Source organism: Narcine bancroftii, chromosome 11 (genome assembly GCF_036971445.1).
Source record: "Narcine bancroftii isolate sNarBan1 chromosome 11, sNarBan1.hap1, whole genome shotgun sequence".
Classification (NCBI taxonomy): Eukaryota; Metazoa; Chordata; class Chondrichthyes; order Torpediniformes; family Narcinidae; genus Narcine; species Narcine bancroftii.
The window spans coordinates 58697365-58820045 of NC_091479.1; the positions used below are offsets into that span (position 1 = coordinate 58697365).

At 41.4% G+C, this 122681-nt stretch overlaps 1 protein-coding gene and 1 long non-coding RNA gene across 6 annotated transcripts; one reads left to right on the forward strand and one right to left on the reverse strand.

The window, feature by feature from the left end:
- The first annotated feature begins 9295 nt into the window (after nucleotides 1-9295).
- On the forward strand, nucleotides 9296-111061 carry LOC138745787 (NACHT, LRR and PYD domains-containing protein 3-like). Of its 5 annotated transcripts, XM_069903079.1 has the most exons (17): nucleotides 9297-9617; nucleotides 29113-29194; nucleotides 33394-33479; nucleotides 42529-42682; nucleotides 48667-48754; nucleotides 62011-62177; nucleotides 66668-66839; nucleotides 68593-68658; nucleotides 71144-72866; nucleotides 85067-85153; nucleotides 89927-90097; nucleotides 92105-92275; nucleotides 93880-94050; nucleotides 94458-94628; nucleotides 95884-96051; nucleotides 96253-96315; nucleotides 96457-97635. In XM_069903079.1, exons 5-17 carry the CDS (start codon nucleotides 48745-48747, stop codon nucleotides 96524-96526), a joined length of 3210 nt encoding a protein of 1069 aa, XP_069759180.1. In that variant the 5' UTR covers nucleotides 9297-9617; nucleotides 29113-29194; nucleotides 33394-33479; nucleotides 42529-42682; nucleotides 48667-48744; the 3' UTR covers nucleotides 96527-97635. The 5 variants fall into 5 exon arrangements, with proteins under 5 accessions (XP_069759183.1, XP_069759180.1, XP_069759182.1 ...); XM_069903081.1 differs by lacking the exons at nucleotides 42529-42682; nucleotides 96457-97635 and adding an exon at nucleotides 110985-111061; XM_069903078.1 differs by lacking the exon at nucleotides 42529-42682.
- LOC138745468 (uncharacterized) lies at nucleotides 30639-31634 on the reverse strand. The gene is made up of 2 exons (XR_011346292.1): nucleotides 31485-31634; nucleotides 30639-31055 (listed from the first exon to the last, which is right to left on the reverse strand). It is a non-coding gene; the product is annotated as an uncharacterized lncRNA (long non-coding RNA).
- Nucleotides 111062-122681: the final 11620 nt, after the last annotated feature.

Consider the following 122681-nt stretch of genomic DNA (forward strand, 5'->3'; position numbering starts at 1 on the left):
GCAGAGGTCGACAGCATCGAGTCCACGCTGCTGAAGATCCAGCTGCACTGGGTGGGTCACGTCTCCAGAATGGAGGACCATTGCCTTCCCAAGATTGTGTTATATGGCGAGCTCTCCACTGGCCACCGTGACAGAGGTGCACCAAAGAAAAGGTACAAGGACTGCCTAAAGAAATCTCTTGGTGCCTGCCACATTGACCACCGCCAGTGGGCTGATATCGCCTCAAACCGTGCATCTTGGCACCTCACAGTTTGGCGGGCAGCAACCTCCTTTGAAGAAGACCGCAGAGCCCACCTCACTGACAAAAGGCAAAGGAGGAAAAACCCAACACCCAACCCCAACCAACCAATTTTCCCCTGCAGCCGCTGCAACCGTGTCTGCCTGTCCCGCATCGGACTTGTCAGCCACAAACGAGCCTGCAGCTGACGTGGACATTTACCCCCTCCATAAAACTTTGTCCGCGAAGCCAAGCCAAAGAGTGAAGAAAGAGAAGATTAGAAATGTAGAGTTTTGTGATTTTATAAGAAATCAAATATGGATATATGTATTCAGTTGATAATAAATTTGTTTTTATGAGATGCATTAAAAGCTTATTTGTGAGGGCAAATAATAAGCTATTTGACTAAGATTAAGAAAAAAATCTTTTTTTTTAAACTTTATTTAAGATTTTATAACATGAATAACATATAGAATTACATTTAAAAAATTAAGAACAAAATAATAAAATTACAATACAGTATCAGTAATCTAAATAAACTATACCCTCGCCAATAATTATTACACATTAATAACCCAACTCAAATTAGTCCAATCCCCCTTTCCCCCAAAATAAAGAGTGAAAAATTAATAAAGTTAATAATATATGTGAGAAAAAAACCCACTTACAAAAAAAACAAAAACATAACCGATTAAAATACTAACAAAAAAAAGTATTAATACTAAGATATCAGACTTAAAAAACATATTTAAATCAAACTTAAATGCATATATTTAACAAAGAGTTAAGATAAAACATATATTTAACTCAAACTTAATATAAAAAATTAGTAAAGTTAGTAACATTATCTATCAAAAATTCTTAAACAATAATCAATTCTTTAAAAAAAATTGTAGCATGAGAAAAAAAAGCTGAAAAAAAAACTTTCTCTATAGAGATAAACCTTCACCAAATATCAACTAACTTCACATCTATCATCATATTAGTCACATAAACCACCATCTTAAAACAAAATTCAAACCTCATTAAACATTGTACAATTGAATTTTAGTACTCTTCCACCATTTTTCCTTTTACTCTTGAATAATTATCCAATAAAAGCTCCAATACCACATTTAAATATCCCCAATCATTACGTTAAAATTCAGATATCCAAATAATAAAAACACATCTACAACAAAATCTATACCTTCAACAAATGGAGCATAAACCACAAACAAAATTCAAGCCTCATTAAGAATTGTACAATTCAATTTATAACTTTCACCATTCTTCCCTTCGTTCTATAACTAAAATAGCAAAATAATATACACCACTCCTTTCACCTTAAAGTTAAAGAAAAAATATAAAAAAACTTATCCATCCCATTCACATTTAAATTTCAAATATTCCTTATCTACTGAATAAACTTTACAAAAAAAAACCACATCAATTTTTAGTTTTTTAAACAATCAAATACTTTCTTATGCTTTTTTTTTTATAAACACAAAAAAACCCTTCACTCTTTAATCTAATAATACAAAAAAAAGAAAAAAAAAACGGGTAGGAGGTTAAAAATACCCCTTCCCGTCTAAACCGCGCAATGCGGTAACTCCCAAAAAAAATGGGTGTGAGATAACTCACACATAGCAGATGACTTTCAGAAAATAGTGCCCATCCAGTTCTCACCCCCAACTCTCACTTCATCTTAAACTAACATCATCATTATTTAATATTCCTTTTTTAAAAAAAACATTAGAAAAAAAAGAACTCTTCTTTTAATCAGCTCCAACTGCCGAGTCACCATTACAACCATTCCTTCTTGGAGCATGGCTCTTTTCTTCCTTCTCTTGTCTCCTTAGAGATCGCGGCGGACTACGTCTCTGTTGAAACTGAGTAATTGGCAGCTCTTGAGCAAATGCTATAGCTTCCTTTGGAGAATCAAAGAACTTTGGTTGGTAACCATCTTGAAAAACCTTCAAAACAGCTGGATATCTAAAGATTGCCTTATAACCTTTCTTCCACAACAACTCTTTAGCAGAGTTGAATTCCCGTCGTTGGAACATAACTTCTTGACTCAAATCCGCATAGAAGAAAACTCGATTATTTTGAATCATCAAGGGTGATTTTCTCTGTTGTGCATTTCTAATAGCCACTCGTAAAATTATTTCTCTGTCGTAATAATTCAAGCAACGAACCAAAACAGGTCTTGGACTTTGACCTGAAATAGGTCTTCTACGCAAGGCTCTGTGAGCACGTTCCAGTATTATACCTTCTGGGAAATGTTCTTGACACAGCACCTGCAGAATCCATTCAGTAAAAAATTTTCTTGGGTCTGGTCCCTGATGTTACTACAAGTAACTGATGTTACTACAAGTGGTTCATTCATAACATGTGCGAACCTGAGTAACTCTTTGTTCTAAAGGCTGTTTGGCGCCCTCTTTAGAGGGCTCTACCGATGTAATATTGAACTCTACATCCGAAAGCTGTACCTTTCTCCTGGGATCCATTTCAGGCTGAGTCTCGATGTCTTTCCTGTAGGTAGGCTCCAAAACTTGAACTTTTGGAAAATGTAGCTTTTTGATAATCTGTTGTCGTTTTTCTTTGCCCTTTTCCACCAATTGTACTATCATAAATTAAATTAACAACACTGAAGTTATCTAAACTTTTAAAGAATTTTAATGGGCATTTCTAGACAAAACAATAAGATAGAGTCAGGAGAGGACTGTAAGGCACGTCTGATCCTTACGCCATCTTGCCACGCCCCAAGAAAAAAATCTTAAAGAAGTAGATAAATTAGAGAAATAAATTATGATTTTGGAAAAAAAAACGCAAAAAAAATTCCATCTGGGAAAAACAGGTTAGAATTGATAAATAAAAAATGCATTATAATTCAATTCAGGCTTATAGGACTGAGAAATTAATTGATAGAACTAAACAAAAATATTATGAGTTGGGGGAATGAGCACATAAGGTTTAGGGTTGGCAATTAAAAATGGAGTAAGCGTCAAGGGTTATTAATGCTGTTAAAAATAATTCAAAAGTTATTTATAAACCACAGGATATAAATGATTCTTTTAGAGTGTATTATACCAAATTATATTCATCTCAATTTTTAAATAATGAAGAAGAAATGAATGATTTTTTACAGAAGCTTCAATTACTACCTTTGAATTCCCAAGCTTGGAAAGATTTAGATTCCCCATTTATGTTGAAAGAAGTTATTAAAGCTTTAATTTCTTTGCAAAATGGGAAATCTCCTGGAGATGATGTTCATAAAAAATTTAAAGATTTATTGATACCTTTATTAATGGAAGTATTAAAACAAACAACTATATCTTGTTCTTGACCTGATTCTTTTTCGAATGCTGTGATAACAGTAATACCTAAGAAAGATAAAGTTTTATTAAAACCTGAGTCTTATAGACCTATATCATTATTAAATGTTGATTATAAAATTGTTGCTGAAGTTTTGGCTAATAGAGTAAATGAATATTTACCTGAGTTAGTCCATTTAGATCAATCTGGATTTATTTAAAAAAGATATTCTGCTGATAATGTAGCTAAATTAATCAGTTTACTACATAGTTCTCAGACTATTGGATCCGGCATTAGTTTTTTCATTAGATGCAGAAAAGGCTTTTAATAGATTAGAGTGGAATTATTTATTTAAGGTTTAACAAAATCTCAATTTGGGTCAAAATTTATTAATTGGATTAAAGCTTTTTATAGGAACCCTATGGCTAAAGTAATTACTAATGGACAACTTTCTCCATCTTTTCCATTTACACAATCAGCAAGGCAAGGCTGTCCTTTATCTCCTGCATTGCTTGTTTTAGCAATTGAACCGTTGGCACAATCAATAAGACAAGATGTTGGTGTAAAAGGAATTAAAATGAATAAAGAGGAATATAAAATGAGTTTGTTTGCAGATGATGTATTGATTTATATAACAGATCCTGAGAATTCTTTAGTTACTTTATATAAAAAATTCCAAGATTATGGAGAAATATCTGGTTCTAAAATTAATTGAGATAAAAGTGAAGTTATGAGCACAATTTAGGTGGACAAATAATCCGATTAAATATTTGGATATTAGAATTAATAGAAATTTAGAAAATTTGTATAGGTTAAATTATGTTCCATTATTTAATAAAATTAAAGATGATTTAAATAGATGGAATGATTTACCTATTACTTTAAAAGAAAGCGTGAATTGTATCAAAATGAATATTTTTCTGAAGATTCAATTTCTTTTTAATCTATCCCTTGTTTAGCACCCCAAAATTCTGTGATGCTTGAAGCAGCTGAAGAAAAACAGTCACCAAACCGAAGATCATTAATGACTGTTTATTCAAACTCAGCGCGTGCCTTTAGGGCCAGCTCGGGCTCAGTTACCATGCTCAAGGTGACATCATAATTGCTGCCCAGGGTGTGCACTGGAAAGGAGGCTGGAGTCACAGAGAAACCCCTGACGACGCCATCACCCCATGGTGATACACACGAGGCTGGTTCGCCATGAAGATGTGTGCTGCCACACAACCCACCCCAGGATACTGCTACGTGTACTGCCGCTTTGGTGGCCGGCCCCGGCGCTTGGGCTCAGCCATCTGCACCAGCTGGGCTAAGTCCAAATGAGCTGCTTTTAAGTGGTCCACAGTAAAGTTCTTCCTCTCCTCCTACATCTAAGGTGAAAGTCCCACACTACCACCGGAGACCTTATATGGTCCGTCATATGGGTGCTACAACGGGGCCCTCTGTGGTCCTCTCCAGATTGGGTGAGGGGTTTGTGATCAGTAAAAACAGTGAAAGTTCTGCCCTCCAAGAAATATTGAAAGTGGCAGATGGCCAGGTACACAGCCAGGAGTTCCCAATTGAACACACTGTATTTAAGTTTCAGCAGCCATAACTGCTTACTGAAAAAGGCCAGCAGGCACCACTGTCCATTCAGCCACTGTTCCAGTACTCCCCTAACTGCCATAGCAGAAGCCTTGTGTGCTTCCGGACATGGGTATACCAACAACATCGCCTCTGCGAGAGCCTGTTTCATTGCAGCAAAGGCCTCATTTGCCTCCTCTGACCACCAGTGTCTTCTCTTTTGCCGTGATCAGCGCGAATAGAGGGCGTATGGTGCGGGTGGCATTGGGGATGAATCTATGTTAAAGGTTTACCATCCCCACAAATTCTGTTGACCCTTAAGGGTGGAGGGTTTGTGGAAATGCTGGAACGCTACCACTTCCTCCAGTGTCAGAGCTGTCCCAGATGCTGAAATGGTATGTCCCACGAACTGCAATGTTTGTTTCCCAAACTGGCATTTGGCCTTGTTGACCGTGAGGTCGAACTCTGCCAGACGGGCGAACAGGGTACGGATATGGGCCTTGTGCTCTTTGCGGCTGGCTACCAGGATGTCATCTAGGTAGATAAACACAAAGTCCAAATCCTTACCCACTGTGTCCATGAGGCCCTGGAATGTCTGGGCCGCGTTCTTCAACTCGAATGGCATTCAGAAGAACTCGAATAAGCTGAAAGGGGTCATAATGGCAGTCTTTCTAATATCGTCAGGGTGATGGTATCCACGCACCAGATCGACTTTAGAGAAGAACTGCATGCCGTGGAGGTTGGCTGCGAAGTCTTGGATATGGGGGACCGGGTACCTGTCTGGAGTCATGGCATCATTTAACCACCTGTAGTCTTTGCAGGGCCTCCAACCACCAGATGACTTCGGGACCATGTGCAGAGGTGCCGCCCAGGCGCTGTGCGACCACCGGACTATGCCCAACTACTGAAACTTGGAGAATTCCTCCGTTGCCTGTTTCAGATTCTCCAGTGGCAGCCGTCTAGCTCTGGCATGTAACGTGGGGCATTGTGTGGAGATGTGGTAGAAAACTCTGTGTCGGGGAAAGAGACATCAAAATGTGGCTCTAGCATGGTGGAAAACTCACTAAGGATCTCGGCATACTTGTCCGTGGCGGCAGCTACTGTGGCATTTCTGGGTCTGTCATCATCCACCATGCCCTGTCACACTGAGTGAAAAGTGCAGGTGTTGAGCAGCCTCCTACCCCTCATGACCACCAGCAGGCCATGAGCCCTCAGGAAGTCAAAAGGTACCTGGGGTTCTTTTCATATTACCCTCAGTAGATCCTCAACTAAGCAGACAAGGCCCAACCCCTGGTGAAAGCCAACCTCTTTCCCCCTGTCGGCAGAGGCTCAAGTTGCCTTCACCTGCATTAAAGGGGACATCACCAAGGCCATCAAGGATGCCATGGATAAATTCACCCATTCCAGGTGGAGAACGATGCCTCCGCATTGTCCTAGCTGCCACCCTTAATCAAGTGGGCAGACGCATGGTGTTTTTATCCCGCACCCTCTATGATCCCGAGATCTGGCACTCCTCCATCGAGAAGGAAGCCTGGGCCATTGTTGAGGCAGTGCACCACTAGAGACACTACCTGGCCAGCAAAAAAGTTATGTGGCTGACTGACCAATGTGCAGTCACTTTTATGTTTAATAATAAGTAGCGGGGTAAAATCAAGAATGACAAGATTCTGAGGTGGAGAATCGAACTCTCCACCTACAACCATGATATCTTGATTTGGCCCAGGAAGCTCAACGAGCCACCAGATGCCCTGTTCTGGGGGACATGTGACAGCGTACAGTGCAACCAACTCCAACCCCTACACGATAACCTCTGCCACCCTGGAATCACCAAGCTTTTTTCACTGTCAAAGCCAGAAATCTCCCCTACTCCATCGACAATGTCAAAATGTTGACCAGAAACTGCTGGAGCTGTGCTGAGTGCAAACCACATTTCTACCAGCCTGACAAGTCACATTTGATCAAGGCTACCTGCCCCTTCGAATGCCTATTAAGCATGGATTTCAAGGGGCCCCTGCCCTACTCATACCGAAATATGTACTTTCTTAACATCGTTGATGAGTACTCCTGGTTCCCATTCACCATCCCTTGCAGGACATAACCATGGTATTGATCATAAAGGCACTGTTTACCCTATTCAGGTACCAAAGCTACATCCACAGCAACCAGGGGTTCTTCTTCATGAGTGACCAGTTGCGTCAGTACCTGTTAGTGCGGGACCACCAGTTACAACCCTTGGGGAAAGGGCCAGGTAGAAAGGGAGGACACCACTGTTTGGAAGGCAGTCCTCCTACCCTGAAATCCCATTGCCAAGAGGTCCTCCTCAAGACACTCCATGCAATTAGATCCCTCCTGTGTACAGCCACCAACACCATGTCATATGAACGAATGTTTTCCTTCCCCAAGAAGTCTGCATTGGGGACCACGTTGCACTCCTGGTTGACATCCCTAGGACCAGTCCTGCTCCAGAGGCATGGGTGATGACATGAGACTGACCCACTGGTCAAGGAGATCCATCTCCTCCACGCCAAAACCGAATATGCCTATGTGTGTTCCTGGATGTACACGAGGACACTGTTTCTGTCCAGGACCTGGCGCGTGTGGGAGATCCTGAGAATGCCACTGACCACCCAGTGAGCACCACTACCTACCCGAGCACCCTACCCCACCCCCCATCCCAGCTGCACCTACTTCCACATCCAACCATATACCCTGGTACCCTACTCTGACCCCCAGCCCAGCTACGCCTACTACCACAACCAACCACATACCATGGTACTCTACCCCAACCCCCAACCCAGTCACATTTCCCATGATTCGGCAGCTGAGCCACAGCTGGCACTACGGTGGTCCCAGAGACAGAAAAGACTGTTGGACACTGAACCCACCCCACCCCGATAAACTTTCTTTTCAAAGAGGGGGTGAATGTTGTGATACCACAGTAATGCCATTTGTTCCCTTTGTCCTGTCTCTGTGTGCTTGGCTAGCCTGCCTCCCTGCTGACAAACCCTGTGACTCCTCCCCCTTGGAATTCCCTAATAAAGGTGGTTACACCCAAGTCCCTCCTCCAGCAAGAACCCTGGAATCAGGCCAGCAACGTGAATGCACATGCACTCATAGGAATAAAAGTCTGGTAACTTCCAGTCTTTTGGAGTTATTGATAGCATACAAGGAGGATCCTGGGCCCGGCCTCCCTCAGAGGAGGATCCTGGGCCCGGCCTCCCTCAGGGGAAGGATCCTGGGCCCAGCCTCCCTCAGGGCAGGACCCAGATCCTGGCCTCCCTCGGGGTGGATCCTGGGCCTGGCCTCCCTCTTCATCTGCTTCATCAGGGACCTTCTTTTAGTTCTAAGAACGGAAGTCAGAACATGCAATCATCACCAAACAATGAGTAGCACTATTTGCTGTTCCTCAAAGGATTTCAAAACAAAATGCAAGAAGATCTGATGAAATCCAGGTCTTGGAATCATGGAGCATGGAACAGGTGCTTTAGCCCAACTTTTCCATCCTGACCACGTTGGATTCCTGCTTAGTCCTTCATTTGGTTCATAGCCTTCCAAACCTTTACTTTTCATGATCTATCCCAATGTCTTTGAATGTTGCAATAGAGGGCATAGATTTGAAGTGAGATAGGAAACGATTTAAAAGATACCTATTATGGACAAGTTCTGTGCACAGAAGTTATGTGCAAGAGGCTGGCAGAGGAAGTCGTAGAAGTGGGACAATAGTCTGTTTGAAATACATTTTGTCAGGTTTATGGATAGGAAAGGTTAACTTGAGAACTCAATTTGTCAGCCTATTTCCTTTTTGTAGAAATCTATAACCATTTTGGCTCAGGGTTCAGAGAAAGGAACCTTGTTCCCCAATGGCAGTAAGGAGTCCTTGCGGACTGCAAGGGTCATGAGTGCAATTAGGCATCAAAAACTTTCCCGGGGTTCATTGGTGACAGGGCCATCACAGCTACATGCTGTGATCTCCGTTTAATACACAGAGAAATCACCGCGGTAAATGGTCCTGTTATGTTTTAGCTGCCCGGTAAATACCTTTGAACCCCTAGTTTAATCCTTTCTAGTGTTTATTAAGGCCCAAGGATTGTAAGTTTAACAGCACCTTTATTTACTCACATCCAGATACTGGGTCGTATGAATATGACGTCTCTCACTGCGCACGCGCCCTTCTCAACGTGACGTGGCTCTTGGTTCATGCTCGAGCATAAAATAGTCCCAGGTTGCCTCAGTATATAACAGGTGGCAATGATTCACTGATGTCGTCTTATCGTAGGGTGGGTGATGCCCAATTTATTTCGTATTCAGAACCAATTTGGGTCCAAAAATCATTCTGCGACAGAGGTGAGAGTGGGAAATGGAGCCTTTAACAGCTGGAAACCTGGCGACGCCGCGAATGGTGGCTGGATGGGGCTTCTTTCTGTGACGTCAATGACATTGCTCTGACCTTTGACCCGGGTGTGTCAAAGAAGCAGAAGGAAGGTGTTTTTGCTCTTACGCTGGTGCTGCTGATGTTTTGTGAGCGCTGATAGGGCCTGGCCTGGTGAGTGAACCTTTGCTGCGCGACTGGGCCTTTCCCAGTGACGGGACGTATCGTTGTCCGCGGCCCTCCGGCGGGAGGCTGAGTGGCGCAGCGAGAATCAGCCCAATATTGGGGAGGGTCGCCCGGGAAAGAGGGGCCGAGCGGCACGAGCTGGGCTGGGCACAGCGACAGGACGGGACGGAGGTTCGACATTGAAGCGGGAGTTTCGGGCAGGCGGGGGTCATGTCCAAAGGTTCTTTCTGTCGTCCCGGAATAGAATTTAAACTGAGTGGTGCCTTGGATGGAGAAAAATGAACTAAATTCCATCCTAGACCCAAGGTCATAGAACAGAAGTGAAGGGAAATGAGTAAAATATTCACGAAAAAAATCAATTTTACAGCTCGTTTCATTGTATTGAGGCCATCCCTCCAAAACGCTTGCACCCACGTACCTGTCTAAATGCTTTCATTGTACCCGTCTCGCATTTTCTCTGACAGCTTGTCCACTGTGCAGGAAAGTTTCCCCTCAGGCCCTCTTTTTTTCCCCCTTGTCACTTTAAACCTGTTGCCTCGGTTGTCCTCTCGTGGGGGAAAGAAATGTGACAATTCACCTTGTCCATGCCTTTCATGATTGATTAAACCTCGGTCAACAATGAAGACGCTGTTTACATCCGGTACCGCACGGATGGCAGTCTCTTCAATCTGAGGCGCCTGCAAGCTCACACCAAGACACAAGAGAAACTTGTCCGTGAACTACTCTTTGCAGACGATGCTGCTTTAGTTGCCCATTCAGAGCCAGCTCTTCAGCGCTTGACGTCCTGCTTTGCGGAAACTGCCAAAATGTTTGGCCTGGAAGTCAGCCTGAAGAAAACTGAGGTCCTCCATCAGCCAGCTCCCCACCATGACTACCAGCCCCCCCACATCTCCATCGGGCACACGAAACTCAAAACGGTCAACCAGTTTACCTATCTCGGCTGCACCATTTCATCAGATGCAAGGATTGACAAAGAGATAGACAACAGACTCGCCAAGGCAAATACCGCCTTTGGAAGACTACACAAAAGAGTCTGGAAAAACAACCAACTGAAAAACCTCACAAAGATAAGTGTATACAGAGCCGTTGTCATACCCACACTCCTGTTCAGCTCCGAATCATGGGTCCTCTACCGGCATCACCTACGGCTCCTAGAACGCTTCCACCAGCGTTGTCTCCGCTCCATCCTCAACATCCATTGGAGCGCTTTCATCCCTAACGTCGAAGTACTCGAGATGGCAGAGGTCGACAGCATCGAGTCCACGCTGCTGAAGATCCAGCTGCGCTGGGTGGGTCACGTCTCCAGAATGGAGGACCATCGCCTTCCCAAGATCGTGTTATATGGCGAGCTCTCCACTGGCCACCGTGACAGAGGTGCACCAAAGAAAAGGTACAAGGACTGCCTAAAGAAATCTCTTGGTGCCTGCCACATTGACCACCGCCAGTGGGCTGATATCGCCTCAAACCGTGCATCTTGGCGCCTCACAGTTTGGCGGGCGGCAACCTCCTTTGAAGAAGACCGCAGAGCCCACCTCACTGACAAAAGGCAAAGGAGGAAAAACCCAACCCCAACCAACCAATTTTCCCCTGCAGCCGCTGCAACCGTGTCTGCCTGTCCCGCATCGGACTGGTCAGCCACAAACGAGCCTGCAGCTGACGTGGACTTTTACCCCCTCTATAAATCTTCGTCCGCGAAGCCAAGCCAAAGAAACCTCGGTCGATAGAGATGTAAAGAGAGCGTTTGTTTATTGGTAAAATCAAAGTCTAGAAAGTAAATCCTGAAAATCTGGAGACATTATGGTTGAAGTAAAAACACAAAAGGCTTGAGAAACTCAGCTGGTCAAACAATGACCTTTATGTAGTAAAGGTAAAAAGACATAACAGGCATTTCAGGCGAGCCTTTCATCAAAGTATGAAAGCGTGGCGGCGGGTGTCCAAACGAAAGGATGGGGGAAGGGAAGGGGTGGCAAAAGCAGGAGATGATGGGTGAAGAAGGGAGGGAGGGGACAGCAGTGACAAGGGGAAGGAGGGATTGCTGGAAAAGGGATGGGAAAAGCGAGCTTGTTAGCAGAAAGCAGATAAGTTAATGTTGATGCAATTTAGCTGGAGAGTGCCCAGACAGAAGCTGTGCTGTTCCTCCATTCTCCAGATGGTCAGGCTGGGACAGTACATAAGGCTGTGGACAGACATGTGAGCTTTGAGAGTGTGACTCAATTTAAATAGTTGGTTATTGGGAGGTCTTTGTTGTGGCAGAAGTGATCAGTGAGCCAATCTCCCAATCTGTGTCTGGTTTTCTCTGATGTAGAGAAAATGGGAGCACTGGATGCAGTAAATCAGGCCTGCAGCTATACAAGTGAAGTGTTGCCTCACTTGAAAGGTCAAGTGAGGTGCTGGTCCGTGGTGAGGGAGGAGGTGTGAGTGCAAATATTGCACCTCCTGCGGCCGAAGGGGAAGGTGCGGGGATAGGTCGGGAGGGATGAGTGCAATAGGGAATCATGGAGGGAGCAGTCTCCTTTGGAAGGCAGAAGGGGAGAAGGAAAAATGTCTGGTGGGATCCTGCAGTAAGTGCTGGAAATTCTGGTGGATAATGTGTTGGATATGAATGCTGGTAGGTGAGGATAAGGGGGATTCTATGTTGGTTGTGTCTGGATGTAGAGGGGACCAGGGCAGATAAGCGGGAAATGGAGGAGGTGAGGGCTGAGTTGATGGTGGTGGATGGGAAGCCATGTTTGTAGAAGAAGGCAGACATTTCAGAAGATCTGGACTGGAAGACCTCATCTTGGGAACAGATGCAGCTGAAATGTGTAAATTGAGAGAAGAGGATGGAATCCTTGCAGGAGACAGGGTGTGAGGAAGTGGTTGGGTGTCAATAGGAGGAGGTGGCTGAGTAATGTGGACTGGCCTCAGCACTACCCTTGACTGCAGGTTTGATGGTGAAGTCAGATTGTTGTGTCGAGAGTGGAGGAATTAGAGTATTGAGTATAGGAGTTGGGATGTTATGGTAAAGTTGTGATCTTTCACATGAGGCCAAATTTGGAGTATTGTGTGCAGTTTTAGTCACTTAACTACAGGAAAGATATTAATATAGAAAGAGTGCAGAGAAGATACACTAAGACATTTCCAAGACTTTAGGAATTGAGATACAGGGAAAGGTTAATCGGGTTAGGACTTTATTCCCTGCATTGTAGAAGAATGAGGGTAGATTTGATTGAGGTATTTAAAATTGAGGGGGATAGACAGAGTAATGTAGATTGACTTTTTTCCATTGAGGATAGGTGAGCGACAAACCAGAGGACATGGGTTAAGGGTGAAAGGAGAAAAGTTTAAATTTAGACATTCAGCACCATAACAGGCCATTTCAGCCCACAAGCCATGCCACCTAATTAATCTTCACTCCTGGTACATTTTGAACAGTGGGAGGAAACTGAAGCCCCTGGGGAAAACCCACACAGACATGGGGAGAACGTACAAACACCTTACAGACAGCGTTGGATTCGAACCCTGGTTTTGATCACTGGGGCTATAACAGTGTTGACATAACCTCTACGTCAACCGTGTTAGGGGGAACTTTACGCAGAAAGTGGTGGCAGTGTGGAATGAGTTGCCTGCTGAAGTGGTGAATGTGGGCTCGATTTTAATATTTAAGAAGAATTTGGACAGGCACAAGGATGGGAGAGGTATGGAGGGCTGTTGTCTGGGTGCAAGTCAGTGGGACTAGGCAAAAAAAGTGTTTTGCCACAGGCTTGGAGGGCTGAAGAGGCTTGTTTCTGGGCTACAGTGTTCTATTGTTCTATGGATCTATGACACGAATAAACCCTCCACAGCCTCCTCTGCTCCAAGGAAAAAATTGCCAGCCTATCAAGCCTCTCCATAAAATTCAAGCCTTCCACTTCTGGTAACATCCTGTACAATATTAACCACTCTCATCTTCTGGATTTTGATAATTGCTGGAGAATGTTATTGAACCATACTGAATATTAGAGTGGATGTGGAGAAGATGTTCTCTGTAGCAGGACACTATAGGGCACAACCTCAGGTGGAAAGTATGTCCCTTTAGAAGCAATTTTTTCATCCTGTATAACTCTGCTCCTGTGGCAAAAATGATGTTCATATAACCATATTACCACTTACAGCACGGAACAGGCTAGTTTGGCCCTACTAGTGCATGCTGTAACGAATTCCCACCCTCCTAGTCCCACTGACCAGCACCCGGTCCATACCCCTCCAGTCTTCTCCTATCCATGTAACTATCCAGTCTATCCTTAAATGTAACCAATGATCCTGCCTCGACCACGTCTGCCGGAAGCTCATTCCACATCCCTACCACCTTTTGCGTAAAGAAATTTCCCCTCATGTTCCCCTTATAATTTTCCCCCTTCAATCTTAAACCATGCCCTCTAGTTTGAATCTCCCCCACTCTTAATTGAAAAAGCCTATCCACATTTACTCTGCGCAGTTTTAGTCACTTAACTACAGGAAAGATATTAATATAGAAAGAGTGCAGAGAAGATACACTAAGACATTTCCCAGACTTTAGGAATTGAGATACAGGGAAAGGTTAAAATCTTAAACACCTCTATCAAGTCTCCCCCCTCAATCTTCTACACTCCAGAGAAAAAAAGCCCCAGTCTGCACAACCTTTCCCTGTAACTCAAACCTTGAAATCCTGTCAACATTCTCGTGAACCTTCTCTGTACTCTATTTTGTTTATACTTTCCTATAATTTGGTGACCAAAACTGTACACAGTACTCTAAATTTGGCCTCACCAATGCCTTGTACAATTTCATCATAACCTCCCTACTCTTGAATTCAATACTCTGATTTATGAAGGCCAACATTCCAAATGCCTTCTTCACCACACCATCTACCTGAGTATCAGCCTTGACGGTACTATTTACCATAACTCCTAAATCCCTTTGTTGCTCTGCACATTTCAATAGCCTACCATTTAATGCGTATGACCTATTTAGATTTGCCTTTTCAAAATGTAACACCTCACACTTATCTGTATTAAATTCCATCAGCCATTTTTCAGCCCACACCTCCAGCCTTCCTAAATCACCTTTTAACCTACGGTAATCTTCCTCACGGTCCACAACACCACCAATCTTTGTATCATCCGCAAACTTGCTTATCCAATTCTCCACCCCTACTTCCAGATCGTTAATATATATAACAAACAACAGTGGACCATCGGCCTTCAATTGGACAAACTATTTTCTACCACTACTCTCTGACACCACCCATCCAACCATTGCTGAATCCATTTCACTACCTCCTTATTTATACCTAATGCCTCCACATTTTTTCCTAACCTCCTGTGGGGAACTTTGTCAAAAGCTTTACTAAAGTCTAAATAGACAACATCCACAGCTTTCCCTTCATCAACCTTTTTTGTAACCCCCTCGAAAAACTCAATCAGGTTTGTCAAGCATGATCTACCCCTGACAAAACCATGCTGATTACTCCCTATCAATCCCTGTACCTCCAAATATTTGTAAATACTATCCCCCAGATCACTTTCCATCAACTTGCCCACCACAGATGTCAGACTCACGGGCCTATAATTCCCAGGTTTACATTTAGAACCTTTCTTAAACAGCGGAACCACATGCGCCACCCTCCAATCCTTTGGCACTACCCCCGTGACCAGCGACATCCTAAATATCTCTGTTAATGGCCCCACTTTCTGTTCACAAGCCTCCCTAAGTCTCCTTGGGAATATTTTGTCTGGTCCCGGAGATTTATCCACCTTTATCTTTTTCAACACAGCCATCACTACCTCCTCCGTTATCCTTATATGCTTCATGACCTCCCCACTATTTTTCTTTACTTCAACTGGTTCAATATTTTATTCCCTAGTGAATACTGAGGCAAAGAAATCATTCAAAATTTCCCCCATTTCCTCTGACTTCTCACTCAGCCTACCTTCGCTATCTACAAGGGATCCAATTTTATCCCTCACTAATCTTTTACTTTTAATGTACCTATAGAAACCCTTTGTATTTATTTTTACTCTGTCTGCCAAAGCCTCTTCGTGTCTTTTTTTGGCCTTTCTAATTTCTTTCTTAAGGTTCCTTCTACACTCCTTGTAGTCCTCCTTCAAACTCTCAGCTCTCTGCTCTTTATACCTCTTGTTCACCTCTCTTTTTCTCCTCACCAAATTTCCAATATTCCTCGAAAACCAAGCCTCCCTATGACTTCCAGCCTTTCCTTTGATCCTCACTGGGACATACTCTGTACCCTCAAAATTTCTTTTTTGAATATCCTCCATTTTTCATTTACATCCTTACCTGAAAATATCCTGTCCCACTCAATACTCCCCAAATCCCTTCTTATTCTTTCAAAATTTGCTCTTCTCCAATCCAGAACCTCAACACTAGGCTGCTCCTTGCTCTTCCCTAAAACTACCCGAAAACTAACAGAGTTATGACCACTAGACCCAATTTGTTCTCCAACATTAATGTCCGATACCTGTCCTAGCTCATTCCCTAACAGGAGATCTAGTATTACAACGTCCCGAGTTGGTTCTTCTACTAATTGATTTAGAAAACAATCTTGAACACATTTAACGAACTCTAGCCCATCCAGCCCTCGAACTGTATGGGTATCCCAATCAATGTGAGGGAAGTTAAAATCTCCCATGATCCACTACCTTATGATTCTCACACATATACGTTATCTCCCTACAAATTTGTTCCTCTAATTTTCTTGGCCCATTTGGTGGTCTGTAATACACCCCTATTAGCACCCTCATGCCTCCTTTACCCCTCAATTCCACCCAAACAGCCTCACTGTACGATCCCTCCAGACCATCCTGCCACCTTACGGCAGTAACGTCCTCCTTAACAAGCAGAGCAACTCCTCCCCCTTTACCCCCTGCTCTCACCTCTCCAACAAATTTATCCTGGAATATTAGGTTGCAAGTCCTGCCCCTCCTGTAGCCAGGTCTCACTAATTGCCACAATATCATGACCCCAAGTATCTGTGCATGCTTTAAGCTCATCTACTTTGTTCACTATGCTTCTTGCATTAAAATATATGCATTTCAGAGAATGACACTCTCCTATGTTCTCTTTTCTACCTTTTACCCTAATCTTCATCCTACCTTTGTTATCGTTATTATTCCAATCTAGGTGGCCATGCTCCCTTGACACTGCACTCACACTCTGTTCCCCACCCCCCTGCCAAACTAGTCTGTCAGTACCCCAGGAATTTTATCTTCAGCTTCCCAAAATGTCTGACAAAACTTTTCAGGCTGCAGAAATGTATCCATTTAATATATTTTAAGAACGCTCACACCTTCTCTTTTGTAATCTACCCATAGTTCATTCCCTCTCATCCAGGTAGCACCCCAGGAAATCTCTTCTGTACCTTTCTCAAGACCTCCACACCCTTCCTGTAATGGGGTGACTAGAATAGAATTCTACATAGTAACTAAAAAAAACTCATAAGGAGGGAAAAGATGAAGTATGAAAGTAGGCTGCAAATAATATCAAAGAAAATTCAAAAGCTGCTTCAAAGTTGGTGTAGCAGTTAGTGTTACGCCTTTACAGCATCAGGAATAGGGACCAGACCAGGGTTCGAATCCTGCGCTGACTGTAAGGAGTTTGAATGTACTCCCCGTGTTTGCATGGGTTTTCTCTGGGGGCTCTGGTTTCCTCCCACCGTTTCTAAATAAAAACATACCAGGGTTGTAGGTTATTGGTATGGACTCGTGGGCTGAAATTGCCTTGTACCATGCTGTCTGTCTAAATTAAATAAAAATTAAAACTTTAAATTGTATAAAGAGTAAAAGAGGTGAGAATAGACACAGGTCTACTAGAAAATGACACTGGAGAAATAATAATGGAAGTCCAGGAGATTGCAGAGTATTTTGAATCATTCTTCACTGTGAAAGACATGAGCAGCATACCACATGTCGAAGGGTATCAGGGAAGAGAAGTGAGTGCAGTTACTATTTCAAAGGAGAAGGTACTTTGGAAGTTGATCTAGGGGTGGAGAAGTCACCTGGATCAGATGGATTTCACACTTGGGTCCTAGAAGTAGCAGTAGAGATTTTGGAGGCATTGGTAATAATCTTGGGTGCAGCCACTGAAAACACAGTGGTGGTTGATAAATGCAAAATAATGGCATACGTAATTGTCGGTAAATCAGAACTTGTTTACGCGCGCATTTTTTTTTTAAAAACACTGAACCTTGCACGCCACGTCATGATGTTCTGTGCCAGTTCGCTAGACTTCTGGAGTTGTAGTTTATCTATAGTGCGCCCCCCCCCCCCCCCCCCAGAACTGGCACTATCATCTGGTAGTTTTTTGGGAGGTCAGCCCTGCGTTGGCAGTTTTGTTAACTGGGGCAGGCACGAACCTGTCAGTTGTGAATGACAGAGGCTGCCCGGCAATGTCCAAGATGCAGATTGCATGATCTCTTGTATGGCGCTTGCAAGGCCTGTCGATATGTTCATCTATGTATGGACATGTATTCACAGTCCTTCAGTTCATGTGGTACAAAAGAAACATGTTTGCCATGTGATGATGGTGCTACTGAGGATAATTTGCCTATGGTATTTCTTAGTTATTTCTCAGTATTTAAAACAAAATGGTTTACAAAGGCGTATCTCTATCTCCACTTAACAATTTATCATTCTATTTGAATACAAAATATTCTGGAATTTCCTCTGGTTTATTCATTTCTATCTGAATCCATGCTGGTTTCTTTTCCCCTTCAAAGAAGGCAGAGAGAAATCTTAGTTGTGCTGGTAGTTGAAACACTCTTAATTCAAATTTTCATGTTAATTTTTCTAATGCAACTCTTGCCATTTTCCCTTTCCAAATAAATTTCCTTACACACTGATTTAATTCTTAAAAACATTTTGATACAGATAATGATGGTAACCTATTAAGGTTAAAGAATAATCCATCCATTTCTTTAAATTTTCATCAATTTTCTTAATCTAGATAAATTGAATTATATACTCTTGTATATGTAAATTTGTATCCATTTTGATACCTAAATATTTAATTGCATCTGTTTGCCATTGATACTGACTTTTGCTTTTAGACTGTTTAACAGACATTATTTCACTTTTGACAATTTATTTTATAAATACTACACCATATCCCTTTAATCTTAAATATTGTGATGATTTTTCTGATTGTCAAATATATTATAAAATTGTCTGCAAACAAACTGATCTTGTGTTCTTTTCCAGCCATTCTAAAACCTTTAATATAATTATCAGATCTAATCAATTCTGCCAAAGGTTCTATTACTAAAATAATGACAGTGACAAAGGACATCCTTGTTTACTTGATCTAGTTAATGAAAAAGATTCCGATATTTGCCCACTTGCTACCACTTTTGCTTTAGGTCCATTATGTAAAACTTTAATCCATTTATAAATGCAGGTGCTATCCCAAATTTTTCTAATAATGAAATAAAAATCCCATTCTAACTTATCAAATGCTTTTTCCATGTCTAAAGTAAATTCTAAACTTGGTTCTTCTCTTATCTGCGCTAAATATATTATATTCATTAATTTTGTCACGTTATCGGAGGAGTCACATGATGGAGTAGTGGCCGGTTGGGGAACTCCAGCCCTCTCCAGAAAAGTAAAAAAAGACAGTGAAAAAACAAAGGCACAAACACAAAAACCAAAATAAAGTGAAAATAAAGGTGTGGAGAAAATGGCAGCGAAAAAAGAAAAGCCAAAAGCAACGGGAAGAAGAGAAGAAGAAAGGACGTCAGAAGAAGAAGGTGAAGGCCTTACCTGTCCGAGGAGGCCCGCCACGGAGTGAGAAGCCCGCTCCCTAAGGTCAGTTGAAGCCCCGAACTCGGGACTACAAAAATGGTTCATGGAGCCAAACAAAAGTGCGCAACCGCGCAAGACAAAAGTAACACTGACGGGAGGGGGGACCAGCTGAGGAGTTGATCTCCACAGCTGAAATTGACAGCCACAACAAAGCAGCAAGAGGAAAACACAGAAAATAACGAAAGAAAGAAGAGGGTAAAAAGAAATCAAAGAAACAGCAGATGACCAACCCAGAGGAAGAAGACCAGCAGCAAGACACTTCTAATAAAAAATAAGAAGACCAAAAATACCCAACAAAATAAAACAAACAAATCAACAAGAAAACCAGAAGAGACAGAGGTAAAGGACACAGATCCTGGAATGGACTCAGAAGAAGAAGAAGAGGAAGAACACAGAGAAATGGAAGATGAAGGGAAGGGCAAGTACACGGATATATTTTTTTAAAGAATATATGGAATCAGTAAAAGAATGGCAGTCACAAGAATTCAGTGAAATAAAAAGAAGAGTAAAAAGTACCGAAGAAAAAATGAATAGATTAGAGATGATCATGTCAGATATAGGAAAAAGAGTGGACAAGGTGGAAGAATGAGAAACAGCCGTAGAAATGGAAGTAGAGGACTTAAAAAAGAAATTAGAAGAATCTGATAAAGTTAAAGAGACACAAGAGCTGTTAGCTCAGAAGATAGATATAATGGAAAATTATAATAGAAGAAACAATATAAAGATAGTGGGCCTTAAGCAAGATGAAGAAGGCAAGAATATGAGAGAATTTATAAAAGAATGGATCCCCAGGGTCCTAGGAAGACCAGAATTACAGGAAGAAATGGAAATAGAAAGGGCACGCAGAACGTTAGCCCCTAAACCACAACAAAAACCAAGATCCATTCTAGTAAAATTCTTAAGATATACAACAAGAGAAAATATATTGGAGAAAGCAATGAGGAAAATAAGAGAAGACAAAAAACCATTGGAATACAAAGGTCAAAAATTTTTTTTCTATCCAGATATAAGTTTTGAACTCCTGAAGAAGAGGAAGGAGTTTAATGCAGCAAAAACGATCCTATGGAAAAAAGGATATAAATTTATGCTAAAGTATCCAGCGGTAATTAAATTAGTTATTCCAGGGCAGCAAAACACTGAATTCTTGGATCCGGAGGAAGCAAGAAAATTTGCAGAACAACTACAAAACAGACAGAGAGAGGAAGATATATAATGAGAACAAAAATGACCACAAACTATATGTATGTGTGTATGTATATATAAAAAAAAATAGAATTTAGGTAAGAACTAAGAAGGGAAAGAAAGGGAAGAAAGGAAGTATGGGGGGAATTAAGAAAGTGACCTTTGTTGTATATGAAAATTAAAATCTTTGCTGGGGGGACTGGGTGGGGAAGAGTTACGGTCACTGCGAAATCAGTTGACGCTTGCGAGTGATTTCGCAAATCCAAATGGAGAGGGGAGATGCAGTTGGCCGACAAGGGACAAAGGGCAACTCAGGAAGGGGATAGTGGGGTTAAAGGAATTTTAGATAGGAGAAAAAGGGAAATGTTTTATATTTTAGAAATGTTGACTTATAAAGTGTTCAAAAAAAGAAAGCAAAAATGGATAAGAAGGAAAGGTGAGGAAGAGGAAACGGAAAGGAAAGATAAACAAAGTATGAAATGGCTATGTTGAACTATATGACTTTAAATATTAATGGAATACATAACCAAATCAAAAGGAAGAAACTGCTAAATTTACTGAAAAAAGAAAAAAATTGATATAGCATTCGTACAAGAAACACACTTAACTGAAGTGGAGCACAAGAAATTAAAGAGATTGGATAGGACATGTAACAGCAGCGTCATATAATTCAAAAGCTAGAGGAGTAGCTATATTAATCAGTAAAAATGTACCAATCAAAATGGAAGAGGAAATAATAGATCCAGCAGGGAGATATGTAATGATAAATTGTCAGATATATTTGGAGTTTTGGAATTTACTCAATGTATATTCACCTAACGAAGAAGATCAAAAATTTATGCAAGATATTTTTTTGAAGATAGCAGACAAGCAAGGGAACATAATAATAGGAGGGGATTTCAACCTTAATTTGGATTCAAACATGGATAAAACTGGGAAAAAAAATTAACAGAAAGAACAAAGTAACCAAATTTATAATTAAATCGATGCAAGAGATGTAACTTTTGGATATATGGAGGAAACAACAACCAAAGGAAAAGGAATATTCATATTATTTGGGTAGACATAAAACATACTCAAGAATAGACCTATTCCTGTTATCAGCTCGAATGCAAGACAGAGTTAGGAAAACGGAATATAAAGCTAGACTATTATCGGACTACTCACCCCTGATATTGACAATAGAGTTAGAGGACATCCCACCAAGAATGTTTAGATGGAGATTAAACTCCATGCTACTTAAAAGGCAGGATTTTAGAGAATTAATTGAAGGACAAATTAAAATGTACTTTGAAATAAATACGGAATCAGTGAAAGATAAGTTTATACTATGGGACGCAATGAAAGTGTTCATCAGAGGGCAAATAATAAGTTATGTAACCAAGATGAAGAAGGACTACAATCAGGAAATAGAGCAGTTGGAAAGGGAAATAGCAAATATAGAAAAAGAGTTAGCAATGAATGAAGACACAACTAAAAGAAGAGAATTGGCAGATTAAAAAAAAATATGAAACACTACAAACATATAAGGTGGAGAAGAACATAATGAAGACAAAACAGAAATATTATGAACTAGGAGGAAAAAAAACGCACAAAATTCTAGCGTGGCAGCTTAAGACAGAACAAACTAAGAGAATGGTATTGGCATTAAGGAAAAAAGACAAGCAAATCACATATAATCCAACGGAGATTAATGAAAACTTCAGAACAATTTTATCAAACTGAAAATGAAGGGAAAGAAGACAAAATAGATGAATTTTTAACTAAAATTGAACTACCAGAATTACAAACAGAGGAACAAAATAAATTAACAGAACCATTTGAAATAGTAGAAATACAAGAGATAATAAAAAAAACTACCGAATAATAAAACACCAGGAGAGGATGGATTCCCAATAGAATTCTATAAAACATTTAAAGATTTATTAATTCCTCCCCTTCTGAAAGTAATCAACCAGATTGATAAAACACAAAGCTTATCAGATTCATGCAAAACAGCAATAATTACAGTAATACCAAAGATAGGGAAAGATCCACTTGCACCAGCGTCATATAGACCAATATCTTTACTTAACACATAAGATAATAGCTAAACTATTAGCAAACATATTAGCCGACTATGTACCAAAAATAGTAAATCTAGACCAAACTGGATTTATTAAAAAGACGAACAACAGACAATATTTGTAAATTTATTAACTTAATTCATGCAGTAGAAGGAAATAATGCTCCAACAGTAGCGGTTGCTTTAGACGCAGAGAAGGCCTTTGACAAAGTAGAATGGAATTATTTATTCAAAGTACTACAAAAAATCAGTTTACCAGAGAAATATATTAATTGGATTAAAGCATTATATAAGGAGCCATTGGCGAAAGTGAAAGTAAATGGATATATATATCAAAACAATTTAACTTAAGCAGATCAACAAGGCAGGGATGCCCACTATCGCCCTTATTGTTCGCATTAGCCATAGAACCACTAGCAGAACTGATAAGAACAGAAAAGAAAATAAAAGGGATAAAAATAAAAGACAAGGAATATAAAATCAGTTTATTTGCAGATGACGTTATAGTATACTTAGCAGAACCAGAAATATCAATAAAAGAATTACATAAGAAATTGAAGGAATATGGAGAAGTGTCGGGGTACAAGATTAACGCAAATAAAAGTGAAGCAATGCCAATGAATAATGTGGATTTCTCAAAATTTAAGAAAGAATCATCATTCAGATGGCAAACGCAAGCAATGCGATACCTAGGTATACAAATAAATAAAAACCTCGGCCATCTATATAAACTCAATTATTATCCACTAATGAAAAAATTACAAGACGACTTAGAGCATTGGAAAGACTTACCACTAACACTAATAGGAAGGATAAACTGTATTACAATGAACATTTTCCCAAGGATACAATACCTATTGCAGACATTGCCAATACACTTAACAGAGAAATTCTTCAAGAAGTTAAAGAAAATAATAAGGAAATTTTTATGGAAAGGGGGGAAACCGAGGATAGCACTAGATAAATTAACAGAATGGTATAAACAAGGAGGCTTACAACGGCCAAACTTTAAAAATTACTATAGAGCTGCACAATTAAGATACCTATCAGATTTTTATCAAACAAGGGAAAAGCCAGATTGGACTAAATTAGAACTAGATAAAATAGGGGAGAAGATACCTGAACATATATTATAAATGGGATGAAAAATTGGTACAACGTAGGAATTCTCCAGTATTACATCATCTGCTCAATATTTGGAAGAAGATTCATGTAGAAAGGAATAAAACAAATTACCAACTACCAAAACTAATACTGATGCAAAATCAGCTAATCCCTTTTACAATAGATAACCTTTCCTTTAGAGAATGGGAGAAAAAAGGGATCAAAAGAATAGAAAATTGTTTTTCGGGAAATAAATTATTATCCTTTGAACAAATGAAGGATAAATATAATATAACTCATGATACAGTGTTGGCATACTACCAGCTGAAATCCTACTTGAAGGACAAATTGGGAAGCAGTCTGAGGTTACCAGAGGAAAGTAATTTTGAATATGTAATTACAGACACAATGATAATCAAAAAACTTGTAACAAACATGTATATTAAACTACAAGAAAAGGAGAATGAGGAAACAAATGGTAAAACTAAACAAAAATGGGAACAACATCTAAACATAAAGATAAAGAATGAAACATGGGAGAAGTTGCGAGGTTACATATGATACAATATACCTGGATACACAGGCTATACATTACACCTCAAAAGTTAAATAAATTGGACCCAACAGTATCTGACAGATGTTTTCACTGTAAAAAAGGAAATGGGAACAACAATTCATGCAATTTGGACACGTGAGAAAGTGAAAAAAATCACAAAAAGCAATATACCAAAAAACCCAGAGATCTACCTCCTAAGTAACATAAAAAACAAAAAATTTGGACTCTATTTGGATGGTGCACAAAAAAGATTTGTTATGATAGCCCTAGCTGTAGCAAAAAAATGTATTATGTCAACCTGGAAATTAGAAGATAACTTGAGAATACAGCAATGGTACATAGAAATGAATTAATGTTTTCCATTAGAAAAAATAACATCTATTTTAAGAAATAACATTACAATATTTGTACAAATATGGGAGCCATACATGAAACATAATAGAGAAAACCTACTGTGGACATCTACCACCTAAAATGACAGAAGAGAAGAGAATGAAAAGAACTGACTCAGTGGAATTTCTTGTTTATTTTCATTGTTTGACGGGTTTAATGTATCTTATTTTCTGAACTTTAAATAAATGGAAGGGGAGGAGGGAAGGGGGGAGAAAACGACACTGTATATATTTAAGAAGGAAAATGTATGTATCTTGATCTATATGGTTTATAGTGTGAAAAATAAAACAAATTAAAAAAATTTTTGTCACGTTATCTACTGATTTTTTTTAACAAATCCAGTTTGATCCATATTTATTAATTTTAGTAAATATTTAGCTAATCTATTTGGTAGCATTTTTAGATATTATTTTCTAATCAGCATTCAATAATGAAATAGGTCTACATGATGTTGGTTTTCAAGGATTTTTTTTTGGAATCACTTATTATTAGTCTTAAATGATTCTGGTATATGCATCTCTTTAACTGATCTAATAATTCCATAAAAGGAAGAATTAATTACTTTTTAAATGCTTTGTAAAATTCAGTGGGAAAGCCATCTTCTCCTGGTGACATTATTTTGGTATGAACCCAATGCGTCTTTAACTTCTATCAGAATAAGAGGAACAGCCAATACATTTTGATCTTCTAGATTTAGATAAATAGAAGATATTTTTGTCTCAAATAAATTTTCATCCTTTAGATATTCTGACGAATATAAATTTTAATAAAATCTTTCAAAATTTTCATTTATTTCTTGTGATTTATAGGTTATTTGAAATTGTTCCCTAGATATTTGCTCAGTTTTTGATTGCTGTGCAAGGACCTTGTGTGCCTTCTCACCCATTTCCTAATATCTTTGCTTAGTTCTCATTGTCTCTTTCTATTGTGTATGCTTACAAAGTATTATACTGTAACTTCTTATTTATCAATACCCTTATCCTCATTTGTTTGTGTATGCAAATCCTTTTTGAAGTCTGTTATTTCTTTTTCAAGTTGTTCTACTTTCATATAATTTAAAAAAATCTGTTGTATATATTATTTGACCTCTTAAATATTCCTTCACCGCATCCCATAAACCAAAATTATTCATTACCAAATTAGAATTAATTTTTAAAAAATCCTTATTTGGTATTTAATAAACTCACAGAAATCCTGCCTTTTTAAAAATATTGAGTTAAACCTCCATTGGTAAAGCAATTTTTCTCTATTTTCCATTGATATTGTTAAGAATAAAGGTGTGTGATCCAACAAAATTCTTGCTTTATATTCAATTTTTTTTAATCCTTCCTTGCAATTGTGCTGATGTTAAGAAAAAAATAAATTCTAGAATAAGAATCCTGTCTATTAGAATAAAAAGAATAGTCCCTTTCTCTTGAATGATTCCTCCATGGGTCTACTAATCTTATCTTTTATTATTATTATTATTATTATGGCCTGCACACAAATTGGCAGCTATCAGCCCTTCCCTCCCTGCTCTCCCAAATCCATGTTGTTACAATTTTATTTAAACAAATCACCCCTTATCAGTTGTATATAGTGTAATTCACAATGTCCACAATGCAGCTCAGCAATCCTTCTTCATGGTGAATATCTGACAAAGAACCAACATACTGTTTTGCTTTTCTTGGTTCAGCAAATAACTTGTTTTGATCTGGATATCTCAAAACAGAGGCATAGCCTTATTTCCACAGAATATTTTTAATTGGATAAAATTCCTTTCCTCAACAATTCAAAAATTGTCTGGATAAAATAAAATCTTATTTCCATTATGTCCTAAAGGACTTTTTCTTTCCTTTGCTTGCCTTGCTGCCAATTCTAAAATTTTCTCTCTTGATAACGAAGGAATTTAACTAGTATTGGGCATGGCTTTTGATCTGGTTGTGATCGAGATCTTGGAGCTCAATGTTCTTTCTCTATCTCTATCTCCCTGAAATTTATTAACTCAAAAACTGCGGAATCCAGCATTGTAAAAATAGTTAAATATAATCTCCTTCATCCCCTTCTTTTAAGTCCATTAATTTTAATATTTCTTCTGCTAAAATTTTCCAAAGCATTCACTTTTTGGGACATTTGATCTTGAACATTGATAAAATTGGTTTGCACATTTCCTATTTGTTCTTTAATTAATTTCATTTCAAATTCTTTTCCTTTAACTCTTGCTTTCATTTCATCAAATCTTTTTTGCATATTTACCACTACTACTTCTACATGATTAGTTCTAGCTTTGGATTTCAGTACCACAGCTTCAATGTGTTTCATTTCTTTCATTAAATCATTCAATGATTTATGCAATTGATTTATATCTAGAGCCTTAACAGTTTTACCTTTTCTAGCCTCCAGCAGTCTCCTGGCTCTTTTTAATTCTTCTTCCTCTATCTCTTCTTGTTCCGATTGTAGAACTTCTTCGCCTCATTCATCTTGAAGGTAGAGTAGTTGATATCTGCTTCCAGCTCACAGCACAGTCCCCATTTTATGTGCTCCATGTCTTTCGGGACCTCCGGCCATTGTTGAAGGTGGCTTGACGTTGCAAGAGCCACCTCTGTTGTCTACTTCACTGAATGGATTTGCTACTTTCTAGACAGCCCCTGGAACTATCTTCAAAGTAGGCCTGCCTTCTTATTTGTCTTGGTTTGCTTTTTGCTGTTCTTGCAGGCATGCAGCAGCTTTATTCTTTGGAGACATCCTTAGGGTGTTTTTTGTTTGTTTAAATATTACTTTTCTTTACCTGTCTCCTTCCTTTTTTCATTTTTTTTAAAGTTTGTTTGGGTGAGCTGTGTTTTTCCAACCTGATTTCTTCTCTTTCCCTCACCCCTCAAAGAGTTGTATTTTCTTGAAACTCTTCTACAAGTCTGGAGAACTTATCAACAGTCTTACCCAGGGCTTGAAGGCATAGTGCAGGAACATGTAATTCTGCCAGGCGAATAGTTTGAAAAGTGGTACTATCCACCAGCCAATGCCCTTTGAAATCTACCATGAACGAATGAGTTTGAAGGAAATCGGTCTCGAGTAGCAGTTGTGACATTGCCACTATAATAAAAGGCTATGTGTAAATGTTCCCCTCGAACTGAATATTCATTTTTTTTTGGTGCCATAGGTGGGTTTGTTGGAACTATTCACTGCTGAGAGTTGGAGGTTAGGGGTAGGATAATGTGTATCAAAACTGGTTGTTGGGACCTGTGTTGACCAAAAATTTATGTTGGGATAGCTGATCCCAAACATGATTGTCAGCCAACCATCCTGTAAACAACAGTTGGCCGGGGTTTTTCCTGAGATCTTAGAGGGTGGCAGGCACCTATGTGCATTGCCTCCCCAAGACCGGTGGTAAATACACGAGGTCTAAGTGTCGACAGGCTGTCTACCTGACTTGAGACCTTGCTTCGTTATAGGAGTTGGTGTGTTGAGAGTATTGGCTTGGGAAGTAGTGCCAACATGGAGGTGCTGGGTTCAGACAGCTGTGGTGCAGTGACAATGTGGTGTGGTTTTTTGCCAGCCACAGGACATCTGCCTCTGCAGCTACTTCCCTGGGGTCTTTGAAAGAACTCTATTTGGGCACTTATCTGGGTTTGTGAATTTATCGTGGAAGAAAATAACCACTTTCCTGTCTCTTTTGGAAAAAGAAGACCACATTGTGGAACACAGATTCCAAAATCTTGCAAGAGAGAGAAAATTTTTTGTATGAAGAAACATTGTTCTGAAATCAACTCAACAAAAGAAAGTTGAGTTTTAAAGAGGTCTGATGATTTGATGTTTCAACATGCTTCACAATTGCTTTTGAGCAACAATTTAAAAGAAATCTGATGCCTCTCCATAATTATTTTTGAACAGTAATAAAGATTGAGTTTCAACAGAAAAGCTTTGAGACTGAACTTTAATGAACTTTAAAATCATTTCTTCAGAAGCAAGCTTAAATTGTAATGGTTTGGTATTAACACACACACACACACACACAGGTGATTGGTGCTGGGGATGGCTCAGGGTGCCGCAGCGCAGTGTGCTGGGTCGGGTGGAAGGGTCGGGTTGGTAGTGTTTTATTAAAATGCCTAAAAACACATTAAATACCACAACAGCAGAAAATCAAAATGATTACAAAAGTGAAATGAATACTAATTTAAAGTAAAATACTTAAGGAGATTTTTTTTAATATAAATGCTGTTGTTCGAGAATAAATGGCTCACTGGAGAGTTGATCTATTTTTTTCATTCAGAATCACTTGTTTCTGAACAATTTGTCAGTCTGAACAGGATGTTGCTGTTAAAGCTTCCAGCGCTGTTTTGGTGTGATTCTGTGTAACAAAAAGTTTCTAGTTGTTCTTCTCCCCCCAAAAACCAGGGGCATGCCTCCAGAACCAGGGTCAAGACTGAGGAGCAGGAGGGCAGCAAGGAGCCGGAGAGAGCTGGAACGGATTTGCAAGGTGAGCGGGAATGGAGGGAGTTTGTCCCGAAGAGTACAGAGGCCCAGCAAGGGCAAGAAGAGGTGGACCCTGCTGAGGCCAAAGGGACCTGGGTGCTAAGCTCCATGGCTTGGGAGGAAGAAGGAAAGAAGTGAGCTGATGTTGAGGAGAAGGTGGTGCCAGAGGGAGGGAAGCCAAGGGGATGCTGGGAAATGGCTGAGCCCAAGCAACAGCAGGGCCTGAGGGAAGAGCAGGTGATGGGAAGCCCCACAGGGCTGATGGACCGGGCAATGGGAAGCCCCCAGCACCCAAGGCATGCAAAGGGACTGTGTGATGGGAAGCACCCTGGCAGCAGAGCCAATGCAGAAGGACCAGATGATGGGAAGCAGCCCACTGAGACCCAAGGACCAGATGATAGTAAGCAGCCCAATGGCAGCCAAGCCAAACTGGAAGGAGGCAGTCAAGGGGACTTCAGAGCTGGGTGGGTTGAGTCTTGTGCAGACATAGAGAAGCAGAACCGGGGAGTCTGATGGATGATATTTAAAGATTTTTTTTCAAAGAAAGCCAGTCTTCTGTTTAGATAGGTGAAAGAGATCTTATCTATATTATCCCCCTCTCTTGGTCATCAAAATGAATGTCCTGCCTAAATTTTTAAATATATTCCAGGCAATTCTGATTTTTAAACCAATGAAATTTATGGCATGGTTGAATCTATTATTGCTTTGTATGTTTGGAACAACGAGAGTCCAAGGTTGATTAAATCTCTAACAAAAATCAAAAAAGATGGGGCTTTGCTTTGCCTAAACTGACATTATTATTAGGCTATTAATAGTAAATATATTTACTGGATTTTTGGCATGGATAAATCAGACTGCCCAGAGTGGGCATCCATGGAGCTGAAAGATTTTAACTAATTGGCTCTGGCTTCCCTTCCACTTTCTTTGGTTAAGGTGAATAAATTAATAGGCAGTTGGTCATCAAAAATTTGTTATGAATTTGGTTTCAATTCAGCTGCTGTTTTGAACTGAAATTTTTTTTAATCTGCTTCAATTATTAATAATTTCTTTTTCCTCCATCTAGCCTTAATTGATAAATAGAGAGAAAAGGATATCATTTCATTTTTTGACTTGTTTGTGGATGGCTGTTTTATGACTTTTGACCATTTGTAACATAACACTGATCTATATCCTGTTTTAATCTGATCGCCATCCATGATGTTCTTATTTTGTTACTCTAATGGGTGGGAAATTTTGACAATAAGTAAGGCAGATCAAGAAACCCAGAGACCAGGAGTACAGAAGCACTAGACTTTGACCAGTGGGCTCAATTCTTTGAACGATAGATAATTGCATGGAGGAAGCAAACCAGAAAATGGGAGAAGGAGGAGATCATTGTGGTAACTGTTGTTACGAGCCCAAAGGACCCCAAAACCCCGCAGCAATAGACATTCCTCAAGACAAGTGGCTTTCAAAACAAAAGTTATTTTTAATCAACTTCAAACATGAAAATAGAATCAAACTTTAACTCTATTCTTGTACTCTTTACGAACCCAAATTGCCCCCTTCTAATTCTAAGCGCACGTGTATGTAAATTCAAGAAAAGTTCTTTGGTCCATAGTTCAATCTCACTTTTCAGACATAAATTGCTCATTGTCAACATTAGGAGCATACACATTTAACAAAGACCATGACTCGGCAAACAATTTACAAATAATCATTAAGATTTGACCAGCTGTTTCCTCCAAGGATTAAAGTTCAAATGGTATTTTCTTATGAATCAAAATCGCCACTCCTCGTGCTTTCAAATTAAAACAAGATGAAATTACATGACCAACGCAGTCTCTCTTCAATTTTAAATGTTCTTTTTTGGTTAAATGAGTTTCCTGCAAAAAAGCAACATCCACTTTCATCTTTTTTATATAGGCTAAAACACATTTACACTTAATCGGGTTATTTAAGCCTTGAACATTAAATGTTGCAAAATTCAAACTAGACATTATTTTAACAATTAAAGAAAATCCCTCTATTCACTCAATCAATAAAAAACCCCTCCCCTCAATAAAATAAAATAAAGCTCCCCTTGCCAAATAATCCCTAAATTAGTCAAGTACTAGATCCCCCATAAACAAAATGGAAATTACACAAATAAAAAAAAATTTGGATATAACTTAAAATACAAAAAAAGTAGTAACTCCCCGATTAACTGGGTGTGGAAAGAAATAAATTCCCCCCCCTCCCCCCACAGATGGAAGATGACTTCCAAAAGCTTCAGCGTCATCCATCCCCCACCCCACCCCCCCAACCGGACTTACAAAATTATAGATCTAAATCAGTTCATAACCCCAGTGAATTCAATCCCAAAGCTTGTTCTGGGTCATCAATGTCAATCAAACTCTTTGACATATTTGCCTTCCCGTTTCCATTTCCATTCTTCCTCTTAGGAGAAGAGTGCCTTTCAGTGGACCTGTCTGGCAAAGAATGAGCAAAAATTAAAGCATCGTGATCCCTCTTGGAACAACAAATATTTCTCTCTAAAATTTATTAAGGATCAAATTGGTTATTTTCTAAATTTGAATAGGAATTCAGTTCAGAGTAATTTTACTTTATGGGATGCTTTGAAGGCATTTTTACGTGGTCAAATTATTAGTTGCGCATCAAAAGAAAAGAAATTTTTGGTGGAGAGTTGGAAAAACAGATAGCTGACTTGGAAAAAGAATTTCAGAGGAATTGTATGGAGAATAATAAAGCAGCTTTAACTAAATTGAAGTTATGATATTTACATTACAAACATTAGTATTAACATTTTATTCAAAGATCTAAGCAACGTTATTACGAGTTAGAGGATAGAGCTCATAAAGTCTTAGCATGGCAATTGAAAACAGAACCAGCATTGAGAACTATTAATGCTGTGAGAAAAGTTAATTCAGTAAGCCTCAGGAAATGGATGACCAATTTTTATAATTTTACCAGAAATTATATACTTTTGAGAGAGTTCGAGTCTATGGTTCTAATGAATCTTTTTTATAGGATTTAAATTCGCCAATATTATGTGAAGATGATGTGAGGAAATTGGACTCTCCTTTTACCGATTTAGAGATAAAATATATTATTCAACAAATGTCTAATGGGAAGTCCCCAGGAGATGATGAATTTACTGTTGAGTTTTATAAAGCTTTTTATGATGATTTGTCTCCTCTATTTATGGACGTTCTTCAGCAGGTGGTGCAGGAACAAGCTTTACCAGATTCGTGTTTAAGTTCAATAATAATGGTTATACCAAAACAAGACAGAGACCCTTTGAATGTAGCTTCATATCAGCCAATTTATTTATTGAATGTAAATTATAAAATAATAGCGAAATTATTGGCAAATAGACTTGCTAAGTATTTACCTTAGTTGTACATGTAGATCAGGCTGGTTTTATTAAAAATAGATATGCCTCTGATAATATTCTTAGTGATTTTGTTGATCAATGCATCACGTCAGCACCCCAACCTACCATTGATAGTTGCTCTTGATGCTGAAAAAGCTTTTGATCGGGTCAAATGGAATTTTTTTTTAAAATCTTGGAGAAACTTAAATTTTGGACCATTTTTTATTAGTTGGGTTAAGGCATTATATAATAATCCTGTTGCTAGGGTAGTGAAAAATGGTCAAACCTCTTCGTTATTTAAATTATCGCATTCAACTCATCAAGGTTGTCCTTTGTCGCCAGCTCTATTTGCGTTGGTCATCGAACCATTCGCTCAAGTTATAAGGCAAAATGAGAATGTTAGAGGTATAAGAATAGCAGATGATGAATATAAGATTAATTTATTTGCTGATGATGTTTTGATATATTTAACTAATCTGGAATGATCTTTAATTTATTTGCAAGAATGTTTAGAACAATATGGTGTATTGTCAGTATATAAGGTGAAATGAGGTAAAAGTGAAATATTACCTATTTCTGATGCAAATTATGATCAGTGTAGACAAATTACTAAATTTTGTTGAACTGATAAAGTTAAATATTTGGGTATAATGATGTAAATATTCAATCATTGTATAATTTAAATTATGTACAGTTAATGAGAAAGATTAAGGCTGACTTGATAAAGTGGAAGGATTTACCTTTGTCATTAGTAGGCCGAGTAAATTTTATTAAGATGAATGTTTTTTTCGCAAATTCAGTATCTTTTTCAGTCGATTCCTTGTCTACTTTCGAAATCTTTTTTTCAGGACTTAAATAAAGTAGTACGAGAATTTTTATGGAAGGGGATTGGTTGTATCTCGAAATGGACTCATCAGAGTTTTGCCTGTGCGTGGTGAGTACTGAAGTCTTAAAGCAAACTTTTTAATCAAATATGTTTTCATCATAGATTTGACAATAACAACTTGAAACTTCCTGAATTTGTCAATCAACCTTGGCATATCTTTCCACATTCTGGTCCATGCTTATCTTGTTAGTTGGCATAGGTCCATAGGTTGGGCATGATCATCTTGATTTCTATGCTGAAAAGAGAATCTTTGATTGGCTTATGCGCAGTGGGTTCACGTCTTCCAGTTGATGCATGTGTGAGAGTTAAGCGCCCTATCAATATTGAATTTGCACCCTTAACTCTCGTGCTTGCCCCAACTGAACTCCATGAACCCAACACACATGCATCAACTGAAGACTCAAGCATGCGCACAGGAATCAAGATGGCCATGCCCAGCCTACGGACCCCAGAACCCAGACTAACAACGCAAGTACGCAAACATAATCCATGTAAATTTTATATTTTTTAAATTTTTCGGTTGTATGTGCGGATGGGCATAGGTCACAAGTCAGGGAGTATGTAGTGGGACCCTGCACACGACAGGCCGAATCACCATTGCGAACACCCAGCGCTGCAGGCTGCGTTCCATGCTGCAGAAGCACGTTGCCAGGGAAACGGCCAGCCCTTACAGCTGCATTATGACATCACTCCCATAAGCCTGTTGCCTCCCCTAAAAAGGAATGTATGTGGTTTGAATTAATGGAAATTGCTGGTTGACTTGGTGTCGACAGCATTTTTTTCAGCAGCTCTGCCTTTTGCAGTGCAACAAGTACCTGTATATTCTACCCGATTTCTCTACACCAAAATCTTCTAGTACTTCATACAGTTCATCTGGAATGTTATCTGGTCCTGATGATTTCCCCTTTCGTAATTTCTTCATAGCATGTACCACTTCTTCTTTCAGTATTGCTGGGCCATCATTGTGGCCAATATCAAAATTGTCCTGATCATCTTGATCTCCGTCTTGATCATCGTATAGATCTTTGATGCATTCTGACCATCTTTGAATTATTTTCCATAATTGTAGACCTCTTTTTTGTTTTTTATACATTCTGCTGAGAGCCCACTTCTGATTTGTGACCTCTTTAATCTCCTTGTGCATATGTTTACTGATGTTGGTCTTCTGCAATTGCTCCATTAACTCCTGTTTGTCCTTAAGCCATGTTTCGTTTGCTTCCTTGCACTTGATTGTTACCTGTGCTTGCAAGGATATGTAGTCTTCATTTTCCTTACATTTTTTTCTCTGTTTGTAAGATTCAAAATTTCTTCTGTTATCCATTTCTTTTTAGCTTTATCTCCCCACGATTAGGGAAACATTAGGGGACTGGTGGGAGTGTGGAATGAACTGCCATCTGATGTGGTAAATGGGAGCTAATCTCAAGTTTGAAGAATAAATTGAATAGATACATGCATAGAATAAGTCTGGAGGGTTATCGAATGGGAGCAGGTTAATGGGACTAGTGAAATAATGATTGGCACAGACTAGAAGGGCCAAATGGCCTGTTCCCTGTGCTGTAGCATTCTATGATTCTATCAACTGCTATCTGCAGTAGATGACCCCAACATATTCACGTGAAATGTTACCCCAAATGGTGGTGTGAGCACAAGTACAGCATTTCTTGGAGTAACAGTACTGAGGGAATGATTGGGGAGGTATGAATGGGCAAGGGAGTCCTGCAGCAAGGCGTACCTGTGGAAAGCGGGGAGGGGAAAATGAGACTTGTGATGGGATTATGTTGTCGGTTTGTTTATTTACTGTGGAACTTTCAACAAAAGTAATTGATCGGAGACCTCGAGTATCGTTTCACAAACTTTATTTCATTTGATATATCACGAAGAGTAAGCAGCAGTCTCCACTGCTATCTGTCTCTGAAATCTACTTTGAAATAGAAATTCAGCCCACTGAGTCTGCCCCACCAATTAATTATGAGCTGATTCCAGATGAAAATGGAAGCAACAAGGGTCACCTGACAGCTGTGGCAGGGCCTAAATGTCAAAACCTGCTACAAAGCCAAATCAGGTAAAGTAGCAGTCAACAAAGCCTCTCTCCACTCTCTCCAGATGAACTCAATGCCTTCTACACCTAATTTGATGCCAGTAGCAGCAAATAACCACCCCTCCACACCCCCACGTCTCCTGATGATCCCATCCTGTCCGTATCTGAAGATGACATGTGTGCTACGTTCAGGAGAGTGAATCTGAGTAAAGCATCCAGCCCGGATGGAATTCCTGGCCAAGTATTAAAAATCTGCACTGGCCAACTTACCAATGTATTTATGGATATCTTCAATATCTCACTCCAGCAGGGTGTGGTACCCTCATGTTTCAAACAGCCATCATTCATAGCCATTGACACAAGAAGAGTGCAGTAACCTGCCTTAATGACTATCGACCAGTAGCACTTCCATCAACAGTGATGGTGTTTTGAAAGGCTGATGATGAAACATATCCGCTCCTGTCTGAGCGGTGACATTTCACTGACATTCAGTAACATTCTAGTTTGCCTATTGTAGTAACAGATCTACAGCGGATACCATCTCATTGGCTCGACACAAAACCCTGGAACACCTGGACAGCAAAGATGCATATATCAGGATGCTCTTTATCGATTACAGTTCGGCATTTAACATCATCATCCCCACAAAACTGATCAGCAAACTCCAAGACCTGGGACTCAACATCCCATGTGTAATTGGATCTTGTTTTTCCTCATCTCATCTGATCACAATCAGTGAGGATTGGTAAGAACATCTCCACAATCTTCATCAGAACTGGAGCACCACAGGACGGTGTTCTTAACCCCTGCTCTGTTCACTTTACACCTGGCTCTATGGCTCGATACGACAATAACACCCTCTAGAAATTTCCCGACAATACCACGATTTGTATAAAGGAAAGGGATAAGGCAGCATACAGGATGGAGATAGGCTGAATGGTGCAAAAGCAACAACCTTGCACTGAATATCACCAAAACTAATGAGCTGATTGTTTAATTCAGGAAAGGAAATCCAGAGGTGTACGATCCAGTGATCATTGGGGGATCAGAGGGTGAGCAAATTTAAGTTTTTGGGATTCACTATCTCGGAGGATCTATACTGGACCTAACACAGCAATGGCATTATGAAGAAAGCACATCAACGCCTCAACTTCCAAAGGAGTGTGCAGAGGTTTGGCATGACATCAGAAACTCTGGGAAATTTTTGCAGAGGTGTGGTGGAGAGTGTGCTGACTGGCTACATTACGGTCTGATATGTAAACACCAATACCCCTGAGCGTAAAGCCCAGAAAAAGGTAGTGGACGGAGGAGTCACGTGATGGAGTAGTGGCCGGTAGGAGAATACCAGCCCTCTCCAGAAAAGAAGAAATAAAGTGAAGGAAATACAAAGTTCAAGAAACACAAAACACAACAAATAAAAGATAGTTGTGGAGAAAAGAAAGAAAATGGCACCCAAGAAGGAAAAAGCAAAAACAACAGGGAAAAAAAGAAGACACAGGAAGAGAAAGAGCCCGCTCCCTGAGGTTGGTGACGATCCTGCAGAGTCGCGACCTCCTGACCACTGGACTGCAAAAATGGCTCTCTGAGCCAAACAGATGTGCGCACACTAAGGAAAAAGAAAATACTGACGGAAGGGGGGCCCAGCTGAGAACTAACACAGTGCAACCAGCTGAGAGATGTCTGACAGCAGGGCTCTCAGCTGGAAGAGGAAAGTGACAGGAAAGGGAGTGATAGGAAAGAAGAACAGCAACAGGAGGCCCAACAGATAACTAGCCCAGAAGAAGAGGACCAACAGCAAGAAGCCATGCAATAAAACACCCAGCAAACTGAGACAAGGAGCTCAACAAGAAAGTCAGAGGAGACGCAGATACAAGGAAGAGAAGTAGAAGACACAAACACAGGTACAGACACAGAAGAAGAGGAAGAAGACAAAGCTCTGCAGAGGAATAGAAGGTAAAATAGATGAACAGTAAAAAATTTTCAAGAACAAATGAAAACATTAGAATTTAGTGAACTGAAAAGTACAGAAGGAAAAGTGAGTAGAATAGTGTTGGTCATGACAGATGTAGGGAAAGGATTAGAAAATGTGGAAGAACGAGAAATGGTTGTAGAAATGGAAGTGAATGACAAGAAGAAAATTGGAAGACAATGACAAAAAAGTTTGATATAATGGAAAACTATAGTAGGCGAAACAACATAAAGATAGTGGGCCTAAAGGAAGACGAAGAAGGCACAAATATGAAAGAATTTATGAAAGAATGAACCCCAAAGGTCCTGGGAATGCCAGAAATACAGGAAGGAATGGAAATAAAAAGGAGACACAGAACACTAGCCCTGAAACCACAGCCACAACCAAAATCAAGATCTGTTTTAGTAAAATTTCTGAGATACACGACAAGATATACTGGAGAGGGCAAGGAATAAAATTAGAGAAGGCAAAAAACCATTGGAATACAAGGGTCAAAAAATATTTTTTACCCAGACACAAGTTTTGAACATGGGTTGTTGAAGGAGTTTAACACATCAAAATTGATCCTATGGGGAAAAAAAGGCTATAAATTTATGTTAAGATATCCAGCTGTGCTTAAAATATTTATCCCGGGGGAGAAAAACAGACTGTTCTCGGATCCTGAGAAAGCACGAGAATTTGCAGAATGCCTGCAGGACAGAAGGAGAGATGAAGAGAGGTAACAAGAAGGAAGAACAACAACAAACTACATATAAAGATGTAAAAATAATGTATAAATAAGAACTAAAGAAGGGAAATAAAAGGGAAGTAAGGGGGGGGGAAAGAGGATGTGATTTGTTAAATGTGAAGATAGAAGTCTTCTGGAGGGGGTTGGGTGGGAGAGAATAACAGTCACTGCGAAATCAGTTGACGCGAGTCGGTTCGCAATTCAAATGGAGAAGAGAGTTGTGATTGCCCGACAAGGGGAAACTCGGGGGTGGGGGGTGGTGGGAACACTTGAGGTTAAGGGAATTTTAGATGTGGAAGTATTTTTATGTTTTAGAAGTGTTGTCATACATTGAATTCAAAAAGGGAAAACTGAGAGATGAAAATGGGGAAAAGGGGGAAGGTGGTGGTGAGGAAGCAGAAATCAGCTGTAAACAGAGTATGAGATGGCCATGTTGAACTATATAACTATAAATATTAATGGAATACATAACCAAATTAAAAGGAAGAGGCTACTAAATTTACTGAAAAAAGAAAAAAATAGATATAGCATTTGTGCAGAAAACGCATCTAACTGAAGTGGAACATAATAAATTAATGAGACTGGGTAGGGCACGTAGTGGCAGCATCATATAATTCAAAAGCCATGGTGTAGCTATATTAATTAAAAAAAATGTACCAATCAAAATAGAGGAAGAAGTAATAGATCCAGCATGGAGGTATGTAATGATAAAGTGTCAGATATATTCAGAATTCTGGAATTTGATCAATATATATGCACCTAATGATGAGGATCAAAAGTTTATGCAAGATATTTTTTGAAGATTGTAGATACGCAGGGGAATTTATTGATAGGAGGGGATTTTAACCTTAATTTGGACCCAAAGTGTGATAAAACTGGACAAAAGATGAGCAAAAAGAATAAAGTGGCCAAATTTATGGTTAAATCAATGCGGGAAATGAAACTTATATATGGAGGAGGCACCACCCAAGGGAGAAGGAATACTCATTTGAGTAGACATAAAACATACTCAAGGATTGATCTGTTTTTGTTGTCAGCCCATATTCAAGGGGGAGTTAGGAAAACTGAATATAAAGCTAGATTGCTATCTGATCACTCACCCCTGTTATTAGCAATAGAACTGGAGGACATCCCACCAAGAATATATAGATGGAGATTAAACTCCATGCTACTTAAAAGACAGGAATTTAGAGAATTTATTGAACGCCAAATTAAAATGTACTTTGAAATAAATGAAAGAGAAATTTATATTGTGGGATGCAATTAAAGTTTTCATTAGAGGGCTACAATCGGGAAATAGAACAGTTGGGAAGGGAAATAGTAAGTACAGAAAAAGAACTAGCAACAAGGGAAGATATAACAAAAAGAAAATTGGCGGACAATAAAATACGAAACATTGCAAATGTATAAGATGGACAAGAACATAATGAAAATAAAGCAAAAGTATTACGAGCTAGGCGAAAAAACGCACAAAATATTAGCCTGGCATCTTAAAACAGAACAAGTTAAAAGAACTGTATTGGCATCAAGGAAAAAAGACAAACAAATTACATATAATCCAATGGAGATTAATGAGAACTTTAAGGAATTTTATGAACAATTATACCAAACTGAGAATGAAGGGAAAAAGACAAAATAGTTTTTAGCTAAAATTGAACTGCTGAAATTGCAAGAAGAGGAGCAAAACAAGTTGATAAAACCATTTGAAATAGAGGAAATACAGGATATATTAAAAAAGCTGCCGAACAATAAAACGCCTAGAGAGGATGAATTCCTAATAGAATTCTATAAAACATTTAGAATTCCTTCCTCCTTTCCTGGAAGTAATGAACCAGATTGAAGAAACACAAAACATGCCAGATTCATGCAAAATAGCAATAATTACAGTAATACCAAAGACGGGGAAAGATCCACTAAAGCTAGCATCGTATAGACCAATATCTCTACTTAATTTAGATTATAAGATAATAGCAAAACTATTAGCAAACAGATTGGCCGACTGTGTACCAAAAATAGTAAAACAAGATTAAATTGGATTTATTGAGAAAAGACGAACAGCGGATAATGTCTAAATTCATTAATTTAATTCATGCAGTTCAAAGAAATAAAATACCAACAGTGGCTATTGCTTTAGATGCAGAAAAAGCCTTTGACAGGGTAGAATGGAATTATTTATTCAATATATTACAGAGGTTCAACCTACCAGAAAAATATATTAATTGGATTAAAGCATTATATAATGGACCATTGGTGAAGATCACAGTAAATGGATATGTATCTAACCAATTTAAATTAAGTAAGTCAACTAGGCAGGGATGTCCACTATCTCCCTCACTGTTCGCTTTAGCAAAAGAACCATTGCCAGAACTGATAAGAACATAAAATAAAAGGGATAAAAATAAAAGAGAAGGAATATAAAATCAGTCTATTTGCAGATGACATCACAGTATATTTAACAGAACCAGAAATATCAATAAAAGAAGTACATAAGAAATTGAAGGAGTTTGGAGAAATATCGGGGTACAAGATCAACGCAAATAAAAGTGAAGCAATGCCAATGAATAATGCGGATTACACAGAATTTTTAAAAGAATCACCATTTAAATGGCAAACGCAAGCAATCCGATACCTAGGTATTAGATTATAATTTAAGCCAACTATACAAATTAAATTATCAGCCATTAATAAAGAAATTACAGGAAGACTTAGAACATTGGAAAGAATTGCCACTAACATTGATAGGGAGGGTAAATTGCATTAAAATGAATGTCTTCCCAAGGATACAATACCTATTTCAATCGTTACCAATTCCCTTAACCGAGAAATTCTTCAATGAACTAAAGAGAATAATAAGGAAATTCTTAGGGAAAGGGGGAAAACCGAGGATAGTATTAGTTAAATTAACAGAGTGGTACAAACAAAGTGGTTTGCAGTTACTAAACGTTAAAAATTATTATAGAGCAGCACAATTAAGGTTTTTTATCAGACGAGGGAAAAACCAGATTGGACTAAGATAAAGGTAGATAAAATAGGGGAGAAAATATACTTTATAAGTGGGATGAAAAACTGGTGCAGTACTGCATCATTTACTCAATATATGGAAGAAGATTCACTTGGAAAGGAAAAAAAAAATTACCAACTACCAAAATTATTATTGACGCAAAATCAACTAATCCCTTTCACAATAGATAACCTTTCCTTTAGAGAATGGGAGCGAAAAGGAATTAAAAGAATAGAAAATAGTTTTTTGGGAAATAATTTATTAACATTTGAACAAATGAAGTACAAATATGGAATAACTCATGGTACAATGTTTGCATGCCATCAACTGAAAGCCTACTTAAAGGACAAATTGGGAAACAGACTGAATTACCAGAAGGAAGCAGCTTTGAATATGTGATTACAGAAACAATGATAATAAAAAGATTTATAACAAATATGTACATCAAGCTGCAAGAGAAGGAAAATGATGAAATAAGCTATAAACCCAAACAAAACTGGGAAAAAGATTTAAACATAAAGATTAAAAAATGAAAAATGGGAAAAGTTATGCTCTGGAACTATGAAGAATATAATAAACATGAGGTTACGCATGATACAATATAATTGGTTACACAGGTTATATATCACGCCCCAAAAGTTTTTTTAAAAATGGGATCCAACATTATCAGATAAATGTTTTCGCTATAAGAAGGAAATAGGAACGACAGTACATACAATTTGGGCATGTGAGAAAGTGAAAAAGTTTTGGGAAGATCTAAATCAGGTATTAAATAAAATCACAAAAAGCAACATACCAAAAAATCCAGAGATCTATCTTCTAAGTAATATAAGAAGTAAAGAATTAGGCCTCAAACTGGATGAAGTGCAAAAAAGATTTATTATGATAGCCTTAGCCGTAGCAAAAAAATGTATGTCAACGTGGAAATCAGAAGAGAGTCTGAGAGTACAGCAATGGTACATAGAAATTAATAAATGTATTCCATTGGAAAAAAGTAATGTATAATTTAAAAAATAAAGTCACATTATTTGAACAAATTTGGGAACCGTACATGGAACACAACAAAGAGGGCTTTCCTTGGACCTCCACCCCCTAAAATGATAAGAAGACAAAATGACTTGATCTAGTGTGTAAAAGTAGATGACACAATTTTCTTGTTTATTTTCATTGTGTGATATCATTGTTTAATGGTTTTATTGTATATGTTGAACCTTTAATGGGTTTGGAGGGGGGTGGGTAGGGGGGAAGGAAGGTAGGGGGGGAAAGGGGGAGAAAATGCCACTGTGCATATTTAAGAGGGAAATGTTTGTATGTATTTTGATTGATATGGTTCACAGTGTGAAAAATTTTAAAAAATTACAGTCAAAACCATCCCCACTATCGAGAACATGTACAGGGAACACTGCCTTCGGAGAGCAGCAGCAATCATCATGGATCCATAACAGCTAGCCCATGCTCTGTTCTCACTACTGCCGTCGGGAAAGAGGTGTCAGTGTCACAAGACTCCCACCACCAGGTTCAGTAATAGCTGCCATCAGACTCCTCAATGACAAAGTCAATCAGAGACTCATTTAAGGAAACTTGTGCACTTTCTCTTTTTTATTTTTTATTCTCTTTATTGCAGTCAGTTTGTTTACAATTCTTTGTTTACATGTTTTTCGTTATATACAGTTTATATTTTGCACTTACAATTAGTGGTAATTCTGCCTGGCCCACAGGAAAAGGAATCTCAGGGTTGTATGTGATATCATGTATGTACTTTGACAATAAATCTGAAATCTGATCTATTTTCCCACTCAGTTCCACTGTCCAACTTTCTCTCTATTAACCTTTGATGCCTCAGCTAATCAAGAACCTATCAATCTCTAAGTCCACCCATTGATCTGACCTGAGGTAACAAATTCCACAGATTTACCACCCTCTGGCTGAAGAAATTCCTACTAGGATTTTTACTTTCACCTGTTGTGACCCTTCCTCGAATGAAATCTTACCCTCAGACACCAAAGGCTCGAATTCCATCTGAATTTTACCAGCAGGTTCAGACTTTTTTTCAACTTCCATGTGCTTTATCTCTTTGAATATAGTCATCTGATGGCCTCCTTTTTCAACACAGGACAATTTGCTATCACACTGTTATGATGAGGATTTTTGTTGCAATGCAACTAGCAATGTCTTATTATTGATTATACTTGGCTGCCAGCATAGGCTGACACAGCAAGAGACACAGTACGCTGGATCTGTAATGGAGATTTGCAGCCTCATGGTGCTGTTTACAATAACTTTAAAGAACCTTTTCTTTCATCCATGTGTTATATAAGAACTCACACATACAAATACAAGATGAAGCATGGTGTCAGAAGTGGGATGAAGGAAATTAGAAGGAAATACTTTAAAAGGTAAAATCTAAAGTCAGCAACTGATCAGTGAGGAGAAGCCAACACAGTGAAAAATGGAAGGATTACATCCACCAGCGTAACTTCAGCTGACAGGTAATGTGGCTGAAAATTGGAACAGATTTAAACAGCACTTTGTATTTAATGGCAGTCGGAGCTGACGAGAAAAGCATCAGTTTTCTTACATGTAGTGGGTGATGAAGCCCTGGAGGTGTATAATAACTTCACATTTGCTGCTGAAGGAGACAAAATGAAACTGGAAAAAAATAATGTAACAGTTTGAGGCATACTGCATACATAAACGTAACGTGACGTTTGAGAGGCACAGATTTTACATATGTACACAGAAAATGTAAGAAAGTATCAATCAGTATGTGACTGAATTGAGAAACAGAAGCAAAATGTGTGAATTTGCTGGATTGACTGACTCGCTGAAAAACATGTGTGGTATTCCAGATAATAGTCTAAGGGAAAGACTGCTAAGAAGGCAAAATCTAAAGCTGGAAAAAGCCATGGCACTCTGTAGAGCTGCAGAAACTAAAAACACAGGCAAAAGAGCTGTTCAGTGAAACCAGCTGCAATGTGGATGCAGTGAGCAAGAACAGACATAAACCGTTTAACAAAAAGCCCACCAAAGTGGAAAGAGCTGTGGCCAGCGAACAAAAATGAATGGGACATTTGAAGGCCATGTCGTCGATGTGGTTCACAACACTTCTCAAAAAAATATCCAGCATACAGTAAAACATGCTATATGTGCAACAAAAGCAACCATTATACCCATTGCTGTAGAAACCAAGTACAACAAAGCAAGGTTCTTGAAGAAATTGAAAGGGAGATGGAGGAATCCTATGTTGATGTTGTGACTGAAAACAAAAGGAATCAGACTGGATGTTGAGACTAAAAGTGAATGGCATATACATTTTAGTTAAATTGGATACTGGAGCACAAATTAATATATAGAGACTGATTTTATGAAAATTAGACCCAGACCAAAGATGTAAAGAAGACAGGATATTCAGGTACCGATATACCAATGCAAGGAGAATGCATGGTCAAGGTAAAACACAAGGGCAAAGCACAACATTCACTGTACCAAAGGATGTACAGGCCATAGTATGTTTAACAGCCTGTGAGAAACTAAACCTAGTAAAAAGAGTCCTCGTGGTGGAAAGTGAAGGAGAGACAGTCTGTGATGAACTCATGAAAGAGTACAATGACCTATTTCAGGGTCTAGGCTGCCTTCCAGGAGAACACACGATTAAAGTGGATAAATATGTGTCACCAATAATACATCCATGCAGAAAAGTTCAATTTTCACTTCAAAAGCAACTAAAAGCAGAGTTGGACAGGATGGAAAGCCGGTATGTGATTCAGAAGATAGATGAGCCAATGGAATGGGCAAGTTCACTCGTCATTGTGGACAAAAAGAATGGAAAGCTTAGAATTTGCATGGATTCAAGAGATCAAAACTGAGTAATAAAGAGAACACTTTAAGCTTCCCATCTGTGAAGAAATCATGTCACAGTTTGCAAATGCAAAGTTTTTCATCAAGTCAGATGCATCATCGGGATTTTGGCACTTAAAATTGGATGAAGCAAGTTCAAGACTGTGCACGTTCAATAGTCCATTTGGTAGATACAGATTCCAAAGGTTACCATTCGGAATTGCCTAAGCTCCTGAAGTGTATCACAAAACTATCCATGTGGTCTATGAGCACCTGGATGGAATTGATATCTCAATGGATACATCATAGTATGGGGAACCACGAGAATGGAGCATGATGAAAGACTAAGGAAAGTGCTGGAAGCAACAAGGAAAGCAAACCTGAAGCTGAAAAGAGACATGCCAGCTTGGGATGACACAACTAACATTTGTAGGAAATATTATTGGCAGTGAGGACATCATACCAGATTTCAGAAAGGTCCATTGGGAACATGCCAAGGCCACAATGCAAAAAGGATATATAGAGGTTTAATGGAATGATTAACTATACAGGTAAATTCATAACCAACCTCTCAGAAAAGATGGTTCCATTGAGAAGACAAACAGAAAAGAACATTGAATGAGCATGAATAGTCATGGAGCGAACTATAGAAACTACTCACAGAGGAACCAGTTCTGAGGTTTTATGACCCAGCGAGACCCATCAAGATATCATCAGATGCATCATATAGTTGGCTTGGTGCAGTTCTTCTGCAAAAATATGATGACTGGCAAAACGTACATATGCATCACTCTCAATGACAGACTTGGAGACGCGATACTCTCAAACTAAAAAGGAGCTACTCAGCATCACATACGCCTGTGAAATATTTCATCAGTTTGTGTCAGGACAAGCAATCAGTGTCGAGACTGACCATAAGCCCTTCATTGCATTGTTCCAAAACCATTAAATGAATGTCCACTGAGAATACAAAGAATAATGATTAGACTGAATGTAGGGTACACTCCGGGTAAGCTAATTTATACAGCAAACATGTTGTCTCGAGCTGTTGTCACGAGAGAGCCCGCAAACACCAAGATGGATGAAGACATGAAAGCCTTTGTGGACAGCATCACAAGCGCGCTGCCCATATCAGATGCAAATATGGAGCTCATTAAGTCAGAGACAAACAAAGATGAAACACTGGGACAACTGAGAAAAAAAACATCTTGGATGGATGGCCAAACATCTGACATTGCAAAGTATTGGAACTGCAGAGCGGAACTATCAGTGGTTGAAGACATCATTTACAAAGGAAGTAAAATCCTTATCCTAAAGAGTCTGAGAAAAGAGATGCTAAAAAGGATCCATGGAGGACATCTCAGAATTGAAAAGTGTAAGAAAAATCACAAGAGGTAATGTACTGGCCAAGAATCAACAATGATATAACAAATGAAGTCTCAAACTGTACAATGTGCAAGCAAGCAATCCTGAAGAACCACTAAAGCCACATCCAGCACCACACAGACCTTACCAGAAGGTAGGCGCTGACCTACCTTCAAGGGAAGGACCATCTTTTAGTCACAGACTATTACTCCCTGTATCCAGAGGTGTGTAGATTGAACACCACCACTGCAGACACTGTAATAAGAATTATGAAAGCCATATTCTCCAGACATGGAAAGCAAGGTCTTCACAGACAATGGACCCCAGTTTTGCAATTTAAAGTTCCAACAGTGTGCCAAAGAGTAGGACTTTGTACACACCACGTCAAGACCTCATTTTCCAGTCCAGTGGTCTAATGGAAAAATCAGTACAGATTGTGAAAAGACTGATGAACAAGGCAAAAGACAGTGGAGCAGACTTCTACCAGAACATGCACAATGCCGCTCGAGTGTGGTATGTCACCAGCACAACTCATTATGGGACATAGGCTAAGATCAAACCTACCAATTCAGGAGAACCTCCTAAAAAGAAGAGGGGGAGAAAGTGAGGAAGTTCAAAGAACAACAGAAAGAAAAGCAAAAGTGTTACTTTGACGGTGGAGCAAAAAACCTACACTGGTGACCAAGTACGGCTAAAGGACAAAACAAAATTATGGTCTCAGAAGGAAACTGTCCTTAGTGAAGTCCAACCAAGACCGTATACCATTCAGACAGATGAAGGTGCTGTTCTGCAAAGAAATCGTTGGGACCTTCAAATGGAACCAGCCACAGTAGATGGAAAGATCGATACTGTTGAATGGCCTGAATGCACATTTGTGAAGACATCATCGAGGCAACGACTCAGATTCAAGGATAATCAATCAGATCGTCAAGACATGAATCTTCCTAAGAGACTTTTGTTGTGGAATGAAGTAGTGCCATCTTATTCACTCTTCAAGTTTTAGTGTATGTAAATGTGAACATACAAAACAAGTTTAAAAAATGTTAACAATGTTGATAGTAATGAAAATGGAAGTTCCTGTTATTAAATTTAAAATTGCAGAGTTATCCAAAGAAAACATGTTAATTAAAAGTAAGCTACTTTTGTTTTAAGGAAGGAAGGTGTAATGATGGTGATCCTGGTTGCAAGGCAACTAGCAATTAGATTTGGCTGCCAGCAGGGACTGACAGAGCAGGACACACAGTATGCTGGATCTATAATGGAGACGTAGCCTCATGGCATGGCTCATGGTGCTGTTTACGACACCTTTTCCTTCATTCATGTGTTGTCTCAGAACTCACACATATGAATACAAGATGAAACACATATGACCAAGTTTCTTACACTAGTAGCAAAGTGAACCTTAAGATTTTTCCTTTCCTTTCCTTCTGCTTTAGCCCTAGCATTACTGCCCCATTTATTTTTTTTAAGCTTATTCCACATTATCCTTTCGGAAAGTTGTATGGGGTACAAATTCAAACTTATGAGTTAAAGTGTACTCAACTGCTGACTTACAAGTCTTTTGCCATATTTCCACTCCCTTTTCATCTAAATACGTTTTTATGTCATTAGGAACACTCCTTTTAATTTCCATCAACTATTTCAGTCTGTTACAGTTACCGTTTATTTATTTTGATGTGCACCATCGGTCAAAGCACACAGCTTTGTCATATGCAAAATCCATATAAGACTGTCACCGATTTTTCTCTAATTACTGAATATTTGTCTACAAGCTTCAGGAACTAATTCATAAGTCGTGAGCAGTTTCCTTCACAGTATCATAATTAGTAGCTTGTTGAATTTTAAGGGCAGAGTAAGCCTGCTGGGCCTTCCCTTTGATTACATTTTGTAACATGAAGGAGCAATGGTTTCTTGGCCATTTCCCCACTCATAGTTTGTGGCCCCCGCCCGCTCTCCCCCCTCCTTCCCTCACGGCCCCAGCCCGCTCTCCTCCCTCCTTCCCTCGCGGCCCCCGCCCGCTCACCTCCCTCCTCCCCTCGCGGCCCCTGCCCGCTCTCCTCCCTCCTTCCCTCGCGGCCCCCGCCCGCTCTCCTCCCTCCTTCCCTCGCGGCCCCCGCCCGCTCTCTTCCCCACCCTTCATGGCCCCTGCCTACTCTCCTCTCCCCTTATGATCCCCGCCTGCTCTCCTACCCCCCTCATGCCCCGCCCACTCATGGCCCCCATAAAAGCTCATTTCCAACATCATTGCCGCTTCCTTTTTCATTTCAATGATGGATCTCCTTCTCTCGTTATGTTTAGACCAGAGCTGGGAAATACTTTCGCCAACTGTCTTAATGTTCAAGTGAAGAAAATTCAACATCTTTAAAAAGAATTGAAATGGAAACAGGTGAGTTTGAATATTTATCAAAATGCTACAACTCCCTCCTGACACGGATCTCACTCATGGGATGGAGATAGAGCAGGTCAGAACCTCAAGTTCCTGGAGCCAGCACAATGAGACAACTGCCACAAAGGCATACCAACGGTTTTACTTTCTCTGAGGATTTGGCATGTTGTTCAACACTTCTGCAGGTGTGTTCCTGAAAGTATCCTGACTGGTTGGATCACTTCTTTTTCCAGAAGGTGATGACTCTATGGATTTCTTTGCCCATTGAAACAGTGGAGGTGAAGACAGTAAATATATTTAAGACAAGATTGGATAGATTTTTACATACTAAGGGAATTAAGGGATATGGGGAAAAGGGAGTTTGGTGGAGATGAACCTGTCATCAGATCAGCCATGATCACATTGAATGGTTGAGCAGGCTCGATGGCCAGATGGCCAACTCCTGCTCCTATTTCTCATTTTTATCACACATGTTCTTATCAGCCTGGTTTGAGAATTCGACTGCCCAGGGATGCAGAGGCTTCAGATTGTCTGAACTACTCCAAACTCACTTTTTTTTTGCACTACAATAACTGAATAATTATTGCCTATCCATTTTGTGTTTATTGTGTCTTTAATTCACTGGTTTTTAAACTGCCCAACACCCACCCACACCCCCCCCCCCAAACTCAGATACCATCTGAAGTATTCCCTATGCCATGGATTGCTTAAGGTAGTATGAGTGGGAAGAAAAAGGTTTGAAAACCACTCTTTTAATCATCCTTAATTGACTAGTTATGTGCAGTTTCATAACTCAGAAGGAAATGGGTCTAGAGCAGTGATTCTCATAGGGAATGCTTATGGTAGAATGTGAGTTTAGGGAGGAAGTTTATAAATCACTGCTTTAATTGTTTATACCATTGTGCCTTTTTTAGTTTTTGTAGTTATTTTCAAAAGTATTTGGCTGCAGCAAGTAAGAATATTGGTATACATATAACATTGTTCAATGTATGTGACAATAACTTTCATTGTCAGAACAACATAAAAACGTAGGAAATCATCTTTTCCTTTGCTGTTTGACCTGCTGAGCTTCTCCAGAATTTTGTGTTTTCCCAAATTAACCTAAATTTATTTGTTTGTACATCATCCATATCCCTCCATTCCTGCACATTCATGTGTCTCTCTGGGAGGCTCTTGAATGCTACTATTTGGATCTGCTTCCATTACTGCACATCTCTTTTAACCTTTTCCCCCTTCCATTCATGTCCTCTAGTCCTTGACATTTTATCCTGGAAGGAATACTCTGACTGTCTACTTTGTTAATGCTTCTCCTAATGTTACTATATTCTCTTGGGTCACCCCCTCAGCCTTTGTTGCTCTAGAGAAAACAGCCCAACTGTTCTTTATAGTTCAGACCTCATGATCCAGGAAATATCTTCTTCCTTTCTAAAATCTCCACATTCTTTATGGCATAGGATGACCAGAATTACACACCAAGTGCATTTGAACAAAAGTTTCATATAGCTGAAGAATAATTTGGACAATGACCTGATTAATGAAAGATTTTAGGCAAGATTTGTAAGTGATAGAAAAATTGTCAGGAGTATTTATTTCAGTGAAAGGAGTATTGTCAGAAAGGCAGATGACCTTAGGTCATGGATTGGCTTGTGAGATTATGACACCATTGCTATTAGTGAAACTTGGTTGCAGGAGGGGCAGGACTGGCAGCTCAATTTTCTGGGGTTCTGTTATTTCGGATGTGATAGAGGGGGAGGGATGAAAGAGGCAGGAGTGGCATTGTTAGTCAGGGAAGATAGCACAGCTATGCTTAGACTGGACAACCCAGAGGGCTGAACTACAGAGGCCATATGGGTAGAGTTGAGCAACAGGAAAGGTGAAACCACCCTGATGGGGTTGTATTATAGACCACCCAATAGTCAGAGAGAATTGGAGGAGCAAATCTGTAGAGCGATAGCAGAACAATGTAAGAAACAGAAAGTTGTAATAGTGGGAGATTTTAATTTTCCACATATTGACTGGGACTCCTATAATGTAAAAGGGCTGGATGGCTTGGAGTTTGTCAAATGTGTTCAGGAAAGTTTTCTAAATCAATAATATAGAGGTACCAATGGGAGAGGATGCAACACTTGAACTCCTATTACAGAATGAGACAGAACAGGTGACAGATGTATGTGTAGGCGAACATTTTGCGTCCAGAGACCATAATTTTTTAAATTAATTATAAGTAAAGATGGGTCTGGTCCTCGAGATTGGAGAAAGTGTAGCGACAGCTACAAGCACTGAAGCACATCACAGGACACAGCAGGGTTTCAGTTGAACTGGTTTATTTGAACTTCACGTGCGCCCCTTTAAAGGCAGATGTGAGCTCCACCCGTCACAGGCGGTGACATCATCATGCTGCCTGAGGCACGAGGTACTGCAAAACCCCCGACGGCGCCACCTTCCCGTAGCTGCCCTGCCGGCGCGGAGTTACAAGCAGGGCCAGTTCACTATGCATGATGTGCGCCTGCGCGTCTTGCTGCTTGGGTGGCTGACCACGTCGTTTGGGTTACGCAGTCAGCACTGGTTGGCTCGCCGGAAGAATACAAAGTTTGTCGTAGCCAGCTCTTTGGGGATGCATATCAGTTGGTTGCCGTGATGGGAAGATGGAGGGTGTGCCAGTGAGGCTAGCTTGACCCACAAGTCTGCCAGGAGTGCTTGGTCCCCGGTGCCATAGTCCGTGTTTGGGCTGAAGAACCTGCCAGGTAGCAACAGCGGTGTGCTGTAGACCAGTTCTGTGGACAATGCCTGTAAGTCTTCCTTAGGGGCCGTTCTGATGTCAAGCAGAACCCAGGGCAATTTGTCTGGCTAGTTGGGGCTGTTGAGCCACGCCATGGGGGCCGACTTGAGGTGTTGGTGGACACACTCCACGAGTCTGTTGGCCTGGGGATGATAAGCGGTGGTGTGGTGAAGCTTGATCCCCAGGAGGTTCCCCAGATGTGACCAGAGAGCAAACGTGAATTGGGTGCCGGTCGCTCGAACCTGGCAATCCAGTGGGCGAGCAGCACTCTGGCACTGGACTCAGTGGAAATATCTTTGAGCGGAATGGCTTCCAGCCACCTCGTCATGTGGTTGACCACAGTTAATAGGTAGTGGACGTCCCTGGATGCCGGTAGGGAGCGCAGGATGTCGATTATGGATATGCTGAAATCTCTTGGCTGGTTGGGGTGGGTGGGGGGGTGGGGGGGTCGAATTGTTGCACCGGGGGTTTAAGTAGCATTGAACTTTGGAATTCTGTGCCATCTGGGCTAACTGCTTCTTAAGGCCGAGCCACATGAAGTGCTCTGCCTCCATGTGCATCGAGACCTTGATTGAGGGGTATGTCAGGTCATGGTCCATCTTTGCTGCAGAGCTACCAGATGCGGCGAGCCAGTGGAAACGTCACAGAGTAGCATGTCGGGGCTGTCTGGTAGTTTTAGTTCCTCGAGGCAGTGGCCTGTGACGGCAGTTCAGAAGGCCTGCATCTCCAAGTCCACTTTTTGTGCATGCATTAGTTGGGTGTAGTTCAAGCCGGGGGTCAAGTTGTGGATGGTGGGTTGCAAGAGTGCAACGGCAACGACATTGTCCTTACCCACCCAGTGTCGAATGTCTATGGTAAACTCCGAGACATAGGACAGATGCCGTAGCTGGCGTGTCGACTAGGGGTCCTTGGCAGCTTGTGATCGGTGAACACCATGAATGGTCTGCCCTTTAAGAAGTATCGGAAGTGCCTGATGGGCAGATAGAGGGCTAGGAGCGCCCTGTTGAAGGCACAGTATTTAAGTTCAGGAGGATGGAGGTGCCAGCTGAAGAACGCCAGGGGGTGCCACTGGCTGTCTACCGATTGCTCCAGGTTGCCCCCGATGGCCGTGGCTGACACGTCCAATGAAAATGCGGGCTGCTCGCCAGGGAGTCTGTTGTCATTGCAAAAGCTGCTTCGGCCTCATTCGTCCACTCCAGTGTCTTTTTTTGCGACAATCATTGTGAACAACAGTCACATGATGCTGGCTGCCCCTGAGATGAAACAGTGGTAGAAACTGACCATTCCGATGAACTCCTGTAGGCCCTTGGGGTTTCAGGAACTGGCATATGGCTGCGACCTTTTCAGGTGATGCGGAGACCCCGTCTGCAGTGATGGTGTGGCCCAGGAACTGTAAGGACTCTTTGCCGAATTGGCATTTGGCCACATTGACCGTGTGGCCCAATTCAGCCAGGCGGGCAAATAGTGTGCAGAGTTGGGCTATGTGTTCAGTATGGTCCCGACTGGTGATAAGGATATCGTCTAGATAAATAAATACAAAGTCCAAGTCTCTGACCACTGCGTCCATTTGACATTGGAATGTCTGGGCCGCGTTTTTGAGGCCGAAGGGCATCCGCAGGAATTCGAACAGGCCAAATGAGGTACCAGATCGACCTTCGAGAAAACCTTAGTGCCATGCAAATTGGCCATTAAGTCCTGAATGTGCAGTCCAGAATGGTCACGTTGTTTAATTGGCGGTAGTCCCCGCATAGGCATCCGCCCCCGGAGGCCTTCAGGACCATGTGTACTGGAGATGCCCAAGGGCGATCCGACCTGCGGACAATCCCCAGTTCTTGTAGGTGGGAGAACTCCTCCTTAGCCAATTGCAGCCGCCTGGACTTGGCATGGAGTGGGGGGTCCTTGGTCGAGATATGATGGCAGACGGCATGTTGGGGCATGACGGAGGTGAATATGGCCACAAGATGGTGGGGAATTCATTTAATATGTGGGTGTACTCGTCCCAGGTCGCATGTGCCTGTGGATTCAAGGCAGATAGTTTGGAAAGTGTGGGCATGCACTAAACATTTGCCTTTTAGGTCAATCAACAGGCTGTTCACCCAGAGGATGTTTGCTCCAAGGATCGCTGTACCCACCGTGGCCAGTATGAACCTCCAGCGAAATTTGTCCCTGCCGAGCTGGATCTGAACGTTCTACATGCAAAAGCTCCTAATCTCAGTTCCATTGGCTGCTCACAGTGTGGGACTCCAGGATGATTGGAGGAAGCATGCTCAGCTCAGCTCTGGTGTCCACTAGGAAGAGTTGGCCGCTATCTGCCACATGCAGGAAGCCGTTAGCATGGCAAGCCATCGCAACCATCAACGGCGGCTGGCCAAGTCTTTTCATTGAAATGATCAGGGCTGACTACACTTGTGGGCTTGGGCCCCCCCAGTGTTGGTGATAGACGCACCAAGTGGCATTGTGCTCCATGCGGTCAGTGGGGTCCAGGGTGAATGACCTGACTCATGGTGGCCTTGTTTTCCCGCTTGGTTCGCCAAAGTACGTTGGCGCGGGCTGCGACTCTTCATGGGTCTGAGAAGTCCTCATCCGCTAGCAGGAGTTGGATGTCTTCCGGCATTTGTTCAAGGAAGGCCTGCTCGAACATCAGGCAGGGTTTGTGGCCCTCTGCCATTGCAAGCATTTCGTCCATGAGAACGGACGGGGCTGTCATCCAGGTGCATCATCCTGGAGGCATGCTGTTGTCAAGAGAGGCGGAGGGAACTGAGGAGGAGGTTTTTGAGCGAGAGGTATTTACCCTCCTAAGGTGGGTCGTGGATCAGGTCATCCACACTCGTGACAGTTTCTTGGTCAAAGGCGCTCATGACGTGGTAAAACATCGTTGAGTCTGAAGTTATCTGCCAGAGATGAAATTGCACCTTCCACTTGCCCAAACCAAGTGCGTGGGCGATGCATCCGGGAGGATGGGGGGTAGTTTCACCGCCACCTCGTTGACCACTGCCAAATCCATGTTGTTTTATCCCGAAAAATTTCTGGACTCGCTGGGGTCACCAATGTAGCGGCAGCTACAAGCGCTGAAACACACCACAGGATACAGCGAGATCTCAGTTGAACTGGTTTATTTGAACTTAGCGCGCTCCCTTTTAAGGGCAGGTGTGAGCTCCACCCCATGCAGGCATTGGTGTCATCACGCTGCCTGAGGCGTGCGCCATGGCCTAAGCCACAAGGTACTGCCAAATCCTCCGACGACACCATCTTCCCGCAGCTGCCCCACCAGCATGGTGTTACAAGCGGGGCCTGTTCGCCACAAGTAATGTATGCCGCCATAAAAGGCCAATTTTGTGAAAATTAGAAAGAATCTAGGAGGAATGGAATGTTACAGGTTGTTTTCTGGCAAGGATGTGTTCAGTAAGTAGAAATCCTTCAAAGGCAAAATTTTGAAGGTGCAACATTTACATGTCAGAATTATAGACAAAGTTAACAGGCATAGGGAACTATGCTTTTCAAGGGATATTGGCATTCTGGTTAAGGTGAGAGAAGTGTATAGCAGGTATAGGCCACAAGGAACTAATGGGGTACTTGAAGAGTATGGAAAATGTAAGAAAAGAAAAAGACACAAGGTTGCATTGGCAGATAATGTGAAGGTAAACCAAAGGGGCTTCTACAAGTACATTGAGAGTAAAAGGATAGACAGGGACAAAATTGGTCTTTGTGTGGAACCTCACTAGATGGGGGAGATCTGAATTTTTTTTTATGCATCAGTATTTACTCAGGAAACTTGCACAGTGTATAAGGAAGGAAGTGAATCAAGCAGTATTGTCATGGAACATAGTTAAAGAGGAGGAGAGGGGCTTGCTGCCTTACAGCGAATAAAGCTAGGTAAATCCCCCTGTCCTGACATGGTATTCCCTTGGACCTTGAGGGAGAAAGTGTATAAATTGCAGGAGCTCTGGCAGAAATATGTAAAACATCCTTATCCATGGGTGAGTGCTGAGGATTAGAGGGTAGCTCATGTTGTTCTGTTGTTTTAAAAAAGGCTTCAAAAGTGAACCAAGAAATTACAGGCCTTATATCAGTAGTAGATAAATTTATTGGAGGGTGTTCTGAGAGATAGGATATATAAGTATTTGGACAGCCAAGGGCTGATTAAGGACAGTCAACATGGGTTCGTGCATGGTATGTTCTGTTTAACGAATCTTGAAGAGATTGGAGGAGGTTACCAAGAAAGTAGATGAAGGAGAGGATGTGCATGTTGTTTACATGGACTTTAATAAGGCCTTTGATGAGGTCCCACATGAGAGGTTAGTTCAGAAGGTTCAGACACTATGTATCCATGGAGAGATTGTAAACTGGATTGGGAGAAGACAGAGTGGTACTGGGTGATTGCTTCTCAGACTGAAGGCCTGTGATGAGAGCTATGCCTCAGAGATCTGTGCTGGGACCATTGTTGTTTGTTGTCTATACCAATGATCTGGATTATGATATAGTAAATTGGATCAGCAAGTTTGTAGATGATACTAATATGCTGATCACAAGTTTGCCGATGACACAGAAAGGAAGATTTTCAATGCATACAGAGGGATCTGGACCAACTGGGAAAATGGGCCAGAAAATGTCAGATAGAATTTAGTGTGAAGTGTGGCATTTGGGAATGACAAACCAAGGTAGGACATACACAGTAAATGGTAGGACACTGTGGAGAGTGGAGGAACAAGAGAATCAAGGAATTCAGGTTCATAATTCCTGAAAGTGATGTCACAGGTCGACAGGGTTGAGAAGAAAGCTTTTGGCATCTTGGTCTTCATAAATCAAAGTATTGAGTACAGGAGTTGGAATGTTATGATGAGGTTGCATGAGACATTGGTGAGGTCAAATTTGGAGTATTGTGTGCAGTTCTGGTTGCAAAACTACAGGAAGGATATCAGTAAGATAGTAAATCTTCTCTACAGTCTTTCTAGGATGTTGCCAGGTCTTCAGGGGTTGAGTTACAGGGGAAGATTAAGCAGGTTAGGACTTCATTCTTTGAAGTGTAGAAGAATGAGGGGAGATTTGATAGAGGTTTACAAAATCATGAGAGGTATAGACAGGGTAAATACAAGTAGGTTCTTTCCACTTAGATTAGGGGAGATAAATACAAGAGGACATGGCTTTAGGGTGAAAAGGTAAAGAATTAGGGGAACTTTTTCATTCAGTGGTGGCAATGTGGAATGAGTTGCCATCTGACTTGGCAAATGAGGGCTCACTCTTAAGTTTTAAAAATAAACTGGATAGATACATGGATTGGAGAGGTCTGGAGAGTTATGGAATGGGTGCAGGTCAGTGGGACTAGTGGTATGATGTTTTTGGCACAGACTACAATAGCCAAATGGCTTGTTTTCTTTGCTGTTGTATTCTATTGTGTGGTTTTATAAACATTACAGCACAAGATGTTCAGCCCACAATATTGGGCTGACCTGTGTAACCTTACTCAACAATCTAAACCTTCACTACCTCACACCCATAAGCCTCTACTTTTCTTGCACCCCTCTGCTTATTCAAGAGTCATTTTGCATTCCAGGCATTCATTACTCTCTATGTATATATAAAAAAAGAGTACTGACTTCTCCCCTAAAATTTCCTCCCCTCACCCTGTACAGATGACCTATTGTACGTTTTTCTATCATTCTGTAAAAAAAAATACCAGCTATACGTGCCTCTATTAAGTCACCTCTCATCCATCTTCGCACCAAAGTAAAAAAAACCCTTACATGTGTTAACCTTCCCTCATAAGACATGTTCTCCGATGTAGGGGCAACAACCTGGTAAATATCTTCTGCACCCTCTCTAAAGCTTCCACATGCTTCAGTCATGAGGCAACCAAAACTTAATACACAGCATTCCATAACCTTTTTAACCACCTTGTCAATCTGGGCGTCAACCTTAAGAGATCTATGGATCTCTACTCCAAGTTCCCTCTGTTCTTCCACACTGTTAATGGTTGATATATAGGACTAGGTGAACTTCATCTTAAAGTTCAATCTTCCGAATTGTATCACTTCACACTTAAGCACATTAAACTCCATCTGCCACTTCTCTGCCCAATTCTGCATCCTTTCTCTATCCTGTTGCAACCTATGACAACCTTTTACCCTATCTTAAACACCTTTATCTTCGTGTCATCTGCAAACTTACTGACCTATCCTTCCACTTTGTCTAACTCATTTATAAAAATCACCAAGGGCAGGAGTCCCAGAAGAGATCCCTGCACAACACTACAAGTCACTGACCTCGAGGCAGAAGACACAGCGATGCTGCACACCATCTTCACCATCCCATCGATTTGTTTGGCTACTTTTCAGGTGCTGTGGACCTGAACCCCAGGTCCCACTGCACATCAGTGGCTTGAAAATAGAAATAAAAACACTGCAGATTATGGAATCTTGAGCAAACGGTGAGATGCTGGAGCAGGGGTCTCCTGTAGAAAAAATGGTGGAGTCCAAGGTCCCCACCAGGGTCGGCACCAGCCAAACGAGGTATTGTGACCCCTCCACCACCCTTTGGCCATTGCCTTCCACCCCCCCCCCCCCCAAAATGAGGTATTGTGACCCACAGCATAGTGTCACTTCTTCGTGGCCTTCTTCGTTACCCATAATTGCCCACACAGCTGGAACCACTCTGCCAATACCAGCATTATGGAAATGTGCATGCCTGTTGCCCACAATGCATCATGGCAAGGTTGACGAAATCCCCGGGGTGGGGGGGCTATGGGTGAGGAGCACAGGACGGGAAGGGTCAGTGCAGCGGCTCGTGGCATCGCATCCACCTTGTGGTGCTGAGGGCCTGTCGAACTGGCCTTGGTCTCCACTCTAATGGAAGCTGCACCCCTGCACTACCTGCCACCTGTCGGGGAGGCACTCGGAGGAGGTTCATGGTAGGCTGCTGGTAGCTTTATTTTTACTTTATGTATTTTTTGTATACAGGTGTGTTTCGTCTGGTTGTTTATGTATAGGTAGATGATAATGAACTGAACTTTAATTGCAGTGTAAGAAAGTCTTCCTTCTGGGACTATTTATAGCAGTCTACCACACAACGCTAGTGGGGTCATAAAAACCCTCGGACGCACTCTGTGAAGTGTGTGCCTCAGGCAGTGCTGGGACCCTGCAGATGCCTGAGAACTGCTGAAGGAGACCAAGGCACGTGCCCTGAGACCAGATCCTGCACCCCAACCCCACTTTCTGAGCAAGTTTTTGGTCAGATTGAGCAACCTGCAGTTACCCAAATGCTCACCCAACTAAGACATGACTCGGTGCCAACCCTGATCTCTTCATTAACTGCATGCTTTCCCTTTACATTCAAGTTCCCAAAATGCAAATCCATCTGGCTTTCTTTTTGGATGTCTGTAACTGATCTACACTCTGCTGTATTCTTTCCTAGTTATCTACACTGTCCACAGCTCTACTAATCTTTGTGTCATCGGCAAGCTTACTAACTCACCCATCTATTTTCTCTTCCAAGTCATTCCATATATCACAAACCAAAGGTGTCCTAAGTCCGATCAGCAGCACTGGTCACAGGTTTTCAACCAGAATAACACCTTTCCTCACTGTCCTCTGTGGGCCAGCCAATTCTGAATCCAAACTATGAATTCATCATGGATCCCTGTACCTTCTGAATCGTGAGGGTATTTGTTAAATGCCTTGCCAAAGATGATGGGTGCAACAACATCCACTGCCCTAACCTCAGCAATTACATTTCTTACCTCCAGATAAAGACATGACTTGCCCCACACAAACCGACTTGCTGTCCGTATCTGACCATGCTTTTCCAAATGTGCATCAATTCATGATTGTCCTCTCCGACCACCACTTCCCAACCACTTAAGTGAGGCTCACTGGCCTATCGTTTACTTAAAAGAATGCAACATAACATACTTTTAAAGAAAATAAGTGGCTATCATCGGTGTCAGACGGGTTCTATGTCAGAATTTTCCAATATTGAATCCTTTATTGAAACGTGAACCAAGATGCAGTGCGCTCAACTCATGTAGCCCCTAAGACAATAAGGCAGAAGTTGAGTGAATGGAGATGGGTTCTTGAATGTGGCAGCAGCTTCCCTGAGACATTAGGACATACTGACAGAGTTGATAAGGGACATTTGATTTGGGTGATGGTCTGAGGTGTGGTTCCTCACAGTCGAGGAAGGAGCAGTTTGTGTTGCTATCTCTGATGCATCTGGACAAGATGTTTTCAATCGAAAGGCTGGTGTTGAAGCATATCAGTTTCTGTCTGAGCTGCCTCATGGATACGTTCCAGTTTGCCTATCATAGAAACAGGTCTACAGTGGATGCCATCTCACTGGCTTGATACAAAACCCTGGAACACCTGTCTTTTAAAATTGTTTTTGAGTTTTGTCATGCAACTATACATTATATGTCTATATAAATTAAATATAATGTACAGTTTTTATTGGTATATCATCTAGAAATTCATGGACTCTTACTCCAATATAAGCATATAGGGAATAATAAAAAAAAAAGGTTGATTATAAAGATCTAATCCCATGCACCAACCAAGGTTGGAATTGGTATTCAAGCAGACTTGAAATCAAGCAACGGCCACTGGAGATCTGACGAAACATGCCCATTTCCTGAAACCCTACACCTTGATTATTCCAATTATGAAAGTAAGCTATAAATGGACCCCATTTTATCAAAAGAAATTTTAATCTTCCTAACATTGTCTGGTTTTTTTCAAACTTAGAAAGGACATAATATCCAATAACTGCAGTCTATGGGTGGGTGGAAAGTCCTCTTTCCATTTAAGCAATATTCCTCTTATAGCCAGTAATATAGAAAATGCTAAGACCTGTTTTTGGTTAGACGTTAAATATACGATTACATCACGAACACCTGGACAGCAATGATGAATATATCAGGATGCTCTTTATCGACTACAGTTCAGCATTTAACACCATCATCCCCTCAAAACTGATCAGCAAACTCCACTGAGTAATCACCCTACTGTGTAATTGGATCATGGATTTCCTCACCTCCAGACCACAATCAAAGATGATTGGTAAGAACATCTCCACAATCTCCATCAGTAGCGGAGCACTACAGGGCTACATTCTTATCCCCCTGCTCTATTCACGTTACATCTATCACCTATGACTGTGTAGCTCAGTACAATAATAATACCATCTACAAATTTGCCGACAATACCATGGTAGTGGGTTGTCTAACGAGTGGTGAGGCGTCAGCATACAGGATGGAGATTGAAAACTTGGCTGAATGGTGTACCAGCAACAACCTCGCACTGAATGTCACCAAAACTAAGGAGCTGATTGTTGAGTTCAGGAAAGGAGAACCAGAGGTTTACAATGCAGTGATCATTGGAGGATCGGGGTAGAGAGGATGAGCAAATTTAAGTTTTTGGGAGTCGCTATCTCTGAGGATCTTTCCTGGACCCAACTCAGCAATGGCATCGTGAAGGAAGCACATCAGTGCCTCTACTTCCTCAGGAGTTTGCCAGAAACCCTGGCAAATTTCTGCAGAAATATGGTGGAAACTGTGTTTGGTATGGGAACACAAATAGCCCTGAAAGTAAACCCCTGTACAACCCAGGACATCATAGGCCAAACCTCCCCACTATTGAGTACAATACTACACTATTGCTGTCAGAGGGCAGCAGCAATCATCAAAGACCCACACACTTTGTTCTCAATGCTGCCATCAGGACAGAAGTAAGGGTACCACAAGACATGCACCACCAGGTTCAGGAAAAGTTGCTACCCCTCCACCATCAGACTTAATAAACTCAATTAAGGACTCTTTTGCACTTCATTGATTTTTTTTAAAATTCTCTCTGCTTTGTTTACATTTGTTTCCTGTTTACAATTCTTTATTTATTTCCAAGTAAATGCTGTATACATTTTTTGCACGACCAATAAAAGGTTATTCTGTCTCACCCGCAGGAAAAAGAATTTCAGCCTTATATGTGATGTAATGTATGTACTCTGACAATAAATTTGAAATCTGAGAAGTAAGGAAGAGCATTTGGTGACGTGTTGAATTTTCTCAAGCTTCGGAGGAAGTAGAGAACAAGAGCCTGGCACTGATGGTGATGATATGAGAAAGTTATCCTTAGCAATAGATAAAATGATTCCTTCCCCACCCACCCACCAGTATGGGAATTTGTTTCCGATTCGGTAACAGGAGATGAGTTATGTGGGAATTGTCTGATTTGGGAGGAAAAGCAAGTAGAATGGAGAGATCTGCGTTTGCAAATACTTAGCTCCCTGAAGTTGGACAATAAGGTGGACAGGGTGGTGAAGAAGACATTTGCTTTCATTGGGCAGGGTATTGAACTCGTGATACAGCTATACTAGGCTTTTGTGAGACCACACAGACTACTGTGTGCAGCTTTATTTACACAGGAATTGGATCAGTTCTGTTGCTGTGTGATTCTTTAACTCTCTATTTAGTTGCTGAATTTTTCATTTACAGATCCTGACACAACCTTGATTAATGTGGTGAAGACATGTAACGATCACCAACTATTCCGGTTAACTAAATTCTACCGGAGTAGATTGGAGCAGACCATTGAGGGAGTGGTGGACAGGGTGAGCTCGACATTAGCAATCCGAGAGTTTTTCACTGCAGAAGACCATAGGGTGAGTGAGGTGAACACTTTGAATTTGCATTTGTTCAGTGCATTCCATGTTTATTCAGTTCACATTTATTGTGGCATTCTACTTGGTACAGTAAGAAGGGTTTTTCCCTGAGGTGTCTAACAAGTCGTCTAACTTTCATGCAGCCACTACAAAGTAGGAGGGCAAGAGCACAATTGTAGGGTATGGTGTTACAGTGAAAAAAATCAATTAGCTCCAAACAAGGGTGACAAAATGGCACTGTTGTGGGGTTCAATCGGGGAACGATAGCTGTGGGAAAGAATCTGTCTTTGAGCTTGCTGGTGCACAATTTTGTACTCTTGAACCTTCTCCCCAATGGGAGGATGGAGAAGAGAGTGTGTTTGATGTGTGATGGATTTCTCAAGATGTTTTGCTGCCTTTCCTTGACAGTAGGAAATATATCTGGAGTTGATGAGAGAAAGGGTTGCATGGTGTTCTGAGCTAGATTCACCACCTTTTACAGCTTCTTCCGATCTTCCAGCAAGTGTGCTTTTGATGGTGCACCTGTAGAACTAGCTGAGAAATGAGGAGGACATGCTGAACTTCCTTGGCATTCAGAGCAAGTCGAGATTTTGGTGCCCTTGCTTCCAAGTATGTTTGTGCAACGCTACTCGAGCTAATTTACCTTTCCACAAAAACTCTCGTACTGCTTTATTCAAATCATGAAAAAAATTATGAAAGTAAACAAGGTATTGATTGAAATAAATATTGAATTCGAGGAAAGATATTCATCTTAATACAATTAACACGTCCAATTAGAGTTAATGGAAGATCTTTCCAATTAGTTAAGTCTGTTTTAATCTGCCTCAATATAGATACATAATTTAATTGATATAATGATTGATAATCATTGTCCACAAACACACCTAAGTATTTGATTTTATTCGTCCATCTTAATTTTGTAATATTTTTAAATTCAGAATAGTCTTCTACTCCAACTGGCAAAATTTCACTTTTATTCCAGTTAACTTTATATCCCGACAATTCTCCAAATTTCGATAAACACTCCTGTAACTGTTTCAATGTTATCTCAGGCTCTGTCAAATATATCAACACATCATCTGCAAATAGATTAATTTTATATTATTCCTCCTTAATCCTCATCCCTCTAATATCCTCATTTTGTCTAATAGCCTGTACTAATGGTTCTTTAGCCAATGCAAATAGGGCTGGCGACAATGGGCAGCCCTGACGAGTTGATCGAGTCAATTTAAAGGGTAAAGATATCTGTCCATTTGTCACTGCCCTAGCAATCGGATTCATATATAAGGCCTTAACCCAACCAAAGAAGAAAGGGCCAAATTTAAATTTCTCTAATACCTTAAATAAAAGTCCCATTCAACCCCATCAAAAGCTTTTTCATCATCTAGTGCAACTACCATAGGATGATTAGGTTAACGCCGATATGCATTGATCAAAGTAAGGAATCGAAGTATATTATCTGAGGCATTTCTATTAATAAAACCTGTTTTATCAATATGTACTAATTTAGGTAAATATTTAGCAAGTCTGTTAGCTATTACTTTCACCATAATTTTATATCCTACATTCAATTAAGAAATAGGTCTATATGAGATACCTGTAAAGGATCTCTGTCTTTCTTTGGGATAACCATTATTAAAGCACTCAAACAAGTTTCCGATAACTTCTGATCTTCAGAAAATTGATTTAACACTTCCCCAAATATATCAGAAAATTTGTCATTAAAAAATTTATAGAATTCCACAGGAAACCCATCATCTCCTGGGGGCTTACCATTAGGCATTTCCTGAATAGTTTCCTTGATTTCAAAATCCGTAATTGGAGATTCCAACTCCTGATCCAAAACACAATTGAAATCACTACCCACTAAAATATTCTCATTAGCCTGATTTAACAAGAAAAAAGCTTCTGAAACAAACCGCTCATCTATGTTATATAAATTAAGCAGTATCCAAAATTCCACAAAAATTTTACAATTAACTCTTAAAACTCTACCAGCATTTCCTTCAGTAGATTCCAATTCAAATGGTAAATTCTTATGAATTAAAATCGCTACTCCTTTTGCTTTAGAATTAAAATAAGAATAAAAAACTTGACCAACCCAGTCTCTTTTCAATTTCAAATGTTTTTTGTCAGTCAAATGTGTTTCTTTTAAAAAGCAATATCAATTTTCATCTTTTTTATATACGCCAATACTCTCTTTCTCTATATTGGATTATTTAACCCCTGAACTTTAAAAGTTGCAAAGTTCATTTTAGACATAATTTTAACTATTAGTAAATACACACACTAAAAAATTAAACTCTATAAAATAATGGTCCCCTTTGTAATCCTTCAAAAATAAAATAAAAAATAAAAAAGAAGGAAAAAACCCCTCTTAAAAAAACTTCAAAACAAAAATTACAAAAAACAATATCACACTGGGTGTGTGAAACCCACTGGTGGCAGATGACTTACAAAGTTTTCGATGTCATCCACCCCCCCTCAGCCGGATACATATTTATTATATAGATAAACACATTCAAATATAGTCCATATCTTCAACCCAGTAACTCCAAACCCAACGATTGCTCTGGATCTTCAATATCAAGAGGATTCTGTATTTCTTCATTCTTTTCATTTCTACTGCCATTTCCATTTAATCTCCTTTTAGGAGACAAAGGCGAAAAACAACCATTTCTTCTCAATGCTGGCAGGGAGTTTGCAAAAACTAAGGCATCATGATCATTTTCAAAAAATTGAGATTGAAAGTTTCCATTAAAAACCTTTGAAATTGCAGGGTAACGAAAAGCGAACTTAACCTTTTCACCGCAGAACATCTTTAGCCGTATTGAATTTTCGCCGTCTACGAATAACTTCCTGTCTCAGATCAGCAAAAAAAAAAAGCACTCTGTTATTTTGAACCATTAATGGGGATTGGTTTTGTCGTGCTTTTTGTACTGTCATACGTAAAATCATTTCTCTATCCTGGTATTTTAAACAACGAATCAAAACTGCTCTCAGCGGTTGTCCTGGAACCGGTTTTCTTCTCAGAGCTCTATGAGCCCTATCTAACTTCAAACCTTCAGGAAAGAACTCTTTACCCAAAACTTCTGGGATCCAGTGTTTAAAGAATTTTATAGAATCAGAGCCTTCAATATCTTCTGGAAGACCAACTATCTTCACATTATTTCTTCGACTCTGATTTTCCAAAGAATCAAACTTCTTCAATAAGTCTCTTTTGAATTCCCCAGTCTACGAAAGACCCTTCCACTTTTTCTTTTTCTCTATTACGCTCCACTTCACAGAAAAAGCTGTCTCAATTTTCTTAACATTTTCTTGTACAGTATCAACAGATTTTATACATCAATTAATGTCACTTTTGACTACATTCATATCTCACTTCATATTTGACATTTCTTCACATAAAGTATGCATCTTCATTTTCACCTCCATAAATCCTTGATTCATTTGATCTGATATTTGTTTTGACGTATTACCCATCTGATAGGCAATCCCTTCCAGTACTGTAAATACTGAATCCATTCCAGATTCCGATTCCACTTTTTGAGGTTTATCTTCATAAACTGGCTCCCCCTGATGGACGTACTCTGAAAAGGTAAGTAATTCCTCTTCTTCTGTCGGTGTGGATGCCTTGGCAGTGCGGCTGAGGGTCTGGATACCCGACGCCCACATCTTATCAAGGAACTCCCGGACCTGCGACACTCCATGCAGGCCGGGCAAAGGTCGGCGCCGGTGTCAAAATCGGTTGGGCTGGGGTTCTCTGGGCCTTAGGAATTGCCGAAATCAACTCCGAGGATTCCACTGTAAAGGTAGGCCTCAATTCTTCCGTACTTTTAAATGGCAATTTCTTTTGAGGTTGAGCCTTAGATTTTTTTACATTTGTTGCCATAGTAATTTACTTTGGTTTAAAAAAATTAAAAATATTATTTTTAACTAATTTTAAACAACTTAAGGTCGGGCGTTTAATGTTCCAGCTAGGAGAAGGTGGAATACACGTCTTGCCTTTACGCTATCTTGCCACGCCCCCTTGGTGCCCTTACTTGATCATTGCTTCAATGTGGTTGGTCCAGGTCAGGTCAATGGAAACTTTACTCCCATCAGCTCAGAGCAGTATCAAACATTTCTGGCCCCATAAAACATTTGTCTTATTGGATACATCCTAAGAGCACACTGGAATTATCAATAAGTTGATCTCCCTCAGTTTTGCTCTAATGGAAAAGCTGACTGGTTTAGAATGGGTCTATCTGAAGTTACTCATGGCCAAGGAAAGGTCATTGGGGACGGTCTCCCAGTTGATCAGTAACACACGGCTTGGACTTGTAATCTGATGATGAGATTTCAATACATCTGCTAATTCTGAGTATGTTATAATCCACCAATGATTGCACAGAACAAGAACACCACAGGGACAGGCCGTCTACATTGAACTGAGCAAATTCTCTGCTGATTGTCACTGTGGCTTTCTCTCTGCTCTTGATTCTCTGCAGAAAGTCATTAAGCTCAAAGAGGGAGGAAACCGAGTGGATAGTTCCAAGGTCCTGCTGACTCTGGTGATGGAAAAGGGCTCTGAGGCTCGAAAAGTCATGTGGGAATCATTGATCGACATGCGCTATGCACTCCCAAAGTTCTACAACATCTTGAAAGATATTCAGGAACATGGTGCGTAAACTCAGAGAAAGAATTTACTGAATATTAACTACATTGCCATCCAAATCATTAATATAGATGACAAACAACAGTCAACCCAGCACCAACCCCTGTAGCACATCACTGGTCACAGACCTCCAATAAAAAAAGCATCCCTCCACTACTACCATCTGACTCCTTCCACCAAGCCTATTTTGAATCCAGTCAACCTGCTTCCCTTGGATGCCGTGATCAAAGGTTCCAGACCTCGTCAAAAGCCTTGTTTTTAGACGAGGTCTAGATGTACAGGTACCTCTGGACATCTAAAATCCGGAAAGCTCCAAAAACCAGCAAGTATGGAGAGAGACAGCAGCTCAAGTCGGGCGGACAAGGGACGTGAATCAGGCAGGTGAGGGATGTGAGTCAGGTGGGCTTAAATCTGGCTTTCCAAAATCCAGAAAAATACGAAATTCGGAATACACTGTCCCCAAGGGTTCCGGATAAAGGATTGTGTATCTACAATGTCCACTGTCTTACCCTTAATCTTTGTTACCTCATCAAAAAAGCTTTATCAGATTGGGGAGATGTGATCTGACATGGATGAAGCCATGCCGGCTACCTCTAAACAGCCCTTGCTGGTAGATCCACTCTCCCAGAACCCCCTCCTGCAGTATTCCCACCTCTGACATCAGGTGCACCAGCCTGATGTTCCCAGAGACTTCAAGAGAAACCAGAAAGTTTTGAAAGTAAACAGCAGCTCTGGCAGAAAGTTTACACATTATTTGTTTCATATATTTTTATCTGAATGAACTAAAGACCAAAGATGCTGAAATTTGTCCCCCTCTATGTTGACAAGACCAAGCAAGGACCTTGTGCACCAGTTTGCAGGCACAACTCAGTCTATTTTCAACATCCTTCTCCTCCCAGTTGCTTGATGTTTCAACTCCTTCCCATTCCTACACAGAAGTCCGCCTTCTCCATTGCCAGGGTGGGACCCAACACAAGAACCATGCAATATTCTGCCTGAATATTCTCTGGCCCAATGGTATGAACATTGATATTTTCAATTTTAGGTCACCCTTAGCTTTGTGCTTTTCTCTTTCTTTCCTGTTCAGCAACTACTCACCCCTATATCTGATCTTGGCAGAGGTTCTCAACCTGAAACATTAACAGTCCCCTTTTATGGATGCTAACTGACCCAGCATTTCCATTTGGTTCTGCCCTTCACCTCTCTCCTAATGGTTCCCGTTTTCACCTTCCTTGCATCAGATTCCAGCATTTTCCACCTTTTGCATTTCTCACCCTCTTGTGGCTGTCTCAACATCCATCAATCTGGCTCCATATTCAAAATTATCTCCCTTTTTTCTCTGTCTCTTTCTCGTCTTTTGACTTCATTTCCTCACTCCACCTCATCTCCTTCTGTCCATCACCTAACCACCCCCCCCCCCCCCCCCACCACCTTGTCAACCTATCACCTACAGATGCCTGTCTCCACCATCCCTCTTTCTGATTACTGGCAATCTTCCCTCCACATTCATTCTCAATGAAGGGTGTCAGTCCAAAATTTCAAATCTCCACTTCCGGATGCTGCCTGACCCATTGAGTTCCTCCAGTGACTCGTTTTGAAATAAGCAATAGGTTTGCTTTTATCTCCACAGATGCGGCCTGCTCCACTGAGTTTTTAAAATTTCCTGTTAACATTTCCAATGCCGTTAACCCTCTGCATCTGAAGATACATTCTTGTTTTCGCAATAAAATCTGACCTATTGATATTTGCTTTGAACAGGTCCTGATTCACTGGATTACTGGATAGCTGCTAAGAATTTAGAACAGTTACCCAAAAGCTTGGAAGGTGAGTATGGGTATGAATGTTTCAAAGTTTATTTTACTTCTGATGATAGGACCTAGAACAGTGCAGGACAGTCCGGGCTCTTCATGTTGTGCCAACCAATTTAAACCTACTCCGCATTAATCAACTCCTCCATCCCTTACAGCGCACGACCCTCAATTCTTCTTGCATCCATGCACCTAACACGTCTTTTTACATGGCCCTGTTGTATCACCCTCCTCCACTACCCCAGTAGTGCATTCCAGGCACCCACCACTTTGTATTTACCTCTGACTTACCTCTGACATCTGCCCTAGACTTTCCTCTATATGCCCTAAACAGATGTTCTCTGGTATTGGCCATTGCTAACCTTGGAAAAAGATAATCTATCCATCCTAAATCTATCACTCATGATCTTTTATACCAATATTAAATCACCTCTTGTTGTTTGGGAAGGCAAAATTTCATTGGGTTCAAAGAATAGCAGGCTGAATGCAAAAGTAATCTTTATTGAAACACGTTAAGGGATCGGAAGAGGGATAACACACGCAAGTATTCTCAAACAACATAGTGCAACTAGTCACATCAGACAACACTACTGATACCTGTGATTACAGTCTTACAAGCACAGTACAACCGAGTCACCTTGGAATTAATACTAGTGATGCTAGCAACTGTTTATACAGACTTATCACAACACGCCACAATATGCTACCCACCATTCCTTACCTAATGTGGGCACAGATCAATTTCTATCTATAACTACAGTATACAGAGTCCTTCCTGATCTCTCTCTAGTGCACATTTTACCAACAATTCCTCCAGATTTGTCAACAGCAGGGTTCGTCAAAGAGCAAAAGAGGAAGACTGCATGTGGTGGACTTTACAGTACAGTAAGCTGGAGGGTCCGGCCCAGTTAATCACTTGGTGATTAAAGGGGCCAATGGTCAAGTGTACAATAATGGGTGGGCAGAGTCATTGATGAAGGGCTCAAGCCCAAAATGTTGATCATATATTTTTACCTTTGCTATATACAGGACACTATTTGATGTGCAGAGTTTCTTCAGCATTGTATTTTTATAGAGACCTATCTTGATTGGCAGGGTTCCAGTCAGAGAGATCATGTGACCCTCCACAATCCACACTAATCTCTCATACTCTGTGGCTCCAAAGAGAAAAGCTCCATCTTGGTCATCCTTTCTTTTTAGGACACTGCTCCAATCCAGTCAGGATCCCGGTAAATCTTCACTGCACCCTCTCGAAATCTTCAACATCCTTACAATTTCTGGAACTGAACAGAATACTCTTTGTGGTTTAACCTTTTTTATGTGGCTGCACCATTACCTCTTGATTCTTGAACTCAGTCTTCTGACTGATAAACGGCAACAAAGCAGATGTCTTCTTAACAGTGCTGCAACTTATATGCTATCCTTGAGGGATCTATGGAATTGGATTCCAAGATCCCTTTGTCCCTCCACGCAGCTAAGAATTCTGCCATTAACCAATCAAGAGACAAGTTGGCAATTGGATAGGAAGGTTCAAAAAGGACCAAATGCAGGCAAATGGGATGAGCCCAGAAAGCCATCCGAGGTGATTGGCCGAACTGCCTTTTCTGTGTCCTTGACTCTTAGGTTTGACCCATATGTGGTACTGCAGTAAAGAAAATGCAGTGCAGAGTACAGAGAGAGAGACCAGTTGGTGATTGGCAACATTTCGGAGGGTCCAGAACTGAGATTCAAGACTCCTTTGTTGTCATCTACACAAGATACACAGTTTGTTTTCCTCTGTTTGCCCTGTAAAACTCTCATAGATGTGCTACTTATCCAGTGCCATTCTCAAGACAAGATGAAGAAGAAAAAGTGGCCCCCTTCATGGACATCAAGTGTCGGTGGATTCCACCACCTTCTTCAATGGCACCCCACTGTCCTGTCAGTGAGTCCAAGCTGGAAGCAGACAAGTCATGCCTCCTTAGCTGCATGATTAATTCCCCAGTGCAATTCACTAGCTGACAGTTCCTGGGGCCCCTCAGGAGCCCTTCTTGCTTTTTACACCCTTCCAAATCACAGTCCTTGTGCCCAGTTCCTACAAGCTGGTCTACTTATGTGTTCCCAACTATCTCTCCCAGAAGCCTGTGATCTTTCCCAGGCTTCTGCTCAGTGGGAGTGGGGAAGGTGTTATCCTACTCTGGTGCTCTGTGCCACTGTTTCTTGTGGGCATTTGTGAAGGTGAGAGCACTACATGGATGATCAAGAGGCTGAATGCTGTTGGGAAAAATACTCTTATGAACCTAGAGGTGCTGGACTTCAGGCTTTTGTACCTTCTGCAGCGAGAGACAGAGTAGTGATGGGGATCCTTAGTGATGTTGGCTGGCTGCCTTCTTAAGCTGTATTGCTTACAGTTGTCTCCAATGAATGTGAGGTCAGTGCAGGAGAGACTGCAGGGATATGGCAGGCCAAAGGGCCTGTTTCTGTTTTGTACAACTATTGATATCTTCTCTGCTTTTTTCAAGATGTTTATCAAATACACAAGGAAACACTCAGGAAAAAATCAGAAAGACTGAGATTGAACACGATCCTAACAGATGATGCCATCCAAGAATGCCAGCTACTCGATCGTTACACAGAGCTCACCATGGTCTTTTCCTTCCGAGATCGGAACCTTGTGGAGCACGAGCTGCTGGCAAGAGGGCAAGACCATGAGAAATGGAGAAAGGAATGTCTTCTGAACATCATGGAAAAAATTCGTCCTGAGGAATTGTTCTTCAGTTCCTTTTCCCATAACAATTCCACATCTGGTTGCTCAGCAGTGGTGGCCGGTGTTCCAGGTATCGGGAAAACGACAATGGTGCAGAAGATGGTTCACGACTGGGCAACGAATAAAATATATAAATGCTTCCGATTTGTCTTCATTTTCAAATTCCGTGATTTGAATGCTATTAACTGCAGGATAACCCTAAAACAACTGATTCTGGATGAGTATCCGTACTTTGTGAATAATCTGGATGAGCTCTGGAAAAATCCAGAGTGTTTGCTTTTCATATTTGATGGCTTGGATGAATTCAAGCGCAAAATTGGTTTTACAGGTGGCTGCACATCTCTGCCAGCGTGCATCAATACTGAGGAATGGTGTGAGGTGCCTGACATAGTGTACAGTCTAATCCAGCACAAGCTGCTCCCTGGGTGCTCAGTGCTGGTGACCACCCGTCCCACTGCCTTATCTTTATTGGAAAAAGCCAACATCAGCATCCAGGCTGAAATCCTGGGATTCGTTAGTGAAGAACGAAGGGAGTATTTCTGTAAGTTTTTTAACGATCCGTTGGTAGCAGAAAATGTTTTTAAATATGTGAAAGAGAATGAAATCTTGTACACCCTGTGCTATAATCCTTCTTACTGCTGGATCCTTGGACACTCTCTGGGTCCCTTCTTCATCCAGAAAGGAAGAAACGCTCAGCAAATCCCCAAGACAATCAGCCAACTATATTCCTACTATATCCACAACATTCTGAGAAACCACAGCCGCGAAGTGCAGTATCCCCGCCTTGTGATGAGAAAGATTGGAGAGATGGCCTACACTGGCGTTTCTGAGAAGAACATTGTGTTTACCAGCGGCGATCTGATTAAGTACGAGATCCCACCTTCCCAGTTCCTCTCTGGGTTTGTGATGGAACTCCTGGAGAAAGATAATTCAGCCCAGAGCGTAGTTTACACATTTCCACACCTCACCATCCAAGAGTTTGTAGCAGCACTCACTCATTACTTGAAGGAAGACTCTGGAGATGTCTACACACTTCTCGTCAAAGCCCATGGCACAGACGATGGGCGATTTGAAGTGTTTCTTCGATTTGTGGCTGGTCTCTCCTCCCCTTGGTCAGCTCGGCCTCTGGAGGAGTTTCTGGAGCCATTTTTGAGTAAAACAACCCATAAGGTTATTGACTGGATTAAGGAGACATTTGAAGGAGAACTTGGACCTGCAAGATCTGGTGGGAAAAAACTGTTGAACATGCTGCACTATTTATACGAGGCTCAAAATACACCACTGACTCGCCAGGTGATGAACACGGTGGAAACTCTTTCATTTAAAGGTATGCACCTGAACCCTGTTGACTGTGTTGTGCTGTCGCATATTCTTGGGAACAGCGAGATGATAAAAGACCTTGACCTAGGTGGCTGTACAGTTCAAAGTGAAGGCCTGCAACGGCTGGTGCCTCAACTGCACAGGTTTCATATTTTGAGGTGAGTGATTTGTGTGACCTTTGACTGTCCCTTCGTGTGTTTACTTGGACTCATGGAGTCGTGCTGTATGGGGCAGGCCCCTTGGCCCAACTCTTCTGTGCCAACAAGTTCGCATCCTGGACAAGTCCTATTTAGCTGCATTTGGTCCAAATGGCTGTAAATGCACCCACTTTTATAACTTACTCTGGCAGCTCATTCCAGGCACAGACCAACATCTGTGAAAAAAAGTTGCCCCTCTTAAATCTCCTTAAACTTCTGCCCTCTAGTTCTGCAATCATTTTACCCATACCCCTCATGATTTTATATAACATAGAACACTACAGCACAGTACAGGCCATTCAGCCCTTCATGTTGTGCTGACCAATACATCCCTAAAAAAAATACTAAACGCATCCTATCCCGTAACTCTATTTTCATTCATACACGTGCCCAAGAGTCTCTTAATTGCCCTGAATGTCTTAGCCTGCATCATCATCCCTGGCTAGATATTCCAGGCATCCACAACTCTGTGTTTTGAATTAAAAAAAACCCTGATATCTCCCCTAAGCTTACCTCCCCTAACTTTATGCTTATGTCCTCTGGTGTTTGATATTCCTGGCTGGGAAACAGGTGCTGGCTGTCCACCCTCTCTATGCCTCTCATAATTTTGTAGACCTCCATCAAGTCTCTTCTCATCCTACGCTGCAAAGAGAAAAGTCCCAGCTCTGCTAACCTTGCCTCATAAAATTTGTTTTCCAATCCAGGCAACATTCTGGTAAATCTCCTCTGCACCCTCTCCACATTCTTCCTGTAATGAAATGACAGACTGAACACAATATTCCAAGTGTGATCTCACCAGAAATTTGTAGAATTGCAACATGACTTCTCTACTTCTGAACTCAGTCCCCCTATTAATGAAGCCCAGGATCCCATTGGCCACCTTAACTCCTATCAGCCTGTGCAGTGACCTTGAGGGATATATGGATATGAACCCCAAGAATCCTCTGTTCATCTACACTTCTAAGTAACCAACCATTAACCCTCAACTTAGGCTTCTGGTTTGCCCTTCCTAAATTTATCACCTCACACTTATCTGGATTGAAATCCATTTTCCACTTTTCTACTCAACTCTACATCCTGTCTATATTATCTTATAACCTTCAACAACCTTCAGCCCCATTCACAGCTCCTCCAACCTTTGTGTCATCCACAAACATCCTGCCTCTTCATCCAAGTCAATTATAAAGATCACAAAGAATAAGGGTCCCAGAACCCTGTGCCTGTGGCACTCCATTAGTCACTGACCTCCAGGCAGAATACTTTCCTTCTTTCTACTACTACTCTCTGCTTTTTTCCTGCAATCTAAATTTTTTTCCAAACAGTCAAGGTTCCGCTGATCCCGTACCTCATGACTTTCTGGATGAGTTGGTGTGAAATGCCATGCCAAAATCTCTGTAGATCACATCTACCTCCCTACCCTCATCAATTTATTTTGTTACTTACTCAAAAAAAACTCAATTAGGCTCGTGAGGCATGACCTTCCCTTCACAAAGCCAGGCTGACAATCCTTGAGTAGACTGGACTTTTCCAAATGCAAATAGATCCTATCCCGATCTATAATTCCCAGGATTTTCTCTATTATCTTTTTTAAAACAAAGCCACTACATTTGCCATTCTCCAATCCTCCGGCACATTACTGCAGCCAAAGAGGATTCAAAGATCATTGTTACTATTCCAGCTGTTTCCTCTCACTTCCTACAGCAGCCTGGGTTAATCTCATCCATTCCCGGGAACATGTCAATCTTCCTCTTCCTTAATCTCCACATTGTCCAGCACATGGGCCTAACATATTCCAACCCTCACTCTGATCATGGTCACTTTTCATTTGTGAATGCTGACACAAAATATTCATTTAGGACCTTCCCAACTTCCCCCGCCTCTAAACACATGTTGCCTCCTTTATCTTTTAACGGCCCCACCCTTATTCTCATCATCCTTCTGTTCTTCACATACGCAGAGAACGCCTTGGGTTCTTCTTAATCCTACTTGCCAAATCCTTTTCATGCCCCCTTCGAGCTCTCCTAAGTCCTTTCTTAAGCTTCTTCCTGGCAACTGTATACTTCTCATGAGCCCTTCCTCTTTTTTGCTTCCGATATCTAACATATGCTTCCTTCCTCTTGACTAGTTACCTCACCTGTTTTGTCAGCCATGGTTCCCTTTTCCTACCATCTTTTCCTTGTCCCAGTGGGACAAACCTATCCTCAACCGTGCACAAATGGTCCTTAAACTTCCTCCACGTTACTTCTGTGGTTTCACCCTTGAACATCTGTTTCCAATTTACTCTCGCTAGTTCTGCCTCGTCACTTCCCCAATTAAGCACTTTCCTATTTGGTCTGTTTTTATCCTTTTGTCCAGTTACATTGAAGCTAAGGGAGTTGAGGTCACTCTCACTAAAATTCTCCCCCACCGAGAGGTCCACCACCTGACTAAGTTCATTCCCCAGAACCAGATCCAGTCTGGCCTCTCCTCTCATCAGCCAGTCCACATCCTTCTTGCACACACCTGACAAAGTCAGCCACATCAGGAGGTGCCAATCAATATTAGGGACATTGAAATGACCCATAATTACAACCCTGCATTTCCTGTACCATTCCAAAATCTACCTGCTTATGTGCTCCTTGGCATCAGGGTGAGGGCCTATAGACTACTCTTAGCACAGTGATAGCTCCCTTCCTATTTCTCCCTCTGTAGCATCCTCCCTTTCTACAGCCCTGACCAATATGCTGCTGCTCCTCCTTTTCTACCTCCCATCTTATTCCCTTTAAAACACCTAATACCCCGGTATCTGCATCAGCCAATCCTGCCCATCCTCCAGCCAAGTTTCTGTAACAGCCACAACATCGTAGTTTCACGTACTGACCCATGCTGTAAGTTCATCCCCTTTATTCCTAATACTCATAGCATTGAAATAGACTCATTTCAACCCCCCCCCCCCCCCACCCCATGGCTACATTTATATTTTGGCCTCTGCCTGTCCTTCATCAATAACTCAGAGCACATACCATCATGCTTTTTACTTCTACCCTCTGCCCTCGCATTCTGATTCCCACCTATCTGCCAAACTAGTTTAAATCCTCCCTAATCTTTTTATGAAACATTTTATAGTAAACAAAATATAAGGAAAATCGAATCCAGAATTGAACAGTAAAAACAGAAACATCACTATATTACAATACAAAATACAAAGTGTAACATTATAACATAGTGAACAATATTATCCCTTTCTCCTCAATTTGGAATATTCAAAAAAAGAGGAAAAAAAAGAATTTTTGTTAAAATCCCATCTGACCTACCAAGAAGAAAGGCTCGGCAGCTTAAATTGAGAGTTCACTACAATAATTAAAAAAACAGAAATCCAGAACAGTCTGGAAGGTGAAGTCAAAATACACATTAACTCATACAAAAATAGTTTATTAAAGGTCGCCAAGTCTCTTCAAACTTGAACAGAGGGATCAAAAGTACAACTTGTCCATTTTTCTAAACTTAAACAAGACGTAATTTGAGAAAGCCAAAATAGGTGAATTAGGATCTTTCCATTTAAATAAAATGGCTCTTCTGGCCAACCGTGTAGTAAAGGGAACTCAACCCACCTCTGGAAATAGAATTCCAAAAAATAACCGTCAATGGGTTAGGTTGCATCTAATACCCAGTAGGTGATGCCGGTGAGGACCCATGATTCGGAGCCGAACAGGAGTGTGGGTATGACAACGGCTCTGTATACGCTTATCTTTGTGAGGTTTTTCAGTTGGTTGTTTTTCCAGACTCTTTTGTGTAGTCTTCCAAAGGCGCTATTTGCTTTGGCAAGTCTGTTGTCTATCTCATTGTCGATCCTTGCATCTGATGATATGGTGCAGCCAAGATAGGTAAACTGGTTGACCATTTTGAGTTTTGTGTGCCCGATGGAGATGTGGGGGGGCTGGTAGTCATGGTGGGGAGCTGGCTGATGGAGGACCTCAGTTTTCTTCAGGCTGACTTCCAGGCCAAACACTTTGGCAGTTTCCGCAAAGCAGGACGTCAAGCGCTGAAGAGCTGGCTCTGAATGGCAACTAAAGCGGCATCGTCTGCAAAGAGTAGTTCACGGACAAGTTTCTCTTGTGTCTTGGTGTGGGCTTGCAGGCGCCTCAGATTGAAGCGACTGCCATCCGTGCGGTACCGGATGTAAACAGCGTCTTCATTGTTGAGGTCTTTCATGGCTTGGTTCAGCATCATGCTGAAGAAGATTGAAAAGGGGGTTGGTGCGAGAACACAGCCTTGCTTCACGCCATTGTTAATGGAGAAGGGTTCAGAGAGCTCATTGCTGTATCTGACCCGACCTTGTTGGTTTTCGTGCAGTTGGATAATCATGTTGAGGAACTTTAGGGGACATCCGATGCGCTCTAGTATTTGCCAAAGCCCTTTCCTGCTCACGGTGTCGAAGGCTTTGGTGAGGTCAACAAAGGTGATGTAGAGTCCTTTGTTTTGTTCTCTGCACTTTTCTTGGAGCTGTCTGAGGGCAAAGACCATGTCAGTAGTTCCTCTGTTTGCGCGAAAGCCGCACTGTGATTCTGGGAGAATATTCTCGGCGACACTAGGTATTATTCTATTTAGTAGAATCCTAGCGAAGATTTTGCCTGCAATGGAGAGCAGCGTGATTCCCCTGTAGTTTGAGCTCCTAGAGCGCTTCCACCAGCGTTGTCTCCGCTCCATCCTCAACATCCATTGGAGCGCTTTCATCCCTAACGTCGAAGTACTCGAGATGGCAGAGGTCGACAGCATCGAGTCCACGCTGCTGAAGATCCAGCTGCGCTGGGTGGGTCACGTCTCCAGAATGGAGGACCATCGCCTTCCCAAGATCGTGTTATATGGCGAGCTCTCCACTGGCCACCGTGACAGAGGTGCACCAAAGAAATGGTACAAGGACTGCCTAAAGAAATCTCTTGGTGCCTGCCACATTGACCACCACCAGTGGGCTGATGTCGCCTCAAACCGTGCATCCTGGCGCCTCACAGTTTGGCGGGCAGCAACCTCCTTTGAAGAAGACCGCAGAGCCCACCTCACTGACAAAAGGCAAAGGAGGAAAAATCCAACACCCAACCCCAACCAACCATTTTTCCCCTACAGCCGCTGCAACCGTGTCTGCCTGTCCCGCATCGGACTTGTCAGCCACAAACGAGCCTGCAGCTGACGTGGACTTTTACCCCCTCCGTAAATCTTCGTCCGCGAAGCCAAGCCAAAGAAAGAAATACCCAGTATAATGGATAAAGTCTTGAAAATCTCTGTAAAATGCTGCTCCAATACAGAGCAAGAACAAAGCATATATATTAGTGTGGCCACTTGTGATTTCCTTCTATCACATATGGGACTAACATTAGGAAAGGTATGGGCCAATTTATCTTTCAACACTTGAACCCGATGTACCACTTTAAATTGAATCAATGTGTGTTGGGCACATAGTGATGAGGTATTATCCATTCCAAAAATCTTTTCCCAAAGTTCCTCTGGGAGAAGTGACTGAAGTTCCAATTCCCAAACTCCTCTAATTTTATCATTAGAAATCGATTGAAATTTTGGCAGGGGGGTGGGGAACAGAGTGTGAGAGCAGTGTCAAGGGAGCATGGCCACCTAGATAAGAATAAAAACGATAGCAAAGGTAGGATGGAGATTAGGGTAGAAGGTAGAAAAGAGAATGTATGTGAGGGTCATTCTCTGAAATGCATATATTTTAATGCAAGAAGCATAGTGAACAAGGTAGATGAGCTTAGAGCATGGACAGATACTTGGGGTCACGATATTGTGGCAGTTAGTGAGATCTGGCTACGAGGTGCAGGACTGGCAACTTAACGTTCCAGGATACATTTGTTTTAGATGTGATAGATCAGGGGGTAAAAAAGGGGGAGGAGTTGCTCTGCTTGTTAAGGAGGACATTACTGCTGTGAGGTGGCAAGATGGTCTGGAGGGATCGTCCAGTGAGGCTGTTTGGGTGGAATGGAGGGGTGAAGGAGACATGAGGGTACAAATAGGGGTGTATTACAGACCACCCAATGGGTCAAGAAAACTAGAGGAACAAATGTGTAGAGAGATAACATATTTGTGTGAGAATCATAAGGTAGTGATCATGGGAGATTTTAACTTCCCTCACATTGATTGGGATACCCATACAGTTAGAGGGCTGGATGGGCTAGAGTTCGTTAAATGTGTTCAAGATTGTTTTCTGAATCAATTAGTAGAAGAACCGACTCGGGACAGTGTAATACTGGATCTCCTGTTACGGAACGAGCTAGGTCAGATATCAGACATTAATGTTGGAGATCCAGTTGGGTCGAGTGATCATAATTCTGTTAGTTTTAAGGTAGTTTTAGGGAAGAGCAAGGAGGGGCCTAAAGTTGAGGTTCTGGATTGGAGAAGAGCAAATTTCAAAGGAATAAGAAGGGATTTGGGGAGTATTGAGTGGGACAGGATATTTTCAGGTGAGGGTGTAAATGAAAAATGGAGGATATTCAAAAAAGAGATTTTGAGGGTACAGAGTATGTCCCAGTGAGGATCAAAGGAAAGGCTGGAAGTCATAGGGAGGCTTGGTGTTTGAGGAATATTGGAAATTTGGTTAGGAGTTTTCCTCCTAACAAGAGGTATAAAGAACAGGGAGCTGAGAATTTGAAGGAGGACTACAAGGAGTGTAGAAGGAATCTTAAGAAAGAAATTAGAAAGGCCAAAAAAAAGGCACGAAGAGGCTTTGGCAGACAGAGTAAAAATAAATCCAAAGGGTTTCTATAAGTACATTAAAAGTAAAAGATTAGTGACCCCTTGTAGATAGTGAAGGTGGGCTGAGTGAAAAGTCAGAGGAAATGGGGGAAATTTTGAATGATTTCTTTGCCTCGGTATTCACTAGGGAAAAAAATATTGAACCAGTTGAGGTAAAAAAAATATAGTAGGGAGGTAATGAAACATATAAGGATAACCGAGGAGGTAGTGATGGCTGTGTTGAAAAAGATAAAGGTGGATAAATCTCCGGGACCGGACAAAATATTCCCAAGGACATTCAGGGAGGATAGTGGACAGATAGTGGGGCCATTAACAGAGATATTTAGGATGTCACTGGCCATGGGGGTAGTGCCAAAGGATTGGAAGGTGGCGCATGTGGTTCCGCTGTTTAAGAAAGGGTCTAAATGTAAACCTGGGAATTATAGGCCCGTGAGTCTGACGTCTGTGGTGGGCAAGTTGATGGAAAGTGTTCTGAGGGATGGTATTCACAAATATTAGGAGGTACAGGGATTGCTAGGGAGTAATCAGCATGGTTTTGTCAGGGGTAGATCATGCTTGACAATGAGTTCTTCGAGGGGGTTACAAAAAAGGTTGATGAAGGGAAAGCTGTGGATGTTGTCTATTTAGACTTTAGTAAAGCTTTTGACGAATTTCCCCACAGGAGGTTAGGAAAAAAGGTGGAGGCATTAGGTATAAATGAGGAGGTAGTGAAATGGATTCAGCAATGGTTGGATGGGAGGTGTCAGAGAGTAGTGGGAGAAAATTGTTTGTCCAATTGGAGGCCGGTGACTAGTGGAGTTCCTCAGGGATCGGTCCTCGGTCCACTATTATTTGTTATATATATATTAACGATCTGGAAGTAAGGGTGGAGAATTGGATAAGCAAGTTTGCGGATGATACAAAGATTGGTGGTGTTGTGGACAGTGAGGAAGATTACCGTAGGTTAAAAGGTGATTTAGGAAGGCTGGAGGTGTGGGCTGAAAAATGGCTGATGGAATTTAATACAGATAAGTGTGAGGTGTTACATTTTGGAAAGGCAAATCTAAATAGGTCATATGCATTAAATGGTAGGCTATTGAGATGTGCAGAGCAACAAAGCGATTTAGGAGTTGTGGTAAATAGTACCGTCAAGGCTGATACTCAGGTAGATGGTGTGGTGAAGAAGGCATTTGGAATGTTGGCCTTCATAAATCAGAGTATTGAATTCAAGAGTAGGGAGGTTATGATGAAATTGTACAAGGCATTGGTGAGGCCAAATTTGGAGTACTGTGTACAGTTTTGGTCACCAAATTATAGGAAAGATATAAACAAAATAGAGAGACTGCAGAGAAGGTTCACGAGAATGTTGACAAGATTTCAAGGTTTGAGTTACAGGGAAAGGTTGTGCAGACTTGGGCTTTTTTCTCTGGAGTGTAGAAGATTGAGAGGGGACTTGATAGAGGAGTTTAAGATTTTAAAAGGGACAGACAGAGTAAATGTGGATAGGCTTTTTCAATTAAGAGTGGGGGAGATTCAAACTAGAGGGCATGGTTTAAGATTGAAGGGGGAAAATTATAAGGGGAATATGAGGGGGAAATTTCTTTACGCCAAGAGTGGTAGGGATGTGGAATGAGCTTCCGACAGACGTGGTCGAGGCGGGATCGTTGGTTACATTTAAGGAAAGACTGGATAGTTACATGGATAGGAGAAGACTGGAGGGATATGGACTGGATGCTGGTCAGTGGGACTAGGAGGGTGGGGATTTGTTACGGCATGGACTAGTTGGGCCGAACTGGCCTGTTCTGTGCTGTAAGTGGTTATATGGTTATATGTTTAAGCCTATTAAACCCTTATGCGAAGGATTCAAATGACAGACTATCAACAAAATCAGGTTGATATGATATAGGAAAGTTAGGTGATATTCAAATAACTTCTAACTTGGAAATATCTAAAAATGTGGTGTAGGTATATTACATTTGTTAGATGTTAAATCAAAAGACATTAAACAGGTGCACCAAAGAAGAGGTACAAGGACTGCTTAAAGAAATCTCTTGGTGCCTGCCGCATTGACCACCGCCAGTGGGCTGATATCGCCTCAAACCGTGCATCTTGGCGCCTCACAGTTCGGCGGGCACCAAGAGAAGACCGCAGAGCCCACCTCACTGACAAAAGACAAAGGAGGAAAACCCAACGCCCAACCCCAACCAACCAATTTTCCCTTGCAACCGTGCCTGCCTGTCCCACATTGGAATTGTCAGTCACCAACAAGCCTGCAGCAGACGTGGACATACCCCTCCATAAATATTCGTCCTCGAAGCCAAGCAAAGAAAAGAAACATCCATCTATAAACAGATCCAAAAAATAGTCAATTCCTTTGTTTTTCCAAAAAAAGGCTTGATCCAATAGTTGAGATGAATAGTACTAGATAAACTAAAATTTTTAAATCAAAACATTTGTGAAATTTAAACCAAATCCGTAATGTATGTAGAAGTATTGATTTAACACAGCCATCTAAGTATTGTAAAAGAAAGAGCAGCTGCCAATAAGGAAGCGAATGAATACCTCTGTATAGATTTCAGTTCCAAATATGTTCAATTTGTCCCCAGAAAATAATAGATCAAATATTAACTGCCCAATAATAAAATCTATGATTAGCACCATACCACCATCTTTCTTTAATTTATGCAAGTGAAATATAGTCAACCTAGCATTCTTATTCCATATGAGGAAATTTTAGAGTCAATATTGTCAAAAAAATAATTTAGAAAGTAAAACTGGAACTGCTTGAAATATATACAAAAATTTGGGTGAAATTATCGTTATAGCATTTATGCGATCTATTAACAAAGACCATTACAAAGTGTTTGTTTCACATAGTCAATCAAAGGGAGAAAATTAAATTTGTATAATTTTTAGTGATCTTAATTCCAAGATATGTAAAGTGTTCCTTAACCACTCTAAAAGGTACATGCATATTCATTGGAAATAGTTCACTTTTCTGGAGAATCAATTTGTATCCTGAAAAACTACTGAATTGGGAAAGCAAAAACAGCATTGAAGGAATAGATTTTTTTAGGATCTGAAATGTATACTAAATTATCATCTGTGTATAAAGATAACTTATGAATTACATGTACAAAGATAACTTATGAATTGCATCTCCACTGTTAATACACTGAATATCACTGGAGTCACAAAGGTTCCAAGGCTGGGTTAAATAATAAAGGACTTAATGGACAACCCTGTCTAGTTCCTCAAAACTGATTTTAAAAAAGAGAATTTTTGATTATTAGTAATTACTACAGGAACATGATAGATCAAATTAATCCATGAAATAAAATCAAGATCGAAATTAAATCTTTCCAAAGTTTCAAACAGATTCAACTCCAATTATCCAAAATGGTCAGAACTGGGTCTGTTTCAGATAAATGTTTTTTTTTCAGAGAACCGGTCATTTTTTAAAACAGCCCAGTAGCAACAGCAAATCACTTGTAACAGTATTTAAACAACAACAAACAACAAGGGAAGGTTTTCTAAGCATTAAAATAATATTTAATTCTCACCAATAAAATTCTGGTCATACCGATCACCAATATTTCCCCACCAAGGCCCTGCTTGTGCTAGGAGCCCGATGGTTCCGCTGCTGCTGCCCGGGGTTCCCACTGCTGCTGTCAGAATTAAAGGCAAGAGCAAAAGTGCAGGGAACCTTGGTTTTTGAGAGAGATGGAGGCCCTGTTGAAAAAGGAGGAGATACATTAGCAGGTAGAGGCAGCAAGGAACAAATGAGATACAAGCACAAGAAAGAAATCATGAGAACTAAAAGAAGGCATGGGATAGCTCAGACAGATGGGAAGGAAAATCTCAAGGGCTTCTTCAGATATATTGAGAGCAAAAGGAGAGCAAGGGACGAAATTAGTGCCCTTGAAGATCGGAGTAGCCATCTGTGCATGGAAAGAAATGAGGGAGATCTGTTTTGCATCTGTATTTACTCAGGAGATAGACTGAGATGAAAGAAGTGTGGCAAAACAGCAGTGAGGTCATCGACCCTATACAGATTATGGAGGAGGAGGTGCTTGCTGTCTTGAGACAGAAAGGTGGATAAATCCCCAATATCTTACAAGATACTTCCTCAGATCTTGTTGGATGCTTGTGTAGAAATAGCTTGGCCCTAGCAGAGGTATTTAAAACATCCTTAGCTACAGGTGAGAGGCTGGAAGATTAGAGCATAGCTGATGTTGTTCTGTTATTCAAGAAAGGCTCTAACGGAAATCTGGGAAATTGGTTGCTGGTGAGCATAAATAGTGAGCAAGTATGGGAAAGTGTTCATTTAAATACTACACCCAGAGCATTTGAAAGCAGTGGAGAGAATGACGTCATTTCACTGATGTCCCTCACCAGCTTTTACAGATGCACCATGGAAAGTATCCCATCCGAGTGCATAACAGCTTGGACCTACTCCGCAGAGAGTGGCGAACACAACTTAGACCAGTATGCTAGCCAGCCTCCCCTGAACCTCCCACTGTCTCGTAGAAGATGCCACCATCATAAAGGATTCATCCCACTCCAGGTACTCTCCCATCCTGCCCACATCCCTTCAGGCAAAAGATGCATGCATGAGCTTCAAAACCTCGATCTCCAGATTCTTGGAGAGTTTATATTCTGCTGTTCAGATTTCAAGATTTATTGTCAGAGTACATATTTGACATCAGATACAACCCTGAGATTGCTTTTTCCTGTGGGTACAGCAGAATCACCACTAATTGGTAGGGAAAAATAAACGGTACACAGTGTAAACGTGTAAACAAACCAAGGACTGTAAACAGACAATGAATATAAACAAACTGGCTGTGCAATACAAAGAGAGTGAAGAAAATCAGTAAAGTGCACAAGTAAGAGTCCTTAAATGAGTCCCTGATTGAGTTTGTTGTTGAGTCTGATGATGGAGGGAACCTGGTGGTGCGGGTCTTGCACTATTTTTTAACTGTGTTTTCCTCCATTCCTGGCAATATTTGACTTATTGCTGCACTTCTCTGACTTTATTGTTTTATTTAGTTGTTGATTTATTTCTTTCTGCTTATTCCTTGAAGAAGGGTTCAGGCCCAAAATACTTCCCATACTTTGCCTCCTATCGACACTGAAAAGACCAGCTGAGTTCCTCCAGCACTGTGGTGTGTTTTTACCACATGAAGCATCTACATACTTTCGTGTTTCACCCTATTTATTACTGTTGCACAACCTGTTGTTTGAGTTGATTTGCCTGGATAGCATGCAAAATGAAGCTTTTTATTGTATTTTGGTACATGTGACAGAATTATTCATTCTTCCATCCCACACCATTCAACGTGAGGATACTTGTTAATTAATTCCCCATTTTGGTGCGTGCCTTGTAATATCCAAATAAAACTTGAAGTTTAATGTTTCCTTCCATACCTGTTTGTGTTTAGACTGGATAACAATAAACTGGGAGATTCGGGAGTAAATCTGCTGTCTGATGTTCTAGCGAAACAAGATTGCAAAATCCAGTTGCTGGAGTAAGTATGGGCTGAGACAGATTGCAATAATTGGATGTGCAAACATAGAACATAAAGCAGTGCAGCACAGGAGAAAGCCCTTTTCCCATGGTGTCTGCACAGAAAATGATGCCAAATTAAACTAAATATGTACTGCTTGCTTGTGATCCAACCCTTGCATTCAAGATTTATGATTTCTTGTTTGTCATGAAATAATGCACAAAATGTAATAATAATACACAAAATTTCTCAACTTTTGCTTGTATAAAGGCACACAGAACTTTGACTGGTGCTCACACTCTCCTGCAACCTCTGCAGCCACACAGCCTCCTGTCTAATCCATTGGCGAACCCAGTTCTGTACCACCAATACCATCAGGAAGCTTTCAGTGCCTGAGATCCTTCATGTGCGTTTCTTGCTCTTGGCACCCTTATGAATCCCTGTCCTGATACCTGGTTCCCACAGACCAGTCTCCTGCAGCCCGCACCTTGAGTCGGTCCTTCAATTTCCTGCAGCCTGTGTGGATCATTCACTCTCCAGCAGCCAAAATGGATCCTTCACCCGTCACCTGCAGCCTCTGTGAATCCTTCAGCTGCTGAGCCCCTCGCTGATCTGCTGCCATGGTCACCTTCCCTGTAGGGTTGTCCCCTAAGCTTCCCCTCAGTGGGGTGATTTTCCTCTTCTGGTGCCCTGCACTGGTCCTCTGATCATTTGGAGTCTGCAACCCCTGTGGTCCGCTGTGGGCACTGAATCCTATGGTTCCAGGCTATTTTAAAATAACACTAAGTCACTCCCTTTCAACAGGCTGTTTAAAGCCTATTCAGGGCCATCGGCAACACGACCGGGGTAGAAGAGCACTATGTCTCTGCTCCCTGCTCTCCCAAGTCCATGCCAGTATCAGTACTACCATTACATCAGACTGACAGTGCCACATTTCGCACATCACTTGTGAAAAGCTATTCATTCCTCTGATTGTATCTGCCTCCACCAGCGTATTTCGGGCACCTAACGCTCTCTATACAAAATCGCGCAAAACCTTACCCCCTCACCTTAAATCCTCGACTGCTTGACATTTTTAACCTGGGAGAAAGATGCTGACTGTCTACCCTACCCATGCCTCATGAGTTTACAAACTTCTATCAACTCTCCACTCCATCAAAAACGCACATTTGGGGCGACCAGAATTGCACACAATAATTCAAGTACAGCATGATTTTCTTATTCATATATTCAAAGCCCTGCCCAATGAAGGAAGTACACCATGTGCTTTCTTCCTGTGGCACGAATAAAAGCTCTCACGACTGAAGGAATGACATACGCTTTTATTAGCTTATAATTGAGGGTAGGGTCTCCCAGTCGTCTTAAAAAGGGTTCTCGGTAAGCAGGAAACCAGGGTTATATGTGAGCAGATGGGGGCGGTGCCGGGAGGCAACACACTAACTATAAATTCCAGTTCACAGCATTCACTCCTTTCTGCAGAATTTATGGTCTGTGATCAGAAAAAAAGTTGAAAATTATACTGTTATTTACAAATTGACAGATTTAAGCGGTTCGTGGGTCTGGAGATCCTGGTGGAGCGTCTTAGCACTGGGGGGCCTCGGACTCCATGAGTCTCCTGATCCCCTTGTGAGGGAGGAGAGGTGGGCTGGGTCTCCGGCTCAACAATGGAGGGGGATGCACTTTTCTCCTGAACTGGATCATCTGAGGCCCTATCTGGGGGAGGTGAGAATAAACTTCACAGCTCGCATGGCACTTGAGGCAACAGACCATCTGTTCCAGCGAGTGCCAGGTCCCTGATGGAGATGGTGTCCTCCCTGCCATCCAGGTACCCCACATACACGTATGTGGGATTGGCATGGAGCAGTTTCACCCTTTCCACCAGGGGGTCAGTCTTGCTTCTCCTCATGTGCTTCCTGAGAAGGACTGGACCAGGAGTGGTGGGCCAGACTGTGTGAAGTTCCCAATGCCGACCTTCTCTCGAAATTGAATAGGAGCTTATGAGGAGTAGCATTGGTCACGGTACATTGTAGCAACCGGATGGAATGGAGCGCCATAGGGTGGACTTCCTGCCAGTGTGAGTCTGAAAGGCCTTTCGACCTCGTGGCCAGTTTGATAGCCTTCCAGACTGTGGCGTTCTCCTTTTCAACCTTCCCGTTCCCTAGGGGTTATAGCTAGTAGTCCTGCTGGATGTGATGTCCCTCGCCAGCAGGTACTGACGTAGCTTGTCACTCATAAAGGATGAGCTCCAGTCGCTATGAATATAGCTGGGATACCCGAACAGGGTGAAAATAGAATCTAGGGTCTTTGTGACTGACGAAGTGGGTGTATCTGGACATGGGATGGCGAATGGGAAGTGGGAGTACACATCAATGATAGAGAGGAAGAAAGTGTTCCCGCTCGTGGAGGGGAGAGGTCCCTGAAAATCGACACTGAGCCATTGGAAGGGCCTGGATGACTTGATCAGGTGTGCCTTTGTGGGTAGGTAGAAGTGCAGCTTGCACTCCACACTCATCTGGCAAGACTTTGGTCATTTCCCTGACATCTTCCATGGAGTAGGGCAGATTGTGTGACTTGACAAAATGAGCCATGCGGGTAACCACTGCATGGCAGAGCTCATTATGCAGAGACTGCAGTTGGTCAGTGTGTGCAGAGGCACAGCTTCCTCTGGATAAAGCATCTGGAGGGTCATTAAGGGCTCCTGGCATAATTGGAGGTGGAGAGCTCGATCCTCCACCTATCAATCTTGTCATTTTTGATTTTTCCCCTCTTGACATTATTAAATATGAATGCAACTAGTGCTAGTCAGTGAAGAGTGTTAATTTCCTACCAGCCAGTTAGTGTATGGCTTCCTCAATGGCTTGAGCCTCCTTTTCTCCAACGAAGGGTTCCAGAGCTCGTAGCCCTGTAATGTCCAAGAAAAAAATGTAACCGGCCTGACCGTCTAGTTAAGGGTAGCGGCCAGAGCTTCGTCCGAAGCGTCGCTTTCCACTTGAACTTTATAAAATCTCGATCTGATGTCCTGTACCTCCTGTTCTTGGTAGTTAAAGGTTTGCAGTCTGAGAACAGATTTGGGAAGAGAGGTGGGGGGTTGATATTCAGTGTGGAGATGCTGCATGTGGGTTCTAATTTTAGGGGCCCTCTGTTCTGTTCCAAACAGGGGAGGGGACCAGAATACTCCAAGGTCACGCTTTTATGGTGACACAGGAAGTCCAGACCCAACAGCACCGGAGCACACAATTCATCAAGTTCATACAGGCGTATCTTACAGAATTCCCCCCCACCCCCCACCCCCTTCAAACAACGTGCACTATACAATGTTGTTAAATACATGTGGAATGCGAATGAGATGGAAGGAACATACGATAATTGGAAGAATACATCTTTAGGTTGCATTCCTGCACAGTCTGTGAGTCTATGAAGCTTTCAGTAGAGCCTGTGTTGATTTGGCATTTAGTGGAGTGTTCATTTACCTTCACAGTCACTATTGGAGATGCTGGGCTGGTGAGGTCTGTCCTGGTCTAGAACCATTGAGGCAAGGACCCCGGAGACTCCATATCCCTCACTCGATGGCATTGACACCGTGGTGTGGCAAGATGATCGCCCTCCGACTTCCTCTGACGATGATGGCACTGAGTTTGAATTTGAGTTGCGGCAGGATGGCTGCCAAGCCTTTTCGTGCCATTTTCTCACTGCCACCGTTCGTTGACATTTAGCGCAGCATGTAGATTCGGGTGGATTTGGGGCAGACGACCTGGGCTGGAATCAGATCCGGGAGTGGTGCAGGCCGTGGACTTCCCCTCGCGTGGTAAACCCTCGCCCAATGTCCTTTCTTGTCACAGATGGAATACACTGAGTCTTTAGCTGGGCAACGAGATTGGGGGATGCTGGATCTTGCCACAGAAATAGCTCTCCCTTGCACGGGAAGCGGTAGCCATTAGGGCTGGGGTAGCGGGAGCAGCCGGTCCTTGGAAGAGGTACCTGGATGATCGAGCTCACTACCTTTGAGGTCATCGTTCTTGACTCGGCCTGTTCCAACGATTTGGCTAGCCAGGTTCTTCTTGCCCAACTCGAGCAGTCGCTACGTCATGTACCTCATGAGGACCCCCACGACTTGAGTGTCCTGGATCTGTTCTTCATGATCTTTGTGCCTGCATTTCTTGACAAATGTCCACAGATCCAGCAGGTAGTCATCAATGGTCTTTCCTGGCTGTTGACGATGTAAAGCATGTCAGTGCCCCTCGCTAGGACTTCGTTTTGCGACTTCAGGTACTGAGTCTTCAACGCCTCGATGGCAGCATCATATATAGTGCAGTCCCTGATGACTGTACCCCTTTTGATCCTACCCTTGAAACGAATATGGACCTAGAGTTCATCGCTGTGGAAGATGTCTCTGGTCGTGTTCAGGTAAGCCTGAAAGCAGTCTAGTCAGTACATGAACTCCTCAGCCACTTCAGGGGACAGAGGGTCTATAAGCATCGTACCTGGCTTGGGTAGCACTTACATGGTTTAGGGAATAAGCTAATAAAATTGTAGTGTGAATAAAAGCACTCATGACTGGAGAGAGAACAAATGTTTTTATTAGCTTCAGAAGGGTTCTGCGTTTAGGCAGGAAATCAGAGTTATATGTGAGCAGATGGGGTCAGTACAACACACTACCAATAAATCCTAGTTCACTGCTCTACCCTATCTTCATTTTCAGGGAAATGACAAAGATGTCCTAATTAAACATTGCCTTATCATTAGTCATGAATTTTTTTCCTGTCTTCCTTTTCTATTTGGTTACTATTTGCATAGGCTGAAGAACAATCATCTCACAGCATCTTGCGCTGAGAGTCTCGCCTCTGCTCTCAGTATGAACTGCTCACTGCGTTATCTGTACCTGGGTGAAAATCAGTTGCGAGATGCAGGAGTGAAAACCTTGGCTGCTATTCTGAGTCACCCAAACAGTGCAATCCAGGAACTGGAGTAAGTAGCAGGCATGTGATGGTGTTGTGGAGGATCGGTGTTGATCCTCAATCCAGATTCTGGGTGAGGTCCCAATCAACAGTTTCCTCTCCCGAGCAATGAAGGACTCAGACTTTAGCCAATTCCATTTATCCATTACACAGGCTTGTGGGAAGTCCATATCCCACCACCCCCCCCCCCCCCACCCCGTCCCCGTCCCCAGAGGATCCAGTTCTCTGAGCAGACAAATGCATGGGTTTAAATTCTCCAGCACTGTGACATTAACCAATCTCAGTCACCTCCTGGCAGCAAGTATTATCCCATCAGCAGGAAGCTATACAGTGTCCATCCATATGATGCACCATATTGTGGACCAGACGCACAAACGCTCAGGTATTTCCACAGTTTTGATTCCCATAATTCCAGAAAATCACATATCTAGAGAGAAACAAAACTATTAGAAATTCATCAAGTCAGATTGCTGTTACCAGGAAACTCACAATCCAGTCTCTCACTGTCCTTACTCAGGGCAAATGGAATTTCAGCTTTGGCTGTTGTTGCCAAGCAACACATATCTTAGGCTCACTGTCTCAGCATAAGAATTGACCAAATTGAATTGTGCATGAATATTTTGGTTAATTATTTAATGTCCTGATGTATTTGACGTATTAATCAACTTGAATCTAAACTAAAAAGTTCCCTAACCTCTCCGGCTTAGATAATCAGAAGAGGAAATTAAAAGACTAAAAACGTGGATATGATACCATGCATGGTTCTCTCCTCAAATCAGAGAAAAAGATTATTGGCAGCGTGAATTGCTCAGGCTGCCCCTGAGTTGCATCCAATTATTAGAAGATTATTATTACAGCACAGGAAAAGACCCTTCACCCCATTATGTCTGGGCTCAACATGATTCCCAAATTAAACTGAACCTCTGCTGCTTGCACAGGATCCCAGTCCCTTTATTCCCTGCATATTTATGTCTCTGGAAAATTAAATTTAAATTACTATTTTATCTGCTTCCACTTAACGGCAGCCCGTTCCAGGGACCCACTACTCTGTTTTCAAAATAAATGTAACCCAGCACATTGCCATTGAACTCTTCCAACTCTCCTCAAACATATGTCCTTTAGAATGTGACATTTTTACCTGAGGAAAATCACTTCTGACTGCACCCTATTGATGTCTTTCATAATTTTATCTGATAGTCCAGAGGAAAAAAGTTTCTTTTTACATACTGTACATACAGCACAATAACAGGCCTTTCTTGCCCATGAGCCTAGACTGCCCAATTATACTCAATTAACCTACACTCCCCTGGTACGTTTTAAAGGGTGGGAGGAAACCAGAGCCCCTAGGGAAAGCACATGCAGACACGGAGAGAACCTACAAACTTCTTTGAATCCTGATCACTGGCACTGTAAGAGCATTGCACTAATTTATACGCTAGCCATGCTGCCTTAATTTTATTGTCACATTTTACCTGGTACAGTGAGAAGGGTTCTTCGGCAAGTCTGCTCAGACATTCATGTAGCAATACAAAGTAGAAGAGCGAGGCCATGTTGCAGTATGTGTTATCACAGTGAAAAGATCAATGAATACGTTGCAAGGGCAGCGCAAGAGATCTGTTGTGAAATTCATTCAACAGCCTGATCTCTGCAGGGAAGAAACTGTCTTTAATCCTGTTGGTGCACAATTGTACACGTCCGGTGGAAGGAGGGAGAAAAGAGTGTGATGCGTCCTTCAGTACGTTGGCTGCCTTCCTTTAGCAGCGGGAAGTGTAGATAGAGTTGATGGAGGGGAGGGAAGTCTTTGTGATGTTCTGAGCTACATTCACCATTTCTGCAGCTTGTGATCTCAGGCAGAGCAGTTCCCATTCTACGCTCTGATGCCTCCAGATGGGATACTTTCAGTGGGTTTTCTTTTGTTCATTGTGTAGCAATTGCTGCATTGTCAGAAGAACATTGTACATTGGTATTGGAGATGTGCATAGAATAATCTCTTCGTTTTCTCGCTTTGCCTTCTTAGACTGTTTTCAAATCGTCTTGGAGTGTCTTGTGTGAAGGATCTTGCCACTGCTCTTGAGGCCAACCAATCTTTGATTGCACTTGACGTACATAGCAATTCATTTGAAGATTCAGGGGTGAGAACATTGTCGGAGGTCCTGAGGAAACCAGAGTGTAACCTTAAGAAGATACAGTAAGTATCAGGTCGTGAAAGGTTGTTTTATATCTCTCATCCTTATTCAAAGGAGTTAAATCAAGACTAAATAGCTAAGCAGTGCAGGTGCTGTAGATCTGAAATACAAACAGAGCTTCTTGGACTTTCAGTTTATCTGTCACAAAGTACTTAGTACAGTGAGAAGGATTCTTTTTGTGACTGATCAATTACAGTAAAATGCCCATTATTTGGCCTTTAATCAAGTGGAAACTCGAATATCCAGCAAAAAGAAATCAAAGAAATAAATATAAATGAAATAAATAAGAATAAATAAAGTTTTAAATAAAAGTTTAAAATTGTAAAAGTCACTGTTCTCTGAAGCAACACACTACCCTTTGAGTGTCATGGCACAACTCCCCAAACACCACTCAACTAAACTCCTCTGTCTTTCTTATTGGCTCGCTCCCACATGGGTGATCCTGACACTCTCACTCTCCTCCTGACAAAGGTATGTAAGCGATCATGACTGGAGCAAACATTCAACCAGCAGAGTGTCCCGGTCGTGCCCCACCCCTCCTACAGCAACAGTTTGAATAAACTTTCAATAAAGTTGTGTTTGAATAAAATGATTCCACCCAGGATTAAGAACCGGCTGATGCCGCTCGCTACTGGGGCAACTTTCCCAAAGTGCCTCCCTAAACTTGTCTGGTAAGAGTTGGTACGTTTATTAGTATATTAGTAAGTACATTAGTAAGGCTTTATCTGTAAACTTGGGAGGGGGTTGCTGTTAGCACAATGCTGTTATAGCACCAGCAACCAGTGTACGAATTTAAATGAATTGCATTTTGATTGGTCCAATATAGTGCTGAGCTCTTTTTTCAACTCTTCTCCCCGACCTGTGTGTAACTCTTTCTCCTTGTGAATCAGTTGGTCAGCTAAAACACAGAGTCTTGTGATCATTCAGAGATGGGGTTGACAGAATCCTTTTCCTGGGGTAAAATGTAAAGGACTTTAGCTTTCAGTTTGAGGTTTTGGCATAAGGTTTTGAGACTGTTTGTTTGTCACAACATACCCAGTGCAGTGAGAAGTTAATCTCTAAAATTTATTTCACTGTGTAAAGAGCATAATTATGGAGGGTAGGATTGCAATTAAAAGCAAGATCATTTTACCACAGGCAAGGCAGTATGAGAGCAGTTTTGTGGTCTCATTCAGTGCTGGAGGACTTGCAATGTGGATGAGAGAAGAAAAGTTTAAAGGAGATGTGCAGGGCAAGTTTTTTTTTTACACAGTGTTTAAGAGGGTTCTAAACAGACACATGAATATGCAGGGAATCAAGAAATATGGATTATGCATTAGCAGCACTGATTCTGTTTAATTCAGGCATCATGGGCTGAAGAGACTGCTCCTGAGCTGCAGTGCTCGATGTTTAAAAAGTTTGTGTAACAACACACAAATGTCTCGATGGGCTGGGAAGGGACTCGAACTCTCCCCCTCTACTTTGGGGTGGTTCCAACTGGTCCTTGATCATTAAAGGATGACTTAAGCTGGTCTATGGATGATCCAGGGTGAGAATAATAGCCTCAGTACAAATCCTGCCCTTCAGTTTTAGCTGAGAATTAAAGAGAATCTCACTTCTCATGCAGGCTGGGTGACAATGATCTCACGGAGATTTCTGCTGGGTATCTTGCTGACGTTCTTAGTACAAACCATTCACTGACTGAACTAAATCTGAGTGACAATGAGCTGGGAGATTCGGGTGTGGAACTGTTGGCAAAGGCTTTGGGGAAACCAGGCAATAAAATGCAAAGACTGTGGTAAGTGGCACATGGTGTTTGCGTCTACTATCTGGTGTTAGATGGTCCTCGACCTTGGTGATGCTGCCAATAAATGCACATAATCTCTTGCAACACCCTCACTCTTGATGTCTCCCTCTCCTTCCTATTTCCCTCCCCACTCACTTTTCATCTCCCTCCTTCTCTCCCTCTATCCCTCCTTTTCATTGCCTTTTGCTCTCCCTTGTCCTTTCCTGCTTTCTTTTCCTCACCCTCCTCTCTCCAATTTTCATATCATTTCCATCCTGGCCCTTTACTTTCCTCCTCACTTAATCTCCCTCCTTTTCATTTCCCTCTCTCTTATCTCTCCCTGTCCCCTTTTCATACCTTCCCTCCCCTAACCTTGTCATTTCCCTCTCTCACTCTCTTCCTTCTCCCTGATCCCCCAGGTTGGATTGTGTCGGTCTCACCGCCATCGGTACTAAGGAACTTGCATCTGCTCTCTGTGTAAACTGTTCTCTGACAGTTTTGTACCTGAATCAGAATGAACTGGGAGACACAGGAGTGGAGCAATTGTTCGAGGCTTTGAGTAAACCAGGATGGCAGTTGGAGATGCTGGGGTAAGGACCAGCCTGTGAACCACTCACCTGGCCCCGAGGGCCTTTACTCTCCCTCTTGTTCTATGTTCTGTGATGCCGTCATCGCAACTAATCTCACATGGAACAACTTGATGCGCAATTGGCTGGAGAATTAGGATAGTTCTCTACCCAAGGAAGCAGTGAGGCAGCCTCATTGAATATATTTAAAAAAAAAATATATAGATTTTTGAATAGTGGGGGAATTGAGGAACAAAATTCAAGATCCAAGATTCCTTTATTATCATGGATGGTATAGCCCAATGTTGTGCCAATCTTTTTATACCAGCATCAGTCTCACTCATCAAAACCTCACAGACAACCATACTCTATTTTTCTTGCATCCATATGCCTGTGTCTTCAAAGTCTTTTGAATGTCCCTATTGTAGCAGCCTTTGCCACCAACCCCAGCATTACATTCCAGGCATCCACCATTCTTTTTTTTAAAAAAAGTACCACTGACATCTCCCTAAATGTACTTTCGCTCACTTTAAATATTGAGTGGGATTGGTCATTGCTGCCCTGGGGGACATAGGTGCTGGCTGTCCACCACATCCATCCATACCCTCATAATCCAAAGTGCATTACTTCACACTTTGCTGTGGTCTTTGACTCTGTTGGGCCATTTCCTTTTGGCAGAAGGGGTTCTTCCACTCAGGAGCCCCTCAGTAATCTGTTGCTGTCCTGGAGCCCACCATCCTCAAGGTCTGGGCTGATCTCTGTGTTCTCCAATGCCGTACAGGCTTTTATGTAGTGGTGGCACAGGTGGTGTAGCGGTTAGCTCAACGCCTTTATAGCACCAGTGATTGGGACCAGGGTTCAAATCCTGCACTGTCTGTAAGGAGTTTGTATGTTCTCCCAGTGTCTGCATGGATTTTCCCAGGGGTTCCAGTTTCTTCCCACCATTTGAAATGTACCGGGGATGTAGATTAATTGAGTGTAAATTAGATGGCATGGATTTGTGGGCCAAAATGGCCTATAACCATGCTGTATGTCTAAAATTTAAACCAGCATGGGGCCATCGGGCATTAAAAGTGGACAGTGGGACCCCATGGGGGAAATCCTGGGAGATGCACCCCACTGCAGCAACACCACCAACATCCCAGACAGGGAACTGCAGCTGAGTCCAGGGCCTGATCAGCTGTGATCTCATTGAATGGCAGAGCAAGCTTGACAGGCCTGATCCCTAACCCCATTTTCCATGTACTTTTAATTTATTTTATTCCTCTTTCCCCTTCAGTTTGACGAAAGCCGGGCTCACTGATTCTTGCACTGAGCATCTCGTCACTGTGCTTGGGACTATGGATTCACTGACCACACTAACCCTTGGACAGAACTGCTTCACGGACAAATCCATCCCCGCCATCCGGCATCTGATCATGAACCACAAGTGTCTGCAGAGGATCGGGTAAGCATGTGGTCCTGTCGAGCACGATTATAATTCCATGGAGGGGAGACGTTCTTGGACAGGATCTCATTCCATGGAGGGGAGATGTTCTTGGACAGGAAGGATTGGATTGTTGTGGAGTAGGTTTACATAAATCAGCACAATGCTGTGCACTAAAGAGTCTGGATTGTTTTGTTATGTTTTGTGTTCAATTTGTTTCAGGTTGGGATGGAATCAGTTCAGCCAAGCAGGGATGGAGCAGTTGGAATCGATGCGGGGAATCAGGTGTGGCCTTCGAGTGGAATGTGAACGTTTCATCTTGTAACTTATTCTTCCCACTGTTGTGCTGTCCACACTCCTCCATCACAACCAATGAACCTAACCTATTATGTGTTCACCTTCAGCCTGTTTTTCTCGTTGTTCCAGAAGTCTTGTTCCAGACTTAACTGAGGATGGGTCTCTCCCTCAATGCTGGCAAAATTTCAGGAAGTCCTGAGATGGTGGATCGGTGTAAATATCATTAACAAGCTGTCCTGCTCCAATCATGTCGACACCATGGCCACAAGCGCATACCTCGTTCAGGGTCACGGCCCGAGGCATCGACTGTCTTGTATCCTCCAACTCTGGGTCTCCTACACTTTGTGCCCCAGAAACACAATTTCTTCAAGAGCCTGTCACCAACCCACCAACTTCCACAGATGTACTACAAAAGTATGCTGTCCAGGGGCATCATGGCTCAGGACGGGAACTGCTGTGACCCAGACTCAAAGGAACTGCAGAGATGTGAACACTGTTCAGGTCCCTTCTTTTCATTGACTCGGTTTACACTTTCCGCTGTCTTGAGGAAAGCCACTGACTTATAAAAATCCAAACCCATTCCAGACGTGCTCTTTCTTCCGTCCCATTGGACAGATGATAAATGAACTTGAACACACAGATCTCCCAAACCTCTTGTTTTCATTATTTTATATATTTATTACTTTTTTTAAATCTTGGCATATTGTGGAAACTTAAATCATACGATAGTCATTGGTGCATTTTGTATCCCTGTGTGGCTGCAGCAAATAAGGATTACAGTGAATTTGTGCCTTGTCCTCATCTATATGACTATAAACTGTCAGCTATTATTGCACCACCTGTTGACTTGCATGGATAGCACACAATACCAAGTTTTTCCACTGTACTTCTTCCACCTGACAATAAATAATACAATTCAGCCTTTAATACAAACAAAGGCATGTGATGAATAGTGGACAGTGAGAAACAATGTTCACCAAGGGTCAGTGGTGACCAAATTGCAGAAACAATCTCCGCCAATCCAAGAGCCAAGAGTCCACACAGGGACGATCCTACTTGTCTCCAGACAGGCAGAGATTATTTAGACCATCTGAAGTCACCTTCAGCTCTCAGTAAACCATATTTCTCATTGTCAATCATTCAAGTCAAGTTTATTGTCATCTGATTACACAAGTACAACTGATGAAACAGCGATTTCTAGTCCTCGGGTCAAAGCACACAGACCCTCTACCAGGCATAACACACATACAGACAATATATAATGCAGACTAGTATTCATATATACAAATAAATATTGTTTTGTAAATATGAGTGTCTCAGATCATTAGTGTGATTAACCTATACCCCCCAGTACGTTTTTTGAAGGAGGAAACCGGAGCACCGAGGAAAACACGCAGACACGGGGAGAATATGCAAACTCATTACAGACGGCGCAGGATTCGAGACCCAATTGCTGACACTGTAAAGGCTTTGCACTCACCATGCCGCCTAAGTTCCTTTGGTCATTCAGCATTCTCACTGCCTGTGGGAAGAAGCTGTTCCCCACCCTGGTGGTACTGGCTCTGATACTCCTGTATCTCTTTCCTGATGGCAGCAGTTGAAAGATGCTGTGTGGGGTGGAAGGGATCCTCAACGATTTTTTTGTGCCCTCTTCAGACAACAATACTGGAAGGGGAGTGGAGGGAGACTCATGGTCCTGTGGATTGTCCTCCGATCCATTTCTCTACAGCAACCATACCACACTGCAGCTGGATGAAAGATTTTGGATTGAGCTCCTGAAGAAGGTTGACATGATGGTGGCTAATAGCCTTGCCCGCTTCAATCTTCTCAAAAAGTGGAGACACCACTTCCACCCTCCAGTTATAAACGAGATGTTTGACTCAGCTGACCTCTTTGCTTCCTCTCAGACAGGATGATCCTGTAAGTGTTGGGAACTCGATGGGTTCACAGTGTCAGTGACAGGATGCAGAAGGTGGAGCAGGTTGTGCAGGGATCATCTGGCCTGCTGAGGAGAAGAAAGCTGTGGTCTAAAAAAGACCCTTTAGCCTGCCTTATCCATGCTGGACCAAGCCCTCCAACTTGCCTGTGTTCAGCCCATATCCCTCTAAAAGAACCAAAGAACACTACAGCACAGAAAATACATTCGGCCCTTCTGGTCTGTGCTGACCATTATTCCACTAGTTCTGTTTTCCTGCTCCCATTCCATAACCCTCCAGACCTTTCCCATCCATGTGCCTACCTAATTTATTCTTAAAACTTAGGACTGAGCCCACATTCACCATGTCAGATGACTGCTTGTCCCACACTCCCACCACTCTCTGAAGAACTTTCCCCTAATGTTCCCCCTAAACTTTTACCCCTTTCACCCTAAAGCCACATCCTTTCCTCCTTAAGTCAAGTCACCTTTAATTGTCATTCACGCCATGCTCACATGGTAAAGATGAGAGCATTTCTCCAGGACCACAGAGCATATTTACATAAATATAAGTTAAAATAGAAGTTAAACATATTGAAATATTAAGACTTGTACAGTAGCAGTCCACGGTACCCTATCCCCAAGAGTTCTGGGAATTCAGGAGTCTGATGGCTTGGGAGGAGATGGGGAAGTTGTTGCCCAATCTGGACACAAGGGCCTGAGTGCTGCAGTACCTCCTACCAGATGGTAGAAGGGAGAACAGTTTACATGAGGAGTATTGAGTCCATCATAATGTTTATAACCTTTCGCTTGCATCGAGTGTTGTCGATGTCCTTCATGGTAGGAAGAGAGCCCCCCCAATGATCTTTTCCACTGACTTCACCATCCTCTGCAGGGTCTCAAGGAGGTACAGCTTCCAAACCATGCAGTGATGCCGTTGCTCAGGATGTTCTCAATACATCATCTATAGAATGTAGTGAAGGTGGGGGGTGGGAGATGGACTTTCCTCAGCCTTTGCAGGAAGTAGAGGCACTGCTAAGCTTTCTTGGCTATGGAGCTGGTGTTAAGGGACCGAGATTCTCCACCAAGTCCACTCCAAGGAACTTGATACTCTTGGTGACCTCAATGGTCGAGCTGTCAGTGGAGCGTGGTTCCCCTGGGCCCTCCTGAAATCAACAACCATCTCTTTTGTTTTATTTACATTTAGACACAGGTTATTGGCTCTGCACTGTCCATTAGTGACTGCACCTCATCTCTGTATGTTGACTCATAATTCTTACGAATAAGGCTCACCGTGGTCATGTTCTCAGCGAACTCGAGCTGTGTTTAGCTGTACAGTCATAGGTCAGCAGAGTGAACAACAATGGACTAAATGTGCAGCCCTGGGAGCCCACATTGCTCAGTGTGATGGTCTTGGAGATGCTGTTACTGATCTGGACTGCCTGAGGTCTCCCCAACAGGAAGTCAAGAATCCAATTCCAGAAGAGACCCAACAGCCTCCACTTCCTTATAAGGTACTGAGGTATGATTGTGTTGAATGCTAAACTGAAGTCAATAAACAGCCTTCAAACACACAAGTCCTTGTTTTCCAGCTGGGTGAGGGCTAGATGGACGGTGATGGCAATTGCATCATCTGTACGGCAATTGCGTCATATGTACAGCAATTGGATTGGTATGTGAACTGCAGGAGCTTGATGTGCCACATGATGACCTCTCAAAGCTCTTCATGATGATGGATGTGAGGGCGACATGGTGGTAATCACTGAGGCAGGACACAGACAACTTTGGCACATGGACAATGATGGCAGCTTTGAATCACGTCAGGACCATGACCCTTCTCAGGGAGATGGTGAAGATGTCAGTGAGAACATTCGCCAGCTGAGCCACACATCTCCTGAGCACTCTGCCAGGAAACTTAACTGGTCCAGCAGTTTTCTGAGAGTTGACCTTGTTTAGCTCTCTCTTCACGTCAGCCATTGCAAGTCACAGAACCTGGTCATTTGAAGAAGAGGTGGTCTTCTTCACTGCAATGTCATTTTTTTTTTGCCCAAAAATACACATAGAAGTTCAGTTCGTCTGGGAGGGATGCATCACCAGCACAGGCAGATGGTGTAGTCCTGTGGTTGGTGATGTCTTGGATGTCCTACCACATGCGTCGCATGCCCTTGCTCTCCAGTAAGTGGCAGTAAATGCTTCGGGCACATACACACTTTGCTTCCCTGATAACCTTAGCTTGGCTTTTTATGTTCCTCCTGAATGTTTCCATTTTCAGCTGAAAGCTATAACCTCTTGTATTTATCTCTCCCAATCAAAGTGGAAAAAGCCTTCTTCCATCCTCTGTCTATACCTCTCATAATCTTGCAGACCTATCAAATCTCCCCTCATTCTTCTTCACTCCAAGGAATAAAGTCCTAACCTGTTTAATCTTTCCCTGTAACTCATCTCCTGAAGACCCAGCAACATCCTGGTAAATCTTCTCTGAACTCTTTCCAACTTACTGATATCCTTCCTGTAGTTTGGTGCCTAGAACTGCACACAATATTCCAAATTTGGCCTCCCCAATGTCTTAAACAACACACATAACATCCCAACTCCTATATTCAGTATTTTGATTAATAAAGGTTTAGAAGCAAAAAGCTTTCTTTGCAACCCTGCCCATCTGTGACACCACCTTCAGGGAACAATGTACCTGCACTCCCAGATCTTTCTGCTCCTCCGCACTCCTCAGTGGCCTACCATTGACTGTGTATGTCCTACCTTGGTTTGCTCTTTCAAAATGCAACTCAATGCCATAGGTACTCTGTGATTAGTAAGGGATTACTTAAGGTGATAGGTGAATGTAAAAAAAAATGTTTGAAAACCACTGCTCTAAATCTTTCGTATCCAGGTACTTGACAAATGTCCATTGAATGTTAAAAATTTCCTCACTGTTACCACTTCTTCTGGCAGCTTGTTCCAGTCCCTTTCCATCTTTCCCCTCTCACCTAAACTCTCTGCCCTCTAGTTTTAGATTCTCCTATTCTGGGGAGAAAACTGAGCTATCTCCATGCCTCTTATAACCTAATAAACCTTGATAAAGTCCCCTCTGCATGCCAAGGAGAAAACTCCCAGCCTTTCCAATCTCTGCTTCAGTCCCGGTAACATCCTGATTCAATATTTTCATATTTTATTTTTTTAACTTAGACATACAGCATGGTAACAAGCCCTTTTGGCTCACTAGTCCGGGCTGCCCAATTTACACCCAATTAACCTACAACCCCCGGTACATTTGGAATGGTGGGAGGAAACCAGAGCCCCTGGGGAAAACTCACACAGACACGGGGAGAATGTACAAACTCATTACAGACAGCGCAGGATTCAAATCCTGGTCCTGATTGCTGGTGCTGTAAAGGTGTTGTGCTAACTGTGCCGCCAAAGATTCCTTTCAGGTCATGTAATTAAAACTGTAATATTTCACAAAATTGCCTTTAGTCCGTTGTAAGGTAGAAATAAGTAAGAGAAAAAGAAGCAAAATATATTGTTTTCACCACCCCCACCCCCATCCCAGAGTCACTGAGTGTCCATGGATTTGTGACCAGTGCTATTGCAGCTTCCACAACCACACATACTTCAGTCTAAACCATTGGCAACCTGAGTTTTGATCCAAACCTCCAACATGCTACGGAACCTTTCAGTGTCCTTGGCACTCTCATGTATCCCAGTTCTGCTATCTGGTACCCCTTACAGCGTGCCACCTATGTGTTCCTCAGCCACAGAACTCCTCACTGGTCCACCAATGTGGTCAGCATGCCGTGAGTCATCTCCTCTATTCTTTTCAAGTTGGGTGGGTGGTCTCCCTGTTTTCTGGTGCCCTGCACCAGTCATCTGCTCTCCCAGAGTCTGCAGCCCCTCGTGGGTCCAGATCTCTGTGGTCACTGGATTTTAATGAAACCACTGTTGCCTCATTTAACATGCTGTCCCAAGCATCTGCAAGGTGATGGCAGTTGGACTGGATGGCTAGACCCTGTGTGGGAGCGTGGTGTCTCTGCACCAGCAGCAGCACTGCTGTTACAACAGCTCTGGCAGCACTGTCATTTTCTGCACCCATACCAGTTGAATGATATCCTTCCTCTGACTGGGCAGCCAGAACTGTGCACATGCTCCCACGTGCATTCTAACCAATGCTTGAATGATTGAAAGAGATAGACAACAGACTCGCCAAGGCAAATAGCGTCTTTGGAAGACTACACAAAAGAGTCTGGAAAAACAATCACCTGAAGAAACACACAAAGATCAGCGTGTACAGAGCCATTGTCATACCCACGCTCCTGTTCGGCTCTGAATCATGGGTCCTCTACCGGCATTACCTATGGCTCCTAGAACGCTTCTATCAGCGCTGTCTCTGCTCCATCCTCAACATACATTGGAATGACTTCATCACCAACATCAAAGTACTCGAGCTGGCAGAATCCGCAAGCATCGAATCCACGCTGCTGAAGACCCAACTGCGCTGGGTGGGTCACGTCTCCAGAATGGAGGACCATTGCCTTCCCAAGATCGTGTTATATGGTGAGCTCTCCACTGGCCACCATGACAGAGGTGCACCAAAGAAGAGGTACAAGGACTGCTTAAAGAAATCTCTTGGTGCCTGCCACATTGACCACCGCCAGTGGGCTGATATCACCTCGAACCGTGCCTCACAGTTCAGCAGGCAGCAACCTCCTTTGAAGAAGACCGCAGAGCCCACCTCACTGACAAAAGACAAAGGAGGAAAAACCCAACACCCAACCCCAACCAACCAATTTTCCCTTGCAACCACTGCAATCATCCCTGCCTGTCCCGCATCGGACTTGTCAGTCACCAACGAGCCTGCAGCAGACGTGAACATACACCTCCATAAATCTTCATCCACGAAGCCAAGCCAAAGAAGAAAGAATGATTGTTGCATGATGTCCCTGCTCCTACACTCAACATTTCTTTCTTGTTGTTTCATAGAACTCAGAGCTGGAAGTGACTTCCAATGAGATGAGCTTGGAGATTAGGCAGCGGCTTTGCTTGTTACTGTACTTTGTTTCTTATCCATATAGGACACTACAGCCTCCTGAGGAATGGTCTACCAACTGAAATGTTGGCTCTGATTCCCTCCCCACAGATGCTGACTTACCTGCTGAGTATTTCTTTTTAAAATATTTTAATTTTTTTAATAAGAACTTAAACAGATAACATTCAATAAAATAATAAGGATCGTTACACAAAATTATTAAAAACATTTAGTATAACAGAAACATACATAATGTAAGTTATATCCATAATTCATATTTCAAGCGCTATATAAAAAAAAAGAACTAATGACAAAGAAGGCGGGAAAAAAGAAACAGGCAAAAAAAAGGAAAGAAAATAATACAAAGGAGAAAAACTCAAACCCCAGCCTAACCGCATTGTCAGATGCTGTATATGACTAATATTAACAAGAACAAAGGTAGGGAGAAATCATATGAATGGGAGGACGTAAGACATGGGATCTTAACTCTCAGAATTTCCCCAGAAATACTCTTCACAACTCAATATCATATTTACAGTTAGGAGGTTTCTTTGGAATGGTAAGGTACCAAGGGGCTCTATGGAAAAATTAACATGGGACTATAGTCTAGCCAGATACAGATTGCCAGACTTTAAAAAATATTATTGGGTAGCCCAACTGAGATACATTACCTCTTTTTATGGGAAGAGATATACAATCTTGGGCTCAAATTGATCAGCACTTGGTGGGTGAGAAAATATCAGAGGATTTTATTTATAAATGGGACTTTAAATTGTTGACAGCGAAGAAGTGCAGCCCCATATTAAAACAAGTGATTAGTATCTGGGCCAAATCAACCAGTATTTGGATATTAAATGGGGTTGTCCCCAAAAACACCCTTGACTCCAAATAAATTAATACCACTGACAGTGGGTAACAAGATTCTGGGCATCTAGCTCCAAAAGGGAGTCAGGTGTAGAGAGGACTGTTATGAGCAAGGGAAATTAATGTTATTTGAACAGCTCAAAAATAAATATGATTTACCGAATAAAACATTATCTTCAAATAAAATCTTTTCTATGGGACGTATTCAGTCCAGGTATGGTCCTACCTCATTGCAGTAGCATAGAGGCGCTGATTTCAAGGGGGATTTGGCAAGAAATTTATTTCAGCAATGTATTACCTGTTCCAGTCAAACGGGTCTTCATAGGTCAAGAAAAAGATGGGAGTCGGGCTTGGGTATTACAATTGATGAGAGGTGCTGATCTGACCTGTGCCAGGAAAGCATGACCACAGTACGCAAGGTACAGGCTGGTCCAATATAGCTTTTTGCACTGGTTGTACATAACACCGCAAAAAATCAATAGATCAAAATCAGAACTCCTGAATTGATGCTTTAGGTTCGCTGTTGCAACCGAAACGTTCGTGCATCCAACCTGGTCGTGTGCCAAGATGATGCCCTTTTAGGTGGATCGAAGCCAAATCCTGGAGAAAATTATAGGTAAACAATTCCCTCAGGACCCAGAGGTATTCCTGTTGGGAAATATATTGGACATAAGGCTTACAATGAAGCTGGCCAAATTTCAAATCCAATTTGTGTTAATGGCATTGGCAGTGGCCAGGAAGTGCATTGCGGTGACTTGGAAGTCCAACTCTATTCTTAGAATCGAGTGATGGAACAAAGAAATGCAAAGTTGCATTCCCCTGGAGTAAATAACTTACAATCTGAGAAACAAGTCCAGCACCTTTCGGAAGATTTGGCAGCCATACATGCACTACATTAGATGTATGGAGGTGATTGTTCTACCGTTCCCTGCTCGGCTCCCTCTCTCCCACACTGATCCCGATCAAGGAAAGTAAAAAATGAGCACCGACCCAGAAGACGTCCATTGAGCCGTGATAGTCCCCATTTATTTTTATTATTTTAATTCTTATTTCTTAATGTTGATGTGTGTTATTGTTATTGACATTGTAATATGAATAAATCATTTGGTTTTATAGGTGGGGGAGGGGGTGAGTTATGATGTGGGCTTGTATATAGTCATAGAGAAAAGGAGTACATATACATGTATATGAGATTGTGAACTGCCATCGTTGGCAAGATGCGGTATTTGACTGTACAGGCCTGTGAGAAAAATTATAAATAAAATATTCAAAAAAAAGTAAGAACAATCTAAAGAGTGATTTTAGAAGAAAGGAGATGGGGGGTTGAAGAGGTGGAATAGAGGTGAAAATGGATGGATAAGATGAATACATTGAAATATATGACTATTAATATTAATGGAATTCACAATCAAATTAAGAGAAAAAAGTTACTGTCACGACTCAAAAGGAAAAAATAGACAGCATTTATACAAGAAGCACACTTAACTGAATTAGAACATCATAAATTGAAGAGAGATTGAGTAAGCCATGTAGTTGCATCATTGAACAACTCAAAAACTGGGCAGTTGCTATATTAGTTAATAAGAATTTTCCAATTAAGATAAAGAAAGTAATAACAGTCCCAGCAGGTAGATATGTAATGATGATGTGCCAGATTTATTCAGAATCTTGGAACTTGTTGAACATTTATGCACCTAATGAAGATGACCAGGAATTTATGCAGGACATTTTTTAAAAGATAGCTGACACACAGGGATTCATCTTACTGAGGAACATTGACAAAACTGGGAAGACTATTACAAAAAATAAAGCAACTAAATTTACATTAAATTCAATGCATGGTATGAAGATAATTGATATATGGAGAAAACAACATCCAAAAGAAAGAGATTATTCATATTATTCAAATAGACATGACACCTATTCTAAGATTGATTTGTTCTTGTTGTCAGTGCAGATTCAGGGAAGAGTTTGAAAGACTGAATGCAAGGCAAGACTTTTATCAGACCACTCACACTTGTTATTGACAATTGCTTTAACAATTGCCAAAAAACATATAGATTGAGGCTAAACCCCATATTATAAAAAAGGTGAGACTTTCGGGAATATATAGAACAACAAATTAAAATATATTTTGAGACAAATACAAATTCTGTACCAGACAAATTTATATAATGGGACACAATGAAAGCCTTTATTAGGGGAAAAATAATTAGATATATGACCAAGATTTAAAAATAATATGATTGGGAAATAGAGCAGTTGGAAACAGAGATAGTAACTATAGAGAAAAATTTAATGAGAAGGAAAGAATTAGAGAAAATGAGAGAATTGATAGAGAAAAAATAAAATACGATACATTGCAAATATACAAAGCGGAGAAAAATATGAAAACAAAGTAAAGATATTATGAATTTGGAGAGAAAACCCACAAAATATTGGTTTGGCAACTAAAAACAGAACAACATCAAGAACTCTCTTAGAGGTAATGAAACAGGTGGTAGAGACCCAGACTTTTCCTGACTCAGGTAAAATGGCACACAGTAATTCCAAAAATAGGATTATACACCAATATCATTTTAAAATATTTTATTTATCAGAAAGCAAAGTAATAACCACAGTTATATAATTGAGATATGAACAATTTCTCAAAATTAAAAATGGTTACAGAAAAAAATCTAAAAATCTATATGAAAACCCCTAATTCCCCCTCCCACCCTAACTCTAAACTCCCTACCCCTCTAATAAAGGTAATAACTAAAGAAAAGAAATAACTAAGGAGAATACCTCACATCGTTCATTTACTTTATTGATAAGGAGATCCAGCAGCACTATGACCAGTCTTAAATTTTCAATTTAAAATGATCCAAATATGGGCTTCAAATCCTTTTAAATACATAATATTTATCCCATAAATTGTAACTTATCTTCTCCATTGGTGAACAGGACCTCATTTCTTAATGCCATCTTTGTAAAATAAGCTCCATTTGATCTTTCCATGAAATAGCTATACATTTCCTTGCTACTGCTAAAGTTAATTGCAAAAACGCCATTTGAAATTTCCAAAGCCCATTTCACTAATATCTCCAATTAAAAAGATATTTGGATCTAAAGAACATGTTATTTTCAAAATATTTTGTAAACCATCTCTTAATCTCGACCAAAAGCCCCTAACTTTATCACAAGACCATACTGAGTGCAAAAATGTACCTTTTTGCTCCTTACACCAAAAGCACTCAGCTTGTATCTTTTCAAACATTCTGGAAATAAATATAATTGATGTATAAAATTATAAGTCACCAGTCTATACCTAGCATTTACTAGCTTTGTCATAGTATCTCTATTAATATTCTTCCACCAATCAATTTCCAACTGAGCTCCCAAATCCTTCTCCATTTAAGTCACGATTTATTTAGCTCAATCTTAGGTATTTTCTGCTGCAGCAATTTCTGAAATAAAACACTTCTTTCCTCCATTCCAGATCAACATTTTGAATTGCGATTCCTTATACAAATATCTCCCAAAATAATCATACAACATTGATTTAAATTGATAATAGCAAAAAGCGTGTGATTAGGGATTTGATATTTTTCCTCCAACCTTTCAAACTACTCAACTCAAAACAATCATTTATCATTCTAATTTCTTTTTGATTTGAAATCTTGAGAAGGTTATTATCAACCGTAAAAGTTAAATCTTTGTTCTGAAATAAAGATATATGTCTAGACAATTCACTTGGAATCCCAATAATTTTACTAACCTCTTTCCAAATTCTTATCAAATGAAATAAAATTGGAGATCTATGACCACTAATAACCTTAATATTCTATTTATAAATAAAATAGTCTCTTCTCTCCTCTCCAATTCTCTTCAGTTCTATATCTAACCAGGTCACAGGACTATCTAAATCAAACATTCTATTAATAATTTTCAATTGAACGACATTATAATTTTTAAAATTTGGAAGTTGCAAACCACCTAACTCATATTTTCAAGTTAATTTGTGCATAAAAAATCATCTGTAACTGAAGTTACTTTTTACACAAGGCAGTATCCTGCGTAAATAGAAAATTGGCCCACCTGGAAGACTCAGCCTCCCATCCTCTTCCTCTCCAGCCCCGATCATCAAAGGCTCCATGGGTAAGGATTCAGGTTCCAGCACCACCTTCTCGGGGAGCTGGAGAAGGTGGCTCTGGAGCATGGAAGAAAATTACAGAGATGATTGTAGAAACAACGCGCATGTGTGCTACAGAAGTGATGGAGGCGGAGTCTGCAGACCCAACTCTCTCTGTGTTTGCAGGTTAAGCAAAAAGCCCACCTGCAGTTTCAGCCCTTGGCAACTTCAACAGAGGAGAAAGAAGAAAAACCAGGAGTGGAAGAAGAAAGCCTCCTGCCACAATCACTGGGAGAGGAATCAGAAGAAGGAGCAGACCAATATATTCAAGGCAAAATGGGTGCACATTATGTTACCCCAAAACCTCTTGGTCCACAAATGTTTGAAAAAATGGACTCAATTAGTCAAAAAATGGATACAAATTTTGCTGAAGTGAAAGCTGATTTTACTGAAGAAATGACTGTAATGAAGACAGATATGGCAAAGTTGAAAATTTTGAAGATTTCCAGGAGATAAAAGAATATAAAGATACAGTTAATAAGATAGAAGATTCTTTTACAGCATGGAAAGTTCAGAAGGAAGATTCATTACAAAATGTTGATATGTTGGAAAATCAGAGTAGAAGAAATAATGTGAACATTGTTGGTTTGCCTGAGGACTTTGAAGGCAATAATCCAGTAAAATTCTTTGGCTGCCAGAAATTTTTGGACCAGAGAATTTTCCAAATGGTCTGGAAAAAACTGTATCTGGGACAAACGTCATACTCTATTTTGATTAAATGTCTACCTTACCAAGATAGGGAAATGATTTTAAAAATGGCCGTTCAAAACACCAGGGAACAACAAAGCCCTTTAATGATCCCAAATAATTGAATATTCTTTTATGTGGATTTGAGTAATTAAATTGTCAAAGAAGAAAATAATTCAATCCAGCAAAGTGAGCTTTGTGGACGAAGGGATATAAATTTGCTTTTCATTACTTGACAGTTATTAAAGGTTTTTATGGACAGTATCAAGCTCAGTGTTTTGCTAATGAGTCTGAAGCCTTAGAATTTGCCAGTTCGTTACCTGAATGGAAGGCAATCTTCTATATCTCAACAAATTTAAGGGGAACAAGAAAAATAGAATGGAGGGACTTCACGTGGAAGACAGTTGATGGAGGTTCAAGTTGAAATTGATGATGATCAAGTTAATAGAGACCTTTAAGAAGCTTGTCATACTTGACTGATTGAAATTAAATTGTGATATTCTGTCTGGGGGAAGCGGATTCTCTTTTGTCCGCTTTCCTCTTCCAAAGCAACTTCTCATTATTAAGTGTGTTAGCGCTGACCTAATCAGCACTTTTGGAGTTTTTTTTTCTTTTACTTTTGGGGTTTCTTACTTTATATCTTCGGAGATGGTATGTTTTGAAGTTGTCTGTGGAGCTGGGATGACCCGGGGTGGAGAGGAGAGTTAAGTATTTTTTTTAAATTAAAGTATGGTAATACAAGGAGTGAATTATGTAACGCTTAACATGCATGGGCTCGATAATCCAATTAAAAGGATGAGCGTTTTAGCTCATATAAAGAAGTTGAAAGTAGATATTGTTCTTTTACAGGGACCTCATTTAATGGAGAAAGAACATCAAAAGTTAAAGAGGGAATGGGTTGGTCAAGTAATAACTTTGTCCTTTAACTCCAAAGCATGAGGAGTAGCTATTTTAATTAATAAAAAATTGCCATTTAAATTACAATCAGCAGTCATTGATCCTTTTGGTAGATTTGTGTTGTTAAATTGTCACATTTATTCAGAATCTTGGACTTTTATGAATGTCTATGCTCCTAATACATTTGATGAAAAATGTATTCAAGATGCTTTTCTTAATTTGGCACAAGTAAATGGAAATATAATAATTGGTGGAGACTTCAATTACTGTTTGGATCCAATTTTAGATCAATCTACAAAATCTTTAATGAAAAAGAAAATGGCTAAAATGATATTGACATTAATTGAAGAGTTACATTTGATAGATATTTGGAGGAAATTGAACGCTAAAGAGAGAGATTATTCATTTTACTCTTATTGGTTTGATTCTTACTCTAGAATAGATTTTTTTCTTAATTTCAGCTCATTTACAAAGATGGATTAACCTAGAATTGTATCAGATCATTCACTGTTACTGATGTCATATTTAAATTCTGATAGAATTGAAACAGATTATAGATGGAGGTTTAATTCATCTCTATTAAGAAATGCAGAAGTTTGTGACTTTATGAGAAGCCAAATACAGTTATATTTAGATTCAAATGTTAATTCAGTTGATAATAAATTTGTTTTATGGGATGCATTAAAAGCTTATTTAAAGGTCAAATAATGTTATTTGACTGTAATTAAGAAAAAATATCTTAAGTAGATAAATTAGAGAGGGAAATTGTAATTTTGGAAAAAAAATTACAAAAAAACCATCAGAAAAGAAAAGGTTAGAATTGATAAATTAAAAATGTATTAAAATTCAATTCCAACTTACAGTATTGAGAAATTAATTGACAGAACTAAACAAAAATATTATGAATTATGAGAACGAGGACATAAGGTTTTAGCTTGGCAATTGAAACGGAGCAAGCATCAGGGGTTATTAATGCTGTCAAGAAGAATTCAAAAATTACTTATAAATTACAGGATATAAGTGATTTTTAGAGAGTATTAGACTAAGTTATATTTATTTCCATCATTGAATAATAAAGAAATTAATGATTTTTTTTACAGAAGCTTCAATTGAATTGCCAAGCTCGGAAAGATTTGGATTCTCCATTTATGTTGAAAGAAGTTATTAAGGCTTTAAGTTCTATTCAAAATGGGAAATCTTCTGCTGAAGATGGGTTTACCTCTGAATTTTATTTAAAAAATTAAAGACTTGTTGATGCCTTTATTAACAGAAGTATTAAAAGTGACTGTAACTTGCTCATTACCAGAGTACTTTTCAAATACTGTAATAATAGTAATACCTAAGAAAGATAATGATTTATTAAAACTTGAGTCTTATACACCTATATTGATATTAAATGTTGATTATAAAATTGCTGCAAAGGTTTTGGCTAATAGAGTAAATGAACCAACTCAACCTGAGTTGGTTCATTTAGATCAACTGGATTTATTAAGAAAAGATATTCTGCTGAAAATGTAGCTAAATTAATTAGCTTAATACATACTTCTCTGAGACAATAAGATTTAACATTCATTTTTTCATTAAATGCAGAAAAAATTTTTGATAGATTAGAATTGAATTTTTTTAAGGTTTTACAAAAATTTTAATTTGGGACAAAATTTATTAATTGGATTAAAGCTTTATATAGAAATCATTTGGATAAAGTAGTTACTAATGGACAACTTTCTTCTTCTTTTCCATATACATGATTGGCTAGGCTAGGCTTTCCTTTATCTCCTGCATTGTTTGTTTTAGTAATTGAATTGTTGGCACAATCTATAAGACAAGATGTTGGTGTTAAAGGAATTAAAGTGAATAAAGAGGAATTTAAAATTAATTTGTTTGCAGATGATGTATTGATTTATATAACAGATCCTGAAAATTCTTTAGTTTATTTAGATAAAAAGTTACAAGATTATGGAGAAATATCTGGCTATAAAATTAATTGGGATAAAAGTGAAGTTATGCTTTTAGTAGAAGGAGATTATAATCATTGCAAATGTGTAGCTCAATTTAGGTGGACATATAATGCAATTAAATATTTAGGTATTAGAATTGATAAAAAAATTAGATAACCTTTAGAAGTTAAATTATGTTCCATTATTAAATAAAATTAAAGATTATTTAAATAGGTGGAATGATTTACCTATTACTTCAGTAGGCAGAATGAATTGTATTAAAATGAATATTTTTTCCAAGGATTCAATATCTTTTTCATATTTGTTTAGTACCCCAAATTTTTAAGAAGACCTTAATTTAAGTGTAAGGAAATTTTTTTGGAAGGGGAAAATGAATAGGGTGCCTTTGGAGAAATTAACTTGGAAATTTGAATTAAGTGGCTTACAACTTCCACATTTTAAGAATTATTATAAGGCTGCACAATTGAAATGTATTAATGCAATGTCTGATTTAAATAAATCTTCTATTTGGGTAGATAAAATTGATGAGAACTCTAGGTCTGAATTTATTTATAAATGGAATTCAAAATTGTTAATTGGTAAAGATCCACCAATTTTGAAACATTTAATTGAAATATGGAATAAAATTGATTATGAGATAGGTGGAAAGGGAACGATTTCGGCGAAAATGTCTTTAAATCAAAATAAACTTTTTCCTTTTACTCTAAATTATCAGTTTTTAAATATATGGAATCAATTGGGGATTAAAAGTGTTGAAGATTGTTTTGAAGCAGGGAAGTTTTTATCTTTTACTCAAATGAAGAAGTTTCAAGTTCCTGGTAATACCTTTTTTGCTATTATCAGGATAAAACGTTTTTATTGGAAAAATTAGGTCATAGTTTAAAATTTCCTAGACAATTTGCTTTAGAATTATTGCTTACTAAGGAAGAAACAAATAAGTTTATTTATGAAATGTATACATTTTATTACAAAATAAAATGCCTATGTTGAATGTTCACAAATCAAGAATGAAATGGGAACTTGATTTAAATAGAAAGATGAAAATGTTTGGAGAAACTTATGTAAGGATAATATGACTAATGTTATAAATGTAAGATATAATTAGTACAATATAATTATTTTACATCAATTGTATTTAACTCCTCAGAAATTAAAGAAATTTGAATTAATTTCTTCAGATTTGTATTTTAGATGTGGACAAGAAATAGGTACTTTTTTAAAAATTTGACTTGGACTTGTTCTAAGGTCAAGAATTTCGGGATAAAAGTTAATTTTTTACTGGAGTGAGTATTAAAAGTGAGTTTACCATTTGATCCAATGTTATTTTTATTAGGGGACATTAAGTTGATTGCATTAGTATTGAGATTGACTCTTGAATTTTTATGCTTGGCTTTGGCTGTTTCTAAAAAAAATGTTTGGCTATTACTTGGAAATATGATTTAATTTTAGGATTGCAAAGATGGCATATTGAAATGAAATCTTGTATTCCTTTATTAAGATTTCATCTCCTGGTCTGCTCCAGTGGATGTCTCAGATAAAAGGTTATTATTGTTGTCCTTAGTGATGATCTCCTTTTTTCTTTCTTTGGAGGTGGGTAGGGGAGGAGGGAGGGTATTAGTGGGGTGGATGAGGGAGGCTGGAGGGGTTTATTCAATTACATAATGTTTGTTTCAATATGTTATAATTTATATTATATGATTTAAAATTATAAATAAAATATTTAAAAATTAGAAATTAAGAATGAAACATGGAAGTCACTAGGTGCAGGGTCCATGATCAATACAATAAATACTCGGTTTCATATATACAATATAATTTGCTCCATAGAGAATATATTTACACCTCAAAAGTTAAAAGAATGGAATCCAACAATATCAGACAGATGCTTCCATTGTAAACAAGAAATTGGAACAATTACACACAATCTTGACATATATATGGACATGTACAAAATTGAAAACTTTTTGGAAGGATTTAAATCTAATATTCAATAGAATTACAAAAAATAGGATACCAAAATATCCAAAAATCTTCCTGTTAAACAACATAAAAGATAAAGAATTAGATCTAAAATTAGACAGGGTTTAAAAAAGATTTATTATTATTGCGCTCGCAGCAGCAAAAAAGTGCATAATGATAACTTGGAAAATGAAAGCAACCTTAAAAATACAACAATGGTGCATAGAAATGAACAAGTGTATTCCATGAGAAAAAATTACCTACAATCTCAAAGACAAATATTCTCTATTTGAACAAATTTGGGAACCATACAGAGTTTATTAGAAACTGCCAATTTCAGATTTTCAACTCTTGACGTGATAAGTAACAAGTATGAAAATAATTAAATATGAAATATTGGACAACACAATTTCTTTTTCTTCTCTTTTGTGTTTTTCTATTGTTTATTTATTTTTTCTTTCATTTCCTGCTTTAAGTTATAGGGGGTGGGGAGGGTGGGTGTGGTGATACATTTCTTCCATTGTATATAGTCATTGTTGGCTAATGTATATATGGAGTGGCTCGCCCACTGATGACTCATTCCCTATGACTCCTCTCCCGTGATTTTGGGCCATAAAGGTCAAGCCTCCTCACCCTTCCCTCCATTCCTATACCTGGATCCAGGTCAGCAAGGTTCTTCTCTACATTAAAGCCTATCGTTCCCTCAGCCTAGTCTTGCTGGTTACTGGTAGTGCACTACAATTTAATAAACAGAAACTTATCTCTCTGGAAATGGAGAACCCCAATCAGTTAGAAGTGGACCCCCAATTTCCAGGAGCATCTGAACAGTATAAGTAGTGGATCAGCTGCTTCGGCAATTTCCTAAAGGCTGCTGCCAAATTGGTTGACTCTGATAAAAAGAAGCTCAAAGTTCTGCAAGCAAGAGTCAGCCAGAGAGCTTTCCAAGCCACCAGGAGCAGTGTGACTTATGCTGAGGTGATGGTTGAGCTTCAGAGTCTCTATAAACTGAAGATCAACGATGTGTACTCGCGTTGAGGAAGTTGGCTAATCTGTAAGTAGACTTAGGGGCTAGTGTAGTGTAGTCGGGCTTTGCAATATGATGGAAAAACAGCAGAAGAAATAAATTAGCAAAATGCTGACACACAAAATATGTCAGAGCAATGAAGGTCGCAGCAGCATCTGAATGAACAATAGAGCACTTGTTGCTATGCACCTACACTGATTAGCACCCTGAGACTTTGCATATGCGAGAAACGAGCTACTAGTATTGATAAGCTGTGGTCTTATGATGGGTAAAATATTATACAGTAAGCGTAATAACTTAGAGAGACTTTGTACATGCAAGGAACTAACTATTGGATATTAAAAATGAGGTCTTTTATGATTTTTGTAACATTATTTGGTATTCTACAGATCAGGATAAAAGAGAATGTATTGTAGCTGTTCAGGGGGACTTTTGTCACTGACTCTTGAATGACATTTCAGTAGTAGTGGTGAATGAAAGTAACCCAATCTGCAGATTAAAGAATGATCCAATCAAGACTCTAGTTGAAGTCAGTAATTTTGTGTGAGCACCCTGCGGACCCGGTATCCACATTTGGTGTCAGAAGTGGGATTCCAAAGACTCATCAGATCTTCGGTGGATAGAACGAAGTGAAGGTTCCTGGTGCAGACCATTGGAGGGGCCTGTGGAGTGAGTATATCTTATTCTCTCTGTTTTCCCTGCACTGAACCTGGTACTTTTGTATGTTTCTGTAACCGGAGACTGTGAGTTCTGACAGAATTTAAGGGTGATCGGTGAAAGGTTAGATCAGTGTGAGAGCTCAGGGTGCTCAGTTAAGAGTTCAAGGAACTCGTCCAGTCAGGGACCATCTGTGTGAGAGCTCGCAGAACTTAGATTTTGGAAACCTAAGCTACATTGGGGAATTATGTAGACACGACTAATCAAAGGGGTTTGTCATTACAAATTATGTTTGAAAAATATCCAGGCAATGAAAAAATAATTCAAAAAGTTCTGGGGCATTAAATAAAAGACTAGGGAGAGAAGGCTGGCCATTTGGGGGTACTTGGGATGATGAATTGATTAAAGAGGTGCAACAGTTAATCTGGAAAAGACCCACAAATTATAAAATTAAAGAGGTAATTGGAAAGTGGCACCTGTTAGCACAGGAAAGAAAGGAAAGAGATAGACTTGCAAGTTCCCAAACTAATGCCGTAAAACTGGCAGAGGGGTGAGTGGGGAGGAACAGTAAAACCCATGGAAGTCCTCCAGAAAGAATGTGCACATAGAAAGGAGCAGGTCAGGAAAAATCAGGAAAGGGAAAAAGCAAAGAGCAGACAGGAAAAACCTCCTGTATCAGAGGATAAACAAAGATTATCAAATGGAAGCCCGAAAGCTGATGGAGGAGGGAGAGAAGAGTGACCCCTGGGAGGATGTAGGATGTAGGATGGACCCCTAGTACTCCTCAGTGGTCCCCTTAAGAGCCACCACTAGCTTATTATCCCCTCTGGACCAGCAGTACCCAAAGTATTTTCAGATCCTGTTAGTGCTCGAACCCACAGCCATGATAAATCATCTGGCCACTGTAACAAAGAAGTTAAGATTTAAGTCTGTGGAAAATTCTAGAAGCTTTTGTTACAACACATTTGTCTGCAATTGCACAGTTTACTATTATCCTGAAGCCTCAGTGAGGACAAAGAGATCTCTGCAGAAAAACATAAGATACCACTCTCTCTCTTCTGGCTTGGCTTCGCGGACGAAGATTTATGGAGGGGGTAAAAGTCCATGTCAGCTGCAGGCTCGATTGTGGCTGACAAGTCCGATGCGGGACAGGCAGACACAGTTGCAGTGGTTGCAGGGGAAAATTGGTTGGTAGGGGTTGGGTGTTGGGTTTTTCCTCCTTTGTCTTTTGTCAGTGAGGTGGGCTCTGCGGTCTTCTTCAAAGGAGGTTGCTGCCTGCCGAACTGTGAGGCGCCAAGATGCACGGTTTGAGGCGATATCAGCACACTGGCGGTGGTCAATGTGGCAGGCACCAAGAGATTTCTTTAGGCAGTCCTTCTACCTCTTCTTTGGTGCACCTCTGTCACGGTGGCCAGTGGAGAGCTCGCCATTTAACACGATCTTCGGAAGGATATGGTCCTCCATTCTGTAGATGTGACCCACCCAGCGCAGCTGGATCTTCAGCAGCGTGGACTCGATGCTGTCGGCCTCTGCCATCTCGAGTACTTCGATGTTAGGGATGAAGTCACTCCAATGAATGTTGAGGATGGAGCGGAGACAACGCTGGTGGAAGCGTTCTAGGAGCCGTAGGTGATGCCGGAAGAGGACCCATGATTCGGAGCCGAACAGGAGTGTGGGTATGACAACGGCTCTGTATACGCTTATCTTTGTGAGGTTTTTCAGTTGGTTCTTTTTTCCAGACTCTTTTGTGTAGTCTTCCAAAGGCGCTATTTGCCTTGGCGAGTCTGTTGTCTATCTCGTTGTCGATCCTTGCATCCGATGAAATGGTGCAGCCGAGATAGGTAAACTGGTTGACCGTTTTGAGTTTTGTGGGTCCGATGGAGATGTGGGGGGGCTGGTAGTCATGGTGGGGAGCTGGCTGATGGAGGACCTCCGTTTTCTTCAGGCTGACTTCCAGGCCAAACATTTTGGCAGTTTCCGCAAAACAGGACGTCAAGCGCTGAAGAGCTGGCTCAGAATGGGCAACCAAAGTGGCATCGTCTGCAAAGAGTAGTTCACGGACAAGTTGCTCTTGTGTCTTGGTGCGAGCTTGCAGGCGCCTCAGATTGAAGAGACTGCCATCCATGCGGTACCGGATGTAAACAGCATCTTCATTGTTGAGGTCTTTCATGGCTTGTTTCAGCATCATGCTGAAGAAGATTGAAAAGAGGGTTGGTGCGAGAACGCAGCCTTGCTTCACGCCATTGTTAATGGAGAAGGGTTCAGAGAGCTCATTGCTGTATCTGACCCGACCTTGTTGGTTTTCATGCAGTTGGGTAACCATGTTGAGGAACTTTGGGGGGCATCCGAGCCGCTCTAGTATTTGCCAAAGCCCTTTCCTGCTCACGGTGTCGAAGGCTTTGGTGAGGTCAACAAAGGTGATGTAGAGTCCTTTGTTTTGTTCTCTGCACTTTTCTTGGAGCTGTCTGAGGGCAAAGACCATGTCAGTAGTTCCTCTGTTTGCGCGAAAGCCGCACTGTGATTCTGGGTGAACATTTTCGGCGACACTAGGTATTATTCTATTTAGGAGAATCCTAGCGAAGAAGCCTTTTTTTAAAAAATGTTCTCCTTCTTTTCCTTTAATTGCTATTTAATTCTTTAAAAAGTTATTGATCTAGGTTCACAAATATTAATGACTACAATATTTTTGTTGTTAAAACTAACTGCAGGGGTATTTTCATAAAAATAATAAATTTCTGCTGAATCATGGCACAGAAATTTTATAGTCATTTTGGTGTCACTTAGTGCAGTCCGCAGCCCCTGCACCCTACAGTGCTGCCAATGTCTCTAGCCCTCTCCTCTCTCCCCCCTCTCTCTCTCCCCTTTCTTGCTCCCACCCCTCCTCTCTCCCTGCTTCCTACCCCTCTCCCCTCCTCTCTCTCTCTCCCCTCCTCTTTCATCCTCCTCACCCCCTCCTCTCTCCCTCCCCTCCACTTTCCCCCTCACTCCTCTCTCCCCTCCTTCCTCTCTCCCTTCCCTCCTATTTCCCCCCTCTTTCTCCCTCCCTCCTCCTCCCCTCTTTCCTTCTCCCTCTCTCCTCCCCTCTCCCTCCCCTCTCCTCTCTCCCTCCTTCCTCTCTCCCCCTCCCTCTTCTCTCTCCCCCCTCTCTCCCTCTCTCTTCTCTCCCTCTTTCTCCCTCACCTCCTTTCTCTCCCCCCTCCTCTCTCCCACCACCTCCTCTCTTCTCCTCCTCCCTTTCTCCCTCCCTCTCTTGTTGGGCACTACCATTGCCCCAATAATTATAGAGACAAAGACTGAGGGGAATGATAGGCTTTTTTTACACATAAGACTGGTGCTGGCCCTGATCCAAGTTCGGGAAAGGAGAGGGACTTGACCTTTATGGCCTTGGTCACAGGGGAGGAGTCCAGGGGAAAGTGTCATTGGGGGAAAAACAGCCCAAGCCTTTACCTGCCAATGAGTACATGTAATCCATATCATTACATTCACCCTCCCCTTTTTAACAGAACCCGCCCCCACTTTTTGAAATGAGGCATGAACAGCAAAAAAAGACATTCCGACTAGAAGTTTAGCCGCACTCGTGGCTTCCTCCTTCGGTGAAACTGCTGAGGGGCAGGCCTGTCTGTGTTCTGCTGCCTGGGAGGGAAAGCGGTCCCGAGGGGGGCAGGGGAGGGCACAGTCTGAGTAACAGTTGTGGACTCCCGGTGGAGAGAGAGGTTTGATGTCTCCCGGGGAACTAATTCCTGGAGCGGGGAGCCGGTTGGCTTGGTCTTCAGTATTGCACTCCCGTGTAGGGTGCACTGTGGGATAGACAGTGGCCGGCTGGGAAGCCTCAGGATCTCCTGCCCTCGCCAGGTCTCTGATAGGCACAGTGTCCTCATGGCCATCGGGGTACTTCATGAATGCATATTGCGGGTTGTCATGTATGAGGTGTACCACTTCCACTAGTGGATCCGTCTTATGGCCCCTTACGTGTTTCCGTAGAAGGACTGGCCCTGGGGTTGCCAGCCAAGGAGGAATGGAGGCACCATCCACCGATTTCCTAGGAGAAGTAAACAGCCGTTCATGCGGGGTGGTGTTAGTTGCTAACACAGGAGCATTCAGATGGCGTGGAGTGCTTCCGGCAGAATGTCCTGCCAGCGGGACACCAGCATGTTTTTGGAGCTATGGGCCAGGAGCACCACCTTTCAGATGGTGGCATTCTCCCTTTCCATTTGGCCATTACCTCTGGGGTTATAGCTGGTGGTCCTGCTGGTAGCTATGGCTCTGACTAGGAAGTACTGTCGCAGTTCCTCACTCATGAATGATGTCCCCCGATCACTGTGGATGTACTCGGGGTACCCGAACAGGGTGAAGATACTATGCAGCACCTTGATTACTGTCACCGAGGTCATATTCAGGCAGGGGAACCTGGAGAACTCCTCCACCAAGTAGGCATTTCTATTTTTAGTGGGAATGCGGGCCCTTGAAATTGACACTGAGCCGTTCAATAGGGCATGTGGCTTTGATGAGATGTGCCTTCTTGGGCCGGTAGAACTGCGGCTTATACTCAGTCCAGATCTGGCAGCATCTGGTCATGGACTGGAGTCCTCAACGGAGTACGGAAGGTTCAGAGTCCTGATGAAGTGGTAGAACCTTGTGACTCTGGGGTGGCACAAACTGTTGTGGAGGGTCTGGAGACGGTCAAGATATGCGCTAGTGCACATCCCCTGGGATAGGGCTCCTGGGGGATCGTTGAGTTTACCTGTCATAATTATTGGTGGGCAGCTCAATTCTCCACCTAAGAATCTTGTCATTCTTGATTTTACCTCTCTGTTTGGTATTAAACATGAAGGCCACGGCCCTCTGGTCTGTCACCGGGGTAAAACATTTACCGGCCAGGTAATGTCACCAGTGGCACACCACCTCAATGATCGCTTGTGTCTCCTTCTCGACTGAGGATTGCTGTACCTCGGGACCATGCTGGATCCAAGAGAGAAAGGCCACTGGCCTGCCTGTCTGGTTAAGAGTGGAGGCCAGTGCAAAATCGGAGGCATTGCTCTCCACCTGAAAAGGGATGGATTCGTCCACCACTGATCTGGACGAATGCAGCTTGGGCTTCCACCGATAACGGGAAAGTTGTGGACTTAATCAGGGGGTGGGCTTTATCGGTGTAATTGGGCATAATAGGAAAACAGCCCCAGGCACCTCTTCAGCACCTTTAGGGTGTTTGGGACAGGGAGCTCCATGAGGGGATGCATGCGGTCTAGGTCCGGGGCAATGACACCATGTGCCACGACACAACCGAGAAAGGCCAGATGATCTGTGTTGAGCAAACTCTTGTCCTTATTGTACGTCAAGTTGAGAGACTTGGCCATACATAAGAACTTTGCAAGGTTCGCATCGTGGTCGTGCTGGTTGTGGCTGCAGATGGTGACATTGTCAAGGTATGGGAACGTGGCCATCAGCTTGTCCTCCTCCACCATCTGATCCATGACCCTTTGAAAAGCAGAGACACTGTTAGTCACACTAAAAGGCACCCGCAGGAAGTGAAAAAGTCTGCCATTGGCCTCGAAACCCGTGTCGAGCCGGTTGCTCGGGCGAAGGGGGAGTTGATGATAGGCCGACGAGGTCAATGGTCAAGAAGACTCTGTATTGTGCAACCTTATTGACCAAGTCGGCTATCTGGGGTAGCGGGTGAAGCGGTTAACTGTAATCAATTACCATCCGGGGCTTGCCTGCCCCTCTGACCGTGCCCTCCAGGGGCTGGAGCTAGGGTCGATGATCCCCTCCGCCAAGAGTCACTGAACCCCGGCCTGGATGAATGCCATATCCTCAGTGCTGTAGCAGCTGCTCTTGGTGGCAATTGGCTTACAGTCCGGAGTGAGGTTCACAAACAGTGACAGAGGGGCTGCAGGTTGGTGCTGGAGGCAGGGTGCTTGGTTGGGGGAGAGTCAGTAAGCTGTGGGTTGTACACGGTCATTGGAGGTTGGTGACCTCCGAACACCATCGTCACACTCCTGAACTGACTCTGGAAGTCGAGGCCCAGGAGGATTGGTGCACAGATCTAGGGCATGAGCAACAACAAAAAGTCATTATAACATTTTCCCCCCACCATCAAAGATACCACACAGTACCCCCAAATACAAGTCTGCTAGTCTTTTGCCGCCATTGAGATGGGATCCGGTCATTGACCAAACAGTTAGTGCAAGTCGATGGGCCACCTCGGGGTGGATAAACCTTTCTGTACTGCCACTATCAAAGAGGCAGTTCAAATTATGCCCATTCACCTCGATCTGCATCATGGAATTTGAGATCGGGTGAGGGGTGGCCTGGTCCAGGGTGATCAAAACCAGGATGGGTGCGTCATCTTCTTCATCGGTGGGGAGCCCTGATGTCCAAGATGCAGCCTCCATATTGACTATGTTGCCAACATTGGAGAAGAAGCTGGAAGTGATGTCATCATGGGTGGAAGTGATGTCGGCGGTGAGAGTTTCCACGGTATAGAGGACGGGGGCGGGAGTGGGTAAAATGGCGCTCGCCTTACCTCACACACGGTTGGCACCGGAAACTCTTCAGCTGTACAAGCAGCGCTGCTCTTGGATGGGGCTCTGGACCTGCAAACGCACTGATAGTGGCCCTTTTCCCTGCAGCCTGAGCAGGTCGCTCCTTTCGCCGGGCAGAGACGTCAGGGATGCCTTGCCTGCCCACAGAAGTTGTACCTCGAGGATCCCGGTGCCACTGCAGCCTCAGTCGAGTTGGCCGACCCCGTCACCAATCCTCAGGATGGTGGCCCTCATGGTGGCGTTTACTGGATAGGCCTGCTTCTGCCCGCGATCGACTCCGCGTGTTGCTGGGCTGAGTCTAGTGTCCTGGCCAGCTGGACCGCTTGCTTTAAAGGGAGTTGATCCTCCTCGAGGAGATGTTGTCTGAAATAGTTCAGTCTCAAACCTGACACGCATGCATCCCGGACAAGGTCTTCCACACACTGGGCCTCCGGCACAGGGACCATGGGGTCCCCCAAACAGTCCACTCCCAGTGTGATCAAGATTCAAAGGAACTCTTCCACTCATGACTCATCAGTCTGCTGTTTTCTGCATACCAGAAGGTAACGGGAGTAGACCTCATTGACCTTGGGCTTGTATAACACCCATGGTTCAGCCATCACCTCAGTGTAGGTTGTGCAGCTTTTGATGGCCTGGAAAGCCCTCTGGCCAACTCTT

What these genes read in the sequence shown, in the direction of transcription:
- LOC138745787 (XM_069903079.1), top strand. An exon ending in GTTACCCAAAAGCTTGGAAG is followed by an intron (nt 68,659 to 71,143) that starts GTGAGTATGGGT and finishes GCTTTTTTCAAG; the next exon opens with ATGTTTATCAAATACACAAG. An exon ending in CACAGGTTTCATATTTTGAG is followed by an intron (nt 72,867 to 85,066) that starts GTGAGTGATTTG and finishes GTTTGTGTTTAG; the next exon opens with ACTGGATAACAATAAACTGG.